Source organism: Varanus komodoensis, unplaced genomic scaffold (assembly GCF_004798865.1).
Source record: "Varanus komodoensis strain SLA01 unplaced genomic scaffold, ASM479886v1 scaffold32, whole genome shotgun sequence".
NCBI classification, from domain to species: domain Eukaryota; kingdom Metazoa; phylum Chordata; class Lepidosauria; order Squamata; family Varanidae; genus Varanus; species Varanus komodoensis.
The window spans coordinates 17,058,680-17,202,858 of NW_025335798.1; the positions used below are offsets into that span (position 1 = coordinate 17,058,680).

The window sequence follows — 144,179 nt, forward strand, 5'->3', positions numbered from 1 at the left end:
TGAGTCTCTCCCGACAGCCATCTGGGGAAGCCGCTGATCCTCATGCCACCATGTTCCAGTCCACAGTTGTCCTTCAGCCCCCGCAGCAACCTGGTTTTATCATAGCGACTGCCCCGGCACCGCCGCCCCCTCCGCCGCCACCCCCTGGCCAACCTGTTCCTGCTCCTAATTACAGCGCATCCAGCCATCCTGTCAACCAGCAAGTTCTTCAGCAACAGGGATTTATGCAGCAACCAATGCCACAGGTATAGAAGCCTTTTAACTGTTGCCCAGCCATTTCAGGGGTGGTTGAATTTGACTTTGTGTGATGGATCTGTTGCTGGCATGTAAGGTGTGTAGTCTAGCCTTCATATCTGAAGCTCTGAAGAAGATAGCAGCCTTCCTCAACCTGACACCCTCCAGATATCTTCAGTTTCAACTTCTGTTAGCTGCAGACAGCATGGCCAGTGGTCAGAAGTGCTTGGAGTTGTAGCCCAAACTACCGGGAGAATGCCACATTGGGAAAGGGTTAGAATTTGGAGAGAAAAATGTCTTATAGCTCCAGGCAGTTGGAGAGTTCTGGGCACTGTAAGACTTGTTCTAAGTGTGCATAGGATTGTACCCTAATTGAAGCTGCAGGATGGCAACAGTAGAAGTTAATGCATATGCTGTAAGCACACGGTTTTATTTATTTATTTATTTATTTAAACCATTTCTATGCCGCCCCATTCGCAAAAAGCCTCGGGGCGGCTTACAACAGCAATAATTAGACTTAATAAACTGGACACATCTCAGCATGTGCATAGAAACCCAATAAATACAGTCAATAAATTAACAATTAAAATAACTTTAAAATAAAAAGGTCTTGGCCTGGTGCCAAAAAACAAATAACGACAGCACCAGGTGGACTCTCTGGGGAGTGCATTCCATAGGTGGGGTGCCACCGCAGAGAAGGCCCTCCTCCACGTACTCAACCTCCTAATATCTTTCAGGGAGGGTTCCCGGAGAAGGCCATCTGTTGCTGATCTCAAAGTGTGGCAGGGCATATCTGGACGCAAGCACTCCTTTAGATAACCAGGTCCCAAGCCGTTGAGGGCTTTATAGGTGATAACCAACACCTTGAATTGGGTGATAACCAACACCTTCAATGGGAAGCCAGTGAAGCTGACGGAGGACTGGGGTTATATGAGAACAACGCCCAGTCCCCGTCAGCAACCTGGCAGCTCTGATTTGCACCAATTGAAGTATCCGGACCGTCTTCAAGGGTAGCCCCACGTAGAGTGCGTTACAGAAGTCTAATCGGGAAGTTACCAGCGCATGTGTCACTGTTGCCAGGCGATCATTCTCCAGGTAGGGACGCAGCTGATGGATCAGCCGAAGCTTGAAGGAAAGTGCTCTTTGCCACCGCCGTCACCTGAGCTTCTAATGACAGTTCAGGGTCAAGGAGCACTCCCAAGCTGCGAACCTTGTCCCTAAGAGGGAGTGCAACCCCATTCAGGACAAGGTCCAGGTCCCCCACCCTGAAGCCTGAACCACCCACCAACAGGACCTCCGTCTTGTCTGGATTGAGCTTCAGTTTATTGGCCCTCATCCAGCCCATTACCTCAGCCAGGCCTCACCTGGATTGGTTGAAAACGAGAGGTAGAGCTGGGTATCATCAGCGTATTGATGATTCCGCAGCCCACACCTCCTAATGACCTCTCCCAGCGGTTTCATGGAGATGTTGAATAGCAGGGGGGACAAAATGGACCCCTGCAGAACTCCATAGCATAACTGCCATGGCGCAGAGCCATAGTCCCCCAGCACCACCTTCTGGAATCGGCCATTGAGATAGGAGCCTAACCACCGCAAAGCAGTGCCTCCAACTCCCAATCCCGCTAGCCTCTCCAGAAGGATACCATGGTCGATGGTATCGAAAGTCGCTGAGAGGTCCAGGAGAACCAACAGGAATGCACTCCCCCTGTCTCTCTCCCTGCACAGGTCATCATACAGGGCAACCAAGGCTGATTCAGTACCGTTCCCGAGTCTGAAGCTGAACTGAAATGGGTCCAGATAATCAGTTGGAGTTGTCCTGCCACCACCCGCTCTAACACCTTGCCCAAGAACGGGATGTTGGCTACCGGTGTATAATTGGCGGCCACCTCTGGATCGAGGGATGCCTTCTTTAGGACTGGCTGGACTTCCTCCTTTAAAGGGGCAGGTACCCGGCCGTCCCTTAGAGAGGCATTGATAACCTCCAGGATCCAGGTCCCAATCCCATCCTTGGCTTTCTTAAGTAGCCAAGATGGGCAAGGGTCCAGTAAGCAGGTGGTAGGACGTACTTGTCCAAGCACCTTGTCCACATCATCAGGCCGCAACAACTGAAACTCATCCATCAATTGTGGACCAGACGGCAACACTGGCACCTCCCCAGTAGAATCTGATTCACTAGTAGAGTCCAGCTCATGACGAATCTGAGCAATTTTCTCCCTGAAATGCTTGGCGAAGTCGTCACAGCGGGCCTTCAAGGGTGGCACGAGATCGTTCTTTGGGCCCGGATGTACCAGCCCCTGTACCACCAGAAAGAGCTCTGCCGGACGGCATTGTGAGGAGGCAATGGAAGCGGAGAAGAATTTCTTCTTTGCCGCCCTCACTGCCACAGCATAGGCCCGAAAATGGGCTGTTAAGTGTGTTCGGTCAGACTCATCCTGTGATTTCCTCCACCTACGCTCTAGACGTCTCCCAATCTGCTTCATCGCCCGTAGTTCAGGTGTATACCAAGGGGATGAACGGGCTCTGCCAGGTGGAAGAGGATGCTTAGGAGCGATCGTGTCAATAGCCCTGGTCATTTCCCCATTCCATAGTTCAACCAGGGCATCGACAGGAGCGCCAGCCTTCTCAACCGGGAAATCCCCCAGGGCCTTCAGGAATCCATCCGGATCCATCCGGCTCTGGGGGCGGACCAGCACAATCGGGTCCACACCCTTACAGAGGGAAAGACCGCTCTCGAGCTCACAAGGAAGTGATCTGACCATGACAGGGGTGTCAGACACAAGTTCCTCACCCTCAGATCACCCTCTTCCTGCCCTGTCGAGAAAATCAGGTCCAGAGTGTGTCCACATTCATGGGTCGGGCCAATGACGTGTTGAGACAGCCCCATGGGCGCCACGGAGGCCATGAAGTCCTGAGCCACCCCAGTCAGAACCGTCTCGGTGTAGAGATTGAAGTCCCCCAGGACCAGCATCCTGGGAGTGTTCAACACCAAATCCGAGATGATCTCTGTCAGCTCAGGCAGGGAGTCTGTTGGGCAGAAGGGTGCACGGTACACCAACAGAATCCCCAGTCTGTCTCGGTCGCCCAACACCAAGTAGAGGCACTCTAGACCCGGCCTCGAGAGGACAGGAAGCCCCGTGAGGGAAATAGAGGCTAGGTAAACCATTTCAATTCTTAAAACAAGTGAGTCATGCTATAGTAGTTAAATAATGCCTCATAGGAGTCCTACCATTGTGTTTTGTTTATCTGAAATATTTTGGCCTAAATCTAGACAATTCAGATTTTTTTTTGAAAGCAAGACAACAAGAACAAGCATCCTAGCTGTCTTAACATGTACTAGCCTATAGTTCCTGATAATATTCTGTTACTTGATTGGCAAATGAGCATTTGTCTTGTATTTTCCATCTGGGATGCATGTAAGGCCACACACAATTAGACTGTTAAAATTTCCAAGAGAAGAAATTTTGTTTAAATAACTCCTGTTTTCATTTTTTAAAGGTACGTCTTCCTGTGCTGTTTTGATCTGCCATCATGCAGCAGTATACCCAACATGTCTGAGTTAGAAGTAAATAAATGAACCTCCTGCATGTTGTTCCTTTTCAGATGCCAGGCTGTTACTGTGCTCCAGGCCAGTATCCACACTCCAGTCAACAGTATCGGCCGGTTACTTCTGTTCACTACAACACACAGCAAAACCAGCCACTGCCACAGCCTGCACAGCAGACAGGTTTGTGGTCTGCCCCTCTTCCTCCTCCTCTCCCTTTCCCCACTCATGCACTTCTGAACATTCCAGCAATACGAAATAGTGTAAACTGGATAATAAGTTTGTAATGAAGACTGCAATTTCTTTTAGCTTTGAAATGTCAGTAATACTCCCATCTGGTGGGAATGTATTCTTTTTTCACGTTTGTTCAGTGTGATAAATCCTAAGGGATGGGGCAAGAGAAAAAGGTAATTTAATCAAAAAGCAAAATACTGGATGGGCATTTGCTTCAATCCAACCTGGGTGATGTAAAGAATTTCTAACAAAATTCTAACAAGCTGACAGAACAGTGGTCTCATTAATGGAATTCATTATTCATAGTATATTCATATCTAAGACTTGTATTTAATTATACTGTAACTGTAGCATTCTGCCTTAGGTTTTTATATTTCTTTAACTGAATCATGCCTCTGACGAGATCCAGTATATTTATCATTGTTCTTGCTTTTGATTTTGTACCTTTGTGTCCCATGTTTGTCTTCTGAAAATTACACAAAGATAAAAAATAGACTCCTTTCTGTGCTGTATGTTTTTTGCTTGCATCTGACATGTTAGTTAGCTGTAGTTAGTAATTTACCACAACGACACCTTTTTTTACAGATTGAATTCTAGTGCCAAGAAGGTTTGTACTCCAGTATGGTTAAGTTTTTTTAGTTTTTTTCAGAAGTAAGCAGTGAATTGAGGTGACTTGAACACTGAGTATTAAGCACTCATTTGTTTTCAAATGTTTTGTTTCCCTTCTGAAACTTAGGCCCAAGCTTTTGAAGCTTAGAAAAACATGTCCAGTTTAGAGTTAGGCACATATCTGGACAATACGTTAGATTCAGGTTATTTTAATCCTGGTTTGGAGCAATTTCCAGGCCCCTGGGAAGTAATAGATATAGGTGCAAAATTCATATAAAATGTGTGTGAACCCATTTAAAAGAAAAATTGAAAATAAACAAATTTGAATGTTACTTATAGTCAACGCTATGGTTTCCCAGTTGCAATGTATGGCTGTGAAAGTTGGACTATAAGGAAAGCTGAAGAATTGAGGCCTTTGAATTGTGGAGCTGGCGGAGATTCCTGCGAGTCCCTTGGACCGCAAGGCGATCAAACCAGTCAGTCCTAGAGGAGATCAACCCTGACTGCTCTTTAGAAGTCCAGATACTGAAGATGAAACTCAAATGCTTTGGCCACCTAATGAGAAGGAAGGACTCCCTGGAGAAGAGCCTAATGCTGGGAACAATTGATGGCAAAAGGAGAAGGGGGCGGCAGAGAATGAGGAGGCTAGATGGAGTCACTGAAGCAGTTGGTGTGAGCTGAGGTGGACTCCGGGAGATGGTGGAGGACGGGAAAACCTGGAGGAATGTTGTCCATGGGGTCGCGGTGGGTCAGACACGACTTCGCAACTAACAACAACAACAACATGTTGAACATAATTTTTATCTATTTAAATACCTCATGATTAGCTAAAAATATTTTCAGACTGTTACTTTCTTTGTGGTATATATAAGCAAGTGTAGCTTTATGTGTGATTCTAATCAACCAAGATCATGTTTAACGTATGTGTAGTATTTAGTAGAACAGTTTGGCTTTATTTATGAGCTGTTGGATTCGGGGCCGTAACACTGTCTGAGAGGGTTACATTTCTCACAGTGAACCGGTCTCTTTTTCAGCTGCTTCTTGGCTTCTTTTTTAAAGGGTTTCAGGTCGGTGTACTTGGATGGTTACTTTCTAATCAATGAGTATTTACTGTGGGGCGGGGGTGCTAAAAAACAAAAAGTCTGCAATATCTGTCCTTACACAGAGGGTACTAGAAATATTGGGGAGGTGATGTTCAAAAACAGGAGCTGGGTGTGAATACTTTTGACAGGCCTTTGCTATTGTGGTCTCTTTTGCGCATCTTTTGTTTTGTGTCTGTTTTTAATAATCCTATCAATGCTTGAAATTTGCATCTCATTATTGAAAGGTGTGTCCCTTCTAATTGATTTGGGTAAGATATGTGAATCTTTGTACCAATTTAATTACTTCAGAAATATAGCATTGCAGAATTGCTATTCGTTCTTGTCATTCTCTTGGGTTTTGAGAAGCATGACTGTCTAACTATACATTGATAGCACTGCTGTAAAATAAAACCATCTGTTTCAGCAGGTGCTGCTGCTTCTCTTTCTTCTTTTCCTGCTGATGCTGTATTTCTTTCACACCACTTGGTATTCTGAGTTGGAATAGTGCAGCTAAAAATAGAAATGTGCTTTGGAGCCCCGTGGGGCAACATGTTAGTAGTCAATTTATATTGTCCTAGTTCCTCTCTCAGCATGGAAAATTGATTTTGCTTCGTGTGTGTGAAAGTGCCAGAAGACAACTGAATACTTTTCACAGCAACACTGGAGTCCCTGACCTGAGAGATGAACCTATTGAAAAGGCAGTACTTTGTTGACACCATGCATACACTCATCATACACAGAAGCTTTGCTGCTAATACTATTGTTCACAACAGTGATCTGTGTTTACCCTACATAATTGTTTGGATAGTGAAATATATTTTATTTATTTATTTATTTATTTATTTATTTATTAAAACATTTCTATGCCGTCCCTTGCCGAAGCCTCAGGTATTCAGGTATCTATCTCATTTGAAAATATTTACAGGGCTTTTGAGAAGAAAATATGTTACAGAATCAACATTTTTAAAAATCTAAATGCGATTGGGAGGAAGATACACTGTAACTTTGCAATTGTGCATTTGTAACACAATTTCCATGCAGCATTTTTAGTTTACTTCTGAATATTAGATTGGTAGCATGCATTCGGCTGTGGCCCTATGCATCCTTATACAGAATAAAATCCCATTGGGTTTTCCCTGAGATTAGAATTGATTTAGCCTTTTAAAAATATTGTATATTTTATTTCTTTGATGCATACTTATACTTGTAGTAAGAAAATTAAGGTACTGACACTGAGCAGGTTCAGACAACATGCTGTAGCTCCATGATCAGCTTCAATACATGTGGGCCCCAGCTTGCATGGGCAATTCTCTTTGGGACTGTTGTGATGTGAATCCAGCAAGCTTGCGTTATATAAGGTTTAAACAGTCCCTAAAATAGTCATAGGTTGTGGAAGGGTTTGACCCTCATATAGCCCACGCCTGTCAGGTTCTCACAACACAACAATCTCTGCAGTATCATCATGGGTAAAATAACCCACAATGGGGTGTCTTGCCTCATTACTTTATTACAAAATATGAAATCAAACACTTTACTCTTTCCCACAGAAGAAGTCCTAACTCTCTGGCATTCACATGTTTGTGTACTAAGAGGTGAAATACATCGATAGTATAGACTCCACTTACAACATGTAATTCCCTTCATCAGACATTTTCCCTGAAAAATTAGTGGAACAATCTGTTGGGAATATTAGATCAATGGTAACCCATCTTGAGAGAGGAATTGTGGGCAAACATCCACTAGTCCACTTCCAGTTTTTGAGTCTGTATCTAGCCTCACTTAGGACATGATAACTTAAATTCTTGGCCAATAAATAGTTGTAGCCCACTCATTTTCAAAGTTTATCCTGTGCTTAACTAAAGTTGTGTAGTGCCATACTCTACATGGACAAAATAAATGTGCTGTTGTGAAATTCTTGGAGAAAAAATTAAGGTTATCAAAACTTTATTTTTGAGAGAGAGCCTAATACTTCTTCAGTTGCTAGCAACATATTCAAATAAGGCAGTACAACTGTCCAAATGAAAGTTCTATAGAATTAGGCAAAGTCGATTAATAGTTAACAGCAAGTTACTAGCATGGGTTGTACATCTGTTTTCAAAAGCAAGGAACAAAGTACAATAGAATGTGCTGTTTCTTTGTAGATACAGGCCTAAGCATGAAAATCAAGGCAGCAATCTGCATTTTCAGGCATAAATAACAGTTTGATCCTTGCACCTGCTTTCAAAGAAGGAGAAATTTGAAATAGATCATAACAAATTGCTTAGTGCAAGTGTTGCACACTGGGAATTCTACATCCTCTCTTTCCCCTGCAGCCACCTCACATCCCCCAAAATCTGCTCTCAAGGGTCCCTTAGCCATCCAGAGCAGACTTGGGGGCTGTGGAAGAGGGAAAACCTTTTTGTTCTGTTTCCCTTCCACTGGCAAAGCAACAGCATCGGATCAAAGTTCCCATAACATGTAAAGTGAGGCTGTCAGGCATTGTGCTTTGCTATACTTCCATGGTTTTCCAGGGAGTTAAAAAGAGCAATTGTAATTGAGCTATGAGGAGATACAACAAAAAAGTGCTTAATGAGAATAAAAGAATGAAATGACAGAGAACGGCAGTGCAAATTGAAGTTTGTGTGTGAAGACTTTATTCTGTTAGAACTGAAATGGAGGATTCATGTGAGGGCTCTACAAAACCTTACTGAAATATGTATGAGCATTGTAGATACTTGACTGGTGGAATAGCCTATGTATTTAAAAGCAGAGTGACAGGCAGAAATTCAACAGGTGTAGATTTAACTGTTGCTGGATTTTGTGGAGCCAGGAACATATATATGATGAAAAATCTTTAAGACATGAGACTGCTGCAGCCAAAAACACCTTTTTGCTGTATATTGCTTGCTTTTCACTTTTTGTAGTAAGAAACTGTGATTTCAGAAAAGCAAAAAGTCTTTAACTCTTCCTCCTTCATTAGTATTTATACATATTTCCTTTGCTTTTACCAAGTTCACAGAAAAAAATTGAGAACTAAGCTCAAGTATCAGATATTATTTATTTATTTATTTAAAATATTTATATGCCGTCCTATTCGCAAAAAAGCCTCAGGATGGCTTACAATGTAAAATATAACATAAATAACAAAGATATTCCTACCTAATAACTTTAGGATTGCAGCCTTATTCAGGAATCAGACAACTCTCTCAAGAGAGAGGGAGAATGAGCTTCCATATAACCTGAAGCACCTGATCCTGGATAATCTTGGAAAGCTAAGCAGGGCTGGGTCGAGTTGAAATCTGGATGGGTGACTTGAGTTCTGCAATGAGCAGGTGGTTGCACCCAATGGGCTGCTAGGCCCCTTCCAACTATACGCTTTGATGAGTGCATTTGTCTGCCCTTTCCTCTGCTCCACCTCCTTATCATCCTTATCATCCCAAAAGGTAGTCTGCTCTGATGACCCACTGTGTACGTGTTTGTGCATCCACGTGCATATATGCAAGTTAAAATACATGCTCCATGCAAGTTGATTTCAAGTCAGTGGATGGAAAAAGAGAACCCTTTTCTCTGAAATTCTCCTTCCTTTCACCATTCACCATAAAAGCACAGGGATGACTGTTGTCAGTTATGTGCATTCTTTTGCTGGGACCAAAGGTCTGATTTTCAAAATGAGATAACAATAGGCACCTAGAGTTGATCATCTTATCATCATCTAGATCATCTAGAGTCTTCAGTGCTTAAATAATTCTGAGATTTCCTTCCATTGCATCATTTTGCTTGAAGAAAGTTTGTGCATTTGTATACTTGTCAGATGATCAAAAAAACCCCCAAAAAACCCCTTCGTCCCCGAGTTGGGAGTTAACACTTTAAGTAGAGTCAATAAGAATTTAGGGCTCTTTCCTGCCTTCTGAGACGTATTGAAGAGGCTTCCCATTTCCAGGCTACTATTGAATAGAAAAGAGGATAGGAAGAAAAATCCTGTGCTCCAAAGTATTTTCACATTTGTTTATACTTATAGATGTTCTGAATCATGAAAAAAGCCAGACTTGTGACTAAATAAACAAATACATATGCACACACATGCCTTTCAGTCACTCATCTTCAAAATGAGATGAGTAGTCAGACTTGCATTGTTTTAGTGCCCTTGCTGAACCAGTGTTATTGTTCAGAATAATGCACACAGAGCCAACATACATTGGGTTGTTTCTGTTATTTTATAGTTATGAAGTTTGTAAAAGACAAAGAAAAGGAATCCAAGTTAATGGATTTATAGCTTGATGAATTTTGTTAATAGACCTTTGGATTTGTTGGCCATAGTTTGAAAAACAAAGTGTAGAATGAGGGTAAAATGGCAATTGGTTTAGTTTTGAATATGACTTCTTAAAAATGATATATTGTTAGTTGCATTTAACTGCAATAAGCAAATAATTGTTTTATGCTTTTAAGAACTTGTCTGTCTCAGCAAAATTATCTCATCATTGTGATGCACTTCAGATATTCTGACAGCTTTCTGCGGGGTCATCAAATGATGCTGCAGTGACATTTAGACCCACCGTTACCTGAGCAGGGCCACTGCTGTGCGCTTGTTACAGTGCAGTTGTTTCCAGGACCTATACGACTGACACTGCTAATGCTGGGGTGGATCTGTAAATGTTACAGCAGCATTGTGAGATGAACCTACCAAAATGGCTACTGCATCTAAAAAGGCATGTGGATATAAATGTTATTTTGTCAAAACTGGTCAAAATGAGTTTAATATTTGTATATTTGCAGGTTACCAAGTTATGCCTAACCAGCAGCAAAACTACCAGGGTTTAGTTGGCGTCCAGCAATCTCAAAACCAAAACTTAGTTGGTGGTCAACCCAACAGTATTGGAAACCAGATCCAAGGTGTACTTGTCCCATATCCTCCTGTGCCATCTTATCAAGTAAGCTATTATCTTTCTTCATAACACTGCAAATATTACATATTCCAGATTTTTTTCTAAACATTGAAACTCTGCCTAATCAGAGCAGATCATTTGGGCACAGGGACACAGTGAAACTTTGTTATTCTATCTGTTTATGTGTTGTAGCAAGTGTGTTGCTGCTGCTACTCTGTGTATGTCACTAAATGCCCTATCCCATGATGAAAGAGCAGCTCTTCCTCTTCTTCTGCTAGTGAAATAACTCATTTTGCAGATTGACTTAACAGAACAGAATTTTGTCTGTTGAGCACCCCAAGGCCCTTGAAATGAATATTAAGCCAGAAGGGCGGCAACATTATATGTGACCATGCCCCCCAGTCTCCTAGGCCATTATGGTCCTTTGAAGCAGCCTCATCAGTAGACAGAGAATGGCTGATAAGTTGTGGGCCATCAGCTCTTGGTAGACTTAGCTGAGGAGGAAGAGGAGAAACATCATCCTGGGTGCCCAGAAGAATCTTCTTTGCCTCTGGGCAAGACTCAGGCCTAATTCTCCCTGACACTGGGAGTAAACCTACCTCTGGGCTAGACTTATTCATGTGTTCTGGACAGCGGAATAATTCCCAGTTGTATTCCCTCTGTATAGACGCCAGTGATAAAGTTAAGTCAGAATACTTTTCCCTAACACTGTGTTTGGTGTGTGAAGGGAATTCTTTAGAATGGAGAAGAATCAATTCATGTGGTCTCCCACATGCAATCTATAGCAGTTCATCCTAGTCACAGGTGCATCCCACCTACTCTTCAGCGTACAGTTTATATTTCTTGCCTTTCATTTTTCTCTACACATTAGCTTACAACAGGGAGTGAGGATCCTTCCTGTAGCCCAAGGGCCAACTTTCCTTTCAGAGAAGTTGGGGGTGCGGGGGGAAAATAGAAAGGTTGAGACTATTCCCGCCATAGTGTCAACAATTCACTTTATAGCAAGAAGGAAGCATATCAACTTAGAAGTAAGTACAAGCAAGTAGGGCAATCATCTGCAGAAGTTTTTGAAGGAAGAACTGAATCATGTGCCTCTTCCTGATAAGCAACTTTCTCTTAATAAGCACTGAGAAAGGGAGCCCTTTTCAGTGCCAAACGAAGAAAAGCACTTTTCACTGGTCAGTTACTGATGAGAGAGGAAATTTTTCACCTTTGTGGTGCAGGGGTAGTGGCCAGAGAGAGCAGCTGCTGGGCCAGATGAGGAATCTGTGTGGGCTGGTATCCTCTCTCCGCATTACAGCATGAGCTGTCTCAGTATAAGTGTTTTGCTTTAAATTAAACTTTTTCCTCATTCTTAATGTCCTTCCAATTCTTAGGTATCTATGGCTCAAGGTTCCCAAGGAATGTCCCAGCAAACATATCAGCAGCCAGTTGTTATTCCCAGTCAGTCTAACCAAGGACTGCCTACTTCAGGAATGCCAGTTTACTATAGTGTCATTCCATCTGGACAGCAAAATAATTTAAGGTGAGTTTAGCTTGGTTTTTAGATCAGAGTGGATTTAACTTGCATGTCATTTTTCCACAGAAGGTTGTGCTCAGTCAAAACAATCACAGCATGCAAGTTTTTGTTTTTGTTTTTTAAGCAGTAGAAAAGTCATTCCAAAGTCTAACTTAGTTGATCCGTAATAACCTAGTCTGGTTTATTTACAAGGATCATTAACAACATTTTAGATATAGGTTTATTTATTTATTTATTAAAACATTTCTATGCCGCCCCATTCGCTGAAGCCTCAGAGCGGCTCACAACATGAAGTTAAAATACGAAAAATAACAATATAAAAATAACAATATAAAATAAGTAACAATATAAAATATAAAAGGTTAAGATTCATTTTTATGTGTACATAGAACAATTGTACATATAATTTGATTTTTGACAATATTTAGCTAATTATTAGAAAGGAAATGTCTAGGGCTATGATAGGGAAGAAATGTAATTGTGTAGAGTATGGTCAAATTCCATCTGTGTATATTGTCATTTCAGTTTTTCTGCTCTTTTTATCATTACTGCTCCATGCCTATTCTCCAAAGACATACTGCACTTTGAACTAATTGTACATATTTATGCAAATAATATCTGAGAACTCCTTAAAACAGTTGTTATAACCTGCCATACCAGTGCTACTGGCTTCTCAGTGCTGATTACAGTCCAAATCTAACACTACAATAAAATGTACCAATTTATCATAACACCAAATAAAAAGTAGTACACTAAAAGTATTTGAAATACCATTCCAAATAAGAGTAAGAATCTTTAGGGGGATAATCCTATGTCTAAGAGGGAAAATCCTCTAACTTCCAGTATTTCCCAGGTAAGCATGACTGGCAGGGGAATGCTGGAGCTTGTCAGATTTTTTTTCTGTCCAAATATGTATAGGAGAACACCCTAACAGGGCATTCATATGCATGCTTACACAGGAGTAAGCTATGCTGAGTTTGATGGTGTCTAATCCCAGGCAAGTTTCTATAGGATTGTGACTTTGTAAAGTTCAGAGGGAATTGACTATTGTAGATCGGAAGTTGCTTGGTTTGGCAGTAAATAAATGTATAGTGATAGCAATAAGGATATTAGTGACTACTTAGATCTATCTGAAGTAGATGAAATTCAGGAACAGGTTCTTCAGTGAGACTGTTTTTTTCTGGCTGTCTCACTGGATGACCAAATTTAGGCTTCCTGTTAGTATTGTAATTGTGCAGAGTTCAACAGCTTTCTCTTGTACTTGATTTTTCTGAAGTAAGCGATGTCTTGTTACAAGTAGATCTATTTAAAATTCTACCACTTGGAGCTGCTTTTCATGACTGAACAGCTCACTCTGGATCATTTAAGCCATCATGGACTGCAGCACATCCCAGTGGTCATTTTGAATATTCAGACTACAGCTTGTTGTGCCATCCAAACCCAGACACTGTGGGTCATGCTAGAATTAAATAATGTTTGCATAACCCAACAGACCCCATTGTTAAGTTCAAACCTGGGGATTATGGGTTGTGTGAGGATTAAACAACCCTTGCATAACCCCCAGTTGAGAAAACGGGATAAGGGTCCACTTGAATATTCAAAAACTGTGCAGTAGTTTAGGCAGCAGTGATTGTGCAACTGGGTCACTGTGTGTTTGTGTCATGGCTAGACTGGGGATCCCATTCATTTTTGGAAGTTTTAACATCCTTATTGACCTACTTGGTATTGAGCATAGTTATCCTCATTCCTGAGTATTCTTTTGTGTCACAACTAAAAGATACATAGTAGAACTCTTTGTGGTGTTCTGAAAATATAAGCTAGATTTCCTTAGTAAAATTAGTGGTTTTTATAGTTAAACAGTGCCAAACAACCAATATCAGACTCTGTGCAAAGCAAGCATTTATCTTTATCTTCACACAAAGAAATCAATGAGCATAATTTTATTCTGGGACTTTATTTTCAGAAAATTAAAAATCATGGTGAGACATAGGTGTAGAAATAGGTATGTAGTACAAAGAATGGGACCAAGAAAAGAGGAAAGTAGCTGTGCAAGGCAACAGGGACCATGCTTAATTTCTGAAAGAAATACATTTACACACCACTTAAGAATTCAGCAAGCATTTAATTTTGTAGCTCAGAAATGGGCTTTTTTGTTCCCCAGAAACTGTAAATAGAGTTTGCATAGGGTGCAAACTGCTGTACTTTTTAAAGCAGGTTACCCCACAACCCCACCATAACAATGCATTTGGCAACCATACATAAGCATTTCAAATGTTTGTCTGAGCCTTTCCACCCCTAAAATTTTTTAAAGTGGACTGCCCACATATGTGAGAGAAAAGAATGCGGAAAAGAGCGATGGTAGGAAAAGGGAGGCATGTACCATAAACGATTTATCTTTAAAACAGCTGCAAAGCTTCTCTGGACATGTGGGTTTAAGACACAGAAAGTGCAAGCTGAACAGCCCTGTGCACAGTTGTTTCTCCTACAAAACTGACAGAACTGGTTTTCTTTGAGCTACATCCTGGATGAGAAATTGGCTGCCTATATATAGCCCACTGATTGCATTTCTGTAGCAGCTTGACAGCTTAAACACTGCAGGTCTGTGTGGAACCCTGATTTCCTGGAAGGAACAATTTGGCAGTGGACCTGAAGCACATGGGTGAATTACCTAAGATAGCTTTTTATTTTATGTCAGTCTGTAGGTGATCTGTAGGTGACCTGTACTATCTGCTATAACATTCAGCATTTTCTGGTGAATCCTTACAAGCAAGCAAAAAATGGGGATAGGAAGAAGAGATCGAAAAGCATCACCTTGAGAGAATCATTAATCTGTGCAGAAGATCCTGTTACTATTGTCAAAACATTCTGATCAGATTTCTTTTCACTTGCATGGTGTATTCTTGTGATCACAGTGGAATTTATTGTACAAATGACTTGATATCTGATCTTTAAATATGCATGTTTAAAAATTAAGAAATGTGTGAAATCATTTTTTGTGTTTGAGCTGCATTGTGAAAATATTGATGGATATGTAACAATCCATAACGATATATAACAGCCCATGTTGATGGTGTAGTGAGAAATTACTGAAGTCAGTTTAAGGAATACATTTATTGTAGGGGAAATGCATTATAAATTGAATATAAATACAAGCTTTCCCCTTGAAACTTCTTCATTGCAAGTTTTAATTGATGAAATGTATAGCAAATACAGACTGATTAAGTGAAACTCATGCAGTGCTTCATGTCAAGCACAAATTTTACTGTTCAGTATATTGTTTCATTTGCAACATCATAGAAAATATTGTGATTTACACAGGGAGAACTGACAGCAAGCTGCTAGTGTCATAGTTGCATTTATTTGAGGTTTTAAGAAAGACAGATGTTCCAAAAAGTAGCTTATATTACTATCAGTACAATGTTGTAAATCAACTTTGATGCTTTAATAAGCAACATTTTGATTTATTTCTGGGTGGTAACAAAGACAAGCTAGCTAGTCTCTACACTAGCTCCTGGGTAACAACTAGCTCCTGGGTAAGTCTGTATTGGATTGCAACCACATTCAGGGTTTAGTCTTTACTTGGCCCACGTCTAAGTTGGCTTTTGCCATGTTCCTACTTGCTCATTATGCTCACAGAATCCCCATTGTATGCTCCACTTTCTCTGGGTAGGCAAGATACAGTCCAGACCCCAATTCTAAAGATCATCCTTTAGATTTCTGCATTAGGATGAATTCATCTGATTTGTCAGGGATGAGAAAATATGCATAATGACAAAAGAGGTTGGATCCACAATAATTCCTCCAGTACTGGAAGAAGGGGCTCCACTGATGGCTTTTGTCAGTTCCCCCTTCCTGCTGCAGCCCCCTGTACCTGTACCCTCTGAAAACCTGCTCCAGAATGCCAGAGAACATGTTGGAACAGCACAGAAAGTAGTGACAAGGGATACAGAAGGAATGTGGAATCTGTGAAAATGATCACCACCTCTAGCTAGATGTCCATGAATATGGCATTTGGCACTAATAATGAGGTTTGAAAATGCATATGCAATGCCCAGGCACTAGAGGGAAGAAGGGGGCTCTAAGCAAGGTTTCTGGGGCAAGGGCTCTTTGGCCCACCCCACTTATTCTTCAGAAGTGGACATAAAGTAGAATTTGAGGTCATCTTGATGCAGAGTTTTGGCATTTTTTAATACATTCTTGCCTGCAGTTATCTTTGTATCACTTCTTTTTTATATTTAAAGTTCCTTTGATCTTTGGTGTCTTGCTTCGAAAACTGCCTTTTTAAAGTCAGCAGTTTGTAATAATGTCTTGCATTAATAGCAATCTTCAAAGCCTGGTCACCTTTCCAAAAGTCACTGTATGAATAATTCACAAGCTGATTAGAGAAAGGAGAATAGCATTTGAGTCACTAATTTTTGCCCTCAAGGAAAATGTTTCACGCTTGTTTTAAACTTATTAATTTAAACTGTAAACGCATTCATTTCTCTTACAACATGAGAGTATTAATCTGTTTAATTACAAAATGACAGATGACCAACAATGACAGCTAAGGTGAGAAACAATAGTTTGCAAAAGCAGTGCAGTCAACCTGCAACAGTTTTGACTAGTTGCTTCATCCTGCAAAGGGTGGTGAAGAAAGCTGAAGCTAGCCAGCCCTGAGTCACAAGTAACTGTTTTGACAGGATAGTAGAACTGGGACTGTATAACTCCTTAATCTTAATTTCTAGGCCAGGAACTTGTCTAGATAGTTCTATTCAGGAGACTTTCATTAATTTCAAACCACATGGCTGAGGTACACTCAATGCCATTAATACCTTTCTTTTTTGTTTCTTTTCTCCCTGCTCTCTCCGACCTGCTGCAGCACTTCAGTAGCATATCTTCAGCCTCCAGGATCAGAGCAGATACAGTTCCCTAGAACAACATCACCCTGCAACTCCCAGCAGCTCCAAGGACAACAGTGTGCAGGTCTGAGTGGGACATCTTGCCATATTGATCCTTTCTTCCCTTAATCATCTGATCAGTTTTCTAAAAATGATTTGCTCACTGGCGTCCAGTTCATTGGCCTTAGGCGCAGCACTCATATTTCACTTAAGGGAGTTTCTGGAGGACCAATAAGTTATGGCACCCTCATTTGTGTTGTTAGTCAATTAGTTTTATATGAAAAGACAATACAAATATATAAAATTATAAATCAGATAAAATATAGGTGTTACAAATAAAGAGGATTAGCTGTAGACTTCCCTTTACCAACAGAGCATCTTCCATTTATTGAAGGGCCTGAGAGCCAGCAAAGGCCATTTGTGCCCATTTCGCTTTCCCAGCCTTCACTCCAGCCCCATGTCTCAAGAGTCCTCCAGCCCTTCAGAACAACTTTCAGAGAGTAGAGCAAGAAGGGGCATTGGAGTAAACATACCTTCCCTCTTCCTCCTGTGGGAATGGAACTCAAATCAGGAACAACAAGAAAAAGAGCAAACCAGGGCCAGATAAAGCAATTTCAAACTAAAGACTTAACAAGATCTTTGAAGTGATCATCGAAGTGCCAATAAAGCAAGATCTTGGTGGGTCTTCTTGGGCAGGGCATTCGAGAGGCACGAAACATGGAACAAAGTACTGGTTGATAACCTCAGCTGGCAGGCAGGTGCATGTGGCAGGGGGCTATATTTAGGAAGTACTAAACCAGAAAGTTAAACATTATTCTTTATTAATCTTGTTTTATAGCTGTAGCGCCCCCACCAGGTGGAGGAATGGTAATGATGCAGCTCAATATACCCAACAATCCTCAACCTCGACCCCATTCCCCTCCACAATGGAAACAAAATAAATATTATTGTGACCATCAAAGAGGACAGAAGTCAACAGATTTTGGCACTTTGGACAGTTGTACACAGGTATACCATCCTATGTTTTGAAAACATTTGTATTTTTAAAAGGGAAGGCATTCATTTCTTTAATTCTTCATGTACGAAAACTATTTAAATATTTGTATCCATGTTCAAACACTGTATATTGTGGAAACTACTGAGAATTTTAAAATAATAATGTGGTTTTAAATAATAATGTGTATTAAAATAATGTGGTTTATATTCCATAGCTGAGCCAGTATGGTGTGGTTGTTGGAATGGGGATCTGTGAAAACTGAGTTCTAGCTCCCACTTGGCCATGAAACTCACTTGGTGATATTGGGTCAGTCACTCGGGATAAAAATGGAGAAGAATTGTATACACTGACCTGGGTTCCTCACAAGAGCAAAAATGGTGGGATATAAATGCAGTGTTGTAATAATAAAATAAAAATAGTTCCAGTGCCTTCATCCAAATCACCACAACATTGGTTAGGCAAGCCAAACAGACCATACCTGAGGCCCAGTCTTACAGGAAAAGAAACACCAATGAAGGTGGACTCTTTCCGGGAAGAAAATGGTGGATCTCTAGGACTGTCTTATCATGTATATATAGGAAGAGGGGTAGAATGTTACTGTTTCACTTTTGGAAATTAGATTTTGCCAGTCAGAGGCAGAATGCCAAATTTTCCAGGACTATGAGTCTATGCATCATGGGCATGAAAAGCAGAATCTTCTCTTTGAAAGAATGATTATAGGAACTCACAGTTCACTTGCAGCGTAGGCATACGATTTCAAGCAAGTTCCCAAGTTAACTAAGAAAAAGTTGATTATTTCCTGCTCTGGCAAACTCATGTATAGCCTGTGTCTGTCTGTCTCTTTCTCCCATAAAGTTACAGCATAGTCCACAAATAGGTAGCCCTGTCGCATCTCCAGCCCAATCTCCAGCACCAACCCAGCTGTCAAACATGAAGAGCATCCGTCCCACGTTAACACCTCTTCCTCTTGTGCCCCCATTCTCTAGAACTTTTGTTCCTGGACAAGGTAAGAACTGCAATTATCTAAGAACTTAATAGCTGCTTACATTGCCAGATGTCACTTGGTATTGAGCTGGAAAGTCAAATTTAATACTTCCCCCAAGGAAAATAAAAAGTGTACACACGCACCCTTGATATTCTGATTTGACTTCCTTGAAGGTGGAAAAGATGCCATCCTAATTAACTTGCTAGCAGTACATGTTTTATGAATTTTGGATATTGATGCTGTTTCACAGAAACTCTCAACTGCATTGCCACAAGGTATACTTTAAAATCAGAGCATTAACTCATTTGTTTTTTCTACCCTAGTCATTACTTTTTCAAATGTCAATGTAAAACTTTAATCTCATAGTAAATAGTCCCCCTTTCATTAATCAGTAGGTATGCCAATACACAAAACTAGGATCTCTTGAAAAACACACTGCTGTGCAAGGTGGGTTTTTGATGCACTGTCTCCATCTGTCAAACTTGTTAAAAAAGAAACCTAAAATGGCTTTTCCTGTTTGTACTCAAATCTGGAAGATTTTTCTGGTTAATGAAAATAACAATGAGTAGTCGTGTTGGGTATGATCCTAAATCCATGAGTGGGTTTTCATTTTTCCACCTTCACCTTTCTCAGCTGAGCCTATTATTCCTCAGATTTGTAGGACCCTCTGGAACAGCATAGGTTATATTATACAGAAATGACGTATTGGGGACCCCTCACGCACTCTCCATACACTTTTGGATCCAAGCCTTTGTTATTTACATTGTAAACGATCTCTTTAGACAAAATGCCCCCCTTTGAGTTGTCCAAGATACACCTCCATTAGTTTTTTTCACTTTGTTAATATATGTAAGTTTGATTGAACAGTTTCATTAAAATCTGTATTTATTGAAGATTACAGGATCTTTAATTGACAGCTCACAGGTATAAAGAATGAAAATCAATCTCTCTCTCTCTCTGTCTGTCTCGTGTCTTCAGGAGATGCCAGATACCCCTTACTGGGCCAACCTTTGCAGTACAATCCTCCATCTCTGCTACATGGACACATAGCAGGTCCACAGGTAGGATTAGTTGAATAACCAGGATTTAAGTTGGATAGTTGATTTTAAAATTGGGAAAGTGAACTACTTCTACTAGAAATGAACTGCTTTCCTGCTTATATGAATTGTTTGCTAGCTTGATAAAAATAACCTTTAAAAAATGATGACTCTTGCCAGTCATATGCAGTGCTCAGACTGTGTATGAGAGTAGGGAAGGGGTAATATGTTTTTGTTTCAAATTAGGCCAGATGCACTTATGTCTATTGAGAAGGTAGCTGTGATTCTAGGTCCACCTATTTAGTGGGATGACATTACATTCCACTTCAAGCATTGCGCATATGGTTTTTCCGTAACATAATTATTCTTTAGGTGTACCCTAAAGACATTAGATGCAGAGTCAAATAAATATTTAGATAATGATGCATCTTGAAGCAGTCTACTGCTACTTAAAAATACTGGTATAGGAATGCCACCTGTGACCCAACTTAAGATTTGAGGATAACCGCAACAGTAACTTTCCTTGGCCCAGCTATGTTTTGTGCCATCACCTTAAACTGGGAAGAACACCAGTATTGTGTGGCTTGGATCCCAGTGAATGCACTCTCATGCAGTGAACAGAAGTGATGTTTTTGCCTCTTTCCCTTCATTAATTTATTCGTGAGATAGCCAAAAGAAGCACCACTTCATGAGTTTAATACCCCATGTCTCACAATGCTACACACTTTCCCAAGAAAATTTATTCCAGTAAAAGAAGTAGTCATGTATCATTTTATATTGCTCCAGTGGAATAGATAGGGGGTGGTTACAAAACGGCTGAGGGTGGGGGCAGATTCAGTCAGTGATTATTCTTTGTATCTGAATCCTCACCAGTGTCAGCCTGGAAGCAGACATGGGAACAGAGGAAGAAAGCCAGCTAAAAAGGCTGCGTCAACAGATCTTGGTGCAGGAGAACCAGGTATGTCTCATAGTGTGGCATTTCTTCATGATGCAACTAAAGTACTGGGAAAGTGTATTCATGCTTAATTCTGTTCTGTCACAACTCTGTAGGTCCAAATGTTGTCCAGAGAGAGATATAGAATATGGTGTGGTAACAGAAGGTGTGAATGGTTATTTACTCAAGGGATCCAATCTGTTTAAATGCTTTGTATCAGTGCTCCAAATGTTGCAGCTGCTGTCTTCTGTTCCCACCTTGTAAAGAAGCATATATATTTTATCACTTATCCTTTATGCTCATCTGCAGCTGATCGATTTCTGTATTCCCCTGTATTCTTGGTACACATGCTTCTTTCAGAGCTCGAGACAGGTGTTCATATTTTCGAAATGGCTGCCGCCACATTTTGGAACATGTGTGCAAAGTCCCCTTAGTCTAGGTTTCACTATATCTTTATAGTGGAGGAATAGTTTGTGAAAGACACTTGGAAGCATCACAGATTAGAGTTTGGTTGAAAGCTGTGTATGCTCAGATATTGAAAACTTTGTCTGTCTGGCTGTGTCCATGAGAAAGCCAGTCAACAACTGGGGTCACGGCAAGCAACCCTGTATGGTTACTACAGTTGATAGATTTTTACCTCAATGTACCTTATGGGCGATTAGGCTAATGGTGGTATTTCTCCTTCCTCCTGCCATCTCCTTCCCTCTCAGTCCTTCAGATCATATCCCAGGAAATACTACAAGAAAGAATGAGGCTTCCCTCCTTGACAGTTGTGACTGTGAACCAAGTTTGGCTTGCTACGGCTGCCAAATGATTTTTGCTGTGCAAATAGGGCTCGCACTCTGAAGTGCAGCAAAGAGGATGAGGGAGCTGATCACACACCCACACCTCCTGTTCCACAGGGGACCGCAGCACCACCCTGCTGATCCATGCTCAGGCAAAGCGGGGGATCAGCAGGGCAGCCCCACTCAGCTGATTGCCCTGCTGCCCACCAGTCTCACTCCTGCTTGCCAGAGAGGTGTCCCTAGCCAGGCAGCTGCATCTCAAGCTCTGGATTGGGGATGTCATTCAGGCAAACAGGAGTAAGGAAGGGGGATCAGCAGGGAGATCTGCTGAGCTGCGCAGCACCCAGCCTGGCACCATTGCCCAGCTGATTCTCACCCTTTCTGCATGAGTGCATGAGGAGCCCTCCTCCAGTGTGTGTACAGGGGAGCAGAGAGGAAAACAGCTGAGCTGCATTGCTCCTTTTTGCAGCACTGCCTAGCTGATCACCTGCTCCTTCTCCAAAGCAGGAAGTGGACAAAGCAGAGATACTTCAGATAGCCATGCCATACAGCAGCTGTCAGTGGCACTCTCTGGCTGGCCACTCTTGTCAAGTAGTTGTCAGTTTCTGGCCTTTGTACCACAATGAGTTGTGTTTTCCAGGTTGAGATGACACAACAAGCCATTGTGATACTAAGGGTTCCATGCTGAAATACCACAATGGAGTCTGGAAAGCATGACAGACCAACACTGGTTTAAAAAAAAAAAAATCACGGCAGCTTGTTGTGTCAGCCAAATCTGCTCAAGAGCTGCTTTTGGTTTCTGCTGGACAACTGGTCCTTACATGTTATACATCGTTTTAAGTTACTAATTTGAATGGTTTTATAAAGTGGTTGTACAAATACACGCTGAATTAAAATAGTCAGTGGCTACTAGTCATGATGGCTTTATGCTCCCTCCAGTATCAGAGGCAGTATGCCTAGGAACTTGAGTTACTCAGGAGTATTATTGAATTAGGAAGGTGGTAAGTCAGGGCACATAGAAAATAGTTTATTGCAAAGCAAGGGGAAATTTTGTAGGTGGGTGTCTTCAGTAAAAGGACTTAGCTAGCATAGCCCACATAAAATAAGCCATTTTTAATCTTACATGTTTCTTCAGTTGTAGGAAAAGTCTTAGAAATTACTGAATTGCCAGAAGGAATAACTCGTGCAGAAGCTGAAAAGTTATTTGTAGAACTTCTTAAAGTTGGTGCCAAGATCCGATGGCTACGGGATCCCCAGTCTCTACAGATGCAGCAGCAACACCACCATCACTACTGTGCTAGTGGAGATAGTAATATGAACGCTGAAGCTCCCAAACTTAGTGACTTGGCATCAACGTACACGGTTCTAGCAACGTTTCCAACCATGTCAGCAGCCCAAAACGCATTGAAGAAACAGAGCAACTCACTGAACAAGTTTAGGCTGAGAACAAGCAAGAAGCACTACGACTTTCACGTTCTGGAAAGGGCTAGTTCTCAGTAACAGCTTCACCATTGAACATTCAGCCTTTATTACTTCCATGTCCTTATCTCCTCTACTTGATTGGCTTGATGTTTATGGGTTTTTTGTTGTCTTCATAAAGACTCCTTGGATGTCATACAGCAGTAAAACCTTTGAAGAATAAACCCAGTGATCCAGACAGAAAATGCAGGAAAAAAACCATACACTTAAATAATCAGCAAGTTAAAATACTGCTGTGATGTGAAACGGACAGGCAGCCTTCTCTGAAGAATGCTGTTAAAATGCCCCTTTTGTAGTAGTTTCATTTTATATTTCCGAATTCTTGTATCAGATCCAAAGCTCTGTTGTACAGCAAACTTTTGTTCTTAAGGAATATCCATATTCTTACCTGTATTTTGTAATCCCTTTGCACACAGCCAGCACACTTCTATCAGTTTAAGGGCTGGGATCTGGGGTTAGGAGGAAATATGCAAAAGGCAAGGAAAGTAGCATATTTCTGTTCCCTTCTGTTCCTCTTCAAGGTAACAGAGTCCAACAGTAACTACTGAAGACCTCCTCCAGTCTTTCCCTTTTTAGATTTACTTAAATGAACAGTAACTGCCACTAAAATCTACTCTTCAACAGCTTGCTCCTATTCCAACAGGATAAATATTTAAAAAGGAAGAAATGAATACTGCAGATAATTTTAACTGGAGCCCATTAGTTTTCAGTAAATGGTGAGGAAATTAAATATGACTCCCCAAATGGTAAAAAGTTTGCACTTTAATTGTGTTCCCATCAATATGTTTGTTTTTTACTTTTTTTTTAACTGTAAGAGTAATTGCATTTGATAAGTGCTGGAAACTTCTTAAGTGATTTAAATATGTTTTTTCATCATTTGTAGAGGATCACTGGACATCAAATAATTCATTGCACATATAAAGGAGACACCTTTTTCAATTTCTGTATAATTTGCAAGGCTGTACAATGTGTGCTGATGCAAGCCTTTCTTCAGTTTGAAAAAAAAATAAATGTTTACAAGTATAAGTTTTCTGGTGTATTCTTTCGAAAAGAGAAGTGGCTTGAGAAAAATTGACACGGTTAATGCAGCAGATCCTCACATAAAGCAGTTGAATTCATTTTAATTGTTGATGATTGAGCTGTAGGAATTCAGCCATTCATTTCAGTAGAGCTCAATGGCTTATTGGTTATGATTTTGATAAATAAGGCTACAATGCATTACACTACAGAGGAGGATACTTAAACTGCATTTGTTCTGTTCACATATTGAAACTGTGGTTTGTTACTGTTGTCTTTTCACACAATCCTATGCATATTTTATCAGAAGAAAAAAACTAAACTTACTTTCTTGTAAGTGGGATTACACTATGGATCAACTTCAGTGAAACAAACTGCTAGCAGAATGGCTTTCCCTACCTCTTTTGCAGTCCCTGTACCCTTCCCCCATGTGTTCCAGAGAGCTGCAGGATCTTATGGAGCACAATTTTTTTTGGGGGGGGGGGGGAGGGTATACATGGGAAGCTGCAGTAGGGTGAAGATCAAAGAAAGTCCTGTTGTCCTTTTTCAGCAATCCACTGATTCCAATGGACTTAATTCTTAATATTAAAACCACTGTAGTCAAAATCTTTTCCACTGTCCCATATCTGAATGCACCAAGTACAGGGAGGAATATGCTGCTGAAAACACCTTAATATTTCTGGGAGTGGGTAAATCATTTGTAATAACATAACAGAAGTTCCACTACAGTTAATAATAGATTAGGCTTCGTTAGATGCTTGGATTGGTGTCTGCTTGGAGTTGCTAAAAGAAAAGCAAAGTAATAGATAAAAATGCAACCTACTCAGTCAACTAAATTTCACTGAAAGGTCATTTAAAGTTAAATGGTTAAAGTATGACTCGCAGCTCAGTGTCAGAAGCAAAGGATGAAGAGATCAAATTAAGCCAGGAGAATTAAATAGCTGTGAAAGTTTAGCAACAGGGCACAGAAGCCAGGACAGTCAACCCTTCCTTCCATATATCATAGGTAAGTTGGCTTTCCAGGTAAACCTCTCTAAAGAAAAATGTCTGTTTAGGATTTGGAGCCCATTTGGTGCACACAGTGATGCATGCACCATTCCACCTACTGGACAAAAAAAAAAGGGGGGGTGCACATGAGCTGCTGGCCCTTGGGGAACAAGTTTGACCTCTTGAGACTAAGAGATTTGTCCTTGAGAGGCTTAATGTCACAACCTTGGTGTATGAGGCCCTGAGGAACATGATAGTGGTGGTCCACTCTTTCTGCTGTCATGGACAATGTACATCTTGGAGAAGGAGGTGTTACCCTTGGGGAAGATGCCTTATAGGGACTCATTTCTTGGGAGATTAAAACAAAATTCTCCTGTGCCAAGGATATGCCTCAAGAGGTGAAGACTCCTGATAGTGGGAGATCGAATCATTAGAGATGCAGCTATATTTGTGACAGGTGTGTAGATTGCACAGAGACTCGGCTGCCTGGTGTGAAAGCTGATGACCACATACCATTTGATAGCTTGGCAGATAGCACAGGCGGCTTTAGTGCATGTAAGTAAAGAAATGCAGTAAAGAAATGAAGCCCTTGAAGCAAAATTTAGCCTGCTAGGAAGGATGTTGAAAGTCAAGGAATACAAGGTAGATTTATTTGAAATGCTGCCCATTACATGCCAGTTGGAGAGGCAAAGTGGAAGCTCTCAGTGTATGGCTCAGACAGAATATAGAGAGGAAGGGTTACCTGACCAGAAAAAAAGGGAGATTCAGATTATTTTAAGAAGTACTACCACACAACACATAATGTATGTAATGTAGTACCACAAATTACAACATGTAGTGAAGCCTGCTAACTTGAATGGCTTCAAAAGAGGATTAGACAAATGCATGGAGAGTTCGGTTATCAATAGCTAGTAGCTGGGATGGTTATGTATTGCCCCTGTTGAAGGCAGTACACCTCTATAAGCACCAGTTCCTGAGCAATGTAACTAGATTTTGTTGCTCATGTCCTTCCTGTGGTTTTCCCATTGGTTTATCTGGGAATGTAGAAACAAAAACATAGCGAGTCAGAAGGGGCCTCCTGGGCCATCTAACCTGACCCCTGGCACAAGCTGGCACCACTTGTGTAATGTCCAACATGTGCTTGTCCAATCTTTACTTAAACACCCTCACTGATGAGACCCCCCCCCCCATGGAAGCCCTTTCCATATCAAGGGTGCTAACCATCAGGAAGTACTTCCTGACATCCAACCTGAAACCAGTTCCTTTAGCTTTGCCCCACTGGATTGCATCCTTCCCTCCACTGCAGGGGAAAACAAGTCACAACCCTCTACCATGTGATGCCCCTTCACATACTATAAGATCCCCTCAGAGTCTCCTCCAAGCTGAAAAGAGCCAATTCCCTCGACCTCATCTCAGATGGCATCCCCCCTCCCCCCAATCTGGCTACCATCCTTGTGACCTTGTGCTGAACTGATTCAAACCTTGCTATGTCCTTCTTGAAATGTGGACCCCAGAATTGGACACAGTACTCCAGTTGCAGGCACACCAAAGGCTTAGATTGGTACCAACACCTCTCCCAATCTAGAAGCCACGTTTCTGGCTGTATGTAATACTAGACTAGATGGGACTTTGATCTGATACCGCAGGGCTACTTTTTTGTTCTTGTCGTATATGTACATATATACATATACGCTTGTTATGTTCCTTTGTATCTTATATAGAACTCAATAAAGAGTTCTTAAGTGCTGACCAAACCTATTCATTAATTCAGCAATGTGACTAAGCAACTATTTCTGCTTGTCAGTTTGGATAATGGATCGGCATAACTATATCATGTTAGGCAGCAAAATGTTTAGGATAGTGAGAAACTTCAGTGGGGAAGAAAAGAAATATCAGTATAATCATGAAATACTCTTTGATTTTAAAGAACTTTAAAACTTGGGAAAGGATTTTTTTTAGTACACAATATGTATGAATGCCATTTTCATAAAGTATCTTATTGGATTGTGACAATGGATCATTGATATTGTTTATTGTGGTTTGGTCTTGTGGACACTTGGTCAATTAAGCAGAAATTTTGGTTTTGGTTATAGTTATACCTCACTTGCAGGGCTAGAAATGATAGCTCCTCAGAGATAAATGGAATAAAACAAAACAATGGGGAGGAAGCATGCAGAAGCCCAGAGGTCAAGCCATACATTCTAATAAGATACTTATGCTTGGATCCACTTCAGTTCTCTTAATCTAGGGCGTTGGAGCCATCCTCCCATCTACCATTACTTTATTTTTATCTGGTTCTTCTGAGCCACAAAAAGAATGTGTTTTATCTGCCACTCTCAGCAGAGAATTGGATATTTGATATTAGGAAACTAATAAACCTGGTTGGTGACATGAATGTTTCTTTTATTTACTTAGAACATTTTATATTAGCCTGCATTTAAGTCAAATAAATTTAAAAAACAGAACTACAAGCAACATTAAACAATGTATTATTGAAACAGCAAGCAGATCTTACCATGCTATTTTATGTATGTCCATTCAGAAGAATGGGAACGATTGACAGCAAAAGGAGAAGGGGACGGCAGAGGATGAGCTGGGGGAAGTGGGTGTGGGCATGGGTGGAATCCAAAGGATGGTAGAGGACAGGAGAGCCTGGAGGAATGTTGTTCTTGGGTTGTGATGGGCTGGGCACGACTTTGTGACTGAACAACAAAATTCAGAAGGAAATCTTACTTCAATAGGAATTACTCTTACGTGACTACGTATCAGTTGGCATCATGAAACATGTGAAATGCATCCAACTTCAATTTGCTAAGTGACTAGAATGACTGTGGGAGGGAGAATTTTAAAAATGTTTGAACTCTCTTGTGAGAGTCAAAGATAGTGAAGAAACTTTAAACAAATGTGAAAAATATAGAATCATACCATAGAATAGTAGAGTTGGAAGGAGCCATGAAGGCCATCGGGTCCAATCTCCTGCCATTGCAGGACACCAATTTACACCATCCCATTCAGACGGCTGTCCAGTTTCTTTTGAATGTCTCTGGGAGAGCCCACCACCTCTCTAGGCAGCTGGTTCCACTTTGTATTGCTCTGACAGTGAGGAACCTTTTCCTGATATCCAGCCTGAATCTGGATTGTCGCAACTTGAATTGATTATTCCGTGTTCTGCACTCTGGCATCAGCAAGAAAAGATCTTTACCTTCCTTTTTCTGACAGCCTTTGAGGTAGTTATAGGGGAACATCAAGCCCCCCTCAGTCTTTTCTTCTCAAGGCTGAACATGCCCAGTTCTCTTAGCCTCTCCTCACAGGGAAGTGTTTTCAAATTCTGGTTCATTTTTTTTTTTTTTTTGCCCTCCACTGGACCCTTTCTAATTTTTCTGCATCTTTCTTAAGTCCTGGTGCTCTGAACTGGACAAAATATTCTACAAGAGGACTACAGTGGTACCTTGGCTCACAAACTTAATCCATTCCACAACTCTGGTCACAACCCAAATTGGTTGTGAGTCAAGTCAAATTTTCCTGTAAGGTTCAATGTAAATAAAGTTTATCCATTTTGTAAATATTTTTTTTAATCACAAGGAAGATAGGCACGATCGCAGGAATGCTGGGTGTGGGGGGGAGACGGGCACAATTGCAGGCACGCTTGGGTGGGGGGAGACAGGTGCAATTGCAATTGGTACCTGATACGGAGTTCGCGAGCTGAGGAAAAATTTTTCTTAAATTTCTGTTCGCTACCCAATTTGGTCGTGAACTGAGGCATTTGTGAGTTGAGGTACCACTGTACTAGTGAAGAGTATAGGGGAACTATTACATCTTGTGATTTGGAAGTAATGCTTTGATTGATGTACCCCAAAATGGCATTTGCCCTTTTTCACAGCTGCTTTACATTGTAGGATCATGTGATTCACAAGGCCAACTCAAGGCATTTTGCTGCTTGAGTAGAGCAGCAAATGATGCATTCTCCCAACCCTAGTCAAGCTGGATTCCCAGAATGTGCACTGAACTGGCTTTAAAGGAAGATTTAATTTCAGAGCAAATGTAATGCCCCCTATCTTCTCTTCCCATGGAGCCAAAGATATGTAACATTCCCTAAATCCAGGGAACTGGGGTGGACCTAGGCATAACTACTGGCTATAAGGAGCAATATGTCCTATGGGTTTGTGAATGCTTCTTTCTGAAATATTTCTTGCTACATTTATCTATCTATTTATTTATTTTTCGATTTATATCCTGCCTTTTTCCTACAAAGGGCTCAAGGCAGCTTACATCATTCTCCTCCTCCATCTTATCCCCACAACAACAACCCTGTGAGGTAGCTTGGGCTAAGAGTCTGTGACTGGCCCAAAGTCACCCAGTTGGCTCCATGGCCGAGCGGGGACTAGAACTCAGATCGTCTGAGTCCCAGTCCCAGGCTCTTAACCACTACACCACACTGGCTCTCTAGGGTACCCTGTTTTTATAACAACCACCACAACAACAACTTATTACATAATAAAATATCTTGAAATGCAGCTACTGCTCCTTATATCAAACCTCAGTTTGCCTAACAATAAAGCTAGCCATAACGATCTCTAACACAACTGCAACTTCATGGTGCTAGAGGAGAGTTTGGCAAATACCCTGGACCAACAAGAAGCACGAACAAGTTCACCTAGATTAAATCAAGCCAAACTCTCTCCTGAAGCAAAAATCAAGGCTGTCATACTTTCCAAAAACATCATGAGAGGACAAGAGTGACTGGAGAAGTCAATGTGCTAACGAACGTTGAAGGCAGAAGAAGAAGAGAAAGACTAAATATGAGATGGACAAGTTCCATAAAAGAAGCCACAACATTGAGTTTACAAGAGATGAGCAGGGCTGTCAAAGACATTTTGGAAGGCTCTCGTTTAGAGTCACCATAAGTCAGAGACGACAGCAGGTAATAACAATTTTGCTTCGTGTGTGCGCACGTGTGTGTGCATATATACATATCACCCTTAAATTGTACAAAATAATAAATCCCAGGTTGGTGTGCAAGTACTGTATGTGCACCTGTTGATCGGGAATAGGGTTGCCAATCATTTCTGGCAGGGCTACTTTTTGGAAACTGCGATTGAAGGGGAAAATTCACCTGTTGGATTTTTATTCTTACTTTTTGCCCGCCTGCCTATCATGCAACTGATAAATGCACAAAGGCCTTGCTTTTGGGAATGGGTTGTGGACTACTCTCAGTGACGCGAGAATACAGTACGTGTGCTGCACTGAATCAAAACCAAATGGCATAATACCAAAGTTTAACGAGATCACATTCGTCAGCAGCGCCTCGATGCTCACAACGCCGCTCGCCATTCAAACCTCGTTCTTCTCTGCGAATCTGCCACTATCAAATACTGCCTGAATACTGTGGAATGTGCAGGCGTCAATCGTAGTCAGGTTTACTTCGTCAGCATTATTAGACACGACCCTTTCAGCTCCGTTAGCTTCTTCAGATACAGGTTTCCGCCTTTTTGGCGCATGCGCCCTTCGCCCCATTCCGGAAGAGAGAAGGAAAAAAGCTCAGCGGGAAGGGCGGTGCTTAGGGTGTGAATTGCGAGTCATCGCGTCCGTGGCGAGACTGACGTTTATGACGCGCATGCGCGTAGCGCGCCCAGGCAAACGGACTGCTGGGCAGCGGAGGGGAAGGCAACGGAGCGAGGAGTGACCCCCCCCCCTCCAGCTACTATTTCTGATCCTCCTCCGCGCACGGACCCGCCGCCATTATGTTGTGGTTCCCTGGCACCATCCCGGCTGCTATCGCCACCGCCAAGCAGCGCAGCGCGGTGTTCGTGGTGTTCGTGGAAGGTACGGGCCCGTCCGTGTTTTCCTAACGTGGCTTCCGCGGACTGCTTTCCTGTAGGCTTCTCTTGGCCCCTCCACCGCCCCCTTACTCCGCCGCCGACCCACAACGGGGCTCTGCCTCAGGTGACATCCTTCCTTCCGTCTGTCAAAAGACCTAGGAAGCGGCCTTATCCGCACAGCCAGGCCGCTAGACCCTGTCCGTGTGGACAGGGCTTTCCAGGGCCCGAGGGAGAGAGGGGTTATCCCCGAGAGCCGCCTCACTGGCGATGCCCAAACATTCGCGCTTCCGCATAAAGATCATGCGCTCTCTGCTGCTTGTTAACCAGTTCAGCTTTAAACAATCTTCCCCGAACCTGGTGCCCTTGAGATAGCTTGGACTACTATTCCCATCAGGAGCGACAATTGACCGCGTGGGGTGAGATTGATAGGAACTGTAGTCCAATGCATCTCGAGGGCAGCAGGCTGGGGAAAGCTGATATGGGCTCTTCCCTGCAAGGTAAATAGCTCCCTTTGATCACCTGGGCTTCAGGAGATAAGATTGATGGGTCTGCATAGCATATGCAAAATTATTACTACATCCAGTTACTTCCTGAGCCTAGTAGGCTTGGTTTCTGGACAGATGGCAAGTCACTTGAGAGCCCATCACAAGTCACAATCTATGGGAATACAGTTTAAGGCAATAATGATTTGATTGTTTCATAGTTATGTCATATTTCCTAGCTAATAACTTTAGTAGGGTCTTTATAATACTCCTAATACTATTTTTACTCATTTTTTATCTTGCAGTATCCTGAACGTTCATGAATTGCAATAACTGATTTTATATCTATTCCATACAATCTTCTCCTTTTCCCATGTCTGATATAGACACATGTTTCCTGTCTAATTTTGTGAATTTACTCAAACTTATTTTATGTATTTCTTTTAACTTTTAGTCTCTCACTCTCCCCCTCCATTCTGTTTGATCATACCTTCTGGAACTTATTTTGCCACAGGTGGAAAAATCTAGGTATCTGATCATGCACATGCCTATTAGAAATGTATAATTCGTTGTTCTTTTCACCTCTTTGTGCAATTCTGTTTCTTAACATTCCCACTTTAATGGTAATAATTCTATTACTATTACTGATAGGTCATGTATATAGAACTATTTAGTGTGTAATCGCAAGGATTGCCATTTTAAGCATTAAATTTTGTTAATGAAGAAAGTGGCAGATTAACTGCTGTCACTGTGCATAGATGACTTTTTGTCAACACCAGCATTAAAGTGACTACAGGTTCCTTCTTTCACCCATCATGTATTCTGTATTAGAAACAAGATTAATTTCTTATAGAGCTACAAACGTACATATTCACAGTAACCATATACTTATTGAAATAATTTACTTTTATTTTTTCCAAAGCAGGCAGAATTTAATCAGTGGTAGAAACTTTAAAGTGAATTAATTTTAGTGGAAGAAAATAAGCATGTTCTTAACTATCTCAAAGCAATCAGTGAGACAAGAAAGAGATTATAGTTTAATAGATTTTTTTCAGTATATCTGATAGTGTGTATTATTCAGTTGAGAAGTTTATTCTTAAATAAGATTAATTTACAGACTAGTTCATAGTTCATAGATTTACTGGATGCATATAGAAAGTCAGTTTAACTAAGATATGCACCTTAGTTACAGTGAAATGTTCACTTGTTATGGAAGTGATTGGTGGTGCTTCTTTGTGGTCTCTGCAGCACACATACGGGCTCTGCACTAGCAGTGAGCCTGTTGTCAAAAAGGTTCTATAGGTACGCATTCATTTGGGCAGGAGCCCCCCCTTCCTATTCCAGGTCTATGTGGGAGGGGCTCCTGCCCATTAAAAACTTCTTATATAATATGTACAGAGGTCAAACACACAAGATGCTGCAGACAGATTTGTGTTTGTTTATTTAAAGCATTAATTCCATTTTCTCTATTTTAATTATAGTATACAGTCATTCCACTTAATTATGCCACCAGACTATTTTGAAAGTATTTTGGTTGCTGTCTTTGGGACAGCTACTCAGAGTCCCCTCATTTGTGCTATACTAAAGATGAATATAGAGATGGTAAGCTGTTCAGTAGATAGTTTAAAAGCTTCTGAGATGGTACTCAGATAAACCAGTGCAGGAAACTTCCATTATCCCTCCTGAATCTAGTAGCTGCATCCCCACATTCCTTTTTCCCCAGTAGAATACATGCAAGTGATTTTTGTGGAGTGGTAGCCACAAGTGTGGGAGCAGCTGCAAGTTGCCTTCTCCTGGTTTGAATCATCTGAGCTGTACTTCAGTTTTCAGCTTTTGACATGCAGTTAAGCCTAGCTTCATTACAAGCCTTTTATCTAGGATTTCAACCAGCCACAGAGAGGTGGTGACACTGGGATTAACAGTATTGTTGAAGCCTTCCTATAGGCACTAAATGACAGATTATCCTGTAGCTACCAAGTGGCACTCAGCCATCTTAACAGTATTCTTTTAAAAGTTGTCAGAAAGTGCTTTGTTTCTGCATAAATAATTGCAGGTAGTCAAATTAATGGAAACTATTTTTAGCGCAGACAGTACCATGCTAGTAGTGACACTGATTATTTGTGAAACAGTAATTTGCTATGTTCAGCTTGCACTGCAAACTGCACCAATTGTTCTGCAAAAAGGGACATATAAATACAACCTGAACATTTATGATATGCATAAACTTCAGTGTACCTAACAAACAGACTTCTTGTATCTTTGGAATTACCTCTCTTTTACTTAAGTCCTGCAGGAAATAAATTTGCTGTCTATTAATAGAACTTCAGCACTTACACAAATCTTTAGAAATCTGTGTATTAATAACTTTTAAGGGCCAGTAACTTTTTTTGTGTTGACGGCCGCATTTCCTCCAAGATAATCATTTAAGACACTCAACAGTGGCTGTGGGCAGGGCTTGAGGAAAAATGGGTAGAAACGCTACTTGGTTTTCCTTCTGCTGCTCTGTTTTCTTTCTCATACCCTTTTCTCCTTTCTGTTTGGCCTCCATTCTGGATGGAGAGAAAGAGGTTTCTGTTCCTCCCTGCCCAGCACAGAAATGTAGTGGGCTGTTACAGAAGGGACATATCACTCTCTCCCTCCTTTGGCAACACTCTTGGTTTCCATGCTAGGTGGGAAGAAAAAGATTTCCATTTCTCCTACCCAGCCTGGAAACACAGTTGGCTGATATTGGCAGTATCATGTGGAGAAGCTAAGAAGAGGAGCAAAGTAATCTATTCTGCCTGTGACAGCCCATTGTGTTTCTATGTTGGTTGTGCAGGAGGAGAAGCCTCTTTTTATCAGCATAGAAGGCAAGTGAGCCTTCTTTAATAGCTTGCTTGGCTACAGCAAATAAGGCAAGGACAAGAGGGAGTGGACCAACCAGGAAAATGCTGAATCCAGTGGTTTCCAATTCCCATTCTGGTGTATTGGTTGATTTTTAGTAATTAGCCTTAATCTTACCCATGATTGAGAAATCCAGTAAGACACAGAGCTTTATAAATTGGTTCAACTAAACACACAAATCCTTTCAGATCTTGGTGATAAACACATGAAGTTCTCTGAAGAGCAACTTGGGACATAGTCTTTTTTATGGGGGGGGGGCATATCTACAGTCTTCCACCCCCATCTAGCTCTCAGATGTTTTACTTACTAGATTCTCAGACATTTAGAAATGAGTGATGTCCAGGGCTGTCTTTGTTTTGTTTTTATTGAAAGTTGATAGTGATGGCTTACCTATATTGTACTTGGCAGGGATTCGCAGCTAGCCACACAGTTGTCACTAACTGGCACAGTTTCACTGTTTAATTCACAGTATACAGTTGCTTGCACAACAGTGGTTCCTAAAGGAAGGTTAGGATATAAATACAATAAATAATTCCAACGATTGAGACCATCTTTATTAGATTGATATTAAGTTCTGACCTGTGTTCAGATCTTAACAAAATGCATTGAAGAGGATAAAATCCTGAAAGATCTGTCATCATCCTTGAAGTAAAAATTGCCAGACTTCAGAATAGTGGTTAACAAGGAACAATGATAACAAAACTATGGTGCAAAGTTCTGAATATCTAGAAGTGGTGGGACACATGTTATTTTAAGAACTGAGAACATTTTTAAAAAATTATACAACATTGTTGTAACTGATAGCCTGTAGAAATTGGCTGAAGTCACCTTGTCCATGAAATGTTTCCAGCATGTCCTCTGTATTTCACGTCACATGCTGAACATCCCTTTGGGAAATCAACATCCTTGAGCGCTTTATTTTTCTCTCTGTGATCTCTCTAGAGAAATCATTTTAGAGTGTGCAGATTGTGGCTGTGCTGACAATTGACTTGGCTCAGCTATTTTCTACTCTTCTCTGCCTCTATCAATACAACAATGTTGTTTTTAAGCAGAGTTCAATGATATCAGTTACCCTATTGACAAGATCATTAGAAAAAGCATCACTTTCCTGTTCTCATTCTAATGTGCTTTATCAAGTGTCTGTACTTGTGATTATCTATCCCGCTCCCCCGCCCAAGTGCATTTGTAAGGGCTCTGAAGTCAATGAGATAGTGATGAGATAACCCAAGTTCATTGCTCAAAATCAGATGGAAAGCTAATGAGGAAAATGTATTAAATTGGATCAACATACTTTGATTTTACAGCTTGGGTGGCTGAACATATGATGCTGTGCCACTATATTCATTGTCATTCTTTCTCTGCTTCAATTTTAAACTGTAGTTTGAGAATACCTGCTTTAAAAAATTAAAGCTTAATTTTATCACAGTTTCCTAAAAGTTTTTGTCCTTACGGAGATTATCCTGTGGAAAAAATAATGAAAATGTGTTTTTTCAAAGATTTCTTCTCTAATAGGTACACATGTTCAAAGTTTGCTGAATTCTGTTGGACTTTTTCAGGCCAAGTTCTAATTTATCATGCAAGTGTGTAGTTCAGGAAGTAACATCTGGTTATGTGGAAGGCATCCATGCTCTACCACCTTTCTATGCCTTTTCAGCCATTCTAGAAACTTGAGAAAATGAGGAGCGGTCACAATTTAGTCTCCTCTTGCTTGGCCTGTGCAAGAAGCAGCCACAGAACATCACTTCTACCCTGAAAATAAAGTAAGGAGGAGCTGGTAGTAAAAAGAATTCTTGTTTCAGTATTTTTACTGACAGTATCCTCTGTCTTAAAGGTATCAAGAGAGCATGCAATACATGATGTTTGATGCAGATGAACCTGCTACAGTATATATGATAATACTCAAAATGGGGAAGGATGCCAACCCTATTTTGGGGTGGCAGTGGGAAGCAGACATATTTGAGGCTAACCTATCCATCCCACTTTTTTTCTTCCACTTGAGCAGTAAAGTAAGGCAAATATGACAACATGTACTGTATACTGTTGCTGGAAGTGTTACACCTTTTACCTGAATGCAGAATAATCTGTCTGCATTGTGTATCTTGCTGAAAGGAGGAGGAACTACTGTTCATAATAAGTACACAGTTGCAAAACCATTGTACAGAAGTACAAAAGACCCAGTGCCAGTCTTGATGTTTTGGAAGTTTATAGCATAGCTCTCTAATCTGTAAGGCAGCAGGCACATTGAATATTTGCTTAATAGATTCGCAATGAAGCTGACTAATTTGGGCACTGATTTACAGGTCCATTCCTTACTGGGACACTTTTCCCTATCGTTGCTGAAAATGGTAGTGACCTGCTTACATACATGGGGTAGTGTTGCTGGTTTTCAGTTGTTCCATATCAAACATAATACCTAAGATTTAGTTTGTATTAAGAATTTTACACCATAGGTTATCAGTGGCCTATACATGAAATGGTACTTAATATATGCATGTGTAGCTCTTGGTAGATTTTTAAACAAACTTTCAAAGGCTAATCAGAATAAAAATCTCCACCACTTTATGTTCTATGAAATAAACAATCTCACATATTCTAATGCACAGTTTACTAAATGGTGGATATGGGGTTCTTTCCTATATAATTCTTAAACTGTATGGCATATAGTTATATAGTTCAAAAATTTGAGTCTGTTCTCTCTTTTTTAAAGTTGCATCTTTTTATTTGGCCTGTTAAATCGTTTTAGTTGTTTTATTGTGTTTTTATGATTTTACATTGTTTTGTTTGATATGTTGGACTCCGCATTGGTGACTGTTGTGGAGAGGGGGTTGAAGGATGTTTAATAGCTTATGTAGTGCAAGCAACTTTAAGGAGCTTGAGGGCCACATTGCCTCTCCCCTGAATCTACTGGAAGTGGCTGCAGATTCCTGGCAATTTCAGATAATTTCTGCAGTTGCTCATAATGTGGAACAATCAAATGTATTTCCTATGATGAGCTTTAGTTTTTATATTTAGTCTGTGGCTACAATCTAATCATTAGCCTATCTTTGCACCTTCAGTAGGCCACAGAGACTTGTTTAAGCCATGATACATGCCAGGTGCCATTTGCCTAATTATCCTCCAGGGTGCAGCTTGTTGTGTTTTCTGAACCAGAAGCCTTGGCTTGTTTGGGGGGGAAACAACCCTCTGATAGTTAGGGCATATTGTATGGTGATTGTGTGAACTTGTTCTGTGTTCAGGACCTCTGAACAGAAATGCTCCTTATTAAATCTGAAACAATTTTCAAAACTTCCACCTTTGCTTTGCCTGTTAGAAAATAAATCCAGAGCCTTTCTGGATGCACAGAACTGCTTAGATAGTTCCCTGGATTGTGGCCCACATCTTTAGGTTTTGATATTTTGCATTTCAAGAGTACATTAGTAACTTGACCTTCTAGGATATATTTCTTTTAAAAGCGTTAGGATCTCACTTCCATAGAATCATTAAATTGCTGTAGAGAGATCATATCTGGTGATAGCAAGGGCAAAATTGTGAAGAATGGCCAGGTTTTTTGGCATTCTTGCTTATTAGCAGATCGTTGCTATTCATGATCACAGAATCATGGAATAATCGAGTTGGAAGGGGCCATGAAGGCCATTGGGTCCAACCTGCTGTTGCAGGACACCCATTTACACCATCCCACTGGGATGTCTAGTTTCTTTCTGAATGTGTCTAGTGTGGGAGAGCCCACCACCTCTCTAGGTTCCAGTGTCCTATTGTTCTGACAGTAAGAAAACTTTTCCTGATATCTAACCTAAATCTGGGTTGTTGCAACTTGAATTGATTATTTTAGTTAGTTAGTTAGTTAAAAATTTGTATGCCGTCCATTACTGTCGTCTCTGGATGGCTTACAACATTATTTCAAACTTCAATAAAATAAGATAAATTAACTATTCCACACTGAGCATCATTTAAAATAAATTAAAGTCATTTACAATTAAGATTACTATGTGTTAAAATATTTGCCAAATAAAAAGTTCTTGACCTGGCGCTGAAAAACATATAATGACAGCGCCAGGCGGACCTCTCTAGGGAGCGCATTCCATAGTTGACTTTATTCCATGTCCTCGACTTTGGTATCAAATGATGAAATTGCTCTCCTGTATTTGGCCAATGCAACAGCTATCATGGACCAGCCATATGGATAATTAGGGTGACTTGTTGCTTAAAATTAAGCCATTGTGCAAGAAAGTGTCTGGGAAACAAGCAAGAAACAAATGTCTTGACAGCCTACCATAGTTACCCATGATGGTTTGTCATGTTGCGTGACCCATGTCAGTAATCGATTTACATTAAACCAAAGAAGAATTTTGATTGTTATCCTAAGAATATGACATTGAAAATAAATAAGGAAATAGCAGAAGGATGGGAGAATAATTATCTGTTTGAACCCCTAACAATGCAATAATATTGAATATACAAGATATGCATTGCATGAGCTTAAAAAGAAATTCCTACATGGTACAGGGAAGGCTCAGGACAGGATTGGGAATAGTTAAAACTATGCCCCCCCCCAATTATTTGTGAATCTTCCCCCCCATGTTCTTTTAGTATTACCTTTCTATCTTAAATGATAACTTGTTAAGGATCCAACAAAATAATAAGCACAGAGAACCTATTGCAGCTTTTGTATATTGATGTAATTTTCAAACATGTTTCTTGCATTATACCCAAACTTATAAGTGAAGAATGTCTTAATGAAAACCAATATGTGAGATTTATTTGTTTTGTACTGCACTGCATATTTATCTTGTGAGACTGAATTTTTCTCCTGTTTGCAATGTGAGGTCTATCTCTTATGTCTGGGTCATTTGCAGGACATTTTCAAAATCTGGCACTCTCCAGATATTAGAATCATAGAATAATTAGAGTTGGAAAGGACCAGAAGGCCATCAGGTCCAAGCCACTACCATTGCAAGACACTAAGTTAAACCATCCTATGTTTCTAGATTAAAACATGGGTCGTAAGTCCCAACATTCCTGTCTATTGCCCTTCCTTGCTTGGGTTGATGGGAGCTTAATTCCAAAGCAGCTGCATGACATCACATTAGGGAAAATTTATCTGGAGATACTTGTGCATTTCCAGTACCCACTGTCTGCTTGTGATGCTTTTTGTTCTGGTTTTTTAAAAGTGAGTGTGTTTGGTTTCGTTTAAAGGTTATTTTACATTTGAGTCAATCCCAATTATATGATTATTCTTGTCATGAAGTCATGAATATATTTTCCCACATGATTGCATTTCCAGTACATGGCAATTTGTGATTAATTTATATTTCTGTCTATGGGAAAACAAAACTTGTTGCTTTTCATAGGAGATGATGAACAATCCACAGAGATGGCTGCCAGCTGGGAGAACGAGAAGGTGACAGAGGCAACAACAGATGGCTTTGTGGCTATTAAAATTAATACTCAAAGGTTTGACATATTCATCTTTTTTGTTAATAATAATCAAGATTTTGGTGTTTTGCAAAGACCTAAACTTTGGTAAAATTTACTGAATTGTATGCAACCGGAATAATGGGCACTATTATTTTTACATTCCTGCTGCTTCTGTTAGCAAAATGAGATATGACAAACACATCCTTTCACTCAGTAAAATGAAAAGCTAAAATAAATATAGTTATTTGGAGGGCTAACCACTCAAAAGGTAGCCCATTTTGAGAAAGGGTGGAAAGTCTTTTTCCCACTATTAAAAATCATCTTCTTCCTTTCCAAGTGATCTTAAATATAGAAATGTCAGGCAAGAAAAATTAAGCAAAATGTGCATATGTATGCAACATTTTCCCACTTTTGCTTATCTCCTTGACATTGCCTGATAATTTTCAAAGATGAGGGGTTGACCCAAGTTTGTAACATGTGGTTTGCACTCAAATGAGGTACAGTTCTTCCTTCTATCTTATCTTTGCCTGATATTTTAAAGAGGTGAGGCTGTTCTAAGCTGATATAATACAGCAGGTCAATGTGCTATAGTTACCTTTCTCAGAAAAATTTTCTCTGGTGTTTCAAGCATATGTCAATTACACGTAGACTATCAATCCTGGGTTTTCATATTGTATTACTGTAGTATTGTATTGCTTGATCCTAGTACACTGTTTCAAATAAACAGAAACTAATTTGTTGTGATTCTACAAAGTTTTTATCAGTCACATGCATGATGGTATGTCGCTGATTATATTATGACATTTCAGATTATTAGAGCTACTTGTTAATCAAATGCTTTCTTTTACACAGTGAAGCCTGCCTGCAGTTCTCACAAATTTGTATCCTTTGAACAGAATAAAATCAGTGGAAGCATTTTGTATTACAGCGAGCACAAGTAATTTATTCCAAATTTGACAAGACAAATAGACCAATGCAGTTGTAATCCAATGCCATCTTTTCTAAGCTACCTTTTCATAGGATACACACAATGAAATCTCTTGCTCCTTTCTCCAATGTAACTTGTTATACTTCAAACTACCTCCCAGAACACCTGATACAATGCCACTTCATTTTTTACTTCATTTAAAGGCCTTTGTAAAATTTACCTTTTCTGTTGAAGCCTTTGGCGTAATCCCCTAGTTCACACATCTGAATTTATTTCATCTTTTTACTTGCAATACAAAGAACTATATTGTTTCCCTATTTATTTGCCCCCTTCTTCTGTTTTTTCCCCCCTCTGTATCAAATTTTAGATTATAAATTCCTCAGGGCAGGAAATTTACTGCCTCAGGGCATATATTGTGTAATACTTCATGCACTAAATAAATATTGATCTTATCTAAAATTTTCCATGGAGAGGCATCAAAACTAGATAGTAATTTTTACCCTTTTCCTCCTTACTGGTGTATCAGATTTTTAATCCCTAATCTCATGTTAGGAATGGTTTATATAGTGACTTGATTTCAAAACTGAGAACCTAATGTTGTTCCATGTGGGAAGTTAGTTGTGTGAAACAGCATCCACATGGTTTCAGCATGGTTCTTCTGTCCATATCCATCCTAAATAATCACCAGATTTTCAATATAACTTCCTGGCATTGATTAAAATCAGTTCAGCCACCTGAGCACCATCTCATGCAAACAGCTTGCCGGCCTTCACTACTATGAGGTGTAGTGCTAGCCACTAGCTTAGATGCCTATAAAAGGATTAGATCTATTTGTATAGAACAGGTCAGTCAGCATCTGTTAGCCATGTAACTGAAATGTAGCCTCTGTGTACAGAAGCAGATTATTTCTAGGGACCAGATGCTAATGACAAACCACAGGGGAAAGCACTTGCATTCACATTCCTGTTTATGAGCTTCCTGGAAGCATCTTGCTGACTGATGGAAATGGAAAGCTGTACCAGATGCAGACTTGCTGATCCTTGCTGGGTCAGACCAATGTTGTACCACCCACATGTGTAAATCCTGTTTAATGGATTTAATCTCAAACTGTGGTGAGGCATATCTCTCAAAAACAAAGGAGGTACATATTCTGAGAACAGAACTAATATGCACTGCTTCTAATTTGTATTCTGAAACTGAAAATTCTGTATTCAGTTTCTGGCTAATGATATGTCAGATTTCTTAAGCATTGGAAGGAAGGACAAGGTGCCAGAAAAGGGATAGAATTAATTTGCTATTTAAATTTGCCTTGCGACTTCAGACGTTTTACTGTTGGTAGCACCAGTTTATGATATCCTTTGCTTTCCTGTTTCCCATAATCCCATCTCCCTTAATGAAGCTCCTTTTTAAAATGTACTTTTGTCTAACAAATGAGATATATATCGTCCTTTACTGTTACTGCATAGATCCTGTGGTATGTGTTCCATCCAGTTTCTTCATAGGAGACAATGGAGTCCCCTTGGAAGTAATTGCTGGCAGTGTTTCTGCAGAAGAACTTATTACAAGAATTCATAAAGTCAAGCAGGTACAACAAATGGTGACACGTGTTTTTTCAGTGTAGCAAAGCCTTGTTTTAAGAAGTCATAGTTTGAACAAGTAAAAGACCAAAAAACTCACTGTACTATAGTGTGCCTACAGAATTGTCGAGGTTATACAGTCTTGATTGGTGTAAAAGAATTTGCAAGTATTCTATATAGAGCTGTTGCAAGAAGAGTTTTTTTTTTCTTGTAGGGCCCAGTAAATGGACTTTTTCCTGAAACTCATTGCTTCCCCAGGTTTTCTAGTACATTAAGAAAGGGCAAGTTGTAAGCAGAGGGATTTTTAGCCCTTCACAATTCAACTCATGTTAATTCTGAGACTAGAATTATAATCCCTAATTTGTATTGCATTATCCACAGCATGTACTACTGGCAGCTTTATGATGATAGCATCCTCTTTCTCTCTTGCAAACTGCTAGCACATTTGTAATCAGAGGAGCTTTTTGTAAGATTAGACTAGTGCTCCAGTTTTAGTTTTAGCTGCCATTCAATGTGTATTCCATCATGTGCTATATAGGTTTTGCTAAATATTCTTGCTTTCCCTGCAACCCCCCTGATATGGGAGTACTCTAACCTTTCTATTATGAACTAATTTGATTATAATATTAGAGGTTTCTTGACTGGTTGAAGTTTGTATTCTGACTCTACAATTAAATGGTCTGGGATTTTGTAATAAAATTCATAATTCTACAACATATAAAATTGAAGGTAGAATTAAGCAGAACACCATTCTTGCAACTCATCATTTACAAGATGCAGAGCCTTTTTCTTCACCATATATAGTCACTGTACAAGACAGATAGGACTTACTTACAAAACAGGGTGAGAGATCCTATTGAGAATAAATTGTCTTATTTCAGTGGCCCAGAGGTTAAGTAGATTTAGGATTGTGATTCTAAATAAAAATGTATAAGATTGACCCTAGCAGTATTGACCAACTGCATCTACTCCAGCATAAACTCTGTTGGCCAGGTACATATGATCACCATGCTTTAAACATGCTTGACTAAGCTGCAACAGGCGTCTGGTATTATTTGCCTAATTACTCACTTGGGTGCAGTTTGTCATGTTAACACGGCTGGCATGGCATGTTGGAGGGGGAAGCAACCTGAAACAGCCAAAGCTCATGGATACTTACTCCCGAGTAGCTCTGCATAGAATTGCAGCCTAGATTTACTAACGTGCAGTTTTGTCTTTGGAAAGCTAGCGGTTGCTTACATTTCAGTTTAGAAAATGGCATCAAGAGCAATCTTCTGTACTTAAGCAGTGACTTACAGCATCATTACTTTCTTCCCTAGATGCACATGTTAAAAAATGAAGCATTACAAAGCTCTGCTTCATGTTCCTCCTCTTTAAATAGTGTCGCAGAAGACTCTCAGTCCCAAATAGCTGAGACTGTTGAAGTACAACCTGAAACACCGCATTTAACCTCAGCTGGTAAGTAGTAGTATCTTCTTACTTGTGAATAACTTTGCTTTGGAAATATTACTATTTCAAACACAGTAAGATTAATTTCAGGACCTTTAGGTGGGTTCATAATACTTTTTGTTCCATATAGCTTTTTGGTATTTTTAATGTATTAGCACTTACTTGTTTTCTAAATTAAAATTGTTGATGATGTTTTAAAGTTTTCACAATCAAAAACTTTTCTAACTTATTCTATATTTTAATTACAAGTCCCCTGAAGATCTGTCTGGATGAAAGATGATTCATAAATCTATAACTAAATAAAGATATATAACGAATTAATAACTTTTTAATATGTTGTAAGTGGCTTTATTGTGTTTTTATTTTGTGATTGTGAGATGCCCAGAGGTGCTGTGGCACAATTGGGCTGTATACAAATGTTTTAAATAAATAAACAAGTATCTTTTTATGGTGCTAAACACTTAATACTCGTTTTCTCTCATCATTCTCTCTTCACTTCTGTGAATGCTAAACAATCTTAAGCGGAAGTCAACTCAGTCCAGGCAAATGAAGAGCATGACAGCAGAGTGGAACCACAGACCACTGATGACCTTAAGACTAAAGTAGAAAGGTACATTTATCCTGGCAGACCTTCTAGTGCCTCGGATTACATGTTGGTTGTGATATAGCTTTGTGAAAGATTAGTATATTTATACAGATATTAATTCAAATTCATGTATATTGAGAATGTTTGTTATGAGTTAATGACCTGCTGACCCATGGCGTTTTTAATCCTTGGTTTCTTCCTCTAGCCAGGGTCTGTGTGGAAAACAGTTAAACCAGGGAAAGACAGCCAGGCAAAGCCCTGGTTATCTGTCTTCCTGTTCTTTTGGCTGCTTTTATGGGACTTCAGTAGTGGCATATAAAGAGCTTTGGGTTGTTTATTTTTTTTCCTGGTCTTGCCCGCTGCCTGGCAAAACAATCTATGATTCTAGGTTCACAGATAATGACAATCAATCCACAGTTAACAACCTAGCAATAACAATGATCTTGTAATGGGTTATTTGTAGTTAGTTCCAGGTGTATATGTAACAACAAGCCACCATTCAACAAGCCATGGTTAATTAAACTGTGCTTTGTTGTTACATGTGAACTGGGTCACTGTGTGATGTATCAGCTGATAAGAATGAGATGTGACAGTGTTGGAAACTGCCACCTGAAACTTCTCAGTTTTCGTGGCTCCAGTTGATCCTTCCCTAGCCCTGGTGGATCCACCTCTCGCATCCACCACTTTTCTTTCTTGTACGCTGGTCCTGGTGTGGGGAGTTAGCCAAGCTAAATCGAGTTCACAGACACTAGTGAACCCATGTGTTGCACTGCATTCTTGTGCAAAGTACACAAAGCCTGCAAGTCATTCTGCTTGCACAGCAGGTGCACACATGCGATGTGTGAAATCCAGCCTGGCTAGTTATAGCTGAGCAACAGGACTCACTTGCATGAATGTTTGGTGCTAGGAGGGCTTAGGGCAGAAATTGGGTCAGAGTCCAAGGTAGCTAAGCTGAGGAAATTGGATGGATCTCTCCCCCCACCCCCCAAAAAACCATATTCTTCACGCATAGTTACTAGCAGCACATGGCTGCCTGTAGTAATGAGCTTTCCACATCCATCAGCCTGCAAGAGAAGGTTGTCAACATCATGCATCATTACCCAGTAGTTTTTGAGCTTCTAAACCGTACCAGTTCTTTAAGTAAAGTGAATGACATTCCTGCTTGTGGGCAGACAATCTAAGTTAAGATGCTGAAAATAAACAGTATGCCCTTATTTCCTTCAGAGGTTAAAAGAACCGGAAGTATAAGCTGTGTTTTAGGGATGCTTAAGCAATGGTTTACTTATGCCAGAGAAGAATGATACCTGACAGAGAAGTCAAGTTAAAAATGGGAGTAAGGCAAAAATAAGGCAGGAAGTTTGAGAATAGTAGGAACTAGATTCATGTGGGCAAAGTGATTTATTTTACTTGAAAGGAAAAGAGTCACATCATCAGTTGAAACTGACTAAATTTTGGCACAACAGTTTCTACTTCTAAAAATTTCTTATAAAGAATCACAGCATACTATTTTTGGTCTGTTCTTGGTATTTCTTTCAAATGAGAGAGTGGTAACTGAAATTTGATGTGGCTTGTGTCATAAAGTCAAATGTCAGACATCTTGGCAAAAAAGTTATCATGTACTGATAGGGATATTCTACAACAAATGATTTCTGGTATCACAAAATGAAGACTTGTCTTCTGTAATAAACGTATTTTTGTTACTGTACTGTTGCCCAAGAGACATTTCAAATGGTGAAATTACTTGACTGTAATATTTATTATCTTGGGTTGAATATAGTTTACTTTATTTGCTAGATTTGATATGGTTTCTTTTTTCCAAATTAAGAGTGACACAAAAACTTGAAGAAAGACGAGAAGAGAGAAAGAAAGAAGAACAACAGGTAGGAGCATAGTTAAATTTTTACTACCGGTTTTATTGACGTTTGGTGAGTTAGATCCAGAGTTCTGCAGAGTGGAACTAGGTGAACTAGACACTCCTGTGGGATGAAAAGAGGCAAAGTGCACTATGCTGATTTTCTCTGCAGTTCTCGAAAGCCTGCTGCAGAGGGTTGTGGGGCAGCTTTGGAAGTGGTGCTAGAAACGTAACAGGAGGAAAGAGGAATTGAAAAGCAATTATTCTTCTCTCCCCCTCCCCCATTTCTGCTCACCAGAGCATCCTGTTAGCAAAGTGGAGACGTCACTGGGTCTGCATCCCTTCTGTGAACAGAAAGATTTGCAGATAAGATTTTTGTGTTTACTCCCAGTGCCCAATTTTTTTTGCATCCATCTATCTCTCTATCTATCTATCTATCTATCTATCTATCTATCTATCTATCTATCGTTTGGATTTTTAGAGGTATTTTTAGAAACCACTCTTTAGTAGACACTCTCAGAATGGTGTACAACAATTAAAACAGCATGAAACATTAGACGAAAACATATACATAATGATTATAAAAATTCAAATACAATAAACCACAGTGAACCAAGTTAACAACACAGTAACAACTGATCCACAGCAAACTAAATCATTATATAATAAAACTACTATCAGAGCCTAGAAATCAGAGCCTTCCATTCAGCAATTAAAATAACAGGCAAATTTAAAAAAAAAAAAAAAAACCTGGCACTGAAATGTATCAAGCATCAGCACCTGGCACAGTTGCGTTGCCACTGACCAGAAGCCCTTCTCCTTGTGGCCAAGTGTTTTATTCTTAAACAAGAATCTTATTTAAAGAAGGCCAGAAGTTAATCTACATCCATATACTGTATTTAGTAGTTATCATAATGACTGGGAAGGTTCTATACTCTTTTTATTTAGAAAGAAATAAAGAAAGAAATTGAAAGAAGAAAAAGTGGGAAAGATATGTTGGAGTATAAAAGGAAACAGGAAGAAGAGCTTACGAAACGAATATTGGAAGAGAGGAACCGAGAAAAAGCTGAAGACAAAGCTGCAAGAGAACGCATCAGACAGCAGATTGCATTGGTAAATGGTCACTTATTAGGTAGATTAGTTGGAATTAATGCATCCACATTTTTGACCCTGAATATACTTTCTTGTCAATAGGTATATAATTGGATGGCTATACTGGTTGTGGGGGAAGGGGTTCATCTTCAAAAGAGTGTTCCTGCTGAGAGCATCTGTTTCTTCTCATAGCTTTTTCTAGCACAAGACTACTTATTTTGCTGTCATGTCATGGTGTCAGCTATGGATCACTGAATTTCAGTGTAACTTGCTCACATAGTACTTGCATTCAGGTATGAATGACAGAAGACATTGTTCCATCTATTTCATGCTATGAATATTTCAGGATGTATATGCACTGAATGTAATAAATGCAGAGAACCAGTTGTCTCCCTCACCACATGAGGAGCATTAATAATGAATATAAAACATAAAACTGAATTTTGCCTTTCCAGCTGTACTAAATATAAAGGGTTGGTTCCAGACTTAGTCATATGTAAAGTAGATCATCAGAATAAATAGGACTTGAGTAAGTCATGATGGACTTAACTTCCATTAATTTTGGTGGGTCTGCTTTAAGCATGGCTATGCCTGGATCCAATCCAACTTGAAAAACTCCTGTTACATAGAAATTGGTAGTGATTTGTCACTGATAATTCTACTAAGCAAAATTGCATTTTTTCAGTAGCCTCAATTGGTATAAAAGAAGAATCATAGTAACATGTAGCTAATGTATTTGTTCTCTTATGAAGGATCGTGCTGAAAGAGCAGCCCGCTTTGCAAGGTCTAAGGAAGAAGCAGAAGCTGCAAAAGCTGCTGCTCTCCAGGCTAAGCAAGCTGAAATGGAAGCCAGGAAGGAAGCATCCCAGAGGGAAAGAAGGTGAATTATTTTTCAACCATCAATTTTGAATCTTCTCTCTCCTTTGATCTTGCACAAAACTCCTTTGTGTACTGCAGCTTCACACATTCTTTCATGTCTATGAACAAGTAATCCTAGTTCATCCCATTCTCACTACTTTATCATCTCATATCCATTGCCTCTTCTTTACCTTCCCTGTCTTTCTCATGCCCAGCACTTTCTTACATTTTCTCTTAGCTGGGAACATATTTCTAATATATTCTTCACATTACTTGTACTGCTGGTGCTAAACATGTTTCAACTCAACATCTAACAGTACTCAACATCTAACTTAAAGTGAGTGCAAATTATCAGTTTCTCCATCATAACGTAATTTGGTATTTCAAAACATTGAAAAGGAATTTACTAAGGGAATATTTGATCTTAAACAAAAACCTATATTAACCCAAAATATTTTCCACAGTGCTATAGCAAGAATTCAGTTTCGTCTTCCAGATGGATCTTCCTTTACTAATACTTTCCCTTCAGATGCTCCCTTGGAAGAAGCTCGACAATTTGCTGCACAGGTAAACATACCTCTGTCGTATTTTTTAATTAGGAAAAGACTATGCACAGCCATGGTAAGGTATTTCTTGTGGTATTTTAAGAGAGAAGTTGGCAGCTTTCATGAACAGAAGGGAAATGTATGGACAAGCACTGTCCACCATTGGCAGAACAACCCCCCCCCCCCGCCCCCAGGCAGTTGTTCTCTGCGCTTCCAGATTTGCTCCCAATGGCAGGGAGAAGAAAAGGAGGTGTTCCCTTGTGTGAACAGATATCCGTTTCTGCAACATTGGATGGGCAGTATAGGGCAAGTTTGGGAATGCAAAAGAGAGCAAGATGAGCATTTTTTTTCATAAGCAGCTATAGCTCAGTGGCTTTTATATTGGCCTTTTGGGGCCATTTATCCTTGGTCTCAGCATCTGAGAAGTACATTTTTTAAAGTTGCCAAATATTTATTGTACTCATCAAATGATTTATATTTTGCTGTAGAGTATATCAGTTAAACAAATTTATACACATTTTATAGTTGTTTTGGTCTGACCATAAATTAGGGTGCTTTCAGAGATCACCAGTTTAGCTCTAGGTTAGCCCAGATTAGCACATCCCACATTTGATTGATCGTGTGCCTTAAAAAACAGAGGATTAAGATGAGAGGTTAGTGAGCTAAAGGTACTTCTGTGTGAATCAAAGCTTTCCTTCCCTTTGAAACTACTTAATTTGAGGTGAAATTGCATTTGCTTTGGATAAACATGGCTGAAAATGGGAAGTCCTTTCCATTTTCTTAATATTATAAATAAATCTGTTGTACTTATTTAATGCAACTGGTTATTCTCTTGTTACAGACAGTTGGCAACACATATGGTAATTTTTCATTGGCAACAATGTTTCCCAGAAGGGAATTTACCAAAGATGATTATGGAAAAAAATTATTGGACCTGGAGCTTGCCCCAAGTGCTTCAGTAGTTTTGTTGCCCGTAAGTATATGCAGGAAGAAGGGAAATAAGGGAGAGCAGTACTGAGACATTCAAATTATGCCATTTCACAAAAAGCAGTAAGACCTCTTGGGATTAGCACACACGTCAATGCCCCTGTGAATATATGGCGTTTCTTTTGGAGTCCAGTTTTCAGCTCTGTTTGAATGACTTCCAACTTGCTTTGTTTCCTTGTATATAGGCAGGAAGGCCAGCCACAGCAGTTGTACAGTCCTCTAGTGGAGATTTCTGGAAATTCCTTGGCACACTTCTGTATCCACTGATAGCTGTTTGGCGATTTATTAGCAATTTCTTGTTTGCCAGTACTCCGCCTTCCCAGCCAACCACGAGGCACCATCAGCAGGAGCACTCAGAGACCTCAGCGTCTAATACTGCGGAGCCAAGCAGGTACTCTCACCCTGCTCTTTTCTTTCCTTGGTTGTTGGCCATGTGTAGCGGGGCTTGAGACCAAGATTCGTGCTAGGATATGGAAAATGCTTTCTGATGCATAACTGCCTGGAGTTCCATGATCAGTATAGTCTTAGCTGAATTGATAGGAAGTGTGCTGTATGTCATCACAGGCAGTAGGTGATTATGTGGAGTGATGAGCAACTCTTACTTCATCTGAATCCATCTTACGAACAATTGAAAAGGAAACTTCTTACTATAGTCCACACAAGCCTAGTCATAATCTATTAATCTTTAATGTACCACAAAATTCTTTGTGTTTACTGCAGTGGGGTAATACATTTATCCCTCTGTTAAATTTCTTCATTGAAAAGGATAAACAGGGTGAGCAAAATGAAACCTACACAAAGGTTGCTGTTTTTGTAGATACGCCATTAATTTTGGAATTGGGGTTCAGAGAGGACTCGTATTGACTTAGAGTTGAATGAATTATACTTCTTGATGACCGGAAAAGATTGTATATGTACATTGCTGCTGTAACAACTTGTTCTCAAACACCATTTCTTCCATGTGTAGACAAGCAGTTAGGAAACGAGTACTGGAAAAACGAGGTGAAGAATTCAAAAAAGAAGGCAAAATCTACCGTTTGAGAACTCAAGATGATGGAGAAGATGATAACAACACATGGAATGGAAACTCAACCCAGCAAATGTAGTTTGGGCAAGCTGTACATAGTAATCATTGATTTTTTTCTTATTTGATTTAATTTCAGTTAAACTTCTGCTATAAAAGTGAGCTTGAATGGGTATCCTGCCTGCACTACACCTTATTCCTGGTTACAGTACATAGAATAAGGTGTTAATTCAGTTGTGTAGCAGTATACTGCAAAAGTAAGTACTGCCAAAAGCTCAAAGAATGTAAAGAATCCCTATCTTCTATCAGCGTTCACAATTTTGAATTTCATACTTAATAGCCCTGTTGTCACCTGAAGGCAATTTTTATCTATAGAAATCTTGGAACAAATCAGAAACTCTGATTATAGAACAAGCCAGTCTGATTAGCAGAAGCATAAACCTAGCAAATTGGATAACTTATTTTTTTTTCCTTTAGTGCTTCTGCAGTTCCAAAATAATACTGGTAGTTTTTAATCTCAAAGCATTAAATAAAGTTTTTCCAAAAAAAGATGCAGTCTGTAAGATCATTGCCTAAAGTTCATTAGTGCTTTCCCCATTTACCATTAATTTCATAGTATTACTTTTGTGTACTGTAAGCTGTCTTGGGCATATAGTTCTTAAAAATCAACAGTTGATGTTATCAACCTTTAAACCAAATGTAGGCATAAGAATAAAATTTAGACAGGGTAAAGCAGCAAAAGTTGAAGGCACATCACAGGCATGGTAAAAGCTATTCCAGATGATATGAAAAAGCCAGGCCAAATAAGCTTCCTCTGACACCGTCATTATTGTCATCAGGTGCCATGTAAACCTCACAGAAGTGGGATGGTACCCACTGATCTCAGAGGTACCCATGGAAGGGTCTCTAAGGATAACTTGATGAATGGCTAGGCTGCTTGAAGAAGGTTCTCCTTACAGCAGCAAGCAGTACAAGGCCTTAAAAGGACGCAGCTACACTTTGAGCATAATTCAAATATGTCACTTGCAAGCTGATCCCAGCTGCATTTTGAACTGTGCAGGAAGTCTGCAAAGGCATACTCATGTAATGTGTTACAGTCCCATCTGCAACCTTTGCAGTAGCCTAATCTGAACATTGCTAAAGGCATAGATATTTCTGATTTGATTTCCACTGCCCAGCGAGGGCAAGAGATAGCACACGCATCCCAACTAGTAAACTTTGTGTCTTGTGATAAATCTGGATATACCAGTACCTATGGAACCTGAGCTACAGGGGGAAGAGGAGCCCTTTCCCAAACAAGTCGACAGTAATTTCTCCATCAGATAGCCTGCTTAACTGTACTTCTGTCAAGACTGTTTTTTTTAAATGTACTGGATTGACTCTAGATTGTTCTTTCTGTAAATGAAAGGGTTCTTTCCTTTTAGAAAAGTCCCCAGAATCCAGGGCACGCTTCCTGCCAGAGGTAGTTTTTACTTGATCTTACTTCAGAACCTTTCGTGTTGCTTCAGAGGATCCCCATGCCCTCTAAAATTGCTCTTATAAAAAGACTCCCCCCCTACCCCCCTCCTCTCATCTATCTGCTAATCTGGATGCAGTCCAGTGTCTGGTTCTAATGACAATGATAAAAATATGTGATCTGTGCTACCTCTACAATTCTTCCATTTGGCAATTTAAAAGGACAACTTGGCACACATAGCTAAATAACCTTTATTTGCATAATGGAACAGATATGTTAAGGTATAAATGTTAGTTCAATTGCAGGAAAATAGGCATGTTCTAGCACTCAGGTGCTTAATACATAGGACTGTATGTATACTGTATAAGACTGTATACATAAGAGATATTTCCTAATTCAGATTTTTAGAGACTAAATTGCATCTTTCTGAGCTGGGTTCCAGGCACCCTCAAGTAAGGCTTTTGTAATCTACCTAGAGTGATTGTACCAGTGGGCATTCCGTAACTGCTTTTTGTGCCCTGCCACATACTCCATGTAAATAAGACCATTCACTTTTAGTAGCACATAGAATTCATGCCATTCAAAGTCTTTTTAGGAAATAAATCAAAACATAGTGTAGTTTACATTTTACTTCGATTGACTGGTATTTTTGGTGGGCCTTTTTTGGTATTCTTTTTATATACATACAAAAAAACAACAAGACCTAGTACTGCCAGCAAGAGTAGCACAAAGAGCACATAAAGGGCTGTTTCTGCATGAGATGAAGTCAAGTCAAGTCCCAAAAACCTTACTGCCTGAACAGTTGTTTCGTTAGGTGAGACAGTAGTAGCAGGCATAATGGTACCTAAAACAAAACAAAAGTTAGTCACATGGCTAACAATCATAGGAAAAAAATAATTCAGTGGGCATTAGTTTTATCAGCAATCCTACCTGTCTCAGGGGAAGCATTCCCACTGGTTTTCTAACAGTGTGTACCTGATACTCCTAAAGTAAAGAGGGGGAGCCTTCCCATGACAATTCACAGGATTGGTGTTGTGAACTGGGACTGAGGAGTATCTGTGTTCTAGGCCCCACTCCGCTGTGAAGCTCACTGGGTGATTTGGGGCCAGTCACTAACCCAAAGCTATCTCCCAGGGTAGTTGTGAGAATAAAATGAAGAGGAGGGAGAACCTTGTAAGCCACCTTGGGTTCCTTGTAAGAGGAAGAAAGGTGGGGTATAAAATATTGGTGAATGTCTTTCTAAACAGTTGGGTTCAAAAGGGGGGAAATTCCTTATTTTCCCTCTCAGGGGCCCCAGAAGGAAGCAAGTGGCAGGAAAGCCTTTGCTCTTAAGTGAACTTCATTGGCAGAAGCAATACCTAATGTACTGGGACTGCAACCATGATCACTTCAGTTGTGCAGGAGGAGCAGGGGAGGGTTTATTACATTTCTGTACCACCCATTAGCTGAAGCTCTGTTGGAGCAATCAAGCTGCATTCTCCAGGAAGATCAGAACCAAAACAGAGCTTGAGAAAGATGGCTTACAGCCTCAGGATGCAAGCAGCCAATGTCAAGGACACTGGGTTGAATCCAGACTTTGGCATTCTTAGAGCAGACCCATTGATTTCAGTGGGATATAAGGTAGTCAAGACTACCATCCCATTGAGGCTAGCTCCATCCCACTGCCTCAGTATACTGGGTAGTTCTCAGACAACCGTGAGTAAAGTTGCTAGCAGTGTAAGAGAGCTTTTTTCTTTTTTGGTTTTTTAGCAGGGAAATGTTGCCGTTTCCATGTGGTTTGCAACCTTTTAAGTCCACACACTTAAGCTGCAGTCTGAACAAAAAAAAAACATCTTAGAAGTAACATTGTCAAAGAAGTAGCTATGCAGCTTTATACTAAAACTTACTGGCAAACCCTTCCAAAGCAATGGCTTGAATTAAATGTTCAGGCTTCTCATCACCCCCAGGTAACCATTCTTGCTCCATAGTTTGTGTGTGCGCGCACACACACACACACACATCTATGCATATAGACTCTCTTTGGCTACATAAGTATTTTTACTAAACATTATCATGAATTTGCCTAACCCTCCAATGCTAATATTCCTACCTTCAGGTTGTGGCTCTAGACACAAATGAGGCCCACTGGCTGGATCTGGAAAGCCATTACATTGGATGATAGTTGAATAATATTTTGAAGATGCCTTTGGGATTCTGGATAGATTGGGATCTGTGTAATTGGTGTAATATAACCCAAACCTTTCAGCAAAACCAACTGCCCATTCAAAGTTGTCCATCAAGCTCCAAACAGTGTAGCCTCGCAGATCAACGCCATCACGTACAATTGCTGTACAAAATGGGAAAGAGGTTCTTGACAATGTAGTCCTATGCATGTTTACTCAAAAGTAAGTCCCATAAAATCTAATGGGACTGGCTTTCATGATAGTTTGCTGCTCTAATGTCAGTGTGCTACAGAACTTCAGCTGCTATCAATCAGCATAACAGGACATTGACCCAGGCTGTCAGGCAGGTGGGCGACTCATAAAATGAATTGTGGTCAGTGAATAGACTTACCTTTCTTACACATTCATGCATGTGGATGAGAGTGTGGGACTGGAAGTCAGGTGATCTGGGTTCTAGTCCCCACTCAGCCAGGGACTTCACTGGCTGATTTTGGGCCAGTCACAAACTCTCAGCCCACCCTACCTCACAGGGCTGTTTGAGGATTAGATTGAGAAGGGGGAGGAGCCAGGTAAGCCACCTTCAGTTCCATGAAAGGAAAAAAGGTAAGATATAAATACAGTAAACAAACACATTTATTCCTGAACATTTATAGTGGGCTGGTGGGATCTACTTTGTTTCTGGAGCCAAAGGTATACCATAGACCAGCTTTCTGCAACCAGATTCCCCCCATCCCACCCAGATATTTTAGCTCCCAGAATTCCTGAGCAAAGGTCATGCTGGCTGGAGCTGATGAGAATTGAAATCCAGAGCACCTGGCAGGCACCAGTATAGGGAAGGATGCCATAGAGCTCAGCAGGATAGTCATATGCAAAGAATGCTTTTGGGTATTGACCAGGCTCCATCAATTCATTCCTTTCCTTCTGACTGTCAATAGAAAACTCCCTCAGAACATGAGGTGAAAATTGCCACATACAGTGCTGTGAGCTTGGAAAACTAAAGCATTGGCATGCCATGCTTCGTACAACACAGCAACGCTTGGGCTGCTGTGCATGAGTGGGAGAGAGCAGAAGCACCACCTGCATCGCCCTGCCACTTTTAGCTAGCCGGGCACGGCCAGTTCCTTCACGGGCTGCTTAATGTATTGTCCTAACCTGGACCACTGGGTGGTTTGGGGGCTAATACAGTTTGTTGTATGCAACCGACAAAAGAGTGGATCATGGATGCTAGGCAACAGCAGCCCCACTTGTGCTCTCTCCTGCTCGTCCCCAGCAGCCCATGGGGTGTTTAAGCCACGGGGTGTGTTGCTGAGCAAATCGGTCCTATAGCTATCATGGTGGCATCTAGGTATAGCCATGGCTTAGGCTGTGATGGAAAGAATAGTTAAGCCCACCTCTCTTTGTCACCTGCCTCCACTGTAGTAGTTCTGACAGTGTAAATGATAGCTGGAGAAATTACTACACACATCCAGGCTCAGCATCCTATATTTAAGCTGCTGCCGAGAAAGGAGAGCTCTGCTTTCCAGCTGTGTGCTCCCCTCTTTGCATTCTTCCCATAGCAATCTTGAACGCGTGTTCAATAGTTGAAATCGACCATCAAAACATGTCATAGAATTTCAGCATCAGTGTTGCTTCGTAAATACATTAAGCAAGGTATACTAAGCAATACTATCTGTAAACTTTGCCTTGTGATTTACCTTTAAGTGCCAACAACATTTTGATGTATGTTGCAAGCCTCTGGACATATTAAGATAGGGATTCCCCTCAAGGCCAGTTCACCAAATGTCGACATCAAAGAGTTAAGTATGCTTTAAGTAGAAATGCATATTATGAATCCCCAGTACATCTTTAATGAACAATCACAAAGTTGAGGGACCTGAAAGGTCAGCTAGTCCATCAGAGGCAGGAAATCCATAGTATATGTTGATAACTTACCAGCCATCCTCTGCTTTAAAAAAATGAAACAAAACAACCAAGTTCTAAGGAGAGTCCACCAATTTCTAAGACAACTATCGAAAGAGCTTACATTTCAGAGGTAAAAATTTTCAAAAGTGAAGAAGCAGAGAGGAAAACATTCTGAATCCACACCTGCTGTTTTACTATCCATGTTTTTCAATAGGAGCCACGTGGGGATGTGTTTTAGAGAAATCGCAAGTGGAAAAAGGTTGAATACTTGCTTCCCCACCATTTCCACCCACTCAGCCCCTCCAGCAGCTTTTCTTAAAACAGCAACAGGTATCATTTCTCCATTAGATATATTTACCTATAACATGAGCAAGGTCCCCCCTAACAGTTATGCTCATTGCATTGCAAGGAAATGGGAAAGGTGGAACAATCAGATCAATTCTGCTCTGCATCTTCGTAGCACTTGGGAATCATGTAGATTTGAACAGAAAACTACATACCTTTTAAAGCTTCATTGATGTAACTCTTTAGGTAATGTATTCGCCAGGTATCATTAAAGCCCCCATCCACACGCTCTGAAATCCCATTCTCAGTCACGTAAATGGGGGGATTGTTGTATTCTTCCTTGATCCACTTCAAGAGCCTTCGGAAGCCAAATGGGGTCACCTTCAACCAAAAGGAACCAGAGCCCAGCCAGCTGCGGTCTGTTACGGAGGCCACACCTCTGCAAAAGAGAACAGGCCTGGGCTGCTGCTTCCACAGCCCGCCACAAAATTGATGTGCATCCATCCCCCACAGCCTGCTGTTTATACTAGAGTCCAACAAAACCAAGGAATAACAGCTTTTGTCCAGGTGGCTGGGCCAGATCGGTGTGATGCAGCACCCAGCGTCCTGGGTTCGGACATGGCAAATGGTTGCTCAGTGTACCACACAAGGTTTTTATATGGCTAGAGGATAACAGAGGCACTGGATGATGCTGACTAGCACCATGAAAAATTACCAATCAACGTCTTCCTGTCACCTATCCTCACCTTCCAAAGTATTATTTCATCTGAAAAATCTAGACCAGATTGTAATTTTAACATGGCATTAAAAGGTTTAATTTAGATGAATTGGAAGAATCTTGAAACTTTAGAAAGTGTTCTGTTTGCAAAGTCTGCATACAAGGTGTATTTCAATAGCCTAACCAGCAGCATTCACAGAATCACAAGGGAAGGCAGTTGGCAGAAGGAGGCTTTCTGTTGAAAGATGCTTTCTCCTGATTTTCAGTAATCCATCTCCCTTCATTCCCCCACATCATTCAGGATGCTCCCCAAGCCCTCTGGAAACTTTGGGGCATGGGTACTGCGATGTGGTAGAGGGAGAGAAAGTCACCTTTGACCAATCCCTTTCCACCAGTAGTTCTCTGGATCAAAGCCCCAGTTTTCAAGTCTGTTAACAGAAGAGCATCTTTATGTGATCTATTAATAGCCCTGTCCAAGAATACAAAAAAGGATGTGTAGGCCTTGGACCAACCATACTGATGTATGAAACATAGAAGCAGAGGGAGTCAAAAGGGGTCTCTCAGGCCATCTAGTCTGACCCCCAGCTCCAGCCAGCTTCACTCATGACATGCCTACCATGTGTATGTTTAGCCTATCCTTTTTAAATAATAGGATAGGGACAGAAGGCACCTCCAGTGGGGGATATGTTACTCCACAGGGGAGGCCATCCTGAAATAAATTTCTAATTGCAGCCCTAGAACTGCTGTGCTTCCCCTGGAAGTACTTGAGCAGCTCAAGTAGGCCAACCTCCTGTCACTGCAGTTGCTCCCCTCTCACCCACCCACCCACCTCACTGGCAGCCTTCCCTTTCACACGGTTGATTTTAGGAATGAGCGTGCACGCACACACATGCACACTCTCCCCCCACACACATACGGTAAAGCCCTTGCCAGCTTTTATGCAGTGTTATGGTACATATATTGAATTACATCCAATGATTAGAGTCCCAGTGATGTTTCTCACAGCAGAAGCTGGGCTAGTGGTCATGAGGTCTGTCTGACAGTAGGCTAGCAGAGTGCTGCTGAAAATGTACCCAGAAATACGGCAGAACTGCAAGGTGCAGTATCTAGGAAATGGACCAGCACTCCAAGCCATTAAAGGAGGCTCCGTGATGACCGCTGCTTGCAGAATGTTCTCTTTGGCTGCCCTGGCAAGCAAACATGAAGTCTAGTATTCTCTTCCTAAACACAAGCACACCCATTTTCATATGCTGTTGGTTATTTGTATTCAGGCACCGAGAGACAGAAGTGTTTCTTCCAGAAGAGAAGGCATGCTTCGATGCAGTATGACGCAAGCTTACCTATCGGCATCATAGGATGTGATAAGAGCAGAGTAGTTCAAGTTGTAGGCTAGAATTGTGGTGTAATGATTCAGGCCAAAGAAGTCATAGGTGCCTTTAATCCGCCGCTTTTCACTCTCGGTAAATTCGGGGAGCCTGCATCACAAAGGGTAGTGGACTTGAGCTGCTTGCATGCCTCTATTTGCCCAAGAGGAGAAGGCTTGCTTCGGACACCTTTTACAGTGGGTCAAGTGGTGGGCAGGAGCTCGGCAGGAGAAGGCTGGAATGAGCTGTTCTTCTCTGTTCTGCACAGGCTCTTGCCCCCATCCGGGGCTGTGCAAACTGTTTGGGCCCATGAGCGCCTTTACCAATTTGAGAAATTGCCATGGGAATGCAAAAAATGCCTGCTAGGAGAGGTGTGGCTGGTCACAGAGGACAAGCCACCTGCCGAAAAGACTGGGCACAAGGCAGAGGTGCGGCCGGAAGTCTAACATATCGAACAGCTCCTTTGAACACATGCACACACGCTCCCCTATTTTACAGAAACCAAACACTTCCCCCCTCTCCCAGCAGTCCATTTATTCCCCCTGCTCTGTCTCTGGGTGGGTTTCAGACAACATGTTACCCCACATGGCAGGACAAGCCACACCGAGCCCACCCCCGCCTGCTTTGGGCTCCCTTCCAGTATCCCAGGGGACACTGCAGGAGGAAGGAAGGCTTTGTCACAAAGAGATTCACAATGGCAGCAGGGCTAGTCCTGCCAGTGTGCCCCACTGCAGGGGCAGAGAGGGGCAAAACTTTTGACAGCCACCTCAAGTGCTGCTCGGGCATTGTGTGGGCGGCTGGCGCTGGCGCTCACCCACGAGTCCCTTGGCAAGAGCAGCAAGGGGATTTTGCTGTTTTTGCCAACTGGCTCATTTGCAGTTGGCCTTGGCTCACAATGGGTGTAGTAATCTGGGTTTGAATGGCACACCCTCCAATCGTGGGTAAAACAACTCCAGCTACAAGCCACGGGTTGCCAGGGTGGCTTATCAGCCCAGCACAAGCCACCCTGACCAACCTGTTCGGGGCTTGCATGAGATGCCGTCTCTCCATTCTGCTCGCTGCAAGCACCGTGCCCTTTCTCTTACGCTGGTCGGTTTTGATGGTTGGCCTGTGGATGGGGCCTGCCTTGCTTTTCTGGCTGTATATAAGCTCATCAAGGAGCTGTTTTAATGGAAGTATAATGCAAAAATGTTTTCACCAAATAAATACCGTGATTTTCCCTTGCTTCTTTCTTGAATTCTCCTTTTCATCAGCTCACTATAGTCTCCATTTTTGAAAATAGGATGGGCAAACCAACCAGCAAAGAACTAGGGTAGTGAAAGAAATAGGTATTAATTAAAAAGCAACATTTTTGTAGCAGCACTTCTTGCTGAACCTCTATGGCTCCTTCCCCTTTTCAAGCAGGATACCATTTTGCCACAATACATTGTAATGTCAATAAATGCACGCAGACAAAGCAGAGCCGCTATAAATATGCAAGTACTTCCTTTACACTATAGCCTTCCCCAACGTCAGGGGCCCAAGTTTTGGAAGACTACAATTTCCATGCAGAAAATCCAGTGGTCAGAGATGAGGGGAGTTGTGATCCAACCTCTTCAGGGGCTACAGGATGCAGAGCCGTCATGTTACCTCGACGTATCTCCTAGCAGCATCGCGGTCTTCCTGCTTGGAAGGGTTCCTTGGTTCCGCCCACTCTACGCTGATGGCAAGAGAGACCAGACCTCCTTGCCTGGGGCGGTACGTTTCATTGTAGAGGTGCCAGACTTCTGCATGGGCCTTGATCAAGTTATGCCCCACTATATAAGGGGCTCGGCCCGGTCTGGAAGAGATGCCTAGGAAGACAGTGGCATTGGAAATGAGTAGCACTGCATTACTGGACTCAGGTGAAGCAACAATTCATGGTAGGTCTTAATGACCCCATTTTTAATTTCCCCCCTCTTCTATGCTATTTAGATTTCTTTAAGAAAAACCGTTAAGCAATGCGTCAAAAAATCTCCCTCTTTTAGCAGGCATCTCTCATCATCACACTGACCACATGTTTGGTAGCATAAAGAACTCACAGAAGCAACAACTTTACTTCCATGGCCATTTATGCAGATGTACAAATAGTATCTACAGACCAGTTTCCTCTCACCATTTTGCCAAGATTAAAGCTGTCATACTCAAACATTAAAGGAAAGCTATTTTAAAACTACTGCAAGAAAAGATATGCAGAGTGTTAAAAAAAACAACAACACCTCACCGCCCTGAGGCAAGCTTCGTACAAAAACATAACCTCGGTGGCCGCGGGCTAATGGGGCAGTCAGGGATACCTTGCATGTTATTCAGCACTGCTACGAATTATGGGCCCAGCCCAGTTCGGAGCGGGTCCTCGGAAACACAGGAATCCCCATTCAGAATCCATTCCTCATTCAACTGCAGCAAAACCATGCCAGTCGACGCTTTCAGACTGCAGGCAAGCTGGCCCTGCTGCCACTTAAGGTTGCACTGATGCAGGCCAGCTCCTCAAGGCCCGCCCTCCCAGCCACACGCAGCGCTAGAGGGAGAGCAGCGTGCAGGATGCCTGGGGAGGCGGCAGGCTACAGACTGCGGCAAGGGACTAGTGGAAGGGTTCCTCTACTTAGGAGGGGTGGCCAGCTGGCAGCCCTCTGGACCCACACCCATGACCGCTCACCATTGGCTCTGCTGGCTACAGCGGATGGGAATTGCAGTTGGACAACATGCAGAAAACCGCAAGTTGCCCACCGCTGGCTTCGGAAGAATGGCTGGGCAAGTTTCAGCTGGCCTGGCAGAGCAGTTCTGCACACAGGGAGAGGAGGGAGGCACTGAAATCAGTCTTACGTTGTAAACGATACAAGAAAACACATCAAGCCCACAATGGAAGCCCAGAGTGCTTCTGTTTAGGAAGCTTAAACTTTCTGCTAAAATACTTTTGCACTGTTTGAATGCTCCTTGGAACAGCCAAAGCCTTGCACTTCCCATTCATGTTCCAGACATGCAGCATGGAGAGAACTATATGTGACTAGAGCCCATGTTTCAGATTCTGCATTGGTGCCCAGCCGTAACCGTGCAACTGCTCTCTCATAACATCGGAAGAAAGTATAAGCAATGCTGCTTGATTTGCCCAAACATTCCACCTCCTGCAAACAGGAACAGAAAAATTAGCAAAATGTCAGATGCCTTACCTGGAGCAGATACTCCATAACCATGACCAAGATTAGCAATGACATAGGGCTCGTTCAAGGTTATCCAAAATTTCACTTTCTCACCCAGCCTTTGAAAAAGGAGCTCCGCGTATTCTTTAAATCTCTGGATGATGGTCTCATTTTCCCACCCTCCAATGTTCTGAAGGGCTTGAGGCAGGTCCCAGTGATACATGGTTACCTGGAGGAGGAGAAATGCATTAAACACACCAGTCATTTTGTCTAATTAGCTAGTGACCTCAGAACAGCAGGAAACAGAGACATTCACATTCTGGGACTGGAGCAGGGGCAGGAAGCTGTTTTCCCCCGGAGGACCACTTGCAGTTTTGGAGATGCTGGTGGGCAAGGGTGATTCTGACGCCACAGGGGCTGAAGGCAGAGCGGGAGGGGCAAAGAGCCAAGCAGTGCATCACCGTGTAAAGTTCCTGCTGCCAAAAACAATGCCTTGGGAGAGGTATTGCAAGGCTTCCAAAATGGGCAAGAAGGACACCTAAACCCCAATGACTGGTATTGGGGAAAAGGCAGAGGAATGGGGCATAGCCACACAGGGAACCCAGGGGCCCAGGTAGGGACCTCAGAAGGCTGGGTTCAGCCTCTGCCCCCCTAAAGTTTACTCATCAGTTAACCTAATAGCCTCAACCAGCCACAGCAAGCGGGGATACAACACTCAGTCCAAGAAAGACACATCTGGAGGCAACCAGGTTGGAAAAGGCTGATCTAATTTAAAACCTGATTTTTTGTGTACCTCTGCCACCTACATTTGGATTGTATGGATCTGGCAGTTGGGTTTACCTGAGGCTGGATATTGGCAGCAAGGAGAGAGTCCACAAACTTCTCATAATATTTCAGGCCAGCTTCGTTTATATGCTTGGTGGTCCCATCAGGAAGAACGCGAGGCCAGGAGATGGAGAAGCGATAATGAGTGACCTTCAGTTCTTTCAGCATAGCCAAGTCTGCCTCCATCTTGTGGTAGCTGTCACAAGCGATGTCCCCATTTTCGTCATTGCTAATTTTCAAAGGAGTGTGAGCAAACTGATCCCAAATGCTGAGGCCTTTTCCTTCAGCTCTCCAGGCTCCTTCAATCTTTAATGAAATGAACAATTTAATGCATGTTTACCCCATCCTTCATCCAAGGAGCACAAGGTGATGTAGATCCCTCCCCATTTATACCCTCACAACAAGCCTGGGAGGTAGTTCAGGCACAGGGAATGAAAGAGCACCTAGGAATGTCAGAGAAATCTGCCCTTCTTAAAAGCAATTAAGAGTTGTATGAATCCAACTTGTGGATGGTACAGCAGAACGCAGTCCTCCAAATGGTGTAAACTTGCAACTCACTTTTTAAAAACTACCTGGAATTGTCCAGAAAATTACAGGAAAGTGCACAAATATGTGTGCCATTTTTACAAAGCACACAACTTTTGATGAATCTCTACTCTCTTGTCAAGCTCTGCTGTGCAGGACTCTTTTTTTCTATTTCTAGCTCATCAATCATATACTGAGTTAAGAAAAATATGCAAAATATCCTATGCCACTAAAATTATATAAATTGCAGTTGACTTTTACAATTCTGAAGGGAAAAGCAATTGATTGCATGAATCAGCACACGCTGATACAATAGGCACTTGACAGTCTGTGACACACAATGAAGGTTTTGGATAGCTTCCACGATCGAACAATTTTCATCCATATATAAAAGCACTGTTTGCTAACCTGATAAGCTGCTGATGCCACACTCCAAAAGAAATTCTTTGGAAACTCTCCATAAAGGAACTCCTCTCCTTTTGGCAGTGGGATTCCATTTTGATGTATGATTTCAGCATAATATATGGCGGAACGTTTTGGAGTCCGTGGTCTGTTTGGATTTTCAAAGTCCACCTGGTGCAGACCAAATCTTGGCTCATAACCATGTAGCCATTCAAAATTATCCATTAAAGACCAAACTACATAGCCTCGGAGATTCACCCCATCCAGTTTGTAGGCTAGAAGAACACAAAACCAAAATAGAGCTATCTGAAGCATCCATTGTCTTGGCAGAAGAGCAAGAAAATGTAATTGAGAAAACAAAACAAAACAAAACACTATTCCACCATGGTTAGTATAGCTGAGCATCTGCTAGGGACCACACCCCAATAGGGGTCCACTACCTAGAGTCCCTGGAGCTGTTCCTCCACTTCACCATGCAGCCTGCTTCTTCACTGTCCTCTGGCCTAGATAATAACAGTATTGAGAAGAAGCAGTAGATGCCACTGCCTCTTCGCTTGCTGGCCCTTTGCCTGCCAAGCAAATGATGGGAAAGTGGATGAGGGATAAAAGCTGTTAGCAACATGGGTCGTGAATAGGTAGCCTCATTTATGGAGGGGGGTGTCCTGTCCAAGAGCTCAAAAACCTGGAGCCTGGAGCACTTCCCCTTCAATCATACAAGGTCATCAATAGTAGAATCTTTGGAATGTCCACTCAGAAGTAAAATCCAATCAAGCTTCTGTGTTAACGTGGCTAAAAGAATGGATAACTTTAAGAAATAAGAGAATCTTGTACCTTGAAGGGCATGATTTGCAAATGGGCTGCCATGTTTATATGTGGTATGAAAAGGCTAAGCTACATGGCTCTTTTTTAAGTCACTATATTAGAAAATCATTAATGTCGGTGTGGGAAAAGTTAAAGACAAAACTGTATAATAAATTACCAAGATGGCTTTCACCTATGGAAGCTTTGGTATATCCAAATGCACTGAACTTTGAAGGGATCGTAAGATATGCTGACATTTTGGATAAGGATGGAGGATTGAAATTGACTCAAGAAACACAAGATCTAATATCTCTTGGCGGCATAAGGTGGCGATACAATCGAGATATGCTAAAGACTATAAAACGTGAGATTTTTATAAGGACTTAACAGCATTTGATCAGGTGATGTTTAAATCAGATGAGAAAATGATTAAAAGACTATATAACGTTTTACTCGATAGGAGAATGGAAGATGAACAGGTTAAGGAAACCATGATAACATGCGCACAAAACTTTGGATATAATATTGAATTAGAAAAATGGCAAAAGCTGAGGGAGAGAAATATTAAGGTAACATTAGCTTCTTCGTATAAAAAGAACCTGTATAAAATGTTTTATAGATGGTATCTGTCGCCAAATAGATTAGCTAAGATGTTTCCAAATATGTCAAATGGATGTTGGAAATGTAAACATAAATTTGGTACTTTCTATCATATGTGGTGGACTTGCGATAATGCGAAAAAGAATTGGATTAAAATACATAAATGGCTTGAGGAAATTTTACAAAAATCTTCAGCTTTTAAACCTGAAATTTTCTTATTAGGCATTATACCTGCTGATATTAGTAAACAAGAAATGTACTTGATTTTACATGTAATCACTGCGGTGAGGATTGCATTTGCTCAACACTGGAAAAGTGAAGAATCACCCACCGACGAACTGATCCTAAAAAAGATCTTGGACTGTGTGGAAATGGATAGACTGACTTTGTCATTGAAGGAGAAAGAAGATACTGACTTCTATCAAACTTGGGACTCTTTCTTATTATTGGCTAGAGAAACGGGACTTTGTATAGACTATGTTTCTATCTTATCATAAATGGGAAAAAAAATGTGGGGGCTGACCCAGCAGGCTCAATGTTTCTGATGATTGATGTTGTTTTTAGTTTTTCTTTGTTTTTAGGACTAAAATTTTGAATAAACCTTATTATATAAAAAAGAAATAAAATCCACTGGGCTTTATGGGACTTACTTCCAGGGCCACTCGACCAGCAATCAGTGTGTTATAATAATCAGCACCATAGCTATTTATGGAATGATTTCTCCCATCTGGAAAAATCCAAGGCCATGAGAGCTAGCAATCGGCAGGGACAGGATATCTAGAACGGGCAGCTTTGGCACACATGAGGCTGCATTCTGGTATAGTCTTTTTTTAGTTCTTGCAACATCCATACCTTTCAAAGCTTCATCGATGTGGGTTTTGAGGAAAAAGAACCTGCTGGTGTCGTCAACATCAGACGCGGTTCTTCTGCCAACCCCATTCTCAGTAATGTAAATGGGGGGGTTGCCATATTCCTCCTTGATCCAGTTGAGCAACCTGCGCAGCCCCCAGGGCACTGCGCGCACATCCTTCAGTGCTGAGGCGGGCCAAGAAGGGTCGGTCTGCAGGGCCTGCTCCTGGTCATCCTCGTAGGAGTGTGGCTTCAGTCGGGTGGTCTTGTGCTTTATAATCTTGGCTGTGTAATAGTTCAAGCAGAAGACATCTGCAGTGCCTTTGATGTAGTTTTTCTCTTCTTCTGTGAAAACTGGAAGGCGGGAAGATGGCAGTTTCTGCAGCTCACTCCTGTTCCCCACTGTCCATTTCATGGCATCTGGGTAATCACCGTTTTTAAAAATTGGATGGGCAAACCATCCTCCTGTGAACTGCAGGAAGCGATCGGCTGCTTCAACATCCCGGGGCTCATTTGGCATCTTTGGCTCCACCCAGTCTATGATGAGACTCAGTGAAATGAAACCCTTTTGGCTCTTCCTATATTTTTGATCATACGTATGGTAGACTCTGGCATGTGCCTTCACGATGGTGTGAGTAACTTTGTAGGGTGCATAGCCTGGATCATCTTTGAGATTTGGCGGGAAAGCTCCCGTTCCATAGCCCAGCCAAGAAATCACATAAGGCTCATTGAACGTAATCCAGAACTTGACCCTGTCTCCAAAGGTCTGAAAACAGAAGTCTGCAAAACTGTCAAATAGTTCAACCATCACAGGGTTTGCCCAGCCACCGATGTCTTGCAGAGCTTGGGGCAGATCCCAGTGGTGGAGTGTGACCATTGGTGTGATATTTTGGGCCACTAAACCATCAATCAGTTTGTTATAATAATCAACACCATAGCTATTTATGGAACGGTTTCTTCCATCTGGAAAAATCCGAGGCCATGAGAGGGAGAAACGATAGCTGTTTACCCTTAAGGCTCTCAATAAGTAGAGGTCCTCATCTACTTTGTGGTAGCTGTCACAAGCTATATCTCCTGTACTATTGTTCTGGATATTCCCTGGGATGTGGGTAAAGTTATCCCATATGCTAGGTCCTTTCCCATCTTCATCCCAAGCTCCTTCAATTTGGTAGGCAGAAGTGGAAACACCCCACAGAAAATTTTCTGGGAAAGTGCCGTAAAAATATATATCTCTTTCCAGCTTAGTCTGGTTAGAAAATTTTTCCCAAACCACCTTTGCTTTTGAGGGAACCTCTGAAGCTGGTAAACTGGGCAATCTTTTGAGGTTGAAAACATCCTTTCTGAGTGGCTGAAGAGATTTTCTTCTAATCATTCTAGGAAATCCATTATTTTCAACAACAGTAGAGAAAAAATATGCAGATTCTCTTGGTGTCCTTTGTCTGTTTGCATCTTTAAAATCCACATGGTGAAAGCCGAACCTTTGACTGTAACCTGCAGTGCCTTCAAAGCCATCAATCAAAGACCGGGCAATGTATGACCGAACATCAACAGCATCCAGTTTTACAGCTGTCACAGTGGAAAAGAGACAACTTAATCAGATTTTCATTCAATCCTGTAAAGTACACCATGTAGTAAAAACTCAGCTGTCTTCCCATCAGTATCACAGTGATGTGAATTTGTATTGTGTCATCCATGTCATCCTGACTCTATGCTAGCACTAGTGTTTATCTCCAAATTCAGAACACCATTTGGATAGAAGAAACAATCTACAAAAGGGCCATTTATAAGCTAACTGAACCTACTAATTCACTGAGCTGAAGCCATGTTGACCGAGCATTCCAGTGTCACCAACTAGGTATTCACTAATCTTCAGCTTGCCGAGTATACCGGCCACTTGGCTTGCCCTTATGGTGTCTGCTAATAATTTTCCCTTCCTGAGACTTCCCACTGGTGCGCCATGCAGCAGTGTTCTCTCACTTACGTGACCTCAAAGAACAAACAGGGGCAAAATCCAACACTGCACAAGAGGCAATGTGCTCCTGCAGTGCAGCTTTCTCCTGCAGCCCCTTGAAAATCTACTCCAAATGGTCCCCCAAACTTCTGGAACAAATGTTGAGGGCTCATGGGTGAAAATCACCCTCCTCCCTATTCTGCTTATGGAATCAGTTCTATCAGCAGGAAGTGTGCCTTTCCAAAGCTGAATTCCCTGCTAAAGAAAAGCGCGATGGCAACCAGTCTGAATGGCTTTCAAACGAGATTGGGAGAATACATGGAGGAGAAACCGACCAGTGGCCACCAGCCTGGATGGAATGTGCTGTTCCTGGGGCCGGGGGCTGCATGCTCAGGTGCACCAGTCGTTGGGGAGCTTCAGGAGGAGGGAGCTGTTGTGCTCATCCTGCTGGAGGGATCCTGCGGGCAGCTGCTTTGCCGTGGCATGAATGGGATGCCGGACCGGATGGACCCTCGGTCTGACCCAGCACAGCTTTTCTAATGTCCTTATGACAAGAGGCAGGATCCAGGCAAGCAGAGAAGCCAACGAACACAGACCACCTCACCTGATTTATTGTATTTAAGCAGTATATCTATGCCAGTCAGTGGAACGGCTACCTTAAATACATTCTGAATTTTGCAGACTTTATTTCTGTCCACCAGGTCAGATTCCCAGTCAGTTTTATCCCAGCACATCACCGTATCAAAAGTCCTTTTGCCTGTTGATTTGCCATTTCTTCTCTATACACCCTTTTCCCCCTGTGGCAGGGCGTGATATTTACCATATAGTTCATGATTGACAAGATTGTGGAAAATCTTGTGGGAGAACAGCTCAGGAAGGGCAGTGGTACCTGCTGAATTAATGGCACCAAACTCCCAGGCTAATTCCAATCTCTTGCACGCTCAATGCATAATCTGTGAGAGTTTCTGATTACAAGGCAGTATAGAAACACTGCCAGCCAGCCAACCAACCAACGCCTAATAAGCCTTTGTACCTTTTAAAGCCTCGTTGATGTAGAGACGATAGTAATCCAGTCTCATAGTATCATTGATGAGGTCGCTTCCGTCATCTGTGGGGGCGCCATTTCCTGCTATATAAATGGGGATCCTGTTCCCTGTGTACTCTTGGGAGACAAAGTGCAGCAACCTCCTCAAGCCCCAGGGCACCGCGTAGATCCAAGGTGAAGCAGTGGCGGGCCAAGAAGGGTCCACGTCTGCAGCAAAGCCCCCAATAGTCGTGTAGCTTGGGGTGCAGCTGAGGTTAGATGCAGCCCTGACGAGCCGGGAAGTGTAATGAGAGAGAGCAAAAAAGTCTGCCGTCCCATTCACAGACCTCTTCTCCGTATCGGTAAAGACGGGGAGTTCAGCAACTGAGGCAGAGCACTGCTGGTTCTTCTCCTTGATTTGGGATTTCAGGACATCGGGATAGTCGCCGTTGACGAATATGGGGTGAGCAAACCAGCCCAACATGAAATGCAAGTACCGTTCTGCTGCTTTCAGATCCTCCGGACTCCCCAGTGTCTTGGGTTCAGCCCAGTCAGAATTCAGCGCTATTCCCACCTTGCCGTGCTGCTTGGGACGATAGCGGCTGTCATAGAGATGCCAGACTTGGGCATGGGCCTTGAGAATCACATGCGCTGTCTTTGGAAGCCGAGGAAGAGAGAGAAATCACTGCACTGAGCACAGCTCGCTGGCACAGCACGTGCTCGCATGCAGACAGCCTCAGCATCTGCTCCTGGCACCTACTGTCAACCTTCACCACTACATCCCTGGCAGTAAGTCTCACTTGGGCTGACTCCTGAGTAGACCTGCCAGGATTGCACTCTACAGGTGCTGCTGATGCCACTTAGAATAGAAACCTGTTAAGACTATTACAACTCACTCAAGATCCCATTCCAACCCCCTATTTTGGAAGTCAAAGCATTCCAAGATGAGAAACTAAAATTAAGTTCATACATAATATTCATCCGTATGGCAGGAATCTCTCCCAGTGAAGGCTGACCTGGGACTGTCTAGCACCCGTCAGTCTGCTACAAGTATTTGGGAACTACGCTTCTAGCAATTTCATGGGAAGGAAGTAATAGGATGGGTGGTCACATGGGATCTATTAGTTCAAATCACCACTTGGGGTTGCCTTGTATGGTCATCCTGACATCTACTCCATTATTCTGATGTATAGCTACTAAATCCTCACAGTTTACTCAAGGAATAGTATGGTGTGCCTGTTCTTATTGTACCACCTGCTTAAGGCTAATATTATATAATCCCTTGGAAGCCATTACAAAACCTAATCATCCTTTTGAAATCATTGTAAGATAAAAGGTTCAATGCCCCACAGGGGAATACTGGAAAGTGCCTTTTATCTCATACACCCATGTTAAGGAGGGGGAGAAAGACAAAGAGAGGTAATTTCAAAATCAAAAGGCGCATTCTAGACAATGGAGATGTTTTACTCTTGTGCTGCCTTGTCTCTAAATCAAAAGCCAAACTCCGCGGACTCCTGCAGTGCAGGGGCCAACACGCTGCACACTCACATGCCTGATGCGAGGGATCACAACTGCCTGCCCCAGCATGGCACCTTGTAGATGTTTAGGGCTACAACTTCCGTTCTGGCCCTCATCCATGCTGGTTGTGGCTAAAGGGAATTGCATTCCAAATCTTATGGAGACCACTGTGATTGGAACATTATAATTTGGTTTTAACCTTCAAGTCCTGTCGTCCCACTGAACCCTTCCGATAATCAGATATTAGGCCTGTATTAACCCTACCTGCAGTCTGTGGAGGAAAACTTGCCTCCCCCTAGGGGCAACCGCTACTACTTTGCCTTTCATGGACTCAGGGCTACCCATAACTTATGCTTATGCTACTGAGCTACTGTTCTTTGTACCTTATAGGATGTCACTCCTGGATCAACAATTCCTGGAGGATGCTGCCCAGTGCCATAGCCAGCATAGCTGATGACCCAGGGTTCATGGAAGGTAATCCAGTATTTAACCCGATCGCCGAAAGTTGTAAAGCAGAAATCTGCATAGTCTTGAAAGGCACTGATGATGCTCTCATTTTGCCAGCCACCGAGTTCCTGCAGAGCTTGTGGCAAGTCCCAGTGGAACAAGGTCGCCATGGGTTCAATACCAGAATCCACCAAGCTGTCTATGAGTTTGTTGTAGTAATCCACGGCTCGAGAATTCAGGCTGTTCTTATTCAGATTGGGAAAAATCCTAGGCCATGATATAGAAAACTTGTAGATCTTTGGCTGAAGACCTCTCAGCAGGTAAATGTCATACTCTGTCTTGTGGTAGCTGTCGCATGCAACATCGGCTGTTTGATTCATGTAGGCGTGGCCTTGATGCCCATATCGGTCCCAAATACTCTCTGCTTTCCCATCTTCTGCCCAGGCACCTTCAACATTGAAAGATCCTGTTGATGTGCCCCAAAGAAAGCCACTGGGGAAAACGTCCTGCAAAAAGGAGTCTCTTTCCAATGCAGACTGGTTAGAAAATGTTTGCCAAGTCCTTTGATACGATGAAAGTTGGTTGATAGGTGATGGCTGGATGGCTTCATTTTCTGTGTAGGAGCTTTAAAATGTACAAGAACATGAGAACATATTGAGAATATGATGAATATCAGAATATGGGAATATATTGATAATAAAACATGGATGGTCATTAAGTTCCTGTTCAGGACCTCAAAGTAGAAGAATCATTCTCTGACATCCAAGTGAAAAATATGTCCACCATAGACACTGGGAATCCCACAATGTGTTCCAGGCAATGCTTTATGAGCTCGTCTTCTGTACACAACTGAAGTGATGCACGGCTAGAAGCAGCACTTTGGCAATTGCCATGCTGCCATGGTGACACACGTGGTGCCCAACCAAACTGAGTATGCTGAAGTTCACCCAGGGTCTCCAGTACCCACAGGCACTTCTCCTGGTGCCTCCCAGTCTCCCTTCCCCACCTGATTTTTATTTAATTCCTTAAGACGATGTTATTTAAGAGCAGCTTTTTAAACCAGGAGAATGGCATATTATTCAGGGAAGGGCTGCTCCCCAGTGCCATCTTGATTAGCATTCCGAAGAGTAGCTTTGTGTTTTGGAACTCAGCTCCCAGCTATGTCCTGGATTTGCATTTCTAGCTCGTCACTTTTCTTTTGGTGCCATCAATTGCCTTCTGGGAAAGGAGTGTTGCATGGCCGGCCATGCCTATCAGAGCAGCCATTTTGTGAGCGAGCAAGAGAGTCCCTAAAGGCCACCATTTCAGGTGAGCAAAGCATTTTGGCTGTCACATTGACTTGAAAGATGTGGGATCTTCTGATAACCTATGCCCATTTATTTATTAGATTTATATCCTGTTTTTTTCTTACAAAGTATCCATCTTTCTTAGATGCCCATGTTCCGAAATCAGTTGGTTTAAGAGAACAATGGGTTACAGTTCTATCGCACCATACACAAGACTCCTGAAACTACCAAACCAAATTAGTGGGAGAACAACAAGATTTCAAAACAATACAAAATAATTTTTATAATGAAATACAATCACAAATAAGTGTCCAAAAAGTGCTCTTAGGCACCCTTTTACTAGTAAAAACTATGCACATTTCCTTAGAAATAGGTCCTACTGTTTACTCCCGAGTAATGACTGCAATCTTAGTAGCACAAAAAGTATAGATTCTGAAAACCCAAATGAATCGACATCAAAAATAAACATTCTGTACCGTGCTGCTTGGATGGATGAGCTGTCGAGGAAGTCACTCACGTCGTATCCCATTGCCCATCCCTGGCCTTCATAAAGAGCTGAAAAACATCAATGGAATGAAAAGATATGCAAGAGCCTCCCTTAGCTGGTGCCACCCTGCAGTCCCTTTGAGTGAGTGAAAGCTGGTGGCTTCAGTTTGGGTGGGCCTGTGTGTCCACTCCAGAGTTTTTAAGGAGCTATGGATGGTGGTGAGCCTAGGTCCCACCACCATGGACAGCTCTTTTAAGTCTGGACTAAAATTCAGTGCGGTACACAGCTCTACCCACAATGGACTCAGCAGCCCCCACCATGTTCCGTTGAATCCCAGTTCTAGCCAGCGCCGCCTGAAATGTTTTTCCTGTGTTCCTCCCACCTCGGTCCATTCCATGTACAGAAACTGGCTGGAGTTACTGTTGGCCCTTACTTCCTCACTGGCAATAGGACAACATTCTCCATTTCCCCCAAGGATGCATGAAGTATGCAGGTTCTGTTTGACAGCTCACCACTCTTCCGTGCCTCCCTCCTTCTACTGCCCCAGGTGGCCAACTCTCTCCGCCTACTGGTAGGGCTGGCCCAGGCTGAAACCCATCGGGAGGTCTCTCTTAGATGGCAGTGGCTTAAATGAGCCACAGTAAGGCCTCAATCATATTTAATTTATTCCCCCAGGCACATGCACAAGGCCACCTTTCCTCCCTGCACAGGACACTCACCACTGAACATGGACACTACTGCCGCAAGTTTGTTTTCTTGCATGGAAGGACATTCATAGAACTTTAGGCTAAAGAACAAAACTTCTGCACCATCTGTGGCAAGCTGTAAAGCAAGGAAGAAAAGAAAAAGAGCTTCCGTGAACTGGGTGAGCTGCACAAGGCACATAGTCCTGGCACCTGTTATTTTCAATATAACAATATGAAACCAAAAGTTTTGGGGAGAATGACTAGAAGGAGGAGTTGTTGTTAAGAGCTGTATATACTTCAGCAGATACAGACTGCAATTCTAGTGTGAGGAAAAACTGCTTCCATCCTTCTAGATCAGGGATGGGGAACTTTAACCAGTGGAGATAACAGCTTATGCTCACTCATTTTTCAAAAGCAGAGAAATGGCCTAGAGTTAAATGCTGTTTGGTCAGGAAGGACCCGAATGGTGGACCTTTGCCATACACTGTACAAGCCAGGTTAAGGCTGAGCTCCGACACACGCTTTCCCCGATGCAAACCCGATGGAACATAGCGGAACATCTATGGAAGCACACGGAATGCAATTTACTGTGCAGTGTTCGTGTGGATTTCTAGACCGGCTCCTGCCTGTGCATTTCACAGAGTTAATCACAGGGTCCAGTCCTTCCTTGCATTTACTGCTTCTAAAAGGTTCTTGAATGGAGAGGCAGCTCCAAACCCCCAGAAATAGGTGCCATTTAATCAGGACAATAAAACCTTGATGAATAGAGTAGGAATTGTGCTTGCATGACTGAGATCATCCAAGAGAGTCTTTACAGGGCACAAGCAAAGTGTCGGGGCCCTTGCTCAGGATTACCTGTAGCTCATTCAGCAGGCTTTTGATGCCTTCCTCCCTTTTACAGTTGTACTGCAGGCTGAGAGAGAGGAAATCTAGAGAGTTCTGGAACAAAATAAGAGTGTTATCAGTGGGGAGATAACAACTGTTCGCAACTCTTGCTTGTGGCAATGCATTACTTTATACTTGGAGCCAGAGTATAGCACTACTGTGAATGTGTTTAGCTACATTTGATAGCTTGGATTGATGAAATTTAATGGGAATAGAAGCATAGTGGAAAAAAGAATTCGTTAAGAGGAAACATTTTTTGTAACTAGGTAATATTCTTAACTTGAGAAAAAAATCACTTTTCCTCCAGCTTTTGCAGATGTGATAGTTGCTCTGAGATCTACATGCAAAGGGCAAACATAATATGCAAAATGCACAAAATAAAGGCAAAAAATCCTGATCTTAAGAATAATGTATGACATTTTAGATTTCACAGATATATCAGATTTCGCTTTCCTTCCAATGTATGTGAGAAAAATAGTCTACTATCTGCAAATTCCTATGCAAATGGCCACATCAGACATTCTCTCACACGCTCATATACAGTATATATATATGGATCATATATATATATACATATATATATATGTACACATATAATCCAACTAATCTTGGAATGCACAAGCTCCCATGCATTCCCCCACTCAGTGTCATTGTTAAATTATGAAGCCTCCTTCATCACATATATTAAAAACCAGGGGTAGATGAAACAGCTGGTGTCAAAGGCCTGCATATAGTTATATACGTAGCTTGCATGGCTGTGTGCTGTGTTGGATTTAACTCTTAGACTCCCCTTTTACAGGCAATCTCTCTGCATGGACATTCCCACAGCACGTATATGTGGCAAAATAAACATTTGTCCAACAGCATGAGACAGATATTTTCATGTGGGAGCAGCATCTATAATGAGCTAATCATTGGGTGGGCATTAACTTTTAGGGCTTTAAAACTATTAAGAGCCCTGGAGGATCATCTTGTCCAGAATCCCGCTTCCTACAGTGGCCTGTTGGATGACTTGGGAAGGCCACACGTTGCACGGGAAGGCGTTTGCTGTCCCTGGTTTCCTAGTTGCTAACAATTGGTAGCATCGCATTTCTGAATTTGGTGATTTCACAGAGTGATTCGTACGGCCATTGACAGATCTTTCCTCTACTCTTTTGGTATTCAGGCTGCTGGATGCCTCCACACACTGTGGCTGTGATTCAGTCCACTTATTTTGCATTGCATGAAATAGGTTCTTGCGACAGGCCCTACAGGAAGTTCTGCTCTAAGAACAAGCAGGTAGTATCCATGGCCATCGACCACTGGGACGCATCCTTCCTCCCTGTTGCAGTCTCCACCAAAACCTTTTCCAGAGGCTTGAGGGACCCCAGAACAGATTTTGGAGACATGGAGAAAGTGCCACCAGGCAAGGGTAGATGCAGCCCACTGTCTCACATGCAACTTCCTGGGGTATTTTATGTATTATTCTAGTTCCTGAAGCCCAAAGGATCCATTATTATTTTTAGCACCAGCAAGTCTTCGTCCCTGAATCAGCTACAATACACCTCCACAACTTATAACCCCAAGCCTACCAACCTGCCAAGTTTTTTTACAGCCTCAGATAGGCTGCAAAAGAGGCATAAGCTGCAAGTGGGCCATATTTGTCTTGCCAACGTGTATCCCTGCTGATGGAGGACCAAACTGGCTAATATGACACTTCGGTACGGAGTTTTAGTTTCCTCATCAAATATGCCTTCATTAAGTCCCAGTAAAATAAAATGCATCACCAGAACTGAAGCTAAGAAAGATCCTGGTGTTGCTAGTCCAGCATCACTAATATCCAGTGCAATGGACACTTTTCCACCTGAAAGACAGAAGAAAAGAAAAACACATGGTCACGTTGTCTATTTATGGTGGAGGAGGGAAAAGGTGTGAGGGGAGACGACACAGAGAAACAAACTCTTATGCTTCACCTGCTATTCTCACACATGGTGGTGCCATCAAGGAGTGTGGCTCCTCATGGCCAGGTCCCTGGTTCTGAGTCACTTACATTTTAAAGGCCAGTGCTGTGAAGGGAGCAGGAGAGGGAGAAGAGAATGTATACAAAAGAGGAAATAGAGGAAGCCCATCTGTTTAGACTACCTGGATGTATTACATTTAGCTCTCCTCTGATGATGCTACATTAGCCCTAAGCCAGTCTTTCCCAACCTGCTGCTCTCCAGATGGTTTGGTCTTCAGCTCCCATCAGCCCTGGCCCTAATGGTGGGGGAAACTGGGAGTTGTAGTCCAAAACAGCTGGGAGACAGGATGTTGGGGCAATCTGCACTAAAGGCTTAATGAAACAGCTCGGTTTTGAGATTTGAGGGGCAAGTTGCTATATTTTTAGCTGTTCTTTCTTTGTATGAACATAAACTGGCTTGAGCATTCTTTGTTCAAGTGAAAAGGTGAAAAAGAACCCTGCGATTTAAGAGAGCAGGTGTCCTTTGGCCAGGGTGGTGGAGCTGGAGGAGCTGAAGTCACAAACGAGGATTAGGAGGCTCAAAGGCTGCAGTTTCACACACAGAAAGATGAAACCGGATTTGGCAACAGAGAGGCTCAGCTCAGTTCTGAGGGTTAAGCTCGATCCACCATAAGCTTAAGCAAGAACAGGCGGAGAGGAGACCTTCACCCATTTTGTCCCACTGTAGTCCTGATCTAGATCAGAGCTTGCACACTTCTTTCCATGGACCAATGAATGGGTGAGTGAAGTTCTCACTTTCCGATCCTGATCTCTGTCAGGCAAAATTGGTAAAAGAAAATCATTGCACTCAGAATTATGTGATGTTGTGTATAACTTTCGCCTGTTGTGCCATAAATCTTGGTAATGAAAAGTGAGTCAAAAAGGGGAATAGGTGACCTTATTAAAGGCAGCAGCAAATCACAGAGAAAAATGGAGACAGTGAGGGTAAGTGGAATGCTTCAGGAAAAAGATAGGAAGGAAATCACATGTATTTGATCAGGATGGGTGAAGGAATTTGAAGAGAAAAGTTAGAATGGAAGCTCCCCAGCTCACACATACAATAACCTTGAAGTTTGAGGAGGAAAATTTGGATTGTTCAAGTACTTGGAAGTGTATTCACTCCACCCCGCTCCCCACCCAAGTTCATTCCACATAGTCCAGAAGATACACACATCCTGCCTTCATTACCTTCTGAAGCGTATTCTTCATGATAAATTTGATATGCCTTCTCATGTGCTGAAGCCAACACCTGGAGAGGAAGGGCTAGGACATCTCCATCATGCTGTCCCTCCGAGATCTTGGGCAGGTCACTGAAAGTGAGCCAGGTGTCAACAAAACTACCAAAAGCGGAGAAGGAAAACTCTGCATATTCTGCAAAAAGGTCAGCAAAGGTCATTGACTTGCTTGAAGCAAACCGGTTGCCTAAAGACTTTGGCAAATAGTTTTGATGTAGAATTAAAACTGGTTTAAGATGAGCAGCTCTGAGAGTTTGGAGAAGTTGTCTGTAGCATTCAACATTTGCCTCATTGGGTTTCTGGGCATCTCCCTCGGGAAGAAGGTTAGTCCAGTTCAAAAAAACCTTAAAGTGCGTCACACCATTTGCGGAAAGTTCATCAAAATAGGATGGCAAGGAGGCAAATGAAAGTCGATGACAGTCAGACTGGGCCACCATCGGATTAACAGCCGCTGCTCTCGTGTGTCCACTTACTATCTCATCAGTAAGAGGGCCAGCAATGAAAATGGGTTCCCAGTCTGCTCCCACAATGGGGAAAGGAAGCAGAAAAAGCCAAAACACTGTGTAAACCATCTCCATGTCTGTTAATGCAGGAGTGTGCAAATTCATGCCACTTTTATATTAGTTCAAAGATAATAAAATTAACATTTAACTTGTTCTATCTTTCACAAAGGTACAAAGTCACTCAGCATCAACTGACACAAAGATAACCAAAGGTTTAAGTCTTGGTGATTTTTTTTAAAATGGAAAAACAAGCTACATCCTGGGAATGCAAGTTCTGGCCTTGGGGTAGCTAATGTATGAACAGGTCGGCACTTGTTGGAAGAATCTTCAGGCAAACAGCTCATCTTCCTCCCCCACTCCACTCTTGATAATTCTCCCACAGAAGTGCCACAAATAGCTTTTTATCCATGCCATGCTCCACAGCACACTGGGAAAGAGGGCAGGGTGGGAAGATTTAAATGTGAAATGAATGACCAGATTGCCACAGAAGTTTGATTTTTTTTTTTAAAAGGAAGGTTCCAGAACCTCCATTCACTGCCTGCATGCCAGAACCTTCTCAATCCCCAGCCTTCTTAAAAATAACCCTGGAATAGTTCATATGGCAAGCATGCTGTCTATTCTGGGTTTAATGTGTTGTGCGAAAGTCTGCCCACCTGCTTAGGGCCAAAATCTTAACTATACCAAGTTCACTTATTGTCAGATTTTCCAAGTCACTCTGTCTTTTGAGACCCTAACCCTATACAAGCCCATTAAAGTGAAAATTGGGTTTATTTCAGTATTCAGCAAGAAAAACACATAATTCTGAACATTATATAGACAAGTCTTTATTTAGCACAAAGGTGGTGAAGGGTGGGGGAATCTACAGATAAGTTCATGCTATTGAAGAATTGTGCAAGACGTTCTCCTAAGTAAAATACAGAAGAAGCATTAAGATAAGTCAGCTTCTTTTTAAACTGCTTTAAAAGTTGCATGACTCCCTTGTCTGGGAAGAATGTAGACACTTATCTCTATAAAAAGATTATTACAAAGACAAGGTGGATGAATTCTGTGACAAAGCTCTCTGGGGTGAGCCGGCTATGTACAGTGGCGATGCTGATAGCAACTCTGGCAAGAGGCCCCAGCAGGAAAATGGATATGCTGATCCTGTAGCACTGCTTCTAATCCCTAGTCTTCTAGCAGGTAGTTAGGATTAACGACGAGATAAGGGTCTTCATCAAAACTCTGTCCTTCTGTTGAGTCTTTCAATCCTGTCTGGGTGAGCTCAATTAAAATGTGGTCCTGAAACAGAGAATTCTCAACTCAGGCATGTTTTACAAGGTGTAGGCCCTACACAGCAGAATCCCTATGTCAAACATACTTTCTTTAAAGTAAGATGCCACCACTTTAAACTGGATTTGCTTCCAAAAGGGTAAGACTGTAGCCTTAATTACAATCAATACCGTGTTCTCTTACTTCTTTGCCACAATGCTATGCATGCAGAGCATCTATGAAAAGGCAACCATATTTTGGGGCCAGAATAGGTAGAACTGCTTAGCAGAAGTGAACATAACCATCAGCCTAAGCAAGGAATCTAGCGCTGTCTACTCAGATCCAAGTCCTTCTGGGTTTAATCAGATGTATTCCCTGGTTAGTGTGCATTTGACTGAAACCCTATTTATGTTTACCTCAGTAACTTGCAATTGTATGCATCCCTACTAAGGAGTAAGACCATTTAACTTGGTGGCACCTGCTTCAGAATTAATATGCTTCAGGTCATAGGATTAAACTAATTATCTAGATAATATCATCCTCAAATATCTAGACCAATAAACTCTATTTGTTGTATTTACATCAGTCTTCCCCCAAGGCAGTGAACTTTTGGCTTCAAAAAGAACCTGTGACAAATAGTTATACATACATAGTGTGTAAGACGATGGATAACTTTTTCTATTATTTTCTTTTTATTGATGAGTTCTTCTTCAGAATCTATTTCTGATTCAATTTCCTTTAAGTACCAGTTGATAATCTCACTCTTTTTTAAGGAGGAATCATCATCTTCTGCAAGCAAAGCAGGAGGGGAGATGGACACAATTTTATTATGACTCCAAAAGTGCTTCATATGTATATAGTATATAAATAATCTTTAGAACTACCTTGTAAATAAGGTCATTTTTAATGCAAAGATTGCAATATTCTCTTAGCCTCACCCAATCTTGAAAGAATGTTTGAGAAGAGGGAAGAGATACATTTACATTTTTAATTAACATGCCAGGAACACCCTGGTCTTGAGCTGTTTCTTCACATGTGAACCAAAAACTTGTTCATCGTTAAACAACCCAAAGGTGATCTTATGATTACCTGTGGTTTGTTGTTGGATGTTCTGTGGCTTCCAGGTTTGCACTATGCAATCATGCAGAAACAGGGCTGGTTCTTTGGTTGCTTGCAACTGAAATAAGCGAACATGCAACTCACACGGGCCCCTTGTTCTTGGTAGTTTAACAACCCAGGAATTGCTGCTTTCACATGCAGAACAGTTCTAGCTCAGTGTTTACATATAAATGCCTAGAACTGCCAGCCATCTACAAAAGCACTGCTTATTCAAGGCATGTAAGAAATCCAGACATAATGCTGCATTAGGACTCTTACAGTTGTTGTTTTCTCTAAAGTACAATAGTTTTGTGCATCCTTTCAAATAGCTTTCATCTCATTGTTTTAGCAGAGCCATCATTATAACTGTCACCATGATTTTCTATTGTTATACTCCTCCTGGGCTCCCCTAGGAGGACAGTTCCCTATCTGGGCCTCCAGATAATGCTGGCTTACTGGCCAGGATGACTGGGAATTATGGGACTTACCATCCAACATCTGAAGACAGAAGGTTGGGAACTACTGCTTTAAATTGATCTGAAACATCCACAGAGTTAAAAAACATGTGCTTGATCTGTTTCTGTTAATTTCCCCAAGTCTCCACAAGGTACCAATACTCCAGGGCAAGTGGCGATGGTGAACATGTGATGAGACGGATGTGCTCCACTCACAGTCAGATGTACTCTCCTGTTTCCTATGTGCTCCACTTCTCGCATGAAGGAACACGTGCTGAAAGTGGGGCCCTGACAGGTCTTCTGAGGCAGGCTAACTTGGCACTTACCATCTTCAGATTTCCTTAAGTGCATCACAATGAGGTTGGAGATCTTGCGGTATTCAGGGAAACTGAGCCTCAGGGAAGGCTTCGGCACCGAATCTTTGCTCAAGCCTTCTGTGTGCCCGTCGCCACCATTCACCAAGCCATTCACGGTTTCTCCATCGCCTGGAAAGCAGTGACAGTTTTGTAGCCATTGGAGGCCAGGGGAGAGAACAGAAGGCCGCAGGAGAAGCAGGTCGTGCAATGAAACGTCTCTTCGACGCACTCAAACTAGCACCCAATTTTTGCTAATGTAGAGTGGGTTGCCTGTCACTCTGTCAACTGACCACTGCTTTAGATTTTTGTTACCTTCCTGCACCTTGGGGTGACCAGGAGTCCAATTATCCAATTAGTAAAACCAAGTATTTTGCTACTTAAAACCGCTGTATGGACTGGAGAATAATGGACATTCATTTGCCTTTTTGTTATGGAATATTTTCAGAAGTGAGGGTGCAATTACATTTTCTGTGGTTTCTTTCTGCAACCATAAGGATTAGAAACCATGCTTATTTGAAAGCCAAGACTCTGTTTGCTCCGAAATAAGCTCTAGTATGTTCCAACAAGATCCTCTCAGGTGTATGTGCTCCGAAATAAGCTCTAGTATGTTCCAACAAGATCCTCCCAGGTGTATGTGCTCCGAAATAAGCTCTAGTATGTTCCAACAAGATCCTCCCAGGTATATGGGTACGGCCTCAAGCCATAGACTGCTCACAGCAAGGCTTACTTGGAGGCTCACTACAGAATACAGCATGTCAAACTTCAAAACCCAGGCCCCTAAAAAAGTTTTTTTGAAAGAAAAAGCTTTTCACCTAGCAACCAAAGGCCAGGTGCCAAGCGGAGAATGCCACAAGCCCACCACCAGATCCTACTGGAAGGGATACATGGAAACATTTATTATTTAAAAGTCTACCTCAGTGGTTTAAGAGTTTAAATCACTGAGATATACCACAGAGGTTTGAACCACTGAGCCAGTGAGCTTGTCAATCGAAAGGTCGGCAGTTTGAATCTGTGCAACGGGGTGAGCCCCTGTTGCTTTGTCCCAGCTCCTGCCATCCTAGCAGTTCGAACGCATGCGATAAATAGGTATCACTTTGGTGGGAAGGTGCACTTTGGTGTTTAGTCATGCTGGCCACATGCCCACGGAAACCGTCAGCAGACAAGGCTGGCTCCCTCGGCTAAGAAATGGAGATGAGCACCACCCCCTAGAGTCAGACACGACTGGACTTCAGGGAAACCTTTACCTTTGCCTAAAATATTTACATGCTGCCTATTCCACCAATGGAATCCCTAGGTGGCTCACAATTCTTCAGATAGTCAGGGCCTAGCGCTGTAGGGCAGTCTTCTCCAAGCTGGTGCCCGGCTGACAATGTGGAACAACTCCCATCATCCCAGCCATCAGCCGTGTTTGCTGGAGCTAATTGGAGCTGTAGACCAAAACGTGTGGAAGGCACTAGGTTGGGGAAGATTGGTGCATGGCTTTTAAAACAGTCTTCTGGCTTGGTTAGGCCACTGGACAGCGTAGCCTGATGCTTACATTCTGGTTCAGTATTTAAGGAGCTGAGCAGCAGAGCTCTGTCCTGGGCAAGGCAGGGAAAAGACCTGGATGGAATTGAACAGTATCCAGGCTGGAGAGCCAAATCACATAATCCCATGTGAAATGAAGGGAGTTGACCCCGTTAGTCACCTTCTTCCACCAAATCACACCTGAAAACAAACATGCCCTAAGAAGAATTTATTATTGAGGTTGGAGATTTCGATCTTGCCTTTTAGGCACGAGTTTGTGAAGAAGCTATGAAGCGGAACCAGGTAATTCAGAACTCATTTGAGAACTACCCACCAACGACTCCGTCCTGGGCCTCAGGCTCTTCCATAGGTTGTTCTTCATCTTGCTCTAAATTGATGTCTGGAGTTTCAACTCGGATGATAGATTTGTTCAATAACCTGAAAGCTTCCTTCACATGTTTTGGATGAACCTTGTAAGAACATTTAAAAAGAAGAGTTAATTTTCTCCTGAAAAAACATCATTCATTTTCAATATACCTATTACAGGTAAAGCACAAGAAAAACAAATAGCTCTGAGGGTTTACTTTCCGAATAATCTTCCCTGAAGGAACAGAATACAATATAAAAATCAAGAACAATCTACAAATGAAAGATACACAAAAATGATTAAAAATTTCATGAGGAAGCTGGTGGAAGAAAACACAAGCTTGAATTAAAAACAACTCAGTACCAAGCAGGTTAAAGATGTGTGCGTAGCACAAAATTTGCAACAAGCTAGACTTAAATTTCATCCTTTCATCTTTAAGAGTTACATGGGGATATCTGTTTTTACCAGAAGTAGAATTAAATAAGGGGTGTTAGACCACTTAACATTTTAATAAGGTAACAGAGGCTTTTCATTTCAAGCTACCGGAAGCAGCAATGCATGGGGCATCCAGTTTGGGGGCAGGAATCTGTTGGTTTTCTTACTTTCCAGACTCTGGCCCACTTCCTCTCTGCTCAAAGACTGGCTCATGCCGAGTGTTCACATGGGCGTCTGGCAGGAAGTGAGTCTGAGCAAGCCTGTGAGGCCAGCTTGTGCACGACTGCCTGCGCCCCATTGTGTCGGCAGAGTTCTGCTTTCCCACACATGGCTTTGTGTACTTTGTGCAAAGTATTGGAGGACTTGATCTCCGCTCAGCTTGCTTCCGGGCCAGGGCTGAGTGTGGGAAAGAAGGGTGAGTGCAAGAGAGCCGGAGTCGGACGTGCATGTTGCATCCCTAATTGCAAGCTGCTGTACGCTGCAACAAATAACTGGTAAGCCTTTCCCAATGCTTTATTGATATGGACTTAATGTTTTAGAGGGGAAAAACAGTTAGGAACAGCTACATGGTCAAGCTCCAGTCACGCCCAAGGCTACTCCATCCAAAGCGGCTACCTCATCACAGCAGTGCATCCGGGCCATGGCTTCCGACAGTCGAATCATGCTCTCCAGCTGTCGTACTGTGATTCTCCATGAGGATTTTGTAATGCCAGAGCCATCCCTCTGGCGTAAGCGCTTATACTGCGCAACTATAAAATCTTCTGACTCTTTAGAAATCTATTGGACAAATTAAGAAAAAAAATGTTAAATATAGTAGAGCTCCGTAACACTTCCTACTTAGATGGGAAGAGTCAATTTCCACTTCAAAGGTGATTAATTATAAAGCCCACCTATAAAGCCCTCAACGGCTTGGGACCTGGCTATCTAAAGGAGCGTTTGTGTCCATATATGCCCTCCTGCCCCTTGGGATCAGTGGCAGAGGCCCTCCTCCAGGAACCCTCCGTGAAAGATATTAGGAGGGTGAGCACCCGGAGGAGAGCCTTCTCTGAGGTGGCGCCCCATCTATGGAATGCACTCCCCAGAGAGGTCCGCCTGGTGCCGTCGCTATTTGTTTTTCTGCACCAGGCCAAGACCTTTTTATTTAAACGTTATTTTAATTATTAATTGATTTATGGGGTTTTATAGTGTTTTAAGGTTAATTGTGTGTGTTGGCTCTCTTTTGTAAGCCGCCCCGAGGCTTTTTGCGACTGGGGCAGCATAGAAATGTTTTAAATAAATAAATAAATAACTAAATAAAATGATGGCTAGATATGGATTCCTCATCACATTCACTGTAACAACTTGCCTGTAATTTATTAGGTTTCCATAGAGACAGTTGGTCCCATCGTACACTTGCTGGATCAAGGAACAGAAACTCTTAGCATTTCAGCAACTCCAAACCGTCCCTTTATTAATGCCGTGGAGGCAGACAGCACTGGCATTCGATCCCAATAAGCTCATCATGCTAGTCAGTCAGCGGGAGAGCACGCTCTGCTCAGGCCACACCTAAAGCCGCTGCTCTAACTTTGTATCCCCCTGCGCTCAAACTGAAGCAAGATTGAACATTTCCATTACCTTGGGTTTAAATTGTCTGGCAAAGAGAAGGTACCTTCGGATATCATCCAACGTGTAAATACGATCAATGGATTCTTCTATTCTAGAATGAAGATCCACAATGCGCCTTGCAATGGCATAATCTGTAACCTGAGGAGGAGAGGTTTCAGTTAGAATTGGCTGACCTTAAGTTTTAATTACAGGGCAATCTTGCTTGATCTTGATGAATCAGCATGCTCTGGCACTGGTGCCTCAGATACATCCAAAGCAATGTGGTGCTGCTGCCAGAAGAGCAGGAGTGGGGGAGGACAGCACTCTCCTCCCTGCCTTCCAGGTCCCTTCGGGCAGGGGGACCTATTTCCTTTCTACAGCCTGCAATGGAAGGGAAATTCTCCAGGCCAGCATGAGAGTCGGGGTAAATATTTAGCCATGTTGGCAGGGCCTGGAAGGGCTTTGGATTCAAAGGAGCCCCCATCCCAGAGACTGCCTTCATGACCCCCAGCCTGCACTCCTTTTACCTTCCTCGCCTGGGAGGTAATGGCTGCAGATTTCCATGGCAGCTGGGAGGAGAAATCTGAGGTTAGATTAGGATTGCAGCCTCAAACAATAGATTACTGCCTGCTGTTTCAGTAATCGCTTTGGCAGCAACTTCAACAAATGTGGGTGGGTTACAAGCCAGAGTCTGCCTCGGGTATGGGTTCTCACTGATTCACGGATTCTTGTGCACAGTAATGTAGGCACACTAAGAAACCTAGGTTTCTTAACCACCAACAACCCACCATTTGTTGCTGGATTGTGAACTGTGGGTTGTTTGTAGCTAACAATCTATGGTTCATTAGCATGACTGGGTTCACACAACACAAAAACCTGCAACTGAACAACAAACCAAACTCAATCTGTACTTTAGCTTGTCATGTTGTGCAAACGAGTTCATTTGGTTTTATGATGTTCTCTTTACACCTCTAAACGGGACACAAATCTCTCACTACTGTTAGTGCTGTTAAAAGCAATTTTAGGCTAGCATTTTTTAAAAGGGCAATATAATGTTCCTGCTTACTAGCTTCCAAATCCAACTCCATAAGATTGACTTCTAAGAATTTAAGGAAGCTTATAAACGTTGCTATCTCCTTCCTCTGCTTTGCAGCCATGTTTGGTGCGATTCCCCGTATCTGGATAGTTCAGCTAGTCCTGCTGTTATCATCCATTTCAGGGCCCCAAGTGGTAGCAGGGGAGAGGTGGGCCAAGAAGCTTTCCTTCTATGGATTTCCTTATCTTTGGATCCAAGTCATCCCTGCTGCACATCCGCCTTCTCTAGCCAGGTATCTTTTGGACCAGTTCCTTTCAGCCCCACACAGTACAGCCAGTGATTAGGACTGCTGGGAATTTTAATCCAAAACAGCCAGAGAGCTTCAGTGGTGCTACATTGTTGGCTGCTGAAGAAATACCAGCTCAGGCAAGGCTCTGCCCTCTCTATATGCACCATTAGGTAAGCAGTGAGCAGAACTGACCGAAAGGCAGAGAGCTCATGAAGAAACAATTTCTCACATGATCTCTGCCTTCCCCAACCAGAGGGGAAAAGCATGGACCACTACTAGAAGCCTTCTCAGACATCGACAGCATTCTAAGAGTTAGAGCGTGCCTATCCTTGAATTAGAATTGCACTATATGTAGTTGTAGGTTATGGTTTACCTCATTGCATTCATCCACAAGAATGAAGAAGAGATCAAATCTAGACATGATGGGGGCTGATAGGTTTATGTTCTGTTTCAAAGACTTTGCTCTGTCATAATGTCCACCAACCGGGTTAGCTGCTGCCAAAATAGAGGTTCTGGCATTCAATGTAGCCTGATGATAAAGAAAAGGTTTTTCTAAGCAAGTAGACCAAGTTATGTGAAGAAAAATAATTGAGGAGGAATTTGAGGAAAACAAAGACAAACAATCGAGGATGCTTTCAACAGTATTTAGAATCTACTCGATCAACTATTCCAAAAATAGGAAACTTAAATTTTGGGAACAAAACAGGCACAAAAATAGAAGTTACTATTTAAATCCAGAATCCTGTAGTAACAGAAGGTTAAGCCACTGACTTCACTTTAATTGTGCACACTTAACTGGATGCATGACTGCATCCTCATCCTTACTTGGAGTTCAGTGGCGCTTACTCAGAATAAGTGCTCACAGAACTGCAGTCTAAATGTACAAGGACTTTCATGACCAGATGCACATTCAGTCACACACACGAACTACAGTGATAGCTTTCCTGCAAAAATGCCTACTTTATCATAAACAGTGAGAGCTTAATTTTGAGTTAGAGTTGCAGAAGACAAAAATTCTGTTCTGGATTTGGATAGTGGGACTCACCCTCTTCTATCTAGGAATGCTTTAACACAAGAGAGGTTCCTGAGTTTTTTGGATGGAATAAAACTTATTGACAAGTCATGGTCCTAGTGGACCAGGAAGCAAGTCAAAAGATTACTGGACAAGTTGATAACATATTTAATATTCTAATTCAACACATAATTTCTATAAAGACAAGCAATGCAACCGTTTACCTTGACTCCTGCTTTAGTAATGGATATAGTCTGTTGTTCCATTGCTTCGTGAATGGCAACTTGATCTCTCATATCCATTTTGTCAAATTCATCAATGCAACACACTCCCTAAAGAAAAAAGCAGGTGCAAGACTCATAAATTCCTCATTCCATACCAGGAAAACAAAAAGAGACCACTGAAAACGGTTTAGTCCTGCCACTTGGATAACATACATTATCTGCCAACATTAGAGCTCCAGCTTCAATGACAAATTCATAGGACTCTTCATCTTTCACGACAGCAGCTGTTAAGCCAGCCGCACTGGAGGCCTTTCCGCTGGTATATACAGCTCGGGGGCTGAATTCCTCCACATGCCTGTTGGGTCAATGAATAAGTTATTTAACAAGTCACGCTGGAAAGCTTACGAAAGAGACACAACAACCCCATGGTAATCTGAAGATATGAGAGCTCTGAACAACTTCTCATGCAATTGCGAGCAGTGCGCAAGAAGGCTCTCTTAAGTGACCAGGGAAGGAGGTTCATCAGAGTTGGTATCTAATGCATCAACCACTAGTACAGCATCTCTAGACGAATGAGACGGACGTTTGGGGAATACGTCCACGACTGGCAGTGAACAGCGGTAAGACAGCATCTGCCCTGCAGCAAGCAGACCACACAAGGAACACCAAGGGCTGGGGCCAGAACCCACCCGCTCGCCCTTCTTCTGGTGGGAGCGAGCTTTCTTCTTTGTATTAAGGTCGCCATTCTAACCACCGGTTGCCCTCTGGCCTTCATTCTGCACCAATATATTCTGCACCAAATTTCCTCTCCATCCAACTTTCTTACAAACTTTACACTTGCATCAATAGCTATTAAAATGTACTATCAGGAACTCATATTGATGCCAATGTCTGTAACCCCCTCCCAACAAGCTACCTTTAAAAAAAATGCAGTTCACTTGAGAATCATTTCAGCGGTTCCCATGGCTCTAGAATACGGGTCCTCAAACTAAGGCTCATGGGCCGAATCCGGCCCACCATGTCCTTTTAACCAGCCCACCCCACAGGCTTTGCACTCGCTGGGTGCACAGGCAGGCACACGGCTTGCTCGCGAGGTCATTTTGGACTAGCTTGGAGAAAACGATCTCCCCGTGAGCAAATCAGTGCCTCGTCCTGCACGCCTCCCCCTTGTCCCCGCCTTGCCTTGTGCACGCGTGTGTGCACACCCCGCCCCCACACCAGCCCACGCCCTCCCGCTGGCACCACCTTGGTGGCCTGCACCCACTGCTGGGACCTGTCAACTGGCCCCCTGTTCAAAAAGTTTGAGGACCCCTGCTCTAGAATTGCATGCTGTGATCTCTGTGCCATATTATAAGAACACACGACACATCCAATGTCTCCTTACCTCAGCAACTGAATGCAAGCATTTACAGCTCCCTATAAATTAGTTCATCCCGCACATGCAGCACCACCCACCCACCTAGCCACAGTAACGATGCAGTGACCTATGTGAACGGTTAAGAGAAACTTACTTAAGAAACTGACTCTTGGAGGTACTTGGATCCCCGACGATACAGACGTTGATGTCGCCACGCAATGAAGTGCCTTCTCCTGTTGTTTTAGGAACTCCACCAAACAGCATGAGTAGAATCCCTCGTTTCACTTCGTCATTACCTGCACCACAATAAATAATAGTAAAGAACATGAAAATTTCCCCAGGGCTCAAATTTAGGGTTAAGCCTATGAAATGAATACAAGAGATCTTATATGGTAGCTGCTGTGTTGGTGGCTTTAAACAGTCCTTCAAAACTCAACCAGGCTTCCTCAGTAACCAAGTCAGCTTTGCAGTGCAACCCTATGCACGCTTAGGAAACTGTAGGGTTTTTTCCTATCTGAATGTGCATGGGGTTGTGCTCTAAATCTGACAAGCTCCTGTTCTCACTGAAAAGCATCAGCCATGGGCTTGCCCACGGCAATGTCTCCAAAACTTACTACTTCATCACCTCTAACATGGTACTGAAGAGGACCAAAGGACATTGGATTGGATCCAGACTGCCTCTTCTAGAACAGAAGTGCTCTTTCTCTTTGTGGAAGGGACTGAAAACTAGTGAAGAGAAAGCTGCTATTCTTTGAGACCCTGTTCCCCCTGCAGGTCCTTCCCATGATGTCCTAGCAGATCCCTCATTCACCAACAGGAGCTTTTTAGGGGACAAAGGGGGAAGAAGGGAATGACAAACATTTGCACCCACCCTGCTGCAGTGCATGCTTGCGTGAAGAGAGCTCCACTCAGTGAACTCTGGACTCAGCTTACTGTCTCTAAAACAGACCTAAGTCAAAAGATGACTGCAGCTCAAAATAATGTATGTTGACTGCTGACCTTTAAAATGCAGACAGCAGGAATCAGCCATTTTGCATAATCTGTGAATCAAAGTTCAAGCCTATCATCTGTGATTAGGGTACATGGGTTACTGGATAAGGAGATACAGGTGATAAAGCCTGCATTCATGCAGCAATATTCTGTATTTGCTACCTGCAACAAGTGGATCTCTTGTACACGATCCCGTAAGAATATACATACAAGCAGTAGTACATATATGCACACAGAACTGGAGAAAAGGAGGGGTAAAAAATCCTAAATGCATGGAGATTTTGTCTACAGTCTCTTACTCTCTGGGTACAAAACAACCATCATTAGGAAAAACAACCAGAAACCAAATTCACTGTTCTGATCTCTCATGTTCAGAAGGATAACAAACCTTTATTCAAGGGAATAACAGAGGATTTTAATTCATTTGAACGCTTCCAACTGACCTAAGATAATACTAGTTACTGAAACATGACCCCACAATTAGCTCTTACCATGTATGGTAGGGAAGAGACTGGTACAAAGGTTGTGATAAAGGTTTTTATCCTGGCTCATTTCAAATACTTTTTCCCACTCTTTCACAGACATCTGGTTTTTAATGCTTTCTGCAGTTTGTTCTTCATCTCGGAGTTCCTTTCCACCAAACTGAAATGAAGTTAGGGAGGGAGAAATATGAGAACGCAAAATAAACCATTAAAATGAAAATAAAATGGAGGAAAGTGCATCAGTTGAAGCATTTGGCAGAGTCTGCAAGACGGACTGTGTCCATAATTAGAACATATAGGGTTACTTTTAGGAGATAAGAGTTATCTTATCGCCCATATCACATGTATATGGGCGAATATTTTCTGCTTTAAATTGAAGCAGAAAGCTGGCAGGTAAGGGAACAAACTTCTAGCCCGAAATTCTTCCTGCTGTGATAGTTTTTGCACAGGAAGCATCCACAAAAGTGTTCTCCCAGATGCAGAAACACACGGATCATTCCTCCACCTTATTCTGTCACTTTAGGTAAGTGGCAAATGGCAAAGTTGGTAGGTGGCACTGCAACCTTAGCTTGCTACTGACAAGTTCCAACACAGAACTACCTAGGGGATCAATTTTGGAAAGTAAGAGACAGACGGAAAATCTTGGAATGAGAAGGGCTTTTTAAATTGTAATTAAACACATCTGTAGTGAATTCTCAGTTCAGAATGCTAATGATGTGTGTGAAGATGGTTTTGTAAACAGCGAGAAAAATGCAAGCAGAATTGGCAGAATGTCAGGTAATTAAAGATGGCAAAATGCTATAAGCATGAGCTATAATGTTCCATAACGGGATACAGTGAAATCCCACCACCATTTTCTTCAGCAAGGATTTTCAAATCCATCTTCCCTTAATAAGGCTTACCCTTGGGTTTGTTGGTGCAACGTAACATGCCAGAAAGACCAATTTGTAGGATAACTCTCTGACCCCAAGCGCACGGAGTCCTCTGATACCTTCAGTTTCATAGCCTTCTTTCCCACTCACTCGAGAACCAGTTTCTGCCCTTACACCTATTAAGGGAAGACCAGTTTAGGTTCTGCTCCAGGTCATGTTCAGTCTATGCAACTGAAAAAGCAGGAAATACAGCTGTCCTGTGAAGACACTGGTGGGAATGGCACAGTTGAATGTCAAACCTATTTGCAGGCACGTAAACATCACAGAGAGCTTCCCCTTCCCCTCAATGTTCTGGGGCAGTCTTAGGGGACCCAGCATCCTCCCAATGTTTTGAATTTTGGCTCTTAGCATTCTTGATCGAGCTAGCTGGAGCTGATGGGATTTTAAGTCCCAAATTTTTGGAAGGCACCAGGATCAGCAAAGTTGAACTACAAGACTTGGATGGGGGGTGGGTTGCACATAAAGTTGCAACTGCAACTTTTATGCCATTTCAACCTCTCGCTCAAGAAGCCCGTGAAGCATGCCTTTTCTGAAAATGCAGCTGGTCTCGAATGCTGCATTGCTCTGAGTAACGCCCACCGACCTGGGGTGGAGAGCTGGGCTACATCAGGCACAACAATGAGCGATCCTGTGAAGTCACACTTGTCACCGGCCTGCGCTGATTCTACAGCTTCTGCACGCAAGATCACTTCGACACTGCGAGGAATGCTCCCTCGGGGCAACTCGGCCTGTGTCTCCTGAATACGAACCTAATGAGAGGACAAAAACAAAATATCAAACTTGAAGAGGTTAACAGTGCAGCCCAAAGCTTTCTCCTGTGTGAACTCGAAAATAAGACTGTGTTCCTAAATATCAGCTTTTATTTTTGTAGGGGTGTGCAGAATTTTTAACAGCATTAAGCTTCCAGAGGCCCGGGTCAATATTCTGTGTACCAGGGGTGTTTCAAACCATGAATGACATCAATCATAAACATCTAAACTTCCCCGCAAGGCAAAGGGCAAGCCCCACAAGGAACACTCTCAGAAAAGCAAGATTCTTTCTACCGTATTGGCAGTGACAGGAAAAAAGGGAAGATGAACTGGGCATAGGAAAGCGCTATTAAAAGCTGAGAAACAGTCTCTGACACAAAAATATGCTGCCGAACACAACTCTGACCTTTATAAGTTTATATTAAAAACAGATTTTGTTGATTCCTTTCTTCTTCCTTATATGCTGACAGTATTTTATAATGTGATCCTATGTCTTTGTGTACAGCAATAATTTAAATGTAGTTCACAATGACCAACTAAGAACTGGATCTAGAATTAATGTCCACGGCAGCCTTCCCCAACCTAGCATGTGAAGGATTTGTCAGACTACAATCCCCATCATTCTCAGAAAGGATGTTCACCTTTTTGGCTGTGGTTGATGGACACCGTAGTCCAACACATCCAGAACATGCTGGGATGGGGAATGCTGGGCCTTGAGGCTAAACCAGAAGTTGGTCTCTGGAGGCTGCAACAGCCTTCCAGATGTTTTGGAATTCATCTCCCATCAATCCCAGCCAGCGTGGCCAATGAAGAATAATGTCTGTAGCCTTAACCATGTGGCAGTTGTATGCTTGGTATGCTTTCCAACATAGAAATGGAACAAAAACGGCAACATTTGCTATTTATGTAAGTAGCAAACATTACCAAATTGTCCAGTTATGCACTAGAGATACAGAACTTGTTCACTTGACGCTAAGTCACATTTGTTGTTATATTAGCCAGCCTTTAAGCACAGGCCTACAACTACTCTCTTCATCCTCTGTTACTCTCATCCTTCCACTGTAGTTTCTAGTTTATTCAGAATAGGCAAATTATTTATTTGCCACCCAAACCAACACTGAAGGCACAATCTCAGTTTGTCAGTTCAAACAAAAGGGCAAACTGTAGTTTGTGCCAAACCAGGAATGAAGAAAAGAAACCACAAGGCCTGATTGACTTGGGGTGGGGCGGGGGGGGGATGGAGTTGCTTTAAGTAAAGCTGAGAATTTTTACAGCCTTGATCATATGGTATTAAACCATGGCTTAGTTTGATATCTGAACCACCCTACCCCAAGAAACCTGATACTAACAGAGTATCAGACAATAGAGTAACAGACAATAGACTGCAGAGTATTAACAGAGTGCTCTGCAATCTATTGTCTATTACAGTCTAAAGCAAGTGGAAATTCTAAACACAATTCCTGAATTACCTTTTGAAAGTCAACAAATCGGGATTTGTTGGTGTCAAGGAGGAACCGTCTCCTATTGGCACAGACTGGATTTCTGCAGATGTTCGGCTGTGTATACTTGAACTGCTGCTCCACATCTTTTATTACTGTTTGGCAATCCAGGCAGAGGAAGGTTCCACTTACAAGTTCAGGGTGAACTGGGTGGGTTCGGACCACCTGCCCACTAATGCGCATGAGGGATCCAATTCGAGCTGAGGTCATTTCTCGGATTCTGTTTAGAGAACAAAGTTAAACTTAAAAGCAATTCAGTCTGGAAAACCATGATTCGAAAAATCCAACAGTGATTACATGGGCCATTATAGGCTATTATTGTTATGGAAAGCTATCACTGGCAAGTACAAGCTGTTCTGAAGCTAAGAACAAGTACCTGCTCTGTTCACAGTAGTTAGATCTGCAAGCCAATCTATACAGGCATGTTGTTATCTATAACATCTAAGAAAAATACATAATGGGGAAGTTCTAAGGAATTAAATGGCTGATTTTCCGTCACGTTCCACCTAATGTTTAGATTATCATGCTGAATAAGATATTGCTGAAATCTTGTAAACATTTCAGGTGGAAATAACAACAATACACAGCTAAGAAAGTATTATTTGGCAACCCAGCAAATAATTTAAGAAAAAATTTACTATACTATAGCAAAGCCTTAAGCAGTCTTTTCCATAGCTCTCTATCAAGAAAAGCTTCCCTCCATGTGCCTAAGGGCACATTCATGCTGGAATTTCTTGCACTCTTTCTCTAGCTTCTTACAAATGCCCTCAAGATGCTTTAGATTGCAATCCCTATCATTTCAGGCCAACATAATGGGAGCTGATGTCTAACAACTTAGAAGGTACTAGGTTGGGAAAGACTGCTTGAGAGCAACACCAAAGAATGCAGTTCCTGAGAAGAAAACCTGTCACAGTAGCAGGTGACACTACTTCTCCCACCTATACACAGTTTAATATGCCCCTATGACTGGAATGGCAGCATAATTTACATGAGCATTCTGTGTTCTGCAAAGTCAGAAGTGCTAACTAAATTCCCTTGACTTGTGAACAAGACTCGATGCAGAGTACCCTCCAAACTGAACTGCAGTTTCCTTGCTATGCTGCATGCCTGGATCTTTACTATGCCAATTTATTTCAGTGTTCAGCATTATCCAAGTCTCTTACTTGTGCCTTGTAGGCAGGTCTTGGAAAGCAACGTAGAAGTCCTTGTTGGGAACAGTGTTTCCATGATCTCTGGCAAAAGCTTTTACAGCTCGACACAAGAAAGGATAGACTCTGAAAAACAATAGAGAATTTTAGTGATGTAAAACTTAGTATCTTCAAGACCAAACCAGATGTGTTTCACAACAAAGCCTCAATACACTTTGACATATGTTGAAATATACAGCAATATTAATGTAAAGAAAACAAAAAAGACACACAGAATTGTTTCTATCTTTGTCCCCCATGCCCAAGGCTTCAAATCTCATTTCTGTTATACCTAATTTTGGGAACAATATTTGGCTCAAATTCAAAGGTACTTTGTTTGTTTTGACATTATTTCATATACTTGAACACAACTATATACTGTTCTCAACCATACATTACATATACATTAATGAATGAGACTCAGTATGGCATGATGGTTAGTGTTGGACTGGGAACCCAGTAGATCCAGGTTTTACTCCTCAATCAGCCATAAAGCTCACTGTGTGACCTTGGGCTAGTTGATTTGAGGATAAGATGGGGTGGAAGAGGACTATGTTAGCCACACTGCATGAAGAACAAAGGCAAGGTATAAATGTAATATAGTAAGAATGGTTTTCCCACAAGAACACCAGATAGTTCCCAAATGGTACTCTGAGTAGCAAAACTAGCTCCAAATGTACCACCTCACAGGAGGTGGAGGTGCTTCAGGTATTGCTCCCCAGATTTTGAAAGACGACAGCTGCGATACCTTCCATGCCAATCCCATTATGCTATCTGAAAAAGTAGCAACGGAACATGGAGTGGTTCACACATTCCCAATATATACACCATGGATGACAAACCTCTTTGATCTTCCAGCAAATAAATTTATATAATTCCTTAATACTGCTGACAACTATTTTAGCAAGAGGATAAAAAGCCTAATGCTCGCAACAACAACCTGCAATTCTATAAAGCATGTTTACTCAAACAAGCCCTGGACATTCTTACCGATAAAACTCTTCTTGGACTGTGGTAGCAAGCTGCTGATTAAACTGCTCCAGATCTATGAAGCTTACAGTTAATGTGTTTCTCTCTGGGCGGATCAGCTCCTCTGCATCTCGCAAATATTTAATTTCTCCATCGCTGTTCTGAAATCTGAACATGGCAGGGGACAGATTTACAGAAATATTTCTCAATAAGCAACTGCAGCCAAGTATTACCCTTGACCCCCAGGTTATCCATAGAAGCCCCCTTTCAGTTGCCCCCTCATTTTGAGGCTCAGGGGCTAGTTTTGATGGTGGTCCCCCATCTCTGGAATGAACTTTCAAAAGAAGCTTGCCAGGTATTCACATTGTTTTTATTTCAGTGCCAGACCGAGACTGTGTTTTCCCAGGCTTTTAAAGTTTGTCAGTATTTTCAAAACTCTAAGATCACTGTCTTAGTTATTTTAAACCCTGCAGTGAGATTTCAATGTTTATACCTGATGATAATTTTAGTTTTAGTATTTGTGCTGCATTAGCATGTTTATTCATTGTACATTGTTCACTATTTCCTATTGGGATTTTTGTGGATATTTGTAGAACGATTATGTTTTGACTGATATGATATATTGAATATTTTATTGATGAAGTAAAAATAATACAAAGTTCATAAGGTTGTAAGATGTATCACTTATATAATTTCATGCTTAGATCAAACTCATTTCCTCAGAACTGGTGCTGAGGCCAAAGAAATCATGCTCTATCTTAATAACTCTCTCAGAAGTTTCTTAAGAACATCTGCCACTACAACCTCATGTAAACTTTGCAGAACAGTCCTGTGCATGCTGATTCAGATACTAGCAAGTTCCATTAAATTTTATTCCTTGATACACATCCATAAGATTGAATAGCCTGGGTCCCAGCTACACAGCCCAACCCTTATGCATACTTACTCAGAAGTAAGCCTCAGTCCAAGTGTTGTAATAGTGGCTGTGAGTTAGAAGTAAAAAAGACAGGATCTGTCTGTTAAAAAGATTCTCTGCAACTCTAAAAACTGTTAAGCTCCTTTAGAAACAGAGACTTAGTCACACTGCTGTTTCCAGCACCACTTTGAGCTTTCTTGAACCACTGTTATCTGACCTTCATGGATTTGCAATGCTTTTTTTATGCACTTCCTTTCTATTAAGATTGTTTTCAAATTGTTATTGTATGCAACTCAAACAACTTTCAATCTGGGGCAGCATAACTCCAGCACGATTATTGTTTATTATTATTCTATTATCAAGTCTTATAATAAAGAACGCAGTTACTATTAAAGCCACTGTTTCAGTCTGTCCTCCAGATGTTATAGACCATGCCTCCCAGCATTCCTGGCTACTGGTTAGGCCTGCTGGGAGCTGAAGTACAAAACATCTGGAAGGCACTGGCGCCCGAAGCACAATGGCAGGAGATGAAGAACACTGGAACTTTTTTCCCTGCTCCCCAGGCTAAGAAAAGACACACCAGTCTTATGCAAGTCACCAATTTCGCCGGGGCTGAAGATTTAAGTGAGGCTAAGACTGCAGCTTTTCAGCACTAGCCAATCCTGAGCATCAGCCATACTAAGTGGGAATGATGGGAGTTGCAATCCAACGTATCTGAGGACCAGGTTGGGGAATACTCCTACTCATGTCCACTCAGAAGAAATCCCATCGAGTTCAATGGGGCTTACGCCCGCGTAAGCACACACCAGTCCCGTGCTTTCGCCCGGGGGAGGGGTGCGAGAGGGGAAGACAACATACGACCCGGCCGCCCCGCTTCGTCCTGCGGTTGGCACTCACTCTTCGAGAAAGTCCTGGAACAGCTTCTGGCACTTCTCGGCCACTTCATCGCGGATCTGCCTGAGCGCGCCCGCCGCCGCCGCCAAGCCGGCGTCGCCCGCCGCCGCCAGGTCCATCGCGTCTCCCCTGCGAGTCCGGCCCAGGCGAAGGAGGAATTCGCGCCACCGGCGAGCCCCGCGTGGCTGCGCCAGCCAATCACGAGCCGCAAACGCAGACACCCCTCCCCCTCCCGCGACTTCCCCGGATCGCTTTTTCGCGCCAAATGAGACGCGAGGAAGAGGAAATAGGAAGTGGGCGGGAGGAGCGCGCTGTTAAAGGGGAGCGCAGGGAGTCGGAGGCGAGAATCAGCGGTGGGGTGGTGTCTTTAAGATGAAAAGGAACGGTCGTTGTGGCTAGACAGCCCGGTGTGCGTTTAGACAGCACGGAACCAAATAAACAAGCAAAACTTCCCAGTATTCTCTAGCGTGCCTTTAGTGGAAGCCAGTTGAAATTGGTACGGAGGAATTCTTTCCGGCATGCCTATTCGAAAGTGAGCCATATTTACTTCAGTAGAACTTACTCCCTGGTACCCAAGTCTAGGATTACAGATTTAAATCCGCAGATAAAAAAGTTGTGCTTCAACTTGAGGATTTTTCTTCCCGGCCTGTGACTAACAGAACTATGGCCGATACGTGATCGTTTTGTTTTGTCCTTTAGTGAGCCACCTAAGCCAAGTTAAATATGCCTAAAATACTTCTATCTGTATCGAGCAGACCTATTATTATTATTATTATTATTATTATTATCATTATTATTATAACATTTCTATGCCGCCCCTTGCCGAAACTTCGGGGCGGCTTACAACACGATAAAATACAATGAAATACAATAGCACATAATAAATTACCATTAAATACAAAATACAAAAAATACATTGATTTACAAATATAAGATTAAAATTATCAGTATAAATTAAGTAAATAAAAATATAGGGCAGGTACAGTTAACTTACTGAAGTTTTCTCTACCTTTTGTTAGTCTTCCATGCTTTTAAAACTGCATGACAGGCAGGAATTCACAGGCAAACGTTTCTGCACGTGGAGATGAACTTCACTTGAAGTCAAGCTGCAGTTAAAAGAGCTGACATCCCTGTATTGGTTGTAAATAGGATAAAGTGACCATAAATAAAACGTTATCAGGAACTGCATTAAGTTCACGCCGAACTGACCAGCAGAAATTTGCACTTTAACCTACAATTTCAGACTTTATCAGCTTGCTGAGCAGCACCTGAACTAGCATAAGATCAGAGATCAAACATAGTTTAAGACCTAAGGGGATTGGAGTTCCTTAAATCTTTCTAGTGCCAGATGTTAAACTCCTTGGCTATTATGCATCAGTAGATATGTTTCTCTTCCACTGAAGATTTTGTAAAGAGGAAAAGTGGAATAAAAGTCTAGAATGACTAGGATTCAGCATTTCAGCATTACAACTGATAACCTTTTATCAGTTGACTGTGTTGTTAAAAAATTTATGTTCACAGATTAAGGTGGATGGCTGACAAACATACTCAGATGTATAATATGCTGATCCTGCAAAGGGAACAGTGTATCATGGGTCATAGTGGGCAAAATATTATGTAATATTTAAAGGATGGCAGCATAAAAATGTACAAGCACTTGGTATATACAACCATTTTAAAAGCAACATGTACTTTACTGCTCTTACTGTTGTATATCTCCTAGCCAATGTTTTCATACAAAACAGAAGGTAGTTTTAGCTTTGACAATTGCACTTTCACAGGTAATTATTTCATGTGAACATTTCCAGACCATGTGACCTTAAGGTCTGGCGATGTTCCACTGATTTGTTAATCAAGAGATGGTGGGTATCTTTACACAAGGGTTTTGTTCAGTTATGCTATCTTCAGGATTGAACACAGGGCTCTCACTAGAGGCTAACATAATGCCAGGTAATGTTTTAAGCCCTTTTATGTGTGGATGGGGCTTCCCACATACATTGTCAGGCAAGCACAGTGTAACTTTACACTGGCAGGAAAGTCACAGGGCTACTCCCCTTTTCCCCTTCTGAAGAACCCAGCAGCTGTGACTGAGCTGAGGGTAGTTGTATTTGCCGTATAGTGCAAATACAATTTTAGAAACTGAGCCACCTCTTTATTCCACTTCAGCTGCGTGCTGTACAAGGTATCCTGTACATCAATTTACAGGATCCTTTACAAGGATTGTATCCTGTTTGATCCTGGTTTTTTCATAGAAGTAAAGCTTTCCAAGGTATCCTGGAAAAGCTTAACATCTTTCTCTACTTTCCCTGTTCTTTCCCTTTTGTGTGTGTTAGGTTAGATTGCTATGGGGTTTTCCCAGTATTGTGCCATTTCTCAACCAGATACTCTTTTATCAGGAGGGAGGGAGGATTTGCAGGGTGATTTCCCTCCACCCAAAAGCAAGTAAGTACACCATCTCCCACCCTCCCCAACCCCAAGATTCACTTGTTAAGCCATTGAAATTAACAGTTTTCTTTAGAATAGACGTAGATTTCAACTAGTTCCTTGAGCAAGAGGACAAAAGCAGCAATCAGGAGGCCTTAAAAAGGCATGGCAAACTTTATTTTTTTCAGAGGAGGAGCCTTTGCAAGGCAGAGAGGGGTTATATGGATGGAGCAAGAGGTGGGAATACAACTGAAGTGCCTTGAATGCCCTTGCATCCTTCCTTCCGCTTGTCTCCCTATTTCTTTTGTCCCAAATGTGTAGCAGATGGAGGACTTCTTTCCTGACTCCCCCCACCCCCCGTGGTGCAATGGAATCAGCCATGCAGAAGAAACAGGGGGTCTAGGAAAAGGAAAGATCTGTCAGAGTCTGCTGCAGCCACGCAGAGCAGCAGTGGCAGAACGGCTCAGGGCAGCACGTGCAAAGTGGGGCTGAGCCTCACAGTGCTCCCACGGCCTTGTCACTGCTGACACCAAAACCACATCCCCAACATTCCACCTCCCAAAGCATAGCAGAACATCCCATAGTGACTAAAGTACCCTGGAGACTGGTGGTGGGTTCAAAGGGATGCTAAAAATTATTCTGCATTTTCCCCAGAGAAAAACATGGGGGAAGCAGCTAAAAACTGTGGGACAACTGTTGGGGGAGAATGACATGAGGAAAATGCCCAGCAAACTTCCATGAGTGAGGATCATGAGTGTCCCATAAATGCCTCATGCAGAGAAGCCCCATGTCTGGCCTGGCTTTATGATGTGAAGTTCCTCCCACATCCTGGGCCTGTTTATGTCAGAAGAATACAATATTATAATGAAGAGCTAGTCAGTTAAGTAGAATCTATTCTGCATAACTATGGGCATCATGTTTTCTGCAGAAATGGCTTTTCCATTTTATACATGCAAGATGGAAAAGACACTCTCTTCTAGTAAGCAGAAGTATAGTGTTGGAGGGAATTTTGACATGTACTAGAAGAATCTAATGCATGTGAATTGAGAAGATGTACCATAGTAGGTAAGGCTGCTATGTATGTTTCTGATAATTCAGATCCATATATGGAATATAGCTGAACCTAAGCATTATCGGTTACCATGAACTGCTAATATTATGTATTTTGCTTTGATTGGAACACATATTATGCATATTTTGCTATAAATACCACTGTCAGCGAACAATTTGAAGAGACATTCCTTTGCTGTGCCTCCTGTTCTGCAGATCATGTAATTCTTGTTTTGTCTAATAAATCTGTTTTATATTTGGGTTTTTCTTTAGTTGGACCAAACCAGGCAAAGAATTTCCTCTCCTCCAGGGACCCTCTTTTCCCTGACAACAGCTGTTATAGGCAGGGACTAAAGCCTGCTGTAAAGTATGCATTTCAGATTGTTAGAAGACTATGCCTTATCATCCATGTTGAGTAGACATGTGAGCCCAGAGCACTTCACACAGGATGGTTTAAAGGCAACAAACATGCTAACAGTACGCAGTTTGATCTAGGGGCTGTTGTGTCATTGTGGGAATCATTGTGGGTTTGTGGCAAACCTCTTTTGCTACTCTTGACAAGCTTGCCCAGGCCACCGCCAATGGCAGCTGCCCTAGAACTTTGAACACATAAATAGCCCAAAATGGCCGGATTCAGACATCACGCTAACAAGTTATGGAGTTCTTGCAAACTGGAAATGGCTTGTATATATCCCCAAACATCATCAGTGGATTAACCCAGTGTTTACCAGCGTGCTACAACTATGTGTGAATAGCAGCGTCTTTCACTTAAACCTCATTCCATGGCCTTACGTAGTCTTCCTCAATCTGGTACTCCCCAGATATCTCAGACTACAACTCCTAGCACTCCCTCCTCCCGCACCAGACAGCGAGGAAATTGTAGTTGCAGCATACCAGGTTTGGGAAGAGTGTCTTATATTTTTATGCAGAATGTCTAACATACATCAGTGGGCATGGGGATACTAGCAGGAAAAAGTAGACAACACGCAAGTCAACCCACCCATGGTGGAGGCGGTAACACAGCAGCCATGGTACAGCCTCTTATCAAATTACCTATTCTCCAAACATGCATGTGTGATGATTATCATGCCATCTGTATACATGGTGCTTTAAAAGAAACAAGTCCCTGATTTGAGGATTTTACCATTTTAAATCACACACAGAAAACTGAAGTCAAGAATGGGTGAAGAAGAAAACAGTTGTTTCAGTTACACATGCATAGGTTTGATTACAGACTTAATTGTAGTGGGACATGTGAACAAAGGTGAAAAACTTCATAGAATCACATGTGCACATCACATGAAGTTCCTTTGTGTACTACACTGGAGCACATTAAAAATGCTCCCTTTTCATTGACAAAGCAAGACCACAGCATCAGGGTAATGTATAATTGGTCATCCAAGCTTGTGATTTAGATCCAGGTGTCCTTTTCTACTGAAGTCAATTAAGGTGGGGAAGCTGAAAGCTTTATCCATGTGGTATTGCAAGAGGATGTGGAGAAGCACGTTTCCGGGAGAATTAAATTATTATTAGTCACATCTACATTTCAGTCTTCTTCTAAGGAATTTGGATAGTGTATGTAAGGGATCATCTCATTTTTATCTTCAAAAACCCTGAGAGTTCAGCTGAGAGGCAGACTAGTCATTAAGGTCATACAGCAAGCTTCAGGTTAATTATGTGCTACATAAAATTACTTGCCAAGATGGAAAACCAACATGCTATGGAGTCACGGGGTGTAATTTGAACAAAGGTGTAAGCACCAGACAAAACGCAGAATTTCTGAATAACTACTACACCACAGAGCTGCTTGTTAACAACTTACTGGTTTAAAAACCAATAGGTTGTCACTCATGAACACGTGTGGTGCCTGCAGTCTGCCCACCTTTTTCTAATCTTACCCCATGATGCACAATCAGTTCTTTTGTAGGTTGTGGAATGTGACAAAACCCCCCACACCAACTGGTTGTTAGGAACGAGAGATTAACCTTGCCACATACCGTGAGTAATCCAATTATTTGTTGTGCAAAAAAGGCAGAAATTGTTAAACCAATGAGTTGTTATATGAGAGGAAAAAGACACAAAATAGATATTTAGAAGTTTTATTGCAACCTGCATTTACAATTTAGTAAGGTTAAATTTGTCCACTATTATTCAGTTATTTTTCTAAATTAATCCTTGTCCGAGTTGCTATTTTCCAAATTTTGCTCATTACAGTTTATCAAATTCTACAACTTGAAGTTTACTGCCATGTATTTAAAAACAAATATATTTGTATAGCACTGCTATGAACTTATTAAAATTCAATTGTTAGCAAGTGTGTAAAGTACAGGGTGACAGTAGTACTCTTGAATTCAAGTAATTTCCTTAAAAATATATGACATTTCTACACCGGAATAAAGTATGTTAATGTTATTGATTTCAAATAGGAATAAATGAGTTGAACTTTTGTTACTGTGGCACTTCAGTAGATTAGATGTCCTCTTGCTGCATGTTGCATTTATGCTGGGTCTTTCAGAGCAAGAACTGCACTGAAATTCAACACTTCAGTCTTCTTAAGGTGTCAGACGTTTGGGATCACGGGGGAACATGGATGTTTGCCGGACATTGCTCAACCCAAGATACAGCATGGTGACTCTTTCCAACCCTGTCAAAATTAAATTCAGTCTAATTAGCTAGAAGACTGACATCTGTATACATGCCTATTTACAAAAAACAAAGCAGGCTGGTCATTATCTGAGACCCTTCTCCAAAGTTCTACCACCAAGCAAACTCTGGCAGGTAACTACAACAGAGATGGTCTTTTTAATGATGGGCCTAGATTATGGAATGCCCGCCGCATAAGCACTTACCTGGTACCACATTTTGGCACCAGATAATGTTTTCGTTATTCTTCTAGGCTTTTTAAAGGCTCTTTCAGGGGATTTTAATACATTAAGAGTGTCTAGCTTTTCAGTTTTAAGACATGTACATTCTTTTATCTTTGCTGTGCTATTTTAATGTTATGTCTGTTATGTCTGAATTCACAAGCCATGAAAAAAAAGCCAGTTATGGCCAAAGTTCTGCTTCAAAAGATGGAGGCAGCAAAGATGGGATGAGGCAAAGGACTGAGTGGATGAAATATGAGAGCTGAAAGACTTCTAAAGTACGATCTGCCTGTTGTACATTTGCAAGCTCAAACAATAATGTAGCTACTTAACTCAAAACAAACAACATGTTTAATGTGATGTCTGAAATGTACCATTATAAAGTAGCAGAAAAAATTAAATTATAACAGAAAAGTCTCCTTTCTAGATTTTGAAAACAGTTTGAGCTATCACACTTGCAAAAAATAAGTTCTTTAGTACAAGAACCTTGCTTGCAATTGCATATGTAGTTTACATTTTTGCTGGAAATCACAAAATCAGAGTCTCATTGGGCACAGACTGTTCCATCTGCTTCTATTCAGCTTTCATCCTCTAAAGAGGGACATGAGCAAACCACTGGAGCATGACAAGCATATGCAAATATAAACAGCTTAGCTGAAAACCCATTTTAAGGATTAATACTACAAAAGAACTTGTTGAACCCTTGGCAGTCTGTTGTGATGAGTTTGCACAGCATTTCAAAGATAAAATCGCTCATATCTGTTCCAACTTAGATGCCAACTTAGATGCCACAGTCGCTGCAGTACTGCCTTTGGAGGTGTCCAGCGTGCCGCCTGGTCCATCTTTGTTGGATGAGTTTTTGCCTTTGCAGCCCAATGATGTGGACAAGACACTTGACCAAGTCGGGCCTACTACCTACTTGTTTGATCCTTGCCCATCTCGGTTTATGGGAAGTCCTATAGTGGGGATCTTTACTGGGATCCTGGAGGCTATAAATGCCTCACTCAGAGAGGGAGAGGTTTCGGCTGCGTTAAAAATGGCCATGGTGACACCACCGCTCCCTACGGAAGTTAAGGGGGAGGTGGCGCGAAGGAGGGCCTTTTCTGTGGTGGCACCCCAATTATGGAATGCTTTACTACTGGAGATTCGTAAGGGGCCACTTACTGAGTTTTAGGCGTCTGACAAAAATGTTCCTTTTCTGATACACCTATGGCACTTCTTAAACTATTTCTATGACAGTGCTGGTTTTAATTTTAATTTAATATTTCAAATTACATTTTTGTTGATATATATTGTGTTTTATCTTGTCTATTTAATGCAATATTTTAATTGCATTATCATATTAATGTTATTATTGATATTTTATTGTAATGGCTGCCCAGAGATCATTATGCTAATGGGTGACTTTTATACAAATTTAATAAATAACAACAAGTTCTTTAAAATGTTTATTCTATTTATTTTAATAGGTAACATCTCCCCAAGCTGAACCATAGTATCCTCAAAACTTTTTTTTCCTAAGGGAAATAATGGGCCAAACCAGATGCTATCTTCTGCAAATTTGAGGTCTCAGCATGACATTTACTAAGAAAAAAGACTGTGAAGGGAGAGGCATTTTGGAAGAAGATAAGTGGGTAGAACAGCTACTTGCTCTGCTACCTGCTGATTCTTCACTGTAAATCACCCTCCCCAATGTTTTCCTTTCAGGCTAGCTGGAACAAAAATGGGGTTGGGGGAATGGAAGTATCGGATCAGCAGGGATGCAGAGGTTAAAACACTCCTTTTGATTCCCCCTTGTATATGCTTCTGCCCACTTTCCTTCTAATTAGCATGAAGAGGGGAGGATGAGGTTGGGAAACTTCCTCTTCCCTCATCATTTTAGGTTTGGCCCTAAATTGGCTATGGAGGGGAAAGCAGGGAGGGATGAGCCTTAAATAATTAGCATCAAAAGTCTAGCATCTTCTAGACTTTATAGTGCTAACTGCATCAACAGCAGGAATAAATCCCAATCAGACAGACAATTGTTTCTTCATCATTCCATGCCCCACTAGTGGGAAGAAAAGAACATTGCTAAAAAGCCGTAGGATTTTGTCCTTTGAATGTGGGCCTCTGAATATTGCCCAATTATCTCCCTGATAAGCTGTTTCATAAAAGGGAACACAAATCTCACAACGGAGCCTTTTAGAACAAATCCTCAGAGATAAGCAGCTTATATTTTTTTTTTCAAACACATGCATTGCCTGTAAATTCAGGTTAGCTTTCTGAATTAAGCTCAAAATCTGTAATCATCTTTCTCATAACATTGCTCTTCCACCTGATGCTACATAAGAACTAAAACAGAACTTAAAACAAGCTGTATTACCTATGCCACCACCAGCATGAGGAGGTGCACCAAAGCGAAAGGAATCGATATAAGCCTTGATTTTCTCTAAATCTGAAAAGGAAATAGTTCGTTTTACTTTGGGTTTAATTCTCATTGGAGTGTTGGGAAAAAAATCCAAGTATAACAGAAGAATAAATATCCCCCTAAATTCCATAGAGCTCTATCATTATCATCATCATAATTTGGCACTGATCAAATCAAGTGTCCCAATACCTTATTAATCTTGCTGCTGCTTTCAAATACAAAACGGGATGTGAACTGAAGAAAGGATGCACATAAAAGAATCCCCCAATTCAGCCACATAAATAGGTTACGGCTTGTTTCCCCCTTAATTCTTGCTCATGCTCCTGGCATGTATTCCATGGGCCTTTGTATCCTAACAACAGTGTCTTGTGCACAGTTAACAAATCACATGCTGGAGAAACCATGCTGAAAGCCAGTGTGGTGGTGAGGTGTGAGGGTTGAACTGGGGACCTGGGAGATCTGGGTTCTAGTCCCCACCCTGCCATGAAGTTCACTGGATGGCTTTGGGTCAGTCTCTCACTCTCAGCCTAACCTACCTCATAGGGTTGTTGTAAGGATAAAATAGAGCTATGTAAGTTCGCTTGGGTTCCTCATGAGAGGAAAAAAGCAAAGATAATGCAAGATGATGATGATAAGCCACTCCTAAGTTTGTAGCTGAGATACTATACTGCTCTAGCTCTCTGAGGTAACTCTCCACAAAACGCATTCATTTCAATCATTCATTTAATTTCTATACTACTCAAATCCAAGTCTAAGTAAATTGTTAATTTTGGGATATTAATTAAGCTATTTTACTTTCACTGTTAAATACTGCAGGTAAGTGCTGTTATTATGTATTTATTTTTATTATGATTAATCCAATGTCTATCCCACTGTTTTCCAAGAACTCAAAGCAGCTTATACCATTCTCCTCTTCCTACTCTCAGTCTTATCCCCACAACAACAACCCTGTGAGGTAGGTTGGGCTGAGTCTGTAACCGGCCCAAAGTCACCCAGTTGGCTCCACGGCTGAGCAGGGACTAGAACCCAGATTGCCTGAGTCCCATTCCCTTGCTCTTAACCACCACAGCATACTGGCTCTTATTATAATGATCTCAACATTTTCCTTAACATCAGAACATTCAAGAGAAGAGATGAATCCAGACTAAATTAGCTGCACTTAGCTCTCATTGAAATTAATGTGAAAAGTTCTTTCTGACTTTGGTCCCACTGATTTCAATGGGAATAGGCTGGATCCAAGTCATTATATTTATAGAAGACTCAAGGCCTCCATTTTTCTGCTTTAACAATTTCCCTTCCCCACCCCACACATCTTAGTCACATGCATTTATTTGTAAGTCATAAAAAATAAAGATAATATGGTGATGCTTTCATTCAGTAGGTAAGAGCTGAAGTATTACCAATGCCATGATGCAAGGCTCTTTCAGTCAGCAACTGTGGATCATGAACTCGCTGTGCTCCAGACAGAATCTCTTCTCCTCTCATGAACATATCATAAGAGTTGGAGGTTTTCTGAAAAGAAAGGCTGTATCTTAATAACTGGCAGCTAAATGGTTTATAGAACTGACAGTTGGTACCTGCAGATGAGAGACCAGATTAGGCTCAGATAAAAATTAAGAGTATCACAAGAAATCAGACATGGGTGCCTTCACATGCAAGCATCTCTCAGCAGAATCAGGATGAGCAGTACAAGCCATCCCCCTTTTTCTTCATTTTTTTTGATTTGTACCCCTCCTTTCCACCAGGAAAATGCTACTTAAGGTGGTTAACAATCCCCGTTTTTAAAGAAAAAAGATTAAAATGGGTTCATATAACAAGAATACAGAAAAACCACAAGTAACTACATGAACATTGCAGAATAAAAGAGCACCCAAGCCAACAGACCTTATGTGCTAAAAGCCAGCTTGGAAAAAAATCTCCCTGCCTGCTACCAGGAGGACAATAAAGGGGAAGTCAACACAGCTTCCCTTGGCAGTGACTTCCATAACCTGGTTGATTGCAATCACATCATTCCACCTTGGCCTCCCTAGAGAAAATGGGAGTCTGCGTTCCATACAACTGTGGCCTCCCATAACTCATACTCGATAGTGATATCATGACCAGTTGGAACTCCTGATTCATTAGTGCCTAGGATGGAGTAGTTTCCAGATACTGTTAGTAGAAAACAGGGAGGAGTGGCACTTGAAACGCTCCATCTGAATCAACAAGCTACTGCCTTAGTACATTAATGCACAGAATCATGACAGGCTACGGCTACACCGCTCAAGTGTACTCTACTGCCAGTTCAAAACATGGCGCCTTCTTATAGCTGTATTATGAAAAATGCAATGGCTTTAGGATGAAAGCTAAAGGACAAAATCTGAATTGATCTTTAAAGGAATGATCAGCACCAACTGTAAACTTGTACAGGTTTATGGCATGCATGCTAAGTTGGTTCCATATTGATCCTTGGAAGTGGCATACAAATGTTCATCAGTATTTTACAGCATTTTTCACAATTCTGACAAATATAAAACTTTACTTACGGGATTTGCTGGGTCTGGCATTGTATAGAAAGGTCTAACAGCCAGAGGGTATTTGTCAAGAATGTAGAAGTCCGTGTCATACTGCAGAAGACCAGATTTTGAAGACCAGACATTTTTTAAAAGAGAAGATTTTGGTTTTTTTAAAATGCATGCAAAAGACCATTAAAGTTTCACATTGCCAATTACTTTTGTACTAGGAACAAAAAAATCAAGATACTCTATTGACCAGCAATTAAATTCAGTATGCTTAAGGTATTCACAATTGTATCATACAGGTTCTTAAGGCATCACTACAATTAAGGTCTTTATTTAAAACACTACATTCAGTTTTTAACATATGAATATAATGGTGCAAATATATACAGAACTTTTCTGTGATAAACATACCTGAACAAATGTGGTTCAAAAAGATATATTACTGTTATATTAAGGAATTAGCAAGATTAAAAAAGTATTACCTTTTCTTTCACCAGGCGACCCAAGAGTTTTTCATTTGGTGTACTGAAAATAAAGATTCTCAAGGTCACATTTAAGCAGTAGGTGGCTTGGTGCACATGTCTCTAAATAGTTATGGATCTTAAGACTTTATGCACTGCCCTCTGGAAAATTGCAAATCCTACAGAGAAGATAATGTGTGTCAATCAATTTATGCTATTTAATGTTTTAGGTCACCCCTGGTGGAATGTGAAACTTAAAATCATGTGTTAAGGTCTTCAGTAAGCACTGACTGTAGTATCAGGAAGGGCTGTTTTGCTCTACTCATACATGCTACCCAAACTTGCACTAGGCAGGCCATGCTTGGCCACATGTCTAAAGGAGAAGAGTCCAAGACTGTGAAGTCTCCTATGCAGAGATGGTCTTAGTAATACTCCCTTTGTATGCTTGCTTTTCCATAAACACTGTACTCAAAACTGTTCATAAGAAAGTGTCTAAAGCAGAAATAGAAATCCATCTATACATCACTATTCAGAATACCCCCATTTCAATAATAATTCAGTATACAGTTTCTTATAGCAGAACAGTCTTCCAATGAAGTATTGTGAAAATATTCTTGTAAGCAGTAGACTGGGAAAAAAGGGTGCCATTTTCCTGGTACAAAACTCTGAGTTGTTACAGAAATAATCAGGAAGAGCTCCTTTTCTTACTTTTAGTTGTTAAAATGTGTATGAGCCAAGCTTTCTACAAAATCATGTATCAAATATTCTCTACTACCCCAGACTGCAAATAGGACACAATCTTTTAGGATGTGCTCAAAGTTTCCTGGCCTTATCCCTTCATGCAGAAATTTTAGTCTAGGTTAGTTTATAATTCAGGAGAACTTTCAAACACATCATTTCCCCCATAAATCAGAAATGCAACTGTGCCAGTAGAAATCTCTCATGATTTTGCTTAATGCGTACATGAGCCCTAAGACTGGCATTGGGAAAGTTCATTGACCTTCCTTCAATGTGTGTGTGTCCTAGGAGGGGTGGGTGGAGAATTGTGCCTTCTTGTATGCTTTTCCTTCTCTTCCGGTGTGCATTTCCACATACCACTGGAACCAAGAAGGCAGACATTTTAAGAAGTCCTAGTTGCAATCTTTCACATAACTGAAATAAAAATTATGCTATGCCAATGATACTAAAAATCATACTGTACAACGGTGTTGTAAAATTTTCTTTTGGGGTATGAGTCAGTGCATTTATTTATACTTGAACTATTGCGTATCTTTAGAGAGAGATGATTCCTTGCAGGGAAAAAAGGCAAGACATGAATAAATGAATAATTAAAGGCCTAGATAAGAAAAGAGAATGTAAGCTGCCACCAATTTGCATTGTGTCTTATTTATTTAGGGACCTTCCTGGTAAGTTTGGATAATAATTGCTCCCAAATGACTATGGACTTCACTCGTATGCATCCTAGATGTTCTCCTCTATTCAGACACACGTTTGCACATGTTCTACTTGAAACGGGGATCCCTCATTTTAGGAGGGGTTTTATATGACATCTTTTCCCTACAAAAAGGTTTAACTTGATGAAGTGTTCTTCTGTTCCACAACAGTGGACATTCATAAAGCTAAGAAATAGTTGTATTTATTATTAGTATTATTATATCCTGCCTTTTTTCCTCTTGCAAGGAACTCAAGACAGCTTACATAATCCTGCCCATTTTTATCCTCACAGTTTATCCTGTACAGTTTATATGCAGGATTCCAGCAACTGCATGTGAGAGCTGCCTTCAAGATGAGATGCTGCCCATATGCAGGCTACATCTGCATGCCAGTAGGTGGCACTGATCCCTCCCAACAGCAACATGAATGTACCTGAGATCATCTTCATCGCCCATCTCTACTCCAGCTTCACGAAGCATAGCCAGGCCTTCCCGGTATTCCAGCCTCAGAGTTGGCTCCAAGAACTTGAATGGCTCACATGGAAACTGCTTGTTCACAGTTTGGATTTCAGTTTGAAACCTGCACAGAAAATGAAAGGTGTTTTTTTTTTTAAACAAAGAAGGAACTCCGAAGAGAAAGACACTACCTTTGTTTGCCACAAGGGTTCACTCTGACACCATGAAACATTTAATTCTGTATGCTACTACTTCTGCAAGAAAGGCATGATTTTTGAGATAACATGACTGGTTTTGAATATTACACATATCAAAAAGTCACTATATTTTCCTCATACACTGTCTGACAAAGTTAAGCCTAACAACAGTTATCTGAAAAATCAAACCTTAGTATTTTAACATTAATTTTCAGTAAATCGATGTAAAAACAAAATAAAATGAAGTATAAAAAAGCAAACTGCACTTACTTAAAATAGGCTGTTTTAATATGCAGTTTCTCTCTATGCTCGTGTTCTCTCTCTCTCTCTCTCTCTCACACACATACACACACACACACACACCCTCCATAGTTTAAGAAGTTATAAGCATCTGTTATTTATAGAGCAGGTTATCTTCCAAAGTTGGTTATTTTGATTCAGTTACCATTTTCAGGCAGAGCACATTACACCAATCAATTATGTAGGCCAGAGAGCTAGAGCTTCAACTTTTTTTTGATCCATAGTTATAGTTAAGAACCTGAGAATCTACTATGGGTACCACCACAAAATAACTAATCAATGCACAGCCACTTTGGTGTCTCTCTCTCACACATCTATGGATCTTTGGGTGTGTCTTACCCATTACAAGCTCTTTTCTGTGTGTCTACTGGATGCTGCAACATCTCTTTAATAAGGGTATTGTCTAGCTTGATTGATTGCTGAAACTCCAATACAGCTAAAGTTCATTTTTAACACATGGATAATGTTTGGACAATATCCTACAGTTCCTTCTTTTTGGAAACTGATGAAATGTGATCCTGGCCATCATCAAGCGGACAATCCAGAAGAGGTGCCTAGTCCAGGAGTACTCCCAAGCTGTAACCTGATTATTCTCCAGGTTTTTTGAACTAATGACACATGAGGCTGAGCCCAAATGGGCAACTATGCTAAGTTTTCATGGCAGAAATACTAACCGCAATTTAAATGGTCATTGGGAATTCCCCAGCTTTCAAAAAGCAGCCATGTAACTTTATTTATTTATTTATTTATTGGGAATTCCCCAGCTTTCAAAAAGCAGCCATGTTACTTTATTGAATGATTGATTGGGAATTCCCCAGCTTTCAAAAAGCAGCCATGTTACATTTATGTATGTATGTATGTATGTATGTATGTAGAGATAGATAGATAGGACTTCTATGCTGCCCCATTTGCCGAAGCCTCGGGTGGCTCACAATCATAAATAAATAACATAATATAAAACAATATAATTTAGCCGTATAACAGTAAAATTTAAGTCATCCTGGCCAAAGAATAAAATAAATAATATTAACAATTAAAATAACGTTTGAATATAAAGGTCTTCGCCTGGTGCCAAAAAACAAATAACGACAGGACCAGGCGGCCATCTCTCGGGAGCGCATTCCATAGATTGGGTGCCTTACCAGCTGCTTCCAAAAATTTAACAGTTGTTCTGTAAATCTGTCCAAAGTGATCAGTCCAAACCAAGAGCTTCTGGTATAAAGGAGAGCACAAAACAAAACCAGACCAGACTGATCACAACTCAAGCAACCTCAACACAACAGCACAAGGCAAAATCAAGTGGTATAGCCTGTAATCTAGCTCTAGGCAGGGATATGGGGCTGAACATGGCACGTAGGACGGATCTGGAATATGCATGCCACCTTTCTATAGTCTGAAAAGAGAAGTATTAGATAACAAGATGGATGCTACGTGTAGTACAATATAAAATCTGAAAGGACATGAACATGCATTCTCCTTTTACCTTTCCTGGAGTCCTTTGAATATCTGCACCATAGTGTCTGCAATCTCTTCCACCACTTCGTGATAATGGTAATTAAAAGCCATTTCAATATCCAGACCAACAAACTCTGTCAGGTGTCTGTGAGTGTTCGAGTCTTCTGCTCTAAATACTACATGAGAAAAAGAGATTCTAAATTGCATCGTCATCTGAAATAAATGAATCTTTCACTAGGATTAAAACTAGCTTTGGGAGATACTCTAGCACCAAAGACCTATTTTGAGCAGGCACAACAGCTACATTTTTCTGAAACAGGACTCCAGTTCCCTGCCAGGTAAGAAATTCTCAGGTACCCAAACAGGTAATATGGTGGTGGTATTTCTGAAGTCTCACTTATCAAGGTTGTTCCACCGCTTTTATAGTAGAAGCAGTATTTGAAAGAATGATTTTTTAAAAAATTTATCTGCTTCAAAAATAGCCAGTTTATATATTTCATCATGTACAGGATTCAGGGGATAAGAAGTGCACCTACTTCTTTGCCATGTGAAAAGGAGCACTGCTCTTGGTAAAACATTGCTCTAATACACTTACAGGGATGGAGAGAGAAGATAAGCATGTGTGTTCTATGTTGCCAATACTGAATTGATGTATTATGAAAAACCAGAGCATAAAAATATTTTGCACAGTCTAATTTAGTTGGTATTGATTTCCAGCAAGTGCACATTAATAAACCCCTGGCACTTCCAAGCTTGTAGGCTTGCATTAAGTCCAGTGACAGATTAACCATTCCACCTGCAGGCATCTTTTTCTTTACCATAAACTGCTGTATGATACTTGAAGAACCACTAGAGAACACCCTTGCTTTGCTCCTGCTTCTCATTCCAGCTGAAGATTACATTTGTTCCACCTGCAAACCCTGTCAAACTGCCATATGGATTAGTAGCCTTTGCATGAAGCCTTTGTTTGGTTTGCAGATTAGAAAGGAAAAGAATCTGCAAGGTTTAGTGCGTGCATAACCGTAATATTTAGCGGACGCTTGCACCGGAGACAGGACTGTTACATTAGGCAAGAAGATGAAAAATAAAGTGCCTTCCCTTACCTGGCCCAATGCAGAAAACCTTGTCAAAATCAGCACAAATACACATCTGCTTGTAAAGCTGTGGGGACTGTGCAAGGTAGGCATTATTTTTGAAGTAGGAAACAGTAAATACATTGGCACCACCTTCACTGGCAGCTGAAAACCAAAAGCAAGGGCAAGATTAATGCTGTTTTGAATGGGATATTAAAACTCTCCATATGTATCTGTGGTGCTTAAAAATAGCCTTCATTTTTTGATTTGAGCCATTGAAATTTTTGCAGATATGGTTCAATCAGTATGTTTTCAGACAAAGATGTAGCTTCTCAACAACATCTACCAGTTGGACAGTATGACCTGTATCTTAGCTCATATCACCAGCTATGTGGCACTGGGCCAACAGGCCAAGCCATCCACATTAGAATGCAGCAAAGAGCCCCTTCAACTTGATTCTCAGCTGGTTTCTTTTTTCTGTGCCACTAAAAACAACTAAAAGCTGAGAGAACTCCAATGCCTGTTCCAGTAAGGAAAGGAAATAAAAAGAGACATTCCAATGGGGCTTTATGGGAGAAGGGAGCAATTGCAGAGAGATTGGGTGTTGTAATCCATATTTTATACTCCTCCCCAGACAGGGGCTTTCAGCATCAAATGGCTGGTAGCTCTGTGAAGCAGCAGCCTGCCCATCTGCAGGTATCACTGGCACATGAGCTATAATTGTATAACACAGTTTGCTTGATATATTTACTATGGTTTAAAAGATGAAAACTGCAACCCAAGAAGCTAAGCAAAGACTACGCTTAGGTGGACAGAGTTTCTAGCCACAGAGTACTTTAAAGAAGAGAGCAAACTGTCTTTTTAAAACAGGTGATGCAGTCTGGGAATTATGGGACTTGTAGTCCCATAATTACTGTTATGAATACTGTTTCATGGAAGACAGTGGCATTACAATAAAAGAACATTTCAGTGTGAAATTCTTAAATGTTCTCCGCCACAGTAGTAAGATCCTCCCCTCTTTCTCCATGTTTACAGCTTCCAAACTGTGAAGTTATCTGAAACCATTATAAACAAGAAGTACATACCAGAAATTATCTTTGGAGTTTGAATTTCCACAAACCCCTTGTGAATGAGTGTTTCTCGAAAAAGCTGGCAAATACCAGACTGGAGGCGAAAGACAGCTTGGCTAGTACAGGTCTGTAAAGTGAAGATACTGCATTAACATTTGGACCTTAATTTCCCTTGCTAGTACTGTTTGTTTTGCCCAGGACAAAGCAAATCCTTATATTATTCTTTCTTTATTACCCAAGGGTCTGCACAAGGAAACTTTCAGACCAGCATTGAACAAAAGCAGCAATAACAAGAATAAAATCTGCATTTATCATTGAAGAAAAAGGATCCATTATTGTGAATGCTGTACAAAGACATACAGGTACAACACTTAGATAAACTTTAAGGCAAGTGTGGGTAATTTGTGACTAATTTTGCTGGACTAACTTTCAACAGTCCTAGCTAGCATATTTATTTATTTATTTGGGAAGCTTCTATGCCGCCCCCCTCGCCGAAGCCTCGGGGCGGCTCACAACAATAAATAACAACATAATAACAATATAAAAACAATGTAATTGGAGCCGTCCTGGTCAAAGATGTAAAATCAATAAATAATATTAACAATTAAAATGACGTTTGAATAAAAAGGTCTTTGCCTGGCGCCGAAAAACAACGATGGCGCCAGGCGGACCTCTCTGGGGAGCGCATTCCATGGATTGGGCGCCACTGCAGAGAAAGCCCTTCTCCGGGTACTTACCCTCCTAGTATCCTTCATGGAGGGTTCCTGGAGAAGGGCCTCGCCTGCTGATCTCAAGGGGTGGGTGGGCATATATGGATGTAAGCGGTCCTTCAGGTAACCAGGACCCAAGCCGTTTAGGGCTTTATAGGTAATCACCAACACCTTGAATTGGGCCCAGACTTCAATGGGGAGCCAGTGAAGCTGACGGAGGACTGGAGTCATGTGAACATAACGCCCAGTCCCCGTCAGCAGCCTGGCAGCTCTATTTTGAACCAATTGAAGTATCCGGACCATCTTCAAGGGCAGCCCCACGTAGAGCGCGTTACAGAAGTCAAATGGTGAGATGAAAGCAATTACAGTTCAAGAACTGGATGGCTAGCAAGTTGCTCACCCAGTTTTAGAGAGACAACCATATTCTGAAGAATATCATTGTAACGTTTTGCAAACAAACAATGACTGAATCTACTCCCAAGCAGTTGTTACACTCATCAGAAATTGATATAAAGCTATAAAAGTATTTTTTAAGAAACTCCAGATGAAAAGAATGATGTGTTTCTATGGCTTCCAACACTGCTGTGGGGAAGGAGGCATAGGATAGCTTGGAGCTGGGACTCAAGACCTCAGAGAGTCCTCCCATGGTCCTTGCAACCACCAGGATTCCTTTTGCACTGGCTGCACTCTGAAGATGGAAGACCATCTTTGGAGCCAGTGGGGGGTGGGTTGTTCTAGGGAACAGAAATGGGAGGAGTGAGGCACCACCATCCTTGGAAGAATACTGACAGGGCCGCAGGTGCTCTCCATGAGTAGGGGGAAAACACTGATGGCTGCAATCAACTATCTAAATGTTTTGGAAGGATAGGGGAGCGTGGCGGCAATCCTGGCCTCTGCACAACTCCCACCTTCCACTGGGCACCCCTAATTCTCTGAGCTTGGATGGTTCCAGAAAGCCACATTGGATGGTGCTCTATCGGATAAAACATTTCAGGCAGTAATAAAATGCATTAGTCTACTCTGAATGAGAATGATTGAGAACACAGCAAACAAAAGATGACTATGTACTTCTACCTAGTTGAAACAAAAACTGTTGGGGATGGACAAATAGCTTTATATTAATTACTTCTGCAACAGAAAAATTCTAAAATAAAGATAAGCATGTTTGTTAAAGGTGGAGGCAGTAGTTTGCTTGTAACTTGGTTAACATACGTAAAGCAAAACAAATTTAAGAGCCTTGAGGAAAAATAAGGCCTGTTAGGAAGAAAGACAAGGGCTGTTATCTTAGGAAGCTATAGTTAATATAAAACTCACAACTGCTTGTTCTGATAATGTACAGACAAGTTACATGCTCATATTACTACAGTAATTACAGTTCAGTTTTTTTAAAAAGGATTTGCGTCATACTGTTCTGCTTACTACTGTTTACTACTATTTCTTTTCAGTTAGGCAGAGATGTGTGGTTTTTCACATGATGTGCCACCAAGCTACAGATGTGCACACACCAATGCATTGTGATAGAACTGTCTGTTTTTTTTTAAGCAGTATGTGGGTTTTTTCTTTTAATACACCCAGCCAACGGCAGACTTTTAACCAATGTTCACCTTTAATGTCTCACTCAAACAACAAGAGAGAAAGTGACTGGTATAATCTTGCTATTTTGTTTTGTTTTTTCCAACCAATGTTGTAAACCACAGTCACCTGGGTTCCTAAATATACAGGGTTAGAACAACCTGTCTTGTTTTCAGCTGGTTGGTGGAAATGAAACCCTGAGAGGTGTTAGATATAAAGACTCATCTCACAACAGAAGTATGCAAACAACAGGGAATAAAGATGCAAGTATGTGATTTTCTTCAGATGATTCACCAAATGCCACACAGTAATTAAGAGAACATAAACACCCATAGGAAAGTTAGAGAAAATCAAGTAACAGAAACATTCTGAATACAGGGGGAAAGCTGATCAACCCCTTTCTCCGGTCTCCATGACTGTAAGAAATCATCATGAACTGCATCAGAATGAAAAAGTGAAGGGGGCATAAGAGATAGCATCTGCTCCACAGCATCCTGTAAGATAGCTGGTTGCTATTCCTTGAACTTCTAAAGAATCAGGTACTAACTACATTTAGAATACCCAACTGTATAGTTAAAACTAACCAAACAATGTCTCCCAATTCAGATGAAAAGATACCCTGCAGAAGCTTGCCAATCTCCTCCTTGTAACTGTGTGAGGAGAGGAGAGGAGAGGAGAGGAGAGGGCCACACAGCACTTATGGTTCAGCATTACATCCATCATTGCCACTCTGACTGTGGGGGTTTCACTGTTAAGTGTACTTTTACTGTTCAGTAGCTAACCGGAACCTTTATATTCAGAGGCGGTGTATCATTAAATACCAAAGGTTGCATGACATACAATGGTGCAGAACTAATGCCAACCCAGAAGCATGTGGAGTTGGTGTGAACAAGCAAGTCAGGTTTTCTGTCCACAGTATATCTCTTAATAGTAGCTACTGGAGAGAAATAACAATGGACAAAGGCTGAACATCTCTGACTGCCTGGGTTTGTACAACCCAACCCAACCCAACCCAACCCAACCCAACCCATACTTGGGGGCTGGCGATTAAGTAGTTTGGCATGGCTTAAATAAGCTCTGATGAGCTGCAGCATGGTATGTAAACAGTCCCACTGTCACTTTCTTCTTTTCTGTCAGACAAAATATTTAAAGCACAAACTCATTGTGTGGAGAGAATTAAACAGAAAGTTCATTCATACAAATAAGGAAAATGAATTATTTTCACTGTAACTATTAGTATGCTTCATATATCAAATAAACATAACATTATAAGTTAAAAGGAAAAACAATCAACTAAGATCTCTCTGTGATTAGTTAACTGTTTTTATTTTTCCTACTAATTTCCCTGTTTAATGGAAATTAAAGAGAACCTACTTCAAATTGGAACAAATATTCTCTACTTTATCTGACCTAAATTGCATAGCTAACACAGAATAACCTAATTGGCTGAGATTCCATCATTTTATTTTTAAAACTAACTTCACAATTCTCCTTTCATTTATTCTTAACCCTAAACATATATTTACAGGTAATCAGAAAAATTTAATGTTTATTACATATTACTTAGCTTTTTGAAAACTCCAAGGCATTTCACTGAGACTCAGATCAAACATCATGCCAATGTGCTTTCCGCTAACCATAAATTGGAAGCGCAAAATTCATTTTGCACTTGCAAACACACAATACCCATACACAGTCTTTTAACCCCAAAGACCTAGTCTAGCCAAGACACCTCACTTTAGATTTGAGGATACTAATAAAGACAGGAAGCCCTGTGTCAAAGATGATATACAACGTATCAAATACAATCATGAAATATGGATGCAGAATACAAAGTAGTGAAGAAGCTTGCACTCTTTTTTGTGTGCCTGCACTGGTACTCAGAATAGGCTGGGGAATATTTAATGGGCTTCCAAAATTGCCACGGTGAGCAACATAACAATTCCTCTCCCTAGCACCTCTTGCCATGGATTTTATAGTTTGTCTGCTTCCTAGGAGATGGGTGGAGGAAAGCTGCTTCAGTAAGTTAAATAGTTTTGTTCACACAGCAAAAGCAGCCCCACCTACAGATGGCCTAGAGAAGGTAGCTTCACTGCAATTTGCTCTGGTGCCCTTCCTACCAAGCTGAAGGCCGTAAGGCTTTGGCAGGGTTACAAGACATTATTCAGGTTTTTGGACACCAAGCAAATTCGCTACACTGCCTGTTGAACCTTAATAATCTCCTTCCCATTCTTCTTGTAGAGCCCACATAATGCACAGTTTAGGGCTGTGTGTTCATTTTTGCTTTTAAGTTCCTAAGTTAATTCCTTTTGCCATGCTGTACTGGCTTTTAGAAGTGCAGTGGTGACCATAACTATTGTTTGACAATTCAGATATCACAATATTTAGCTCAAATAATGGTTTGCAAACCCACTTCAAACGATTCTGGTTTGAATTTGCTTTTCTCCTTGCACTTCACTAAGTTGAGTATCTTGTGTACATCAAATGGAAACAATGCCAATTAAATCCATTTCAATTCCAGGTTGTAACACAACAAAATGTGGAAAAGTCAAAGAAGATGAATACTTCTGCAAGGAATGGTATAAATTCTGACTCCAACCCCCAACTTCCAAAGAGTGAGCCTAAAAGCATGCATCACAAATGCAATTCTGAATCATTTACTCTTAATGACTCTTTAAATTAAATGAACCTTAGATATATGTTAGATTAATGGAATACAGTGAGAAAGACAGAAACTTTTTTCTTATTCTGATTCTTTTAAGTTCCTCTAAAATGCATGTACAATATTACAGCAAAGAACTCAAGGCAAAGCAGTAAAAGCATCTTAAACACACTCCTGGAACTTAGGCTTCAAAAGCAATCCTTAAATAACTTGCAAGACATGTGCTTCAGTGTTATGTACTATTGCTCATAAAATGTGAAAATGAATATTGCTTTTGGAATACTGGAGGCAGTCTTTTATCCTTCCTTTCAAAAGGAGATCCCTCCTGCATGTGCTTGCACATATGCATGTGGGAAAAATGCTTGGTTAAAGCTTAAGGAAAATACTGCAGTCTCCTAGCCCATTTGAAAGCTGATACATGTGGCAAGACCTGATCCTTACCTAGGTGATAATCTTGTGCCAGGCTGTACCACTTCAGACTGCATGCGGGAAGTTCCCAAATGATGCACTGCTCCTCCACGCAACCACCAACGCTGCACATAGACAACTTTGATGTATTTTGAATAGAGGAGCACTATATCAAGCATGTTACAAACACCTAACCCTGTAGTCTGCAGCTGTTTAGCCCAGGCAAAGATTTACTACCCCAATGGGAACACTGGCCTTAATCTTGTGGAAAGGACATAGATGAACTACATTCCTAAAATAAGCTTATCCATTTACAAAGTTGTGAGTTGTCTGTTAATCTGATCTGATGCAAGTTTAATGGTCAAACTATTACAGCTGATAGCACACTTAACTATGGGTGAGGACACAGGCTTCCCTTCTCTTCTCTGCCAGTGTACTGGCCCTATTCTTATCTTCTGGCCTTTATAAACAAACCTGAGAGGCATTTTCAGAGTTGGCATATTTCCATACATCCAAGATGTGGATATAGAAATACCACTAGAAAGAATTTTCCCTTTTCCCATATGTAATTTCTTTTCAAAGTAGAGTTTCACTGTTCAAATATTTTTTTAAACAAGGCACTTTCTCCAGCTATGGATCATTCTGGGTGAGTTGGCCTCTGTTCATGCCACACACCTTCCCTCCTTTTTCCTGTTCTGCAAACTCCTGCTCCCCGTCCAAATTTGCTCAAGGGTCCCCTAACTCATCAGAGCAGATTGGAGAGGATATCCATCTTTGCAGAGGGAAGGAAAAGCTGTTCCACCAATGGTGTTCCACCAATGGTTGGTAGGTGGACATTGTAGGATTTCATTTTAAGACTTAGCTGTGAAATATATTTTAAATATCAGGATTCACAGAAGAAAACAGAAGTAACGACACAATGAAACTTAAGTACTGAAACTCAAAACTTTTCAGTACATGCAAAGGGGCTTCCCCACATTTTAATCAGAGAGCCAGACTAAGTATTTGGGTAATCAACAGTTTTTCTTTACCCTAAGCACATGTGATCCCAATTTGAATCAGGACTATGATATTCTGGGAAGGGGGCTGAAAGTCCCACTCATTCCATTCCCCCCCAGATCACCCTGCAAGGGAATTAGAAAGAAAATGTGGAACTGGAACATTTAGTTTGGGCCTCAGTCAAAACTTGTGAAGATTTAGGACCAGAACCTGGAGTTCTAAGGTGCTAGAATTTGAGCCTCAAACTAATGAACCACCAAGTATTGCCTCTAAGGCTGTTTGGAATGCCTCCCCCTGGCTCAAAATGGAGCAACAGGCACTGCTCATAAACATCTTTTGTTAATGGGGAGAAGACTTCTGGATGTGATCTCAATGCAAACCTGTGCACAAAGACCTCTAATTTTACAAATGCAAGCAAGACATGATATAAAAGTTCTCTGATGAACCTGATGAGATCCATTTAATACAAGTGGCTGGCAAACGTAGGAATTGGAAGAATCTTGCCCATCTATATTCTGGGCTTGCTGCTTATACACAAGCTAAGGAAGACATTTTCAACATTATGAGCTCCAAACAGTATAAGCAGCTTTCACACTGCTGAAGCCAGCAATCCATATTTGTTCATCTCATCTTCCAGTGGCCTTTCACTGAAACTGTATTTCTTTCATTAAAAACAGCTCCCTGCTTCATAAGAATACAGATATCTGAGAGAAGCAACCAAGCAGAACCACCAGCATCAGCAGTCCTTTGCTGCCTATCATCAGAGTGCACCCAACAATTTTTAAGGAAGATGCCACTTCCAGAAAGTTCAAGAAGCAGCTCTGATAAGGTTGATAGGACAGAGGGTCTAAGATGCACTTTTACTCCTCTATCATACAGACTTTTACAGCAAGAGAAGTGCTACAGCCAACAATTTTCCAGTATCTTTTATGGTGGATACTTGGCTCGTTATTCACTCCACTCTGATAACTTCAAGCTGTAACCTGTGCTTGTGACATTGATGCGGTACTGGTAGCACAGCCAGAGATTAAGTGGGGAAAAAAATCAGGCTGAGCCCATAAAAGACCAAGATGATGTCCACTACAGAGCAGTTATCTATGCAGATAGTTTTCCAGAGAGAATTTAATTTGTAGGTAAATGCTAAAGTTGTCCCATCATGCATTGGGATAAAGTGTGCAGTCAATTCAAGCAAACATTTGCAATATGGTGGCTGCTAAAAATATCTATGAATAGCCAATTGCCTGATCCATCCATTAAGATATCTATTACTACATGAATGGCAATGTACACCATACTAGAGAAGTGCTAAATAAATTAAAATTCTTCAAGATAAAAGGATAGATGCATGTTACACACAGTAAGCAAATTTGTGTTTGGCTAGCCTCTGTGGGAAAAGAACACAGAATAGGTAGGCTTTTAGGATGATCCAGCAAGGCTGTTATGAATAATTTCTAATTTGGCAGAATTTATTCTCATTTTTCTAGTCACAGGTAAGAGCACAGCCCAGTGTTCTAATGAATGATACCTATTCAGTCACTCTCCAGCTTCCAAGCAAGCATTGTCCACACATTATCAAACTTACATTTGCATGAGGGCTAGAAATCTTTTTAAAGAGAACTAGTTTTTAGGAAGCTAAATACTGTGCTCCTGTAAAATCAAAGCATATGCACATATGCCTGACTGCATGCCGACAAAACCTTAAACAACTGGTGATCTTGAGAATGAAACAAAAGTCTTACTTATGGGATGAATCTATATTTGATAAGGGAAGATGAAGATATTTTTCTATACTGCCCAATAGCCAAACTACCTCTGAACAAGAGATAGTTCATGATTAACTATAATTTAACACCACACAGACAAGCCTGAATGAGCCCAGGAATCAGATTTGGATACTTCTTCTTGAGACCTACTACACAGCTAGAAGCAGGTCTAGAGCAGAACTTTGTTTTGCCTTCCACAAAATCTGGCTTTTCCGTATCCACAATAAGTGGCTTAAAACAGAACTGAAGCAGTCGCTGAACATGCCAACTTTAAGCCTTGGATTCATCAGCTGGCTTGGTCAATTGACTACAGTTTGTTTCAAACCACAATCTCTGATTTGTACATAATGACAAGCCAGTGTCTGCGTAAACAAAACTACATGCTGTTGAAATTTTCCTCCAAGTTGTGTGAGAGCAGGACAAGGAAGCACACATACCCAACCCTTTCATTCAAGCCCTCTCATGTAGTACTCAACTATGGTATAGCATAATGTACAAACTGGCTCATTCTTTCCTTACATAGGCATCAATTACTTTCTTGCCTAATCTGATTGCATCCTGCCTTTCCTCCAGTTGGAGTTCCAGGTATAGAAAGGACTGCCAACAAAGTGCTGTGTAGCAAGGTGTTCAAGGATAAGCTTTCCTTTGGCATTAAGGCAGTGAGGGTGCCCATTCCTCACAGGCACTGGTCAACTGCCTGCCCTTTTTGACAATGGACAAGAGTAAAAACCGGCTATTCCCTCTCTCTTTTCTTTGTACCAGGCACCCCCCTTTTCTTCTTTCTTTAGGCTAAGCTCCAGGGGGCAATGTCCTCATGTTATGTTTCTGAAACCTCTGACACATGAGAGGAAGTTCCTTTCATGGTGGCGCAACTAAAATTGGTAGACTCTGCCTCCAGACCAGGGGGGAAAGGCCACCCTTGAAAGTGTGGAACTTCCACAGGATTCAGGGAAGAATAAATGCCTATTAAAGAGAGGAGATGATGCCACTGAGGCAGGCAAGATCAGGGAACTGAATTTAGTTTCGATTCATCAGTTGGCATTTAAAATTGAGACCTAACTTACTTCTGGATTGAGAAAAAGGGTAGCAGAACCTAACATTCTGTTAAAAACTTTACCATGACTACACAGTAGATCCCATTCTGTGTCCTGCCTATAGATGACTGCAACAAAGGTTTTTTTCAGTGGCTACACTCACGCTGTGGAATATTTGGCTCCAAGCAGTCTGAAGCCCCCCGCCCCCCGGTCTTCTGCCCAGAGATAGGTTTTTTTGTTGTGTCATGTTTTTGCCCATCTGAAGGTTATGCTTTATCCACGGTGTGTTGTTCTGTTCTACCTGCCTGCATTTACACTGTATTTTGATTGATACTGTAGTTAAAGATTATGTTGTTATATTAATTGTTTTAAGTGCCCAGAGTGATGAATATGCATTTGACAGGCAGGAGAGAAATGCTCATAAGAACAAAGAAAGATGAATGCCTGTGTCTCAGGGATTTTGCTGGGCTCAGACCTCAAACAACCACTGGCTCCTCTCCTTAATTTAAGACATGCTTATGTCATTAATAGTTGAGGAAATGCAGTGAGTGGGATGCTAAGGATGTCCATTTTTAAACTAAAAGGGAAGTCTAGGGTTACTAAGAGGTCAGGGCTGTTTTCAAGGTTCAAATACAGTGAAAACTATCTTCAACAGAAGGTGTATTTTAAACTGCAATTCCAGAAGACACTTCTATATATCTGAAAGATAGATATTTGAATAATTCTTCACACTTTTGTGATGTTTCATCTTCTTTGTCATACTTTACAATTTTAGGATTTTTTTTTCTTCCCAACACATGCGCTTACAAGTGTTTTTGAACAAGAACAGCATTTTGTTCTCTCCATGCTTTGAAAAATAGTTCACAACATACTCAAGTCCATCCCTATGAATACTCTTAATAAAGAGCATTAATGAGTTTGGTGTTCAGGTTCTGAAGTACTAGATATAATTAATGATAAATTGTAGGGCCCGGCAGGTGGCACAGTGGTTTAAACCGCTGTGCTGCTGGGCTGGTTGATCGAAAGGTCGCTGGTTCGAATCTGAACAATGGGGTGAGTTCCCGTTGCTCCCTCCCAGCTCCTGCCAACCTTGCAGTTTGAAAGCATGCAAATGCAAGTAGATAAAAAGGCACCACTTCAGTGGGCAGGTAACAGCGTTCCGTGCACTTCAGTGTTTAGTCATGCTGGCCACATGACCACAGAGACTGTTTGCAGACAAAAGCTGGCTCCCTCGGCTAGGAAATGGAGATGAGCACCACCCCCTAGAGTCAGGCATGACTGGACGTAATGTCAAGGGGAAACCTTTACCTTTTATTGTGGCAGGGGCTAGGGAACTGGAAAATAACAAAGGCAGACAAAGTGTTTCAAGGTCACTTAACCTTGATTACAGAGATTAATGCATAAGTTAGCCAATGATGGAACATGAGAAAACTGAGCGAAACTGGACCAGATCTCAATGAGATTTCTTTAGGTGGCTCTTAGTAACAATCTCATTAGCCCTTTGTTACAAGTGGAAAGAAGGAACTGTTTGAAGGCAACTAAGTAGGGAAATGTTTGTAAAACTGAAGGGAAGGAGAGAAAGATGGTAGATTTTGTTTGTCTGGGGGCAGGTAATATGCACAAACCACAGAAGCAGGTGTGACAGGTGAGCTGGGTAAAAGTTTTTAGTTATTTTCTAGCTGCTTTTGAGGACCTATTTTGCTGTTATTTTCTAGCTGCTTTGAGGCTTGTACCCTTTAAGGTGACCAAGTGTTTGATTTCTATGGCACTTGTTCACAAACAGAGATGTTCTTGCTACAAGAGGGGACACATCAAAACACAATTTAACAAAAAACTAGTCACATATCATGAAAAGGCACCAATGAAACAAATACAGCTTAAGAAAAGGAAGCCTCCATTCCCTAAATATCACGACAGCGATGGGGACCCATACATGGGACACCATCAGCCACACCCATAGAAGACCATGTATTTACTTCTCCTTTTCTAGAATACAAGCAATCCCTTGATTTTATGCAGTATATCTACAGGATATAGGACAGACTTTATTTCCTTTCATTTGGACCACTGCATAATAAAACACTTTTTAAAAAGAAGCTCCAATTAAAGCAAAACGATATGCTTTGCAGTAAATATTTCTTATTTTACGTACCATGGCTACATATTGGTCTATGTACGTCCCATTAAAAATCTTACAGAACAACCCTATGCTTGCTTATTCTTTAGATGGCTTTTCCATGTTCCATGGGTGCTTACTCCCAGGAAAATATGCACAATATCGAAGCCTTAATGTAGCTAAGCCTGTAATTCTAGGCACTCTTACTTGGGAGTAAGCCCCATTAAGGGATTTGGCTGTGACTATTTTACATTTTAATACTTTCAGTCATGCCAGACAACCCCATCTTATGAACAATGGCTGAATCAAAGCCAGAGAGCAGGGATGAGCTTCAGGAACATTTTCCATGCCTGGCTGCTGTGCGATTGCTCCCTCTTTTGTCACACTGAAGCCCACTGCACCACTGCAGTACAGCAGAACAGAGATTAGTCACCCAAAGGATCACTTGCTCCCCAGGAGAATATGGATGTCACTGCAGATACTCAGATAGTCAGCATTTGATTACTCTCAGGGGAATCCACATCTGAGTGTGAATTCTGATGTACACTCCAGTTTGGACAGAGATGGATTGGAGCTTCAGAGCAGTGAAATGCTTATATCACCATGTAGCCAGCACTTGGTTGCCTATGCAGTTCTTTGAAGCTGGCATGTGCTACTAGGCAATTGTCTGGAAAACTGGGATCACACAACAAAGGACAAAAAGCAGCCCATTTAAAAAGGGCATCAAAGCATCAGCAGATTAGAGAATGATGGCTGCAAAGAGGCATGGAAAGGTAGAATATCCTGCCCCCTTCCTGAGGGTGCTTTTCACTCTACTCCAAATAAAATGACAGTATTTTTCTCTGCTTTCTTTCTGGGCAAAATAACTATTTCAGTTTTAAGTAAAACTGTATAAAGAAGCCACTGTGTTCTATACATACATGTACCAATGGACATAATCTCCAAAATTCTTTTAAGCTTCTTACATCAGTGGCAACTTTTAAAAACAAACCGTTGATACTTTATGTCACATATTTAAGGAGCTCAGTAAAGGGTTTTAGCACAATAATTATTACAAACTTCTGTTATAGTGAAACTAGTTTACAGAAACAGATAATAAAATCATTATAAATACTTTTCTCACCACCCTCTTAACCATTTGATCAGTTTCAGGTTCAACACACTGGGATCTTACCCTCAAGTCAATTACTCTGTTGTCCAACCTTGTATCCTGATTCACAGTAGCTCTTCCTTCCTGAACAGTAGCAAAAGCAAACACAATTAAAACCGCACATATGGAAGAGAAAAAAGAAATGCATATCTGGCAACATAAGGAATTGTTGTTTTTATTGCACATTCAGGGCAAACTTCACAAGCTGACCACACCAAAGAATTTCATGCTTCCAACTCAGACACCTGCTCAGTGTTCAACACACTGAGTGTGTGACTTCACTGCACCAAGAAAAGCGGCTGTGCGGTCTGTGCCTCATATTGTCTCCGACAGTGGTATTTCTGTACAGAAGCTTCCTGTGCTCCTGATCTGATTCTCAAGTATGAAGCCAGAAGTGCAAGGTAAACACAATTGAAGCAGCAGGTGCAAACTGGTTCCATTATTATCACTATCCCTGGCTATAGTGGGAGAACCAGGATAAACCAAGCTCTAGGCAGCTTATAGAGTGTATTTCTGGGGGTAATTCAGTAGAGCCTAACCACTTCCTTACAGCCTTATTTTTTGGCCTTTAAGAGTGTTGCAAACCAATATTGTTGCCGCACTCCCTTTTTAAAAATCATGATCCCCAACAGCTGGAATGAGAATATTCCATCTGGATGGTTTTGTCATCAGCTTATGCTTGGGGAGACCAGTTCAGCCTTTTCTGAGACATTCTCAGAAAAGAGAAAAAAGGATAATGTTTGGGAACTTCTGATATTAAGTTTTCCCACAGGTCTGACTAAGCCAGATTTTGCGTTAGGGGCAGGACATTTTGAAAGTCTATTAATGGATTACTAATCAACACAGACGCATCCTATCCAAACCCTGCTCTCCCCCCCTCTCCCTATACCCCCATGTTTATGATATAAGTTCCTCACAGGAACAGAAGTGAGAAACCTCAGGACTGTGGAGCCAACTGTTAACAATCTGTGCATAAAATCTTGGAATATCACTCACTGCAATAGTTCAGTCCCCCTCCATTTTTACTAGAAGTAAACATTATTTTCTACATCAATAGTAAAAGAAACACAAACAAGAGAAAAGGTAATATCTGATGACTGCAAAATTCAAGCATTTTAAAATGAAATTATAAATAGTAGCTACTGAGAAGTCAAGCTCTTGCTTATCCTTTTTTAAACATAATGTAGTTTCACCTCTTCTCCTTCCACTTCTGGCCGAATAGCATCATCCAGCTGCAAGGGCAGTCGGGGTTCAGCCAAACTGATCACATATATCTGAAACACAGTTTTTTAAAAAAATATGCTGTGGAAACTGTAGAGTGCTATATGGAAGTATATTTTTGGCAGAAATATGAAACAAAGTTTGCATAACTGTTTGTTGAAAGAATATTGACTAAGTCTCAAAAAAGCAAAGACACAACATTTAATTGGACATATTTTTATGGCAATACCAGAAACATGCAATAAAAACACAGTGATCTTAAAATAGTGTCTTCTATTATGAGAATATATAACAGACCAATTTAGAGAACAATCCTATGCAGGGCAGGGCAGGCAGACTTACTCCCAGGTATCTGGGTGGAGAGCTGCAGCATTAAATGATTTAAATATAAGGCAGGAAACTAGTCTTTCTGAAAACTCAAATTCTGTTTTTCAACTCCTTCCTTCTTTGCAGGTGCTTTGCCAGACGTCCTATGGCATATATTGTTGCAGTAACTTTAGTAAAGATGGAACTGATATTACTGTGTATATTTAAAGGAGAGACAGAAAGAACAAAAACTAAACATGGTAACAGTATGTTATTATTGTAATATTATATTTATTTATTTATTAATTTATTAAAACATTTCTATGCCGCCCCTTGCCGAAGCCTATATGTGATGTATAGGGAAAAATAGGGGTAGAATTCAGAATCCCTATCCTGCTGACGTAACAGCTTTAATCACCAGAATAAAAGGTGGCCATTCTCCCCTCTGTAGCATCAGTGCCTCTCAGACTTTGTTCCAAAGGACTGGGGAATGCTTTGGGGCAGATTCTGAGAGGAGAAGGGAACTGCAGATGAGGAGGAGAAGACCTAATACAAATGAAATGCCACTTACATGATACTGGATTCTGATTATTCTTTAATGAATAACCTCATAAAAGACATATAAAATTTCAGTAGCTTTGACTAAACTATCACATATTCTCAGAACTGATTTTTGTTTTCTAGCTAGAGATAACTTAGAGTTATGTAGATTTAAGCTGTGTTACAAATGCACAATTTATTCAATGCTTCAGCACTGCATGGGTTGAAGTAGTATTCTCTTTAAACTGGTCTGCATGTCATTTCCCTTTCAGTGAAAAGGAGGAAAAAATGTAGCCAACTCTCTTGTATGTTTTATGAGGCTGACTGCCTTTCACCTTTGCCTCCTCCCATGCGGAAGTCAACACTCCAAAGTTCTGGACTGTCTCCCACTACTACTATCAGCAAAAATATCAATGGTTCTACCTTCCAAAATTGCCAAGGAAAGTTAGAAAGTAAGTGCATTGTATTATACACAAGCAGCGGATGCTTGCACATTTTGTATTATCCATCTATTTCTGAACAGATTTCTGGGGAAATTGTGAACTAGTCATTCCTAGAAAGAAAAGCAGAGCATTCTGTATTTGCTGTTCTTGATGGAAACAGATTTTTACACAGCCTAAAACTAGTCATTTAAAGAACAGATGAGAATGATTCTTCTTGCTCATATACATATAAAACTGGTTCGTGGTTACCCTCAGATTCTATTTAAATTCTATTTTAAACAAATCTGCAGGATAAATCAATTTTCATGCCACCTGCTTTCATAAATGTTCACCAAGAAAGACTAGACTTGGAGAAAGAAACCACATAAAGCCTAAAATCAACATGAAACAATGATCATAGCACATTTTAATTCGCTGATAAAATTATTACCCTTTGAACATGCAGTTCAACATCTTGCTGAGTGCAGCTTCCAATTTTATGTGGCACTTTTCTTACAACACCTTCAATGTCAACAATGCTCTCCTTGTTGATGCTGTAAATACACAAGTAGTCAGTTTGCTAATTGCATCAGAGGGCGTGCATTCATTTGAATACTGGATGGCCATAACACTAGCTTTTTAAAAATTTAAATACTGGTTCACTATAACCAAATAAACACTTTGAACATCAATGCTTAGATTATGAAAAGGAAAGACGACTTTGCTAAATTATTTTTCCATTGTGATAAATTAACAGAATTGAAAAGAAGGAAAGTCATAGTAAGACTTCTTAAGTATTTCATATTCAATCATTATATCATATGTCTAGGAAGCATTAAGCAGAAATAATGCTCTTTGTGCAAATGAGCAAGGCAACGATTCAGTCAGGTATATTTTAAAAACATGCATGTTAAAGTAAGGTGCAGATAAAGACAAGAGGTAAAGTGCCATATTTGGGCTTTGCTGCCAGGTCAAGCATGGTAAAGCAATAATGGAAAAGTGCTTGAGATGCATTTTCTTTGAGTCAAAAAATAATTCATTATGCAATTATCTGCAGGGTGGGTAGGGAAGGAGTCTCTTCAGTCGAAAAGGTCATAACCTCCATTTAAAAGAAGGAAAGTAACCAGTGTGTTAAAGTCTGTTATCAATCTTAACTACTCATAGGGTAGTTCCTTATATTTTGATGCACATTTTATTTCTATGGTACTTTTCAACATAAAAGGATATTTCATATTTCTGTCTATCTGGTGTTATAGCTGACAGCTGACATAGACTAGCTGAAGACTAAGAGACAGATCTCCCAAGGCAGTCTTGTGAGCATTGTGCTGAGCTCAGATGATGCATGAGATCTACAGGCGCTATACTTCTGAACAAAGGCCTTGTGCACACACTGGCTTAAATCCAGAGCTTGTGCAGTTGCTGCTTGCATTTGGATCCCCTGAAAACCTCCTCACATATGTCAAAGGGAATGGAGAAAATTGGGCAGAGGCATTTTCCAAGTGGGTTCTTGCAAATGCTAAATGTACCTCCAGATGGTTACTATGCTATTTTTGAAAAATTCAGCTTAAATATCTGAGCTCAAAGCAGCTTACATAAGATAACATAACACATAAATAAAACAAACTAGTGGTCATGATGGCCATTTCAGCAAACAAAATCAAACATATTTATTACTTTTCTTCCTAAGTATCATCAGGGATTACATTGAGAGGCCTCACTTTCACAGCTCCCTGCTCTTTTGTTACAGAAAGGTCTCTGACAAAAGCCTGTCCTTGCGTCGCCCTTAATGAAGGTTGAGTCTCACACAGTGAATATGCAAGACTTAGACTGCAAGAGACTGTTGGAGGCACAGTCCTTCCCCACCACTCACCCCTGCAATGAGATAACATTATGGCTGCTCTTGGGGACCTCCCATTGCACCCATTAAGTTCTCCACTCCTTGCTCCCTTCAAAAATTTATTTTGAGTAAAAACCCTTTAAAACTTTCAAGTTCCAGATTCTCCTTTCTGTTCCTGCACCTGCTGCAGATCAGTTGCTGCTAAGTAAGCAGAGAAGGAAAGAGTTGCTTTCTGCCCCCACTGAGTCTTCTACTCATACAGACCTTTCCCTTTTGCTCTCCCTCTCCCTCTCTCTCTACTCCCAGTCTCCAGCCTTGCTACTGTTCTCCCCCAAACCCATGCCTTATTATTTCTTCCCCTTTCCTGTCCTATGACTTCTTTCTCTTCCTTTCTGGCCTCTCTCCCATTCCTGCCTGTAGCCTTGCTATTTCTCTCTCCTCCTACAAATACTTCTTTAGCTTGCCCCTGACAGCAATCATTATGTGACTTGCTATTTTGTGGTGTGAAAGTATTTTCTACTGTGTGGTGGTGCCTGCCCATAGGAGTGTCTCAAATTCCTGAATCTTCTCACAGGTACCAAAGCTTGGGGATCCCTGACTGAGATAAATGCTTAGAGTACTCTTGCTGACCCTGTGGTGGATAACCAGCATCACTTTGGCAGTAGCAAATCTATGAATTAGACTCGGATAAAAACTGAGGAAATAAACCACCATATTCAAGTAACAAAACTTTGATGAAGTCAAATTTTGCATCTGCTTCAAAGCATTATTTTAATTTAAATTTTATTTGGGGCTGCCTTAAAGAGTAAAACACTCTCATACTCCAATCAGTGATATATTAAAAATGTTTTCATAAATAAATAAATAAAATATATCAGGAAAGAAGAATATGATAATTAAATCAGAGTTCTCTGGCTTATCATTAAATCACTCAGTAATGCTACAGTTTGCCATGAAGATACTTAAAAATTACTATAATCTGCCAATTGATCATAAAACCTCTTAATTTTGTTTTGAAAATAATAGTGCCTGTTTTTAAGAGTACATTGAAAGAATGTCAAATTGCAAGATAACACTGTTGATGCTTTCATGGTTTTCATCTGATTCAAAAGTTCCTCCAATGCCCCTTTCATCCCTCCATTTTCCAATGGTTACTGATTGTGGGTGGCATGCTGATTAATATTGCAATTTTTTCTGCCCATCTGTTTACAAAGCAATTTCTCAGAAAAGAAGTATGCATTTTCCAGGCTTAACATTTTCCACTGAGAAGTACTAGTACCCTTAAAAGAATACTGGCATTAAAGAAAAATCTGAACATGGAAAAATGCCATCTTCCTACCCCTCATCCCATGCACATCAACTGCTATACTCACAGTAGGAACCTCAAATTTAAAATCTTCCCAACTAAAAGGTTTTCTGGAATTACACAGGCTTAACTACTGCAGTGGTAGATAGGAATCATGGAGAGAGAGGTCAGATATTCTACCTGGTGGGGAACTGGATGAACAACAAATGCTATAGGAAGACTGAGAGAAGAAGATCTAGCAGGCCTAAGAGAACTAAAGAGCGAGTTAGAATTCTGAACAATAAACCAGAGGTCAGGATCTCAATGTACCAACCTTGAAAGCTAGGAATACAAACAGAAAATTATTTCTAACAACTAAAATTTGACATAGTTTTTCCACTTGTACAAGCAGAGACCACCACAGTTCATCAAATTAAAAACCACAAAAGGATAAATCTATGAAAGTTATATTAGGACTCAAATACTTTGTTGTTATTTAAGATGAATTTAAAATGAATGGGAAATAAGTATTAAGAATTATAAATTATAAATAAATAAAGTAGCAATTAGTTTAACTGAATACAGAAGAAATAATAATTACTGACTTTTTGTGATTTTTTAAAATCTTGATATGATATGTAATATTTGTGTAAGATCCCAGTATCCTTTCTCTGTATTTTACTGTTTAATGAAAATAATAATAAAAGAATATAGAACTAATCTGTCATCTCAGTTTAAATTTTAAAAAAAATCTTAAAAAAAACACTTCTTTCTCTCATAAGTTTGTTGGTGACTGCCCCTGCTCACCAAGAATCTAAGGAATTCAAGCGTCTCTTTTTCCTTCTTCTCTTCTCACCAAAGATGGAAGGGGATACCCAGACTAGGAGTCCCCATGATTGTTTGCAAGACTGCCCTTTACCCTGAGATCAAGCTCTCTGTAAAGGGTGAAGATAGTAATTTACTTCAAAGTCACTTAAGGAATTCATGGCTCAGTTGAAATTTGAGGAGAGCACTTCACAAACATTCTTTATTATAAAGATTCATACAAGACGTATTTTGCTATTGTCATCTTATGGATATAAGCACCTTGGATTCATATGGTGCTTTCCCATGCATTTCTAGTATTGTCTGGTCATGTATCAGTAAAGATGGTCACAAAATGGAAATAAGGGAAATAAAGAATTAAAAATCTACGTCAATCACCTGTCACTATAGACTGGTTCCAAAATAATGAAATATGATCATATGCGGGAATAGCACAGAACTGCAGTGGGCAGAAAATGAACCATGGGGCACCATGGGAATAACTGACCAATTTCCAATAGACCACCTGGCTCCTGTTGGTTTCAGAGAGTCTTAAGAAAAATAGGGTGTGTAAACTTTCATCTGGCACAGCAAGACATTTCTTGTATTCTTAAGCAAAAGTGCATTCTTAGGCTTATTTTACACTGTTTACTCATGCCTTTGTGCCTGTGAGGAGATCTTAAAAATGTGCTCTTACTTTGTAAATTTAAGACAGATTGGTGGACCATAGGTGTCATATTAAAATAAACCACACAAAACTAATGTCAGCTTAATCCTGGCTGCAAAATTAATCTTTCAAAAAAGAAATAACAAGGAGCATCTCTGCCTTCAAAGAGAAAGTAGAAACTATTGCCTGTTAAATTTCCAATAAGACTTACTTAAGAGCCAATTCAGAGATGCACTAAAGTAAGGCATTTTAAGAAAGCAAGGAGGAAACTATAAGGAGAATGCAGGACTTTTGCTGACTAGGATTTACTTCTGAGTAGACCTGTATTGGGCTCTTGCCTGTAGAGACAGAGATTACTACAGATCTACACTAAATGCTATTTGGCAATGCGAATTTAGCAATGTAAAAAGAAAAGAAAAAAAAGGTCTGGCATGAAAGCAACTAAAGTTGCTTTTCTTTTCACACAAAAAACTTTTGAATGAAAAAAAGAATGAAATTTGGATACTTGGTTATCCTACAGAATTATTTTTAGCATGCCATCCTTGCAGTAAGGTATGATGCATCCATTAATCTATCACTCTGACATTCCAGTCCACCCAAAACAGAGCTTACTTTTTCATCTCCTGAGATGCTAGTAGTTGGACAGTATAAAGAAAAACAGTATAAACAAATAAACAAATCTCACTATTAGTATGAATGGATACATATGTGGTTTTTGTTATGTTTTGCTTTAAAATTATATTGGGGGAGAGAAATACATCACTTGATTTCAAACTAGAGCATGGAGGCAGGCATTGCCCCAATGAAGTAGATAATCCAGCTTCTAGAAGCTGTGCTTTTAATCTATCTTATTCAGTGGCCACATTTGCACATCATTTTAAGCAGGAATTCTGGTTTAATAAACTACAAGATCGACAAGCAGCATAGCATGTAGGTGCATTTAGTCTGTTTATTCCTCTCTTCACACAACCAGATGAATGAACCAGAAAGAAAACTTCATGAGATTATCAATATCTGAGAATATGCTTAAATTTATTCAAAGCCAGGTAACTAGGGTTTTGTAGTGGACTTGTTTGGATGTACTTATCCATAGCCCTAGGAATGGACAACATACAGAGTTGTCTCTTACTGGCTTGTTTACCCTACTGAGTGAAGAGGGAAGTAGACACAAATAGGCTGTGCTTCATTGTGCTTCATTAAGCCAGAATGTCTGGATTACAGAGATGTGCGGACCTGGCCATTAATTTAAACTGGACATGCTGATTTTCCACTAATAACAGTTCTCATTAAGCCAACAGTATTCAGTTTCTGACTTTTAAATGCCAATGTTCATGTCCTGCTAGCTAAGTATTAGTCAAGAGTTTCTTTTAACCACATGATTGCAGTCTCACTGCATCTGTGCAACATCTTTCAGCAACAATTCTATATTGCAAGAACAAAACCAAAAATACCACTTAGTAATGAATCACTTTCAATCAGGTTTCTTAATCAACATCTTCCTGAATTTCAAAAAGCTCATAAACCTGTTTGTCAGTTAGCATCAAAATGCTTAATATTACAATGTAATGAAGTGAGGACAGCATAACTAGATTTCAGTCTAATTCAGCAAAGCAATCCCGTCCCAATCACACTTGGCTTTCTGTTTGTTTTATGACTGACTGAAGGTCCAAGGTTCAACACTCACAATACATCTTTTGCTACTTTGTATTACAGCAAAGATGTAATAAAGATTACTGATTTGGGGCCTTATAAAATGGAGCATCATATCAATTTGAGTTTGCTCTTACATGTTTCATTTCCTTTTCATTACTTGATTCTGTGTTGCATTCCATCAAAGGACACTTTGACTGGCTAACTTTTTATGGTTTTTAAATCTGATGTTTGTAAACAGATAATTAGGGCTTCTTTTTAAAAGAACTATTCTTGGCACTCTAACATGGACTAATCATGGTAAGAGCAGAAATGCTGTACCTTAGATGAAGTCCATGAGGGCCAATTAATTGCCACCTTAAAATACAATTAATACTTGAAAATAAATTATCTGAAATGAACAGCAACAAACACACACTGAAGTTGCTTGCACTTAATGGCATGTGCTAGACACATTTCTCAGCATTTTGAAATAATTGACTTCTGCTTGGGGGTTGCTAAGTGGTATCTAAAACTACAGTTAACATAACCAACTGCAGATTAATTGTGAGTTGTTTGTCCCATGATTAATCAATAGTGCCTGGGTAGGGAAGTCATATAGCAACCTCAACATGAGGGCTGAATATTCCAAATGGCTGCAGAATGCACTCAGCACACACAATGACAAATTTGCTGTGGAGTCATTGTTAAGCAAATTTTATGGAGCAATAATTTAAAACAATAGAAAATTAATGCCTGGGAGACTGCTGGGTGGAAGAATTTTTTTGGTTGTCAATTACATGTTGGCAAAATATATTCTATTATTTTTAAGAAAAGAATTCCCAATCCTTCATTTATGTCATATGATCATCGTATAATCACCAGGTGCTTGTATCCAATATCATATAAACAGAGTGTGTATCAGGTTTTGATTTAGTCATGAATTTGAAATATATTTTCACAAGAATCCAAAGAAGCAAGCTTTTAGATTACCTAGGTTCCAATTACTCCTGTTGCTTATAATTTAATTTATAATTAGCGGTATCCTTTCATATAGTAAGCAGTATATATTCTGATTAAATAACGATATAACTTACAGCATTGTGTGTGTATGGAACTTGTGATATTGATGACATTTAAATGATAAGTAGACCTAGTTTGCATCATGCACCCTGGTGCTATTTGCCTAATAAACTGGCTGGATATAGTTTGCCATGTCATATGATCTGGACCAGCATGGCTTGTTGGAGGGGAAAACAAGCCTGAGGTAACTCATGGGCTGTTGTTGAGCTGTTTAAGCCATGGTGATCATGTGAAGTTGGGGTTGTTGTTTTTTGATACTTGAAAATTTAGCATAGATATATATTTCCTAGTTATTTGAGGGCACACTTCTGTTTTGTCAAATAATTGCTAGCCAATTCAAAGACAGAGTGAAAGAAAAACCCAAAGAAACTCATCCATGCTAAATGAACTTCTCAGCACCCCTGCTACTTGAGCACAAACCCTGTTGACTTCAGTATTGAGCCACAATTGACAATCCTTGCACTCCTTTCCCCAGAATTGGCTCAATATCTTATTTTCTGTAACTCAGCAGTAGCAAGGCTAACAAAGAAGGCAATCGATTGATGTCACCTCTAAGAAAGGTTGTGCTAAGCCCTGAACATGTTAACTGTGCCAATAAATTCAGTGAAGGGGGAAAACCAGCTCTGAGTAGGACAGTTTCATCATCGTTGATATAAGCTCAACATGATTGATAAATAGTAGGTTTTGGTGTAAACCTTTGTCTAAAATTATTGGACAGCAGCTGATGGTAAGCAGTATAATATTACCTGCTTCCTAAACCAAGGGTTAGCAAGCTGGGAATGAGTATTAGTCCCATGTGCTCCACTTCCGCTTTTCCCTTGTGTACCGACTTTTGCACAGAGATCCTGATTGGCTCAAACTGTAGTCGCCTCTTACATCCAAAACAGGGAATTGTGGTTTAATGCCAAGCACTGACCAGGATCTTAAATTACATTCAGTCTGTTGCTGCTGCTATTGCTGTTGCAGCAATTCTAAATGTCTGGAAAAGACAACTGAATCGTCTTGAATATTCCAGTCAAGTATTCTGAGCTAAATTTGAAACTATGCCATTTAGTTAAATTTAACTAGTTTTACCATTGCCATTTTGGGTTTGCTCAAGACAAAATTCATGAAATGATCTGATGATATCAGTTATTTGCATTATCTTAATATTAGAAGTGACGGCAAAAGAAGGGGACAGCAGAGGATGAGGTGGCTAGATGGAGTCACTGAAGCAGTTGGTGTGAGCTTGAGTGGACTTCGGGGGATAGTGGAAGACAGGAAGGCCTGGAGGAATGTTGTCCATGGTGTTGCGGTGGGTCGGACGCGACTTCACGACTAACAACAAATATTAGAAGGCTGGTATTGAATTAAGTTGGTCAGTGGATGTACTACTCATAATTTGGAAATACAAAATTTGGGAATCCAGAAGTGTCTGGTGAAAAACTTTAAATGAAATCAAAGCAGCTCCAACCACAGAACATTATCTAAAAGGTAAATAATATTAAAATTTCCACAGCAGAACTTTTTATGAATGCACTATCCAAAGAGGTACTAAAACAGAAAATAATACCACCAGTGGCCACTTAGAGTGTTGCATTAATGTGACAGAAAAGCAGGATATAAATATTTTGAATAACTAAATGCACAAACTACTGAAGTCATTTTGTCTGAAAAAAACCAGAAGACAACAATCTAGGAGATCAGCTGAATAAAGTTATCTATTTAGTACAATCATATATATGTCTACTCAGGAAACTGTATGTAGGACTGCAGTCTTAGCTTGCTTTATGTGTCATAATCTAAAAGGGTACAAATGAAAAGCAGTGTAGTACTTCCTACCATCATCAACCCTTCTTGCACAGGTCTGAAGCTTTTTGATAAAAACAAAACAAAATGTGCTTTACTAAATCCTGTTGTCATTAAATCACCCCTTCTTGTTTTTGTCTTATACTTTACAATGACATTAGTTGAACAGCTCCACTCTGCTGACTTTAGCAAGCTTGCTAAAGATTTTCAGGTTGAGCATAAGAACATAATTTATAATGACCAATAGCAGAAATGCATCAGTCAAGATGTAGTTTCTGCATGAAAGCTGATGAATACATCAGCTAAACATATTTATTTAGTATAAAACTCAGAATGCTGAGTTGGTGCATGCATATTTAACTTTGGGTGCTGTTATCCATCTTTTTGCATTTATAAATGTCTGTGCCTTTGATATGGCTTATCATCCCTTTTCATGGAATCTATCCAAGACCAGTTTTGAACATCTGGTGTGGAAGAGAGACACATCTGTGTTTTAAGGAGAGAACTTACAAGCACTAAGTTTATATCAGTCTTGCACCTATTGTACAAGGTTCCTGTAAGTAAACAAGTAATAGTTCCTCTTTTCATTAGCACATAACTGAGAACTTTCATAACTTTGGGAGTCGCTGACATGAAATCTGTATACTTCCTTGTCCAAAATATGCTATCTATCCACCCTAAAGAAACCCCTACTTCTGACAACTGTGAAAAGCAAATGTTGCACAAGTCCAACTAAAAACAATTTAACAATTATGAAAAAATGTGTACTTCTGGGGTGCAATTTTTTAAATAGTGGTTGAACATTGACAGTTTCTCCAGTGTGCCACTTGAACCGTTTTGGGAAGCTGTCACTAGATGTCAGTTTGGAAATTACTGTTCATGATCTCCACAATAAAATAAATAAAATAAAATTGCAGGGAGGAAAAAAACCTGAAGTAAGCAAAAAGGGCTTGCAATTAATCCTGTTGTGGAGTCCCTTGAGATGCTGGCAGGAAGGCTAAAGGGAAAGAGGAACCAATCTACCATGGTTTACTGCCAGAGTAAATTTGCATGATATGTGACTTGGCCAATGTATTCTAATAGATTCCATGTCTAAGTGATGATTTGAATGTGTGCTCCCTTGGTTTAGACCTCTAGCCACTAGATGATGCCTCTGGAGATACTAGCATTTACAGCAGGGAGCCAGTGGGAGAAGCTCTGCTCTGGTTATATGGTTTACCTCAACTCCTATAGAACTAGGGGAAAGCTGCCCACACGTCCATCCTGGATAATGAATCAGAAATGTAGAAACATTTAAAAAGAGAATTTATATAAAGACATTCTTGGAATATTTAACCACAGTCAAAAAGGTTGTCAAGTAACAATATGTACCCAGTCAACACACCAGCACGTCAACTAAAATGTGCATACAAGGAACAGTTGCAGTAAAACTTTACCTTTTACCCACATATTTACCTTTAAGCACACAATTCGAATATAGGCAATTCAAGAGTAGCAATGGGTAGATTTTGCTCCCCTATTCTTTAGGTTTGTGTACAAAAAGGTGGTGGTGGTGCTGTTATAAAAAATAATCTGTTGAGGGATTGCAAAGACAGTTTGGGAAGGAAAACAAAGTAGCTCAATCTTTGACAGTTGAGTTTGATGCAACAATGAGATAACATTGGCTGTGTCAGACAATAGAATAACTCTGCAAGCGTAGTCAGGAGGAGGAAAGATCTGAGTAGATTGGTATAAAATGCTTATCAAAATATAAGCAGTACCAAAAGCAAGGAGAGTAGAAAGAACCAAGAACAGGTTCCAAGGCAGTTCAATAGGCAAGGGAAGGGCAGAAAAAGGGATTCTTCCAGTGGAAAAGGTGAATGAGTGAGGGAGAGATAACATTTAAGAAAAGAGTGATAAACATTCCAGTAAAAGGTGATCAATTGTATCAAACACAGGTCAAAGAAAAGGGATAGAAAGGCTCTAATTTAACAAAAATCTATGAGCACACTGTGGCAATACCTTTATCAGAAGGAATGACACAACGTTGTGAGAAAGCTTTTGAGTTGTCCAGGATGTGATGTTAAATGAAATATGGCTAGCTGTTAAACAAATCAGTGGATCATAATTTTTGATGTCATTGTCGGTTCCAATAAAGGAATTAAGTATGCTGCACTCTTTGGATTTTTCCCTAATGCACCAATATGGCTACCTACTGTTCTGGACTTGACAATGGGAAAATCATGCAATTTTAATAAGGGTAGTGTCAGTGAAGTGCAGAAGCCAGATAGTAGAGCCTGAAGAACAGAAGGGTCTGGAAACAAAAGATAGCAGTGAGATTGATCAGTAGTTAGATGATGGGTTGGGGGACTTTGAGAATGGTGGCTACGGTGGCCTAACACAGATGGAAAGGAGGCTGAGAAGTTACCATAGTTGGGGGGGCAGGGGATAGTGACAAAGGACATGGCAAATAATACTTAGGACAGAACAAGATCAAGTGTGCATATGGGTAGGTGAGGCCTAGATGAAGACAGTAAAGCACTTTAGGGAACTTTTAATAAAGTATAAACTGCATACAGTATTACACGGAGTGCATTTAAAAAGTTGTACTAAAGAAATAATTGGGCAACTGAATGAATTGCCCAGGGAGCTGTCTAAGAGGCAGAGATGACAAATTGACGATTAGAGGTAAGATTCATGACTCTGGTAGAAAAAGCTTCAATATTACAACACGAACAGAAGATACAATAGGAAATGCCTGATGCACAGCAGATGACCATGAAAAGCTGCACAGGGGAACTGAAACCATTAGAAAGGTCAACTGAGGACTCATGATACAGTTGAAGCCAACGTAGTGAAAGCACCATTTAGAAAGACCAAATGAACAGAAAACCAACTTTTCTCTAATTATGTTCTTAGAGAACTAGAACAAAATTGAATCTCAAAGCCATGAAAAGAACAAACTGAGCACTTCACACTGGCTCTAAATACCTATAAATACTGTTATTTCTACAAAGTGCAGTAACCACTAGTACATCGTGCTGATCTAAATTGCCAGAATGGTTTGAAACTTGTTATTAGAAAAGTTTAAGATCACATTACTTCCTTCTTCAACCCATAGTTTAAAGGCTAAACTTTTTAAAAAATTCTCTAGTATCTTATTTGCCCCGTATTGCTAGACATTTTATCCCTAAGGTGCACCCATATTTTACATATGAACAAAACAGTTTAAAAGCTGAACTTGCACACATTTCTACTATCTTAAAAGCCACCCAGAAACACAGGCATGTAAAATACCATATCAGATTCTGAACTCGACTTAGAACTAAAGGGTGCAAAACATAGCCCATGCACTCTCACATTGGCTTAACTTTAAAAACCAGAAAAAAAAGCTCAAACATAGTCATTCTAAAATTCTAGAAACCTCCTAGGTTTTTCTAGGAAACCTTGTTTCCTGCCCTCATTCCCAGATTGTTTTAGTAACTCAGAGACTACCAATTCATCAGATCCAAATCTTAAAGGCACCGGTGGATGGTAGGGGCACCTGCAACCATAATGCTTCTTGCTAAACAGAAACAAAGCCAAATACTCTGCGAAAAAATTGTATGGGGAGGATATAATGCAGTGCTGCTAAAGATGATTAAATGAGTACAAATTAGTTTCTTAGTTCTTCTAAATACCTTTAGTTTGTATTTGGCATTCAGATAAGACAGAATACATTATACGGCAAAGATCTGATCTTTAAGGAAAAAAGGGCTGCGCCTGTGTTCACACGCACACACAAACATCCAGAGAAATAACTTCTCCAAGCTCAGCCTGCCAACCTTTTTGTTAGCTGGCTTGAAAGTAAATGGGAACTGTCTGCAGAGACAGAATGCCTTCTCAGCAGTTCAGAATGAATTTCAAGCCTGTGTTCCATTTTGTCTTTTGTAAGTCTGATGCATTCAACACCATAGTGAACTGACAATTTAAATAACTACATTTAAAAAACAAATGCAGCATTGATGTTCATGTGTGAAAATGGTCCCAACCCCTGGGAGCCTGAGTTCCCACCATTGTTTACTGTGACAACAGGATATAATTGCTTACTTACTTGGCAGCAAACTTTACCATCTGCTTACTTGCATGGTCTCCCACAGCCACTAGAGCTTGGACATTAAACTGCTGCTGACGTAGGACTAAGAAGCACTGTTTTCCTGGGGAAAAAAAGAGGAAGGAACAATGCAGGTATATTCAGAACAAGTTACTTGGGATCTTTCTGAATGAATACAAAAGTATGTTCTACTACTTTAAAATTAAGCCAGAGTTTAAATGCTCACAAAGCATTGTATGCACCAAGACATGTGTAAACTTTGCTACAATAATCTTTTCGGAGCTTTTGATGATTTCAAATTATTTTTACAGGCAATGTATCTTTGAAAAATATAAGTTTGAGAAGCTACCATATGCAGCTTTCTGAAAAAAAGCATAAACCAGAGTAGTTTGTATAAAGTATAGAATATAAATTATGGCCATGTCAGCTTATACAGATGCTAAGATCCAAAGAACTTTGTAGCTGCAGCTCCATAAGGCTGTGCAAATTTTGGATGAAGCTTGAACCTAATGTGAATATCTCTGCTTCAGAGATATTTGGACCATTTCTGGATCCAGGGTGATTCAGGAGGCTTTGCACTTAACTTCAGGGGTGTTCTTTTTTTTACCTTTCTGTCCCAATTGAATACATTTAAAAATTCCACAAACTTTCCATATATAGAAAAGACCTGGCAGGGATAGCTTTTGCTGACAGCTCTAGCTGCTAAGTAAAGAATGATATTACCAAGGTTTTCCAGTCACAGTGCTTTTGTGAGGAACACAGAAGAAACTCATCAGAAACCATTTCAGTAGTTTTGCTGTTATTTACTGGACTGACTGACTGAGAGAAGCAGGATATTCTGTACCAGAATACAGGCCATCTGTACTCTCATGTAATAGTTGTCCCTGTCTCCACTAGCTCCCACTAGTGCTCTCCGCACCTTGGCTGAACTAAGTATCAGAGATGAAGTGCTGCTGCTTCAACTTCCTTAACATCTCCAGCACTTTCTTCTGGCTACCTGATACCAGGAGGGCATCACACTGTTGTTGAAGAGTCAAGTTAACTGCTTTGACTACGGAAATCTATGGAAAAACAGTTAATACACATTCTAGGTAAAAAAAAATAGCACTACT

At 41.0% G+C, this 144,179-nt stretch overlaps 5 protein-coding genes across 14 annotated transcripts in view; 2 read left to right on the forward strand and 3 right to left on the reverse strand.

Annotated features, from left to right (window-relative positions):
* R3HDM1 (R3H domain containing 1) overlaps window positions 1-24,201 on the forward strand; it is a 91,909-nt gene extending 67,708 nt beyond the window's left edge. For all 10 annotated transcript variants that reach the window (XM_044438097.1, XM_044438096.1, XM_044438100.1 and 7 more), the window contains 10 exons: window positions 1-245; window positions 3,835-3,958; window positions 10,453-10,607; window positions 11,939-12,087; window positions 16,943-17,046; window positions 17,800-17,969; window positions 18,814-18,964; window positions 19,922-20,004; window positions 20,854-20,938; window positions 22,835-24,201. The exon at window positions 1-245 is cut by the window's left edge and continues 31 nt beyond it. In XM_044438097.1, the coding sequence (XP_044294032.1) occupies window positions 1-245; window positions 3,835-3,958; window positions 10,453-10,607; window positions 11,939-12,087; window positions 16,943-17,046; window positions 17,800-17,969; window positions 18,814-18,964; window positions 19,922-20,004; window positions 20,854-20,938; window positions 22,835-23,199 (1,631 nt within the window). In that variant the 3' untranslated portion in view covers window positions 23,200-24,201. The remainder of the gene's footprint in view (window positions 246-3,834; window positions 3,959-10,452; window positions 10,608-11,938; window positions 12,088-16,942; window positions 17,047-17,799; window positions 17,970-18,813; window positions 18,965-19,921; window positions 20,005-20,853; window positions 20,939-22,834) is intronic.
* Window positions 24,202-30,805: 6,604 nt separating this feature from the next.
* On the forward strand, window positions 30,806-51,228 carry UBXN4 (UBX domain protein 4). The gene is made up of 13 exons (XM_044438176.1): window positions 30,806-31,005; window positions 39,715-39,817; window positions 40,634-40,662; window positions 42,176-42,294; window positions 43,606-43,744; window positions 44,258-44,345; window positions 46,147-46,201; window positions 47,122-47,286; window positions 48,018-48,145; window positions 48,588-48,690; window positions 49,510-49,641; window positions 49,841-50,046; window positions 50,623-51,228. Exons 1-13 carry the CDS (start codon window positions 30,924-30,926, stop codon window positions 50,759-50,761), a joined length of 1,488 nt encoding a protein of 495 aa, XP_044294111.1. The 5' UTR covers window positions 30,806-30,923; the 3' UTR covers window positions 50,762-51,228.
* A 1,527-nt stretch (window positions 51,229-52,755) lies between these two features.
* Window positions 52,756-77,798, reverse strand: LCT (lactase). The gene is made up of 17 exons (XM_044438487.1): window positions 77,174-77,798; window positions 75,657-75,850; window positions 73,978-74,061; window positions 73,156-73,258; window positions 72,426-72,504; window positions 70,600-71,287; window positions 68,708-69,353; window positions 65,727-67,289; window positions 63,480-63,748; window positions 62,562-62,852; window positions 61,752-61,950; window positions 60,196-60,398; window positions 59,776-59,873; window positions 58,543-58,677; window positions 56,700-56,923; window positions 54,225-54,461; window positions 52,756-52,979 (listed from the first exon to the last, which is right to left on the reverse strand). The coding sequence occupies exons 1-17, from the start codon at window positions 77,796-77,798 to the stop codon at window positions 52,756-52,758; spliced, it is 5,862 nt and encodes a 1,953-aa protein (XP_044294422.1).
* A 733-nt stretch (window positions 77,799-78,531) lies between these two features.
* Window positions 78,532-97,442, reverse strand: MCM6 (minichromosome maintenance complex component 6). The gene is made up of 17 exons (XM_044438448.1): window positions 97,312-97,442; window positions 95,520-95,666; window positions 94,506-94,616; window positions 93,313-93,562; window positions 91,678-91,843; window positions 91,065-91,210; window positions 90,172-90,322; window positions 88,845-88,986; window positions 87,547-87,688; window positions 87,334-87,441; window positions 86,471-86,626; window positions 84,803-84,931; window positions 83,804-83,965; window positions 82,721-82,856; window positions 80,851-81,009; window positions 79,621-79,760; window positions 78,532-79,001 (listed from the first exon to the last, which is right to left on the reverse strand). Exons 1-17 carry the CDS (start codon window positions 97,425-97,427, stop codon window positions 78,888-78,890), a joined length of 2,475 nt encoding a protein of 824 aa, XP_044294383.1. The 5' UTR covers window positions 97,428-97,442; the 3' UTR covers window positions 78,532-78,887.
* Window positions 97,443-102,867: 5,425 nt separating this feature from the next.
* DARS1 (aspartyl-tRNA synthetase 1) overlaps window positions 102,868-144,179 on the reverse strand; it is a 51,912-nt gene continuing 10,600 nt past the window's right edge. Inside the window, exons 4-16 of the mRNA XM_044438077.1 lie at window positions 143,068-143,170; window positions 130,354-130,456; window positions 128,607-128,687; window positions 127,438-127,497; window positions 115,015-115,126; window positions 113,960-114,094; window positions 112,885-113,032; window positions 110,882-111,028; window positions 109,037-109,079; window positions 108,579-108,659; window positions 107,454-107,565; window positions 106,009-106,080; window positions 102,868-103,426 (exon numbers count right to left, since the gene is read on the reverse strand). Of these exons, the coding sequence (XP_044294012.1) occupies window positions 103,335-103,426; window positions 106,009-106,080; window positions 107,454-107,565; window positions 108,579-108,659; window positions 109,037-109,079; window positions 110,882-111,028; window positions 112,885-113,032; window positions 113,960-114,094; window positions 115,015-115,126; window positions 127,438-127,497; window positions 128,607-128,687; window positions 130,354-130,456; window positions 143,068-143,170 (1,289 nt within the window). The 3' untranslated portion in view covers window positions 102,868-103,334. The remainder of the gene's footprint in view (window positions 103,427-106,008; window positions 106,081-107,453; window positions 107,566-108,578; window positions 108,660-109,036; window positions 109,080-110,881; window positions 111,029-112,884; window positions 113,033-113,959; window positions 114,095-115,014; window positions 115,127-127,437; window positions 127,498-128,606; window positions 128,688-130,353; window positions 130,457-143,067; window positions 143,171-144,179) is intronic.

Coding starts and splice junctions, on each gene's coding strand:
- UBXN4 (XM_044438176.1), top strand. CDS start 30,924: ATGTTGTGGTTCCCTGGCACCATCCCGGCTGCTATCGCCACCGCCAAG. Junction 31,006..39,714: donor GTTCGTGGTGTTCGTGGAAG/GTACGGGCCCGT, acceptor TGCTTTTCATAG/GAGATGATGAACAATCCACA. Junction 50,047..50,622: donor AATACTGCGGAGCCAAGCAG/GTACTCTCACCC, acceptor TTCCATGTGTAG/ACAAGCAGTTAGGAAACGAG.
- LCT (XM_044438487.1), bottom strand. CDS start 77,798: ATGGAGATGGTTTACACAGTGTTTTGGCTTTTTCTGCTTCCTTTCCCC. Junction 58,678..59,775: donor AGAAGCAAGGGAAAATCACG/GTATTTATTTGG, acceptor TTTGTGATGCAG/GCTCCCCGAATTTACCGAGA. Junction 56,924..58,542: donor ACATCCTATGATGCCGATAG/GTAAGCTTGCGT, acceptor TCTCTTTTGCAG/AGGTGTGGCCTCCGTAACAG.
- MCM6 (XM_044438448.1), bottom strand. CDS start 97,427: ATGGACCTGGCGGCGGCGGGCGACGCCGGCTTGGCGGCGGCGGCGGGC. Junction 91,211..91,677: donor AGCCCAGCTCTCCACCCCAG/GTCGGTGGGCGT, acceptor TTCCCTTAATAG/GTGTAAGGGCAGAAACTGGT. Junction 87,442..87,546: donor CTCTAATGTTGGCAGATAAT/GTATGTTATCCA, acceptor TTTTTTCTTTAG/GGAGTGTGTTGCATTGATGA.